This window comes from Papaver somniferum, chromosome 9 (genome assembly GCF_003573695.1).
Source record: "Papaver somniferum cultivar HN1 chromosome 9, ASM357369v1, whole genome shotgun sequence".
NCBI classification, from domain to species: domain Eukaryota; kingdom Viridiplantae; phylum Streptophyta; class Magnoliopsida; order Ranunculales; family Papaveraceae; genus Papaver; species Papaver somniferum.
This window is the reverse complement of record NC_039366.1, coordinates 171,831,233-171,975,411: the sequence shown is the minus strand read 5'-3', so window position 1 is coordinate 171,975,411 and position 144,179 is coordinate 171,831,233. Positions and strand designations below refer to the sequence as shown.

General features: G+C 36.5%; 8 protein-coding genes across 14 annotated transcripts; 4 read left to right on the top strand and 4 right to left on the bottom strand.

The window, feature by feature from the left end:
- The first annotated feature begins 39,774 nt into the window (after positions 1 to 39,774).
- Positions 39,775 to 43,755, top strand: LOC113312871. The gene is made up of 6 exons (XM_026561605.1): positions 39,775 to 39,868; positions 39,956 to 40,239; positions 41,841 to 41,896; positions 42,093 to 42,388; positions 42,508 to 43,045; positions 43,164 to 43,755. Exons 1-6 carry the CDS (start codon positions 39,775 to 39,777, stop codon positions 43,753 to 43,755), a joined length of 1,860 nt encoding a protein of 619 aa, XP_026417390.1.
- Positions 43,756 to 56,980: 13,225 nt separating this feature from the next.
- Positions 56,981 to 63,382, top strand: LOC113310239 (putative disease resistance protein At3g14460). 4 transcript variants are annotated; one of them, XM_026558843.1, is made up of 6 exons: positions 56,981 to 57,311; positions 57,674 to 58,074; positions 58,442 to 58,554; positions 58,696 to 59,065; positions 59,303 to 61,775; positions 62,654 to 63,382. In XM_026558843.1, exons 4-6 carry the CDS (start codon positions 58,924 to 58,926, stop codon positions 62,661 to 62,663), a joined length of 2,625 nt encoding a protein of 874 aa, XP_026414628.1. In that variant the 5' UTR covers positions 56,981 to 57,311; positions 57,674 to 58,074; positions 58,442 to 58,554; positions 58,696 to 58,923; the 3' UTR covers positions 62,664 to 63,382. The 4 variants fall into 4 exon arrangements, with proteins under 4 accessions (XP_026414628.1, XP_026414625.1, XP_026414626.1 ...); XM_026558840.1 differs by having other exon boundaries at positions 58,696 to 61,775; XM_026558841.1 differs by having other exon boundaries at positions 57,666 to 58,074; positions 58,696 to 61,775.
- A 21,369-nt stretch (positions 63,383 to 84,751) lies between these two features.
- LOC113312870 lies at positions 84,752 to 85,378 on the bottom strand. The gene has a single exon (XM_026561604.1). The coding sequence runs from the start codon at positions 85,376 to 85,378 to the stop codon at positions 84,752 to 84,754; it is 627 nt and encodes a 208-aa protein (XP_026417389.1).
- Positions 85,379 to 86,834: 1,456 nt separating this feature from the next.
- LOC113312869 lies at positions 86,835 to 92,374 on the top strand. The gene is made up of 3 exons (XM_026561603.1): positions 86,835 to 88,583; positions 89,270 to 91,279; positions 92,228 to 92,374. The coding sequence occupies exons 1-3, from the start codon at positions 86,835 to 86,837 to the stop codon at positions 92,372 to 92,374; spliced, it is 3,906 nt and encodes a 1,301-aa protein (XP_026417388.1).
- A 1,532-nt stretch (positions 92,375 to 93,906) lies between these two features.
- On the bottom strand, positions 93,907 to 99,445 carry LOC113309479 (putative disease resistance protein RGA3). 2 transcript variants are annotated; one of them, XM_026557899.1, is made up of 5 exons: positions 99,163 to 99,445; positions 97,723 to 97,809; positions 97,422 to 97,596; positions 94,424 to 97,186; positions 93,907 to 94,305 (listed from the first exon to the last, which is right to left on the bottom strand). In XM_026557899.1, the coding sequence occupies exon 4, from the start codon at positions 96,524 to 96,526 to the stop codon at positions 94,475 to 94,477; it is 2,052 nt and encodes a 683-aa protein (XP_026413684.1). In that variant the 5' UTR covers positions 96,527 to 97,186; positions 97,422 to 97,596; positions 97,723 to 97,809; positions 99,163 to 99,445; the 3' UTR covers positions 93,907 to 94,305; positions 94,424 to 94,474. The 2 variants fall into 2 exon arrangements, with proteins under 2 accessions (XP_026413684.1, XP_026413685.1); XM_026557900.1 differs by lacking the exon at positions 97,422 to 97,596.
- An 843-nt stretch (positions 99,446 to 100,288) lies between these two features.
- On the bottom strand, positions 100,289 to 123,903 carry LOC113309095 (non-structural maintenance of chromosomes element 1 homolog). The gene is made up of 6 exons (XM_026557522.1): positions 123,789 to 123,903; positions 103,479 to 103,675; positions 102,611 to 102,691; positions 101,689 to 101,922; positions 100,905 to 100,982; positions 100,289 to 100,798 (listed from the first exon to the last, which is right to left on the bottom strand). The coding sequence occupies exons 1-6, from the start codon at positions 123,901 to 123,903 to the stop codon at positions 100,793 to 100,795; spliced, it is 711 nt and encodes a 236-aa protein (XP_026413307.1). The 3' UTR covers positions 100,289 to 100,792.
- A 9,935-nt stretch (positions 123,904 to 133,838) lies between these two features.
- LOC113307869 (major pollen allergen Ole e 10-like) lies at positions 133,839 to 135,080 on the top strand. The gene is made up of 2 exons (XM_026556332.1): positions 133,839 to 134,681; positions 134,772 to 135,080. The coding sequence occupies exons 1-2, from the start codon at positions 134,312 to 134,314 to the stop codon at positions 134,807 to 134,809; spliced, it is 408 nt and encodes a 135-aa protein (XP_026412117.1). The 5' UTR covers positions 133,839 to 134,311; the 3' UTR covers positions 134,810 to 135,080.
- Positions 135,081 to 135,601: 521 nt separating this feature from the next.
- On the bottom strand, positions 135,602 to 138,434 carry LOC113307569 (KAT8 regulatory NSL complex subunit 3-like). Of its 3 annotated transcripts, none has more exons than XM_026556004.1 (6): positions 138,031 to 138,434; positions 137,415 to 137,476; positions 136,947 to 137,121; positions 136,775 to 136,847; positions 136,265 to 136,330; positions 135,602 to 136,157 (listed from the first exon to the last, which is right to left on the bottom strand). In XM_026556004.1, the coding sequence occupies exons 1-6, from the start codon at positions 138,180 to 138,182 to the stop codon at positions 135,942 to 135,944; spliced, it is 744 nt and encodes a 247-aa protein (XP_026411789.1). In that variant the 5' UTR covers positions 138,183 to 138,434; the 3' UTR covers positions 135,602 to 135,941. The 3 variants fall into 3 exon arrangements, with proteins under 3 accessions (XP_026411789.1, XP_026411791.1, XP_026411792.1); XM_026556006.1 differs by having other exon boundaries at positions 136,947 to 137,082; positions 138,031 to 138,432; XM_026556007.1 differs by having other exon boundaries at positions 137,931 to 138,049.
- Between the last annotated feature and the right edge of the window lie 5,745 nt (positions 138,435 to 144,179).

Below are 144,179 nucleotides of genomic sequence, written 5' to 3'. Positions count from 1 at the left end.
AGAGTTTTTCAATTGCTATGAGATCTTATGTAACTACACAAGACACAATTGAAGCAAAGATGATTCGATTCGATTGAATCGGCTCATGAACATTATAGACACGGTTTACATAAAGCATTCCTTAGTAATTTAATGTTTCATGTTCAGAGCACATCTTTAGATCATAACCTCTTAAGTTCACAAACAAGTTCGCGGACTTAAGTTAATCGGTTGAGTTTTCCAAACTCAGCAGAAATTCTCGGAAAGAGAACTTCCGCCAGTTTGCGGACTGGGTTCGCGGACTGAGTTCGCGGACATAGCACACAAACGAGTATTTGGAAAATCCCAGCAGAAATTCTCGGTCGAGAACTTCCGACAGTTCGCGGACTTGGCAAACCAATTCCACAATCCTCCCGATTTCTCTTGATCAACAAAGTTCGAAAACTTCGGTTCAAGGAATACATGGTTATGTAATCTAAACTCTCATTTCAGTCATTGAGACATTCTCAGAGGACGCTATGTAGCCGTTATTCACAGACCGATTCACGTCAGAGCAATTCTCAAAGTGATTGAAACTTTTCATGACTTTCGTCACTAGGTGAAGATAAACTTGATCAAAGCGAAAAGATTTACCAACACACGACTTCGAGATAAAAGATAAGCAATGAATACTCAACTCGAAATGTCAAATGTGTATGATCTAGTCTATATAGCATACGACTTTTGTCTCATAAGAAGTAGGAGATAGAAGAGATAGACTTTTGAGTGATAGATAAGTTCAAGTCTCCGCATACCTTTTTGTTGATGAAGTTCCACGGTTCCTTGTATAGATCTTCGTCGTTGTATGATGAATCGCCATGAAGTCCTTGAGCTCAACTACACTTTTATATCCTAGTCCGAGACTTAGATATGCAGGCTAGAAATAAAGACTTATAGTTTTGATCACTAACATTGACAAACATGCTTGAGATAGCAACGCATGCGAGGTTGACCGAGCTATGCTCTAACAACCGTAGACACACCATGTTCGTGGTTAGAATGCTAACTTTACGATCAACAACCCGAGCAAGTTGTCTAGCCTTGACACAGTCCATGATGAGCTTCATTGGATTCCGTATCATAATATTTTGATTAGCAAGGATTATGGCCTGACCATCTAAGAGTTGGTTTATTTTCAGTTGAAGATTTGCAAACTCGAACTTTGAGTCGTTCTGAAAACGAGTCAAGTCCTTGACAGAATCATCAACCCAGGAGTTGTGTTCTTTCCTTTCAATCATCTTTTTCAAGACAAATTCTTGAACAGAATCACATCCTTTAGAGTCTTCTTCCATCTCAAGATTCGCCACTTCTTGAGATCTTAAGGAGTTCTTCATAATCCCTTTTTTTTTTAAAATAGGGAAGGCAAAAAAATATATAGGAAGAGATATATATATATATATGTTTTCAAACAAGAGGAGGACTCCCTTGTTGTGAAACCCTACAACTCCCAAGAAAGACACGGATGTACATGGACCGGTTGGATATACCAGACGAGATCCAAGAAGAATGGAGTATACTCTATTTTCAAAACTCCCTTATCATCATGACTCAATAATTAAAAGATTTAATCAGAGCATAATAAGGAGATACAGAGTAATAAGGAATCAAGAAGCGACTCAACTTTCTCATCAAAAAGAAAATAGCATAGTCAAACAAATTACAAATGGAAAACGACAGTAAACTTGAGTATCTCTCAAATGTCATTCTTGTATCTCTCAAGTTAGATACAAGAATGAAATTACCTAAGGTTAGGTAGTTAAATGAGATGTAATCTCACTATGAGTGTTGAGAGATGTGTTGTAGATTCCATCTGAACATTTGACCCTGGTATTTCTCACCTTCTTTCGGTTACATCTTATTCTTGAAGAATTTAACATAACCTTGTCAGGTGATTCCTCAGAGGAGTTTTTTTGAGGTTTAAGTCTAGGACCTTTAGAGATTGGTTCCAAAGGATTATAAGAAACACGTCTCCACCATATATACTTATATTTTCCAGACTTATTCTCATAAACACTGGGAATGTGTATTTTTGTGGTGTAAGAATTTGCACCATTCGAAGAAACACGAATCCTGTGAGGATTTCGAAATAATTAACCATTAAATCCATTTTCTGAGAAGCCTGTCTTTATGCAGGGATGAAATCCATTGTAGTGGTCATTAGAGAGTTTACTCTGTCGACAGTAAAAAGAAGTAGATTTTCAAGATCAGAAATCTGTTTCTTTCTAGAAAAACAATGATGAATATAATGATTCTTTTTCCCACATAAAGAACAGGTTCGTGGAGGAGAAACATTGGAAGGAACCAGTTTTAAATTCAGACCCCTATTAGAAGATTGCAAGTTATGATCACATTTCTTGGCAGGAACTTCTTTCGGATAACATTTCTTCATGTACTGTAATTCTACTTGAGAATTAGTGAATGGTACAGAAGAAATTCTTGTTAAAACAGAGTTTTCCTTTTTCAAAGATTTGCACTGTTCTTGGGCTAGAATAAGGGATACACCCAATTTCTCTTTTTCAACACGAAGTCTGTTTAGATCAGATGAATGCGTCTCGATCAAACGTTTTTCTCTAATTGTGTCTTCCTTAACAATATCCTCAAGAACACTAATCTTTTCACGCTATAGGGTAGTTTTTTGAATTAGTTTTTCGATATTGTTAGAGAAGGAATCAACGATATTATAGAGTTCCCGTTCTCGACCAAGAGACTTTTCAAATTCATCAAGAAGATGAGCATGATTTTGAAAATCAATAGCCTTAGTAGAATTTTTTAAGATTCTGGTGAGCTCCATTTCAGCTTTTGAGATAATGTCAATTGTCTCATTTCCTCGGGATTCGGAAGAATTGGCTAAGGAGTAACCCTTTGATGCAATCCCAAGACATTTGGAATAATTAAAAGCTTTGGAGGACATTTTGGTATGCGTATATGCCAGAGATGATATTTTTTCCACAGACTCAGATTTCTACAAACACAGACTTATGAGGTCTTAAATGTGTTTGCCTGCTCTGATACCAATTGAAAAGGCGGGGATCTAACAACCACACCCAATATTTCGCTTAGAAATTTGTATGGACAAACTCCAATATACTTTTAAGAGAATCAACTAGACAGTCAGACACAATCTTAATAAAAAGTATATCAAAGAGTTATACCTCAATTCTCGATTCAATACTTACTCAAGCAAATAGAAATCTGCGAGTCTAATTAAATACAAGATAAATCACTTGAATGGTACCAAAGACCAATGTTCAAGGATCAATCAACAACCAAAGGTTGTATTTCCCAATTGATCGATTCAACGGACAACCTGTGATATTTCAATTATATAACAAAATATAATGCGGAAAAGAAATAACACAGATACCAGAAGTTTTGTTAACGAGGAAAACGCAAATGCAGAAAAACCCTAGGACCTAGTCCAGATTGAACACACATTGTATTAAGCCGCTACAGACACTAGCATACTACAAACTAACTTCGATCTGGACTGTAGTTGAACCCCAATTAATCTCACACTGATCCAAGGTACAGTTGCGCTCCCTACGTCTCTGATCCCAGCAGGATACTACACACTTGATTCCCTTAGCTGATCTCACCCACAACTAAGAGTTGTTACGACCCAAAGTCGAAGACTTTAATAAACAAATTTGTATCACACAGAAAAGTCTACAGGGATAGATAAATCTGTATCCCGCAGAAATACCTACGAGTTTTGTTCCGTCTTTTGATAAATAAAGGTGAACATGAACCAATTGATATACCGGACTTATATTCGCGAAGAACAACCTAGAAATATCAATCACCTCACAATAATCTTAATCGACTAGTGAAACAAGATATTATGGAATCACAAACGATGAGATGAAGATGTTTATGACTACTTTTATATATTGCCTATCGGAGAAATTAATCTGAAGACAATCCTTACGATTATACTCAAATACGATAGAAACAACAAGATCAGATCACACAACTATGTAGAAGATAGTTGGGTCTGGCTTCACAATCCCAATGAAGTCTTTAAGTCATTAACCACAGGGTCTCGATATAAACCTAAGGCTAAAGGAGAATCGACTCTAGCTTACAACTAGTATCACACAGGAGGTGTGGGGATTAGGTTTACCAGTTGTTAAAGTTCTCCTTTATATAGTCTTCAAATCAGAGTTTGCAATCTAAGTTACCTTGGTAACAAAGCATTCAATATTCACCGTTAGATGAAAACCTGATTAGATTCAAGCTAATATGTTTCAACCGTTAGATCGAACTTAGCTTGTCATACACACATGAAATGTAACTTCATTTAAGTATGAGTAACCGTACTTAAACGTGTACAAGTCGTCGGTTCAACGGTAGTTAACCATAGGTTAGCCATATGAGCACTTTCATATCAACCTTATTCTTCTTTACCACAACTAGTTCTAATGAATCAAATGAACTAGTTAGAGAGTTGTTCAATTGCTTAGATCTCACAGAAGCATACAAGACACAATCGAAACAAAACATTTTTGATTCACTCGAATCGATTCATGAACATTATAGCCACGGTTTGCAAAGATTGCATTTCTTAATATATAAATGTCTTAGTTCATGAATTAAACTGTTTTTAGAAAATAACCTACTTAAGTACACATACTGGTATGCGGACTTAAGTACCCGGATTAAGTTTATTTTCAGTTCACAAACTCCAGCAGAAATTTACGGGATATGAACTTCTGGCAGTGCGCGTACTGGTATGCGGACTTTAGTTCCGGTTATCCTGAGCAGCAAAGTACGCATACTTTGGTTCAAGGATATTGGACTTACACACATATGAGTTGTCTCACAATGTTTATATCCAACCATGGTTATGTATTCTAAACTCTCATTTCAATCATTAAAATATTCTTAGAGAACGTTATATAGTTGTTGTTCACAAACTATTTTTCGTCAAAGCGATTTTCAAGTGATTGAAACTAATATGACTTTCGTCACTAGTAAAGATAAACTTAGCCAAAGCGAAAGCTTACCAACACATATTTCGAGAAATAGATAAGAGAGATAAACTCATCTCGAAATAGTACATGTGTATAATCATAGTCTATATAGCAAAACCACTTTTGTCTCAAGATAGGAGATAAAGTAGACTTTTGAGTGATAGATAAGTTCAAGTCTCCATATACCTTTTTGTCGATGAAGTTCCACCAGTTCCTTGAGTAGTTCTTCGTTTTTGCATGATGAACAACATGGAGTCTAGTTTTCAACTACACTTTTTATCCTAGTCCGAGACTTAGCTATTAGTAGACTAGAAGCCAAGACTTATAGTTTTGGCAACTAAACTTGAAAAAAAAGCTTGAGATAGCAACGCTTGCGAGTTCGACCGAGCAGTGCTCTAACACTAACCTCAAGAGGAAGGATGATGTCGTCGTTGTAGCTCGTTACTTCTTCACATTCTTCGGGTCTTCGAGTAATACTTGTATGTCTCATATTCCAAGACTTTCTAGTCTAACCTATACGAAGTTGTCTCTATTACATAATCAAGTGACTCTTAGATGAGTTTTGGTTCACTCAAATATGACAACCAAACTTGATATACCAACGTTTGGTGGGTTCAACCGAGCTATGCTCTAACAATCTCACCCTTTGTCAATTTTAGTGACAAAACTCTTAATATATATGGATAAAAAAATTACAAGAATTCATTATACATACGCTTGATTCCAAGTTTCAATAGCACAATAACGTGCATATATTCAATTAATAAATGTCGTTGTTGACATCTGAATAACAAAGCTTATACTCCCCCTAAAGGTAAGATAGGTAGATTCTGAATCTGAACATATTTGTTATTCCCCTTTTGTAGTCAAGATAACTACCCAGCAATATGATATGTTTCTCCCCTTAGTCAATGCTTTACTCTTTCGTTAGATATAACGTTTAAGCACAATTGTCCTTTCCTTAGTGATTGCAAATCACTTGTTTACTCCATATATTTCTCCCCCTTTTTGTGACAAAATGACAAAGGTTCAAGCAAATAAAGGTCATACCGAAAGAATCTTACGTTATATTGTGCTTAAACGTACAACCTGTGATATTTCAATTATAAAGATAAACAATATAATGCGGAAAAATAAATAACACAGACACCAGAAGTTTGTTAACGAGGAAACCGCAAATGCAGAAAAACCCCGGGACCTAGTCATGATCGAACATCAAACTGTATTAAGCCGTTACAAACACTAGCCTACTATCAATTAAATTCGAACTGGAATGTAGTTGAGCCCGGAAAGATATCCCACCGATTAAGGTACAGTTACGCTCCTTACGCCTCTTGAATCCCATCAGGACTCCGCGCAATTGATTTCCTTAGTTGACGTCACACCAACTAAGAATTGCTTCAACTCAATGAAGACTTTGAACCAATCTTCCTCCAACAGATTAATCTTATATATGATTTCCCTTTACAATCAAAAAGTTTGATCAAAGGTGATTGCAATTGATAGCAATAGAAAAAGTTTAACTAACCTCAAAATCTAGACTAATGCAACCCGAAGTGCAACCTAGATTATTATTCACCTCACAAGTATAAAACTTGTCGAATCAACAAAGTTTGAGACGAAGAGAATTTTGATGATTTGCATCTATCTTGATCGAGTGAGGAGCTCAACAATCGGTCAAGATCAGGATACTCGAGTTATCAAGGAAAGATAACTGGACCTGGCTTCACGAATCCCTATGAAGTCTTTGTAGTCGCTAAACCCTAAAAGGGTTAGGAAGAGAACGACTCTAGTTACAACTAGAACACACCAAAGTAGTGTCGGGATTCAAATATCCCAATTGCTTGAAGTTCCCCTTTTATATACATTCAAAGATAGGTTGCTTTAAGGTTTAAGCTAAGATAACTTTTGAACCAAGCAATCAATATCCACCGTTAGATGAATCTTTAAATCTGATTTACATAAACAAGATATACACTCTGGTTAGGTGAAACCGTAACCGAACAATGTACAAAGACTACGTTCAAGGTGGTTAGCCGAAACTAGCCAATTTGAACTTAAAAGCTTAATACTCATTTCATGAACACTTAAGACATTAACCTTGAGTCACAATCATGTGTTCAAATAAGTCTAGAGTTTTAGAGAATTAATCAAATGTTAATTAACTCGTAGAAATAATTGAATCGCATTTGAAGATAATCGACATGGTTAGTAAATGCCAAAGTACAAATATCATAGCCGTTTGTGAGTCAGGTCAGTCAGAGTATGTATACCTGTTTGTTAACATTTAACCAAACTATGTTCCGGAGTTAACAGAACAATTTAGGTATATGGACGGGTTTGGAACCTTAAGACGATGACCGGTTCCGGAGTCCACGGTGAAAAGGCGGGGGTCTAACAACCACACCAATATTACGTTTAGACAATCTATATGGACTAACTCCAATATAATTCCAAGAGAATCAACTAGAACGAAAAAGCGGGGGTCTAACAATACCACCCAATATTTCGCTTAGTAATCTGTATGGACTAACTCCGAAATACTTTGCTAGAGAATCAACTAGACAGTCAGACTCAATCTAGATTAAAGTATCTCAAGGAGTTAATATCTCTCTATTGATTTGATTTTTACTCAAGCTAAAAACAATAGCGAGTCTTTATCAAATACAAGGAATAACTTGGACGGTACCAAAGACCAATATCCAAGGATCAATCAATATCAATCAACAACCAAAGGTTGGATTCCCAATTGATGATCTTAACGCACAACCTGTATTATTTCAATTATATAAAATATAATGCGAAAAAGAAATAACACAGACACCAGAAGTTTTGTTAACGAGAAAACCGCAAATGCATAAAAACCCCGGGACCTAGTCCAGATTGAATATACACTGTATTAAGCCGCTACAGACACTAGCCTACTACAAGCTAACTTCGGACTGGACTATAGTTGAACCCCAATCAGTCTCCCACTAATTCAAGGTACAGTTGTACTCCTACGCCTCTGATCCCAACAGGATACTGCGCACTTGATTCCCTTAGCTGATCTCACCCACAACTAAGAGTTGTTGCAACCCAAAATCGCAGACTTGATAATAAACAAATCTGTCTCACACAGAAAAGTCTATCAAAGGATAAATCTGCTTCCCACAGAAAAACCCTAGGTTTTTGTTCCGTCTTAAGATATAAAATCAAGGTGAACAGGAACCAATTGATAATCCGGTCGAAGAACAGCCTAGATTAATCAATCACCTCTCAACAATCCTTCTTGACTACACAAGCGGTTTGTCAAGGAATCACAAACAGTGAGACAAAGATGTTTGTGACTTCTTTATCTTGCCTATCAGAGAACTCTCACGATCTCAAGTCAATCAATAGATTGTACTCATACGATAAAAGATGCAAGATCAGATCACACAACTACGATAAAAGTAGTATCGGTCTGGCTTCACAATCCCAATGAAGTCTTTAAGTCGTTAACCTGGTTTTAGAGAAGAAAACCAAAGGTTAAAGGAGAATCGACTCTAGCGAGCGCACTAGTATCACACAGACGTGTGGGGATTGGTTTTGCACAATGATAGAAGTCTCATTTATATAGCCTTCAAATCAGGGTTTTGCCTTAGTTACAAAGCAATCCATATTCACCGTTAGATGAAAACCTGATTTAGATTCAAGCTAATATTTCTCAACTGTTAGATCGAAAACTTAGCTTGTCACACACACTTGGGTAGACGTTTACTGGGTTTGTGAAAACCATGTCCAAACGTGTACGTGTATGTTGGTTCAACATAGTAACCCAAAAGGTTAACCATATGAGCAATTCATATTAACCTAGTTCTTCTTGACCATAACTAGTTCAATTGACTCAAATGAACTAATTAGAGAGTTGTTCAATTGCTATGAGATCTTATGTATTACACAAGACACAATTCAAACAAAGATGATTCGATTCGATTGAATCGGCTCATGAACTTTATAGCCACGGTTTGCACAAAGCATTCCTTAGTAATTTAAGTTTCATGTTCAGAGCACATCTTTAAATCATAACCACTTAAGCTCACAAATAAGTTCGCGGACTTAAGGCAACCGGCAGAGTTTTCCAAACTCAGCAGAAAATCTCGGCAAAGAGACTTCCGCCAGTTCGCGGACTAAACATGCGGACGAGTTTTTGGAAAATCCCAGCAGAAATTCTCGGCAAGAGAACTTCCGTCAGTTCGCAGAGTGAGTTTGCAAACTGAGTTCGCAGACTTGGCAAAGCCAATTCCTCCGATTTCTCTCAATCAACAAAGTTCGAAAACTTCGGATTAAGGAATACATGGTTATGTAATCTAAACTCTCATTCCAATCATTGAAACATTCTCAGAGGACGTTATATAGCCGTTATTCACAGACCGTTTCACATCAGAGAAATTCTCAAAGTAATTGAAACTTTTCATGACTTTCGTCACTAGGTGAAGATAAACTTGATCAAAGCGAAACGCTTTACCAACACACGATTTCGAGAAAAAGATAAGTAGTGAATACTCAGCTCGAAATGTCAAATGTGTATGATCCAGTCTATATAGAATACGACTTTTTGTCTCATAAGAAGTAGGAGATAGAATAGATAGACTTTTGAGTGATAGATAAGTTCAAGTCTCCACATAACTATTTTTTGATGAAGATCCAGGGTTCCTTGAGTAGATCTTCGTCGTTGTATGATGAATCGCCATGAAGTCCTTGAGCTCAACTACACTTTTCTATCCTAGTCCGAGACTTAGCTATAATAGACTAGAAATCAAGACTCATAGTTTTGATCACTAACATTGACAAACATGCTTGATATAACAATGCATGCGAGGTCGACCGAGCTATGCTCTAACAATCTACCACTTTGTCAATTTTAGTGACAAAACTATTAATACATATGGAATACAAAAAAGATAAACTTTAGTGGTTCCTATTCCATAGTCTAATATTCAACGTTCCTTGAAATATTCGTCCTTCCAAGTACTCCAATGATCCCAAAGGTTGTAAGTTTAGCACCACCGTTGTTGAAGATCCGTTGGTGATATGTGTCACCCCCTAGTCAATACTCCATCTCGATCATGGAAACCACTCCCCCTTATACAATGATCCGAAAATCATATGTATTTGTAGTGTGAACTACATTATTTCTCCCCCTTTTTGTCAATAAAATTGGCAAAGGTAAAAGAACGGGATCATAATGAAATTTCCATAAGAGACATTTCATAGACTAAAATAAAAATACATACCAACTTAATTTAGATGCAATCATAAAGCCGAAACTAAATGCATTCATCAAGGAGTTTTAAGATACAAGATAACCCCTATAAAATTCCACAGCCGCACACCCCGCAAGATATTACCATTTAGCACAAGTTCAAAAGAACTCTCCCCCATTTGATGTCATTCCCGAAAGAACAACAAGAGCGACCTTAATTTCGAAAGAAAAGAAGAATTTTTTAATTGGACACCAAAAACCATGGAAATGATTTTCTATATCCAAAACTCAATCAAATTAATCACAAGTAAACCCATGATTAATTTAATTGGAATACGCAACTAAATCAAACCACAAAAGTGATCAATTTAATTGATCGTGCTCAACATAAGAAAACTCACGGAGCTACGACTAAGATAACCACACGGAGATGACTACCTTAATCGTTCAAATACTCAACATAAGGAAAACCTTATGGAATATACGACTACATCAACCAATAGAACATGATTAGTATAGCCATTCATATACTCAACACAATAACTTGTGGAATACATGAAAAACTCAACTAGATTAATTACTAGAGAACCTATAATTAATCTAATTGGAATACACAACCAAACTAATCACCGAAGCAATCAATTTAATTGTCAAAAGATTTTGCTCGACAAAAGAAGACTTTCGGAGCAAATAACTAAATAACCAATCAAGATGATTAATTTAGTTCAAGAATGCTCAACATATAGCATCTCATGGAACAACCAACAAGGCCAATACTAATCGACATAGTTGTAAGGTGCTCAACATAAGATACACAGTGGAGCCTTCATGGTAAAACATAACAAAATGGATCAATGAAGATCAATACCGTATATAACATACAAGGATATATTCTATTTTCCATCACTATTTGCATAACGACATAATAGACTTTATCCTTGTCAAACAAAAGATTTCATCCTATTTTCCATCAAATAAATGACTGCATAGGCATAACTTTTGTAATTATCAAAAGTCCATTCGTCATTTCATCAATACGAATATCAATTTATGAACGACTTTATTTTTTACACAATATGGGACCTTCAAGTTCACGGACGCAATCAATACAATAAAAATATTGCAATACTTCAAAACAGATTAATACTGCAATAATATCATCCTCCAAATATTTTTAGAATTTAAAAACCAATAAACCTAAAAAATAACATAAGAAGATGAAAACAAAAATAGCTATGTGTAGTCACAATCTTCGCTATTCAAAGCACTAGTTATTCTTCCAACAAATCCAAAAAGAAGACATACTAGGCAACAATTCCTTTGAGAAATTCTTTATCATTCCCGACCCTTGTTATCGATAACCATCGGGACATAAGGTTCACGGAGATAAGTGTCAGTCACGAACTGTCTTGGCTGAAGAGGTCGAATTAGGGTCCTCCGAATTTCCAAAGATTTAGACACGAACGTCTTTATTTCATAAATCTCCCTTCTTATTTCCTTTAACTCATCAAGAACATCGGAAAACTTCTGAGAGTTAGAAGGAACAACCCTGGGTTTTCTTGTATTCCTTTTTTTTTCTTTTCAGGGACTTAGAAACAGGAGATTTCTCTTTTTACTTGATTGAAGACTTAACAATCATGTTGACATCCTTTCCATCTGACGACATAGCGCTTTGAGAACAGTTATGAACAACTGGATTTGTGTGATGGAATCACTTAACTCAACAAGCAGTCTTATAAAGGATATCAAAAGGAAAAAGGAATGTAGGGTTCGAAACCTATTGACAGGTTCGTATACGCCCAACTCTAAAAACCCTATAAAGAGTAGAATTGTCGATAATAACCCTTTCTTTTATTTGATAGACAAAAAAATAACAAATCTAAGAAAAGAAGGAAAAACTTTTCTGAAGCCTGGATCAGCACTCAATCTTGTCTCTTTTCGAACAGGCACATGAGACAATATTTTCCCAACAACACAATCAAGTTGTGTTGCGATGAACAACGATTTGTCCATCTTTTTCCTCATAGGAGGAATCCTCTGATCTCTGTCTATCAAAACGATTTGACCATATTTTCTTTTCAAATGGTATTATTTTATCCTTGGAAACCAACTTCTTAGACGAAGATAAGATCCTACATACCTCGGTGGTCTTCTGAGCAAGTTTCAGCTTCCTTGCTAATCGATCTGCTCTTCGTTGAAGTTTGCTGGAGTGCCTTATTTGGTGATTGTATTTGTAACACCTTGATAGTTCGTGTCCCTTCATCGAACAAAACGAGCACATCAATCTTGGATAGTATTCAGGCATCTGAGATGTGCAAGCATCTAGACAGACAGTTGATCCTGAAACATCAATGATAGGGTTTCCAGTTATCGAATTCAGTGAATCTTCCAGCTTGATTGGGTTTCCCTCTTCTCCGAACCCATTGAGGTTGATATATGTATTGTTACAAGTATCAAAATCGATGTTTTCACAAAGAAGCCCTACACTTGATTTCCTATCTTCATCGGAATCATAGGTTTCAGACATTTCATCAAGTGTTACAGCTAGACCTTTGTTCCCAGTGTATTTTCTACGATTTGGGCATTCGTTAACAAAATGGCCAAAACCCTTACACTTAAAGCACCGAGGCATGTCCTCGTCATCAGCCTCGTCAGCATCCCTGTTTTTAGGAGGTATGTGACCGTGAGGTTTGTCTGATGACTTAGGTTTGTCTCTTGAAAACCGTTTACTTCTCTTCAACAGAAAATCCCTAAACTGTCTTGTAATCAAGGAGACTGATTTGTCAAGATCTTCATCCGAAAAATCATCCTCAGACTGATCATCCTCAGAGACATGAACACTCTTACCTTTGACAAGTAATTTAGTGTTCTTTTGTGCTTTAAAGGAAACATCCTTACTGACTTTGGATGTATGCTCATGGTAAAAGATCTTAAGCTTTCCAACCAAGGTGTTTCTGGAAAGATTATCGAGGTTATTCCCCTCAACGATGGCATGCTTCTTAGACTCGTATCTAGATGGAAACGATCTGAGAATTTTCATCATAATGTCCTTTTAAGGAATAGTCTTACCCAATGCAAAAGATGCATTAACAATCTCAGACACTTTTTGATTAAACTCATCAAATGTTTCTTCATCTTCCATACGAAGGTTCTCCCAATCGGAATTAAGGTTTTGAAGCCTAGCATCCTTTTCACCGGAGTTGCCTTCAAATACGGTTTCTAAGATATCCCAAGCATCTTTAGATCCAGTGCAGTTTGTCACATGATGCTGAAGATTTGGAGTAATGGCATGTATGATAGCATTCAAACCATCGGAATTTTGCTATGCAGCAGTTATCTCAACAGCGGCGTATTCACCAATAGGTTTGGGAACGTTTACATCACCAACTGCCAAAATGGGAGCATCATAGCCATTAACCACATATACCCATGATTGAAAATCACGCGATTGAAGAAAAGCTCGCATAACAATATTCCACCATAAGTAATTGGATCCATCGAAGACTGGTTGTACGTTAATAGAGATAACACCTCTGTCCATAGAGTCAGATCGTTACAAACACGGACTTGTTAGGTCTTAAACGTGTTTGCCTGCTCTGATACCAATTGAAAAGCCGGGGGTCTAATAACACCACCCAATATTTCGTTTAGCAATCTGTATGGACTAACTCCGAAATACTTTGCTAGAGAATCAACTAGACAGTCAGACTCAATCTATATTAAATTATCTCAAGGAGTTAATATCTCTCTCTTGATTTGATTTTTACTCAAGCTAAAAACAATAGCGAGTCTTTATCAAATACAATGAATAACTTGGATGGTACCAAAGACCAATATCCAAGGATCAATCAATATCAATCAACAACCAAAGGTTGGATTTCCAATTGCTGATCTTAACGCACAACCTGTATTATTTCAATTATATAAAATATAACGCGGAAAAGAAATAACACAGACACCAGAAGTTTTGTTAACGAGGAAACTGCAAATGCAGGAAAAACCCCGGAACCTAGTCCATATTGAATACACACTGGATTAAGCCGCTACAGACACTAGCCTACTACAAGCTAACTTCGGACTGGACCATAGTTGAACCCCAATCAGTCTCCCACTAATTCAAGGTACAGTTGTACTCCTACGCCTCTGATCCCAGCAGGATACTGCGCACTTGATTCCCTTAGCTGATCTCACCCACAACTAAGAGTTGCTGCAACCCAAAATCGCAGACTTGATAATAAACAAATCTGTCTCACACAGAAAATTCTATCAAAGGATAAATCTGTCTCCCACAGAAAACCCCTAGGTTTTTGTTTCGTCTTAAGATATAAAATCAAGGTGAACAGGAACCAATTGATAATCCGCTCGAAGAACAGCCTAGATTAATCAATCACCTCTCAACAATCCTTCTTGACTACACAAGCGGTTTGTCGAGGAATCACAAAAAGTGATATGAAGATGTTTGTGACTTCTTTATCTTGCCTATCAGAGAACTCTCACGATCTCAAGTCAATCAATATATTGTACTCGTATGATAGAAGATGCAGGATCAGATCATACAACTACGATAAAAGTAGTATCGGTCTGGCTTCACAATCCCAATGAAGTCTTTAAGTCGTTAACCTGGTTTCAGAGAAGAAAACCAAAGGTTAAAGGAGAATCGACTCTAGCGAGCGCACTAGTATCACACAAACTTGTGGGGATTAGTTTTGCACAATGCTAGAAGTCTCCTTTATATAGCCTTCAAATCAGGGTTTTGCCTTAGTTACAAAGCAATCCATATTCACCGTTAGATGAAAACCTGATTTAGATTCAAGCTAATATTTCTCAACCGTTAGATCGAAAACTTAGCTTCACACACACACTTGGGTAGACGTTTACTGGGTTTGTGAAAACCATGCCCAAACGTGTGCGTGTATGTTGGTTCAACATAGTAACCCAAAAGGTTAACCATATGATAAATTCATATTAACCTAGTTCTCTTCACCATAACTAGTTCAATTGACTCAAATGAACTAGTTAGAGAGTTTTTCAATTTCTATGAGATATTATGTAACTACACAAGACACAATTAAAACAAAGATGATTCGATTCGATTGAATCGGCTCATGAACTTTATAGCCACGGTTTGCATAAAGCATTCCTTAGTAATTTAAGTTTCATGTTCAGAGCACATCTTTAGATCATAACCACTTAAGCTCACAAACAAGTTCGCGGACTTAAGGCAACCGGCAGAGTTTTCCAAACTCGGCAGAAAATCTCGGCAAAGAGACTTCCGCTAGTTCGCGGACTAGGTTCGCGGACTAAACACGCAAATGAGTTTTTGAAAAATCCCAGCAGAAATTCTCGGCAAGAGAACTTCCGTCAGTTCGTGGACTGAGTTTGCAAACTGAGTTCGCGGACTTGGCAAAGCCAATTCCTCCGGTTTCTCTCAATCAACAAAGTTCGAAAACTTCGGATTAAGGAATACATGGTTATGTAGTCTAAACTCTCATTCCAATCATTGAGACATTCCCAGAGGACGTTATATAGCCGTTATTCACAAACTGTTTCACGTCAGAGAAACTCAAAGTAATTGAAATGTTTCATGACTTTCGTCACTAGGTAAAGATAAACTTGATCAAAGCGATATGCTTTACCAACACACGATTTCGAGAAAAAGATAAGTAGTGAATACTCAGCTCAAAATGCCAAATGTGTATGATCCAGTCTATATAGCATACGACTTTTTGTATCATAAGAAGTAGGAGATAGAATAGATAGACTTTTGAGTGATAGATAAGTTCAAGTATCCACATACCTTTTTGTTGATGAATTTCCACGGTTCCTTGAGTAGATCTTCGTCGTTGTATGATTAATCGCCATGAAGTCCTTGAGCTCAACTACACTTTTCTATCCTAGTCCGAGACTTAGCTATAATAGGCTAGAAATCAAGACTCATAGTTTTGATCACTAACATTGACAAACATGCTTGATATAGCAACGCATACGAGGTTGACCGATCTATGCTCTAACATAGATAGTCAAACTCAATCAAGGAAAATATATCCAAGAGTTATATCTCAATTTCTCAAATCAATATGCAATCGAACAGATAGAAATTTATAAGCCGAATCAATATGAGAAATAACTTGGATGGTACAAAAGACCAATATCCAAGCGTTAATCAATTTCAATCAACAACCAAAGGTTGGATTTACCAATTTATTGAACTACGCATAACCTCTGATATTTCTATTATATAGAAATATAATGCGAAAAAGAAATAACACAGACACTATAAGTTTTGTTAACGAGGAAACCGCAAATGCAGAAAAACCCTGGGACCTAGTCCAAATTTGAACACCATACTGTATTAAGCCGCTACTAACTCTAGCCTATTACAAGTTAACTTCGGACTGGAATGTAGATAAGCCATAACTAATCTCACACTGATTAAGGTACAGTCGCGTTCCTTACGTCTCTGAATCCCAGCAGGACTCTACGCACTTAATTCCCTTAGCCGATCTCACCCACAACTAAGAGTTGCTACGACCCAAAGTCGGAGAATTGATAAACAAATCTGTCTCATACAGAAAAGTCTATTTGAATAGATAAATCTGCTCCCACAGAAATACCTACAAAGTTTTTGTTCCGTCTTTTGATAAAACAAGGTGAACATGAACCAATTGATAATCCGTCCTTATGGTAGTAGAACAAGTTAGTGTGGAATTACAAAGAATGAGACGAAGAGCTTTGTGATTACTTTTTATATCTTACCTATCGGAGATAAATCTCGAGAAAATCTTAGAGAAGATAGTACTCAATACTATAGAAAAAAGTAAGATTAGAACACACAACTACAGAGAAAAAGTTGGGTCTGGCTTTGGAATCCCAATGAAGTTTTTAACCTATAATGGTTTTAGGAAAAACCTAGGTTAAAGGAGAATCAACTCTAGTCGCAACTAGTATCACACAAGAAGTGTGGGGATTAGGTTTCCCAGTTGCTAGAGTTATTCCTTATATAGTCTTCAAATCAGGGTTTGATAACTTTGGAACAAGCAATCAATATTCACCATTAGATGAAACCTGATTCAAGATTCATGATAATATCTTTCCACCGTTAGATGGTCTTTAGCTTGTTACACACAAATGAAATATACCTTCATTAGATATGGGTAACCATACCTAAACGTGTATATTGAGTTGTCTCAATAACAGTTAAACGAAGTTAGCCATATGAACACTTTTCTCTTAACCATGTTCATCTTAACACTTCTAGATCAATTGATAATCAAATGAATCTAATTGTGTTACTCATAGAGTTAATTCAATTGTCTATATTCTCATAGAAGTATACAAGACACAATTGAAGCAAAATCGGATTGATTCAAAAGAATCATTTCATCAACATTTTAGTCACGGTTTGCCAAGATTGCATTCCTTAATTTATAAATGTATTTGTTCATAAGTATGAAATCATAATTAACCGATTTAAGAACTTGAACCACTTAAGTTTGCAAACGGGTGTGCAAACTTAAGTTCCGGACATTGGTCGCAAGTCGACAGTTTGCAAATGGGTACGCAAACTTTAGCTCCGGACCAAATTTAGTTGAAACCGTTTGTGAACGGTACGCAAACTTGGTTCTCGGATTTCAACAGTTAAATCAGTTTGCGAATGGGTATGCAAACTTAAGTATCCTGACTTAAACAGTTGAATAAGTTTGCGAACGGGTATGCAAACTTCCGGTCCTGAATTCCGTCAAAACAGTTCGTACACTAAGTACACAATGTATCCAGACATGGGATTTACCTCTTAACTCCCATTTCAATCGTTGAAACATTCTTAGAAGACGGTAATAGCCGTCTCACAAAAACTATTAGCTTATAAGCAATTTTCAAGTGATCGAATGATTAATACGAAACATTCCGAGCCTACATCAAATGACTGTCTCACACAAATCATGTAAGATGTTACCAGGTGATTTTCACATGATCATCTTTTGACTTTCGTCAAGAATAATAATGAATGTGGTTAAAGCAAAAAGCTTTCCAACACATATTTCGATAAAGATATAAGCGAGTTAAACTCAGCTCGAAATATCAAATCAAATGTGTATAATGTAAAGTCTATATAGCTATACGACTTTTGTATCAATATGAGATAGAATAGAATATACTTTTGAGTGATAGATGAGTTCAAGTCTTCACATACCTTTTTTTGATGAAGTTCCACAAGCTCCCCTTAGTAGTTCTTCGTCTTCAATCGATGAACGTCGTGAAGTCTAAAGCTCAACTAAACATTTTATCCTAAACCGAGACATAGCTATAAGACTAGAAATCAAGACTTATAGTTTTGACAACTGAACTTGACAAACAAGCTTGAGGTAGCAACTTGCGAGTTCGACCGAGCAGTGCTCTAACAATCTCCCCCTTTGTAAATTCTAGTGATAAAACTATCAATAAATATGGATTACAAAATAAATAAACTTTTAGCTTCTCATCCAAATGCTTGATTTCCTTGGTTCTTCAACATTCCTTAAATTCTTCATCACTCCAAGTACTCCAGTGATTCTGAACGTGTTTAACTCAGCATCATAGTTGTTGAAGATCTGTAGCCATAACAATAATAAAAAAATTGTTCTCAATCATTGTTATATAATGTCATAGTATTATTACACAACATCAAAGTTCAATTGTGTCACAACTTTGACAATAATAATACGGTGATTGTATCACCCCCCTTAGTCAATACTTCATCTCATGATGAAAACCACTCCCCCTTACATAATGATCCGTAAACCATATGTATATGTGAGAATTTTTTTGATGGGAGCGTTTTTTGAAGGGGGAATGGGGGACAAATGATATGTTGACACATGTATTTGATATTAATTGATTCCCATGAACTCTGTTTCCAAAAATACCAACACCAATTAAGAAAACAAATTTTCTCTCCAAAAATACACTTCTTTTATATTTTTGGAAAAAAAATTCATTAATAACAAAAACATGTGTCAACATATCATTTGTCCCCCACGCCCCCATCAAAAATTTATCCTGTATATGTAGTGTGAACTACAAAATAATTCTCTCCCTTTTTGTCAATATAAATTGGCAAAGGCACGAAAACTAGCGGGATCATAATGAAATTCTCAAAGAGATACTTCATGACTAAAAAGAAACATATCAACTTTGTTTCAATGATTTCACATAGTCGAAACTTAGCGTATTCATCAAGGAGTTTATAAAGATACAAGATAACTCCTACAATATTCCACAGCCGCACTCCCCACAAAGATTTGGCAATTAAGCACAAGTTCAATTAAGAACTCTCCCCCCATAAAATGTCATTCCCGAAAGAACAACAAGAGCGACCTTACTTTTACAAGAAAAGAAGGGTTTCTTTGGACATTAACAAATCACATGAAACATGAATTTATATCCAGTAAACTCAATTAAATTAACCACAAAGGAACCTTAATGATTAATTTAATCGTAAATGCTCAACATAAGAAAACTTATGGTGCCATACAATACTTTCACATAGAAGTGGATCAAGGAAAGATCAATACTGTAGAATATTCAAAGATTCATTTTATTTTTCATCAATATTTTCATAATGATACCATAAACTTAATCTTTGACATATAATTCAAAAGTTATTCTATTTTCCATCAATATTTTCATAATGACACAATAGACTTAACTTTTGACATATATGGGATAATCATAGTTCACGGACGTAAACACTCATATCCCATAATATTATTTGCAATATATGAAACCAATAAAGATTAATACTACAAAATCATCTTCCAAATAACTTAGAATTTAAATAAATAAATTTAAAAACATTGCAAGATGAAAATCATTGGCAATAACTATGTGTCCTCACAATATATGTTATTTCAAACCCTAGTTATCCTTCTTAAAACACAAGAATAAATTCTCATAAGAAGTTTCGTAGACAAAATCAAGTTTCTTCGATAACTTCATACCTTTGGAAAGATCCATCGTAAAAGGTATCACTGATATCCTTAATTCTTTTGACATTGGAGACTCCATGTTCATGGGTTAGAACATTTACTTTTTGATCAACATTACGGGCAAGATGCCTAGCTTTGATGCAGTCCACGATGAGTTCCTTCTGATTTTGTATCAAGACATTTTGATTTTCAAGGATTTTGGTCTGACCATCAATGAGCTGATTTATTTGCAGTTGAAGATTTGCAAATTCGATCTTTGAGTCATTCTGAAAAAGAATCAAATCTTTGATAGATTCACCAATCCAGGAGTTGTACTCTTTCCTTGCAATGATCTTTTTCAAGACAAGTTCTTGAACTGAATCGCATCCTTTAATGTCTTATTCCATCTCAAGATTCACCACTTCTTGAGGTCTTGAGGAGTTCTCCAATTTCCTTCTTTTTATTTTTATAGGGAAGGAAAAACAATATAATATATATATATATATATATATATATTGAGAGATGGGTCATTACAGATATAATCCCATCATGAATATTGAGAGATGAGGTGTAGATACCATCTGAATGTTTGAGCCTCGTATTCCTTACCTTCCTTCGGTTGTTTCTTATCCCAGAGGAATAAGACATAAACTTTTTTGAGTATCCATCAGAAGGATTTTTCTGAGGACGAAATCTAGGACCTCTAGAGATTGATTCCAGAGGGTCAGAATTGAGAGAATTCCACTTCCTAGACTTAGGTCTACCAGATTTATTCTCACTATCACTGGGAATGTGTACATTTGTTGTGTAACAATTAGCATTATTAATAGGGACACAATTCCTGTAGAGATTTCTAGAAGAGTGACTTTGGAAACCTTGTGCACGAGAGTTCTGGTTTTCTGCAGGAATGAAATCCATCATACAATTTACTCTGTCAACAACAAAAAGAATTAGATTTTGAAGATCAGAAATCTGTTTCTTTCTAGCAAAACAATGAATCATAATGATTTCTTTTCCCGCAGAAGGAACAGGTTCATCGAAGAGAGACATCAGAAGGAACATGTTTTAAACTCATAGCCCTATTGGAAGACTGCAAGTTATGTAAACATTTCTTAGCAGAAGCTTCCTTTGGAGTAATTTTCTTCATGTACTGTAATTCCTTATGAGACTTAGAAAGTAGCACATAAGAAGATTTGCTCATTAAGACAGAGTTTTTCTTTTTCAATGAATTACACTGTTCCTGGGCTAGGAGAAGTGACGCGACCAGTTTCTCTTTTTCAACACGAATGTTGTTCAGATCTGATGAATGAGTCTCGATCAAACGTTTTTCTCTAATTGAATCTTCTTTAACAATATCTTCAAGAACACCAATTTTTTCATGTTGTAGGGAAGTTTCTTGAACAAGGTTTTCGATATTATTAGAGATGGACTCAACGATACTGTAGGGTTCCCGTTCTCGACCAAGAGACTTCTCGAGTTCACTAATGAGCTGAGCATGTTTTTCTTCGAGAGACTTTATTTTAGAATCTTGAAAATCAATAATCTCGGCAGATTTTTTTAATATTCTGGTGAGTTCCATTTCAGTTTCTGACATAGGGTCAAATGTCTCATCAGAGCGAATGTTATCAGAATCTAATAGCAAAAAATTTCTACCTCGGGATTTGGAAGAATCATCTACGGCGTTATCCCTTGAGGTAATCACAAGACATTTGGCATAATCAAAAACTTTGAAAGACATTTTTATGTGCGTAAATATGAGACAATCTATCCACATAAATCAAATTGCTACAAACATAAACTTTTGGGGTCTTTAAACGTGTTTGCCTGCTCTGATACCAATTGAAAAATCGGGGGTCTAACAACCACACCCAATATTTCGTTTAGGCAATCTGTATGGACTAACTCCAATTCCAAGAGAATCAACTAGACAGTCAGACGAGGAAAATATATCCAAGAGTTATATCTCAATTTCTCAAATCAATCTACAATCGAACAGATAAAAATCTGTTAGCCGGATCAATATGAGAAATAACTTGGATGTTAGCAAAGACCAATATCCAAGCGTCAATCAATTTCAATCAACAACCAAAGGTTGGATTTACCAATTGATTAACCTACTCACAACCTGTGATATTTCAATTATAAAGAAAATATAATGCGGATAAGAAACAACACAGACACCAGAAGTTTTGTTAACGGGAAAACCGTAAATGCAGAAAAACCCCGGGACCTAGTCCAGGTTTGAACACCACACTGCATTAAGCCGCTACAGACTCTAGCCTACTAGAAGTTAACTTCAGACTGGAATGTAGTTGAGCCCTCACCAATCTCACGTTGATTGAGGTACAGTCGCATTCCTTACGTCTCTGAACCCCAGCAGGACTCTACGCACTTGATTCCCTTATTTGATCTCACCCACAACTAAGAGTTGCTACGACCCAAAGTCGAAGACTTGATAAACAAACCTGTCTCACACAGAAACGTCTATTTGAATAGAAATACCTAAAAAAAATTTGTTCCATCTTTTGATTAATCAAGGTGAACAAGAAACAATTGATAATCCGGTCTTATATTCCCGAAGAACATCCTAGAAAAATTAATCGCCTCACAATAACTTAACTATATGGTAGTAGAACAAGTTATTGTGGAATCACAAAGAATGGGACGAAGAGCTTTGTGATTACTTTTTATATCTTACCTATCGGAGAAATATCTCGAGCAAATCGTAGAGAAGATAGTACTCAATATAATAGAACAAAGTAAGATCAGAACATACAACTACAGAGAAAATAACTGGGTCTGGCTTTATAATCCCAATGAAGTCTTTAAGTCGTTAACCTATAATGGTTTTAGGAAAAAACTAGGTTAAAGGAGAATCGACTCTAGTCGCAATTAGTATCACACAAGAAGTGTGGGGATTAGGTTTTCCAGTTGCTAGAGTTCTCCCTTATATAGTCTTCAAATCAGGGTTTGATAACTTTGGAACAAAGCAATCAATATTCACCGTTAGATAAACATGATTCAAGATTCAAGCTAATATCTTTCCACCGTTAGATGGTCTTTAACTTGTTACACACAAATGAAAAATAACTTCATTTAGATATGGGTAACCGTACCTAAATGTGTATATTGAGTTGGCTGAATAATAATTAACCGAAGTTAGCCATATGAACACTTTTCTCATAACCTTGTTCATCTTAACACTTCTAGATCAATTGAATCTAACTGTGTTACTCATAAAGTTGTTCAATTGTTTATATTCTCATAGAAGTATACAAGACACAATTGAAGCAAAATCGGATTGATTCAAAAGAATCATTTCATGAACATTTTAACCACGGTTTGCTAACGGGTACGCGAACTTAAGTTATGTACATTGGTCACAAGCCGACAATTTTCAAATGGGTACGCAAACTTTAGCTCAAGATCGAATTCATTTGAAACCGATTGGGAACGGGTATGCAAACTTGGTTCCCGGATTTCAACAGTTAAATCAGTTTGCGAACGGGTACGCAAACTTAAGTACCCTAACTTAAACAGTTGAATAAGTTTGCGAACGGGTATGCAAACTTCCGGTCTTGAATTCCGTCAAAACATGTCATACACTAAGTACACAAACCGTAATGTATCCAGACATGGGTTTTAGCTCTTAACTCCTCAATCATTTAAACATTCTTAGAAGACGACAATATCTGTCTCACAAAAACTATTAGCTTATAAGCAATTTTCAAGTGATCGAATGATCAGTAGTAAACATTTCGAGCCTACATCAAATGGTTGTCTCACAAAAATCATGTAAGATGTTACCAGGTGATTTTCACATGATCATCTTTTGAATTGCGTCAAGAATAATGATGAATGTGGTTAAAGCAAAAAGCTTTCCAACATATATTTCGAGAAAGATATAAGCAAGTTAAACTCATCTCGAAATATCAAATGTGTATAATGTAAAGTCTATTTAGCTATACGACTTTTGTCTCAATAGAAGATAAAATAGACTTTTGAGTGATAGATGAGTTCAAGTCTCCATATACCTTTTGTTGATGAAGTTCCACAAGCTCTCCTTAGTATTTCTTCATCTTCAATCGATGAATGTCGTGAATTTTAAAGCTCAACTGCACATTTTATCCTTATCCGAGACATAGGTATAAGTAAACTAGAAATCAAGACTTATAGTTTCGACAAGTAAACTTAACAAACAAGATTGAGATAGAAACGCTTGCGATTTCGACCGAGCCGTGCTCTAACACACATAACTATTTTGGTTTGCGTACCAGTATGGGTACTAAACCGAGTTCGCGAACACATAACTATTTTGATACGTGTACCGGTTTGTAAACTAACCCGATCAGTGACCACAGTTCCTAAATGGTTATACGAGTATGCGTACTGATCCGGTTCACAAGTTGAATACATTTTTACAGGGCGTGCATAAGAATATTTGTACCACAAATCTACAAGTCGATATATAGCTACTCCGCTACGTGTACGAGTACATGTAATACGGGTTCAGACTTATAACAGTTTTCCCAGTTCGTAAGAGTGATAACACTGTCTTGTATCTGAATCTGTAGTACTTCTATATTTCTCTCTAAATCGATTCGAAACATTCCCGAATAACATCAATGACACATATCATTGTTTTAGAACGATAAAACTTGAATCATGATTTTGAACAATAAATTGCCCTTAACTGAAATTTATCAAATATGAACAAATGTTCATTAAGCTTAGTCATTATATTTCGAGAATTAATTATCAAGATAAACTTGAATCGAAATTCTTGTATATGCATCATAGTCTAATTAATTAGTTATGAGACATCGTCTCAATGATATAAAAGTGAATATAACTTGAGAAATAGGTGGTTCAGTCTTCACTTACATTTTGTTGATGAAGTTCTCCAAAAGCTTCGGTTTATCTTCGCCTTCAAACGGTAGAACGCAATGATGATTTCCGCGATCCACTACTTCTCAACTACATTTTTATCCTAGTCCGAGACTTAGCTAATTTTGACAACCAAATTCGACAACAAGCTTGAGATAGAAACACTTGTGAGTTCGAACGATAAATGCTCTAACATTATCTATGTTCTAAACTAGAAAACCAAGCTTGTGGTATATTATTCCACCTGTTTTCATATGTCCATTGTCAGGAAATCTTAACAAGGACATGCATCAGGCTAGCACTCTCAATGATTAGTCGAGTTTCAAATGTACATATATTACCATATAATCTAAAGGAATATGACGAAGATGTGTTGGGATATGAAATCCCCCTATCTTAGTATAATAGACGCATTGTTATACTTAGGTATTGTACACTCAACCAAGAATAACATCCTCAATGAACTTACTAGCTAGATATAGCTCAGCGCCGAGACATCGTCATTGGAATGATATGTAGAATGTAATCATATACCTAAAAGAAACCTTTGACATGTGTTAGTTTATCCCTACAAAGACATGAACATGAATGCTAATGGAAGTGCAATTCAAACAATTATTGATTATGAAGGAACAATAGGTTATACTCTCGTGAAAGTAATCATGGAGAGGTGTGGTAGATTTATTTACTAATCATTACCCTAATTCACTTTCGTAAAACACATGACTAAAATAATTGTCTAGAAACTCCCTTGAATGAAAAAGATGAATCTGACTATAGAGAAGCAGTCAGAGACGCCTAGGTACAAGAAGAAATCCAAAAGAATCAGAGTTAGATGAGGTAAGTCCGTTTACTCAACAAACCTTGAAATGTCACCCTGTGACACAAGATATGAACACTTTGTTCACTCTATTACTATCTAAACCATAGTAATAAATCGTATCCTTATTTTGGACTTGAAAAATAAGGATTACTTCAAGGTTGATTCAAGTCTTATAAATCTTTTGTTGATTTTTCTATTCCATTTTGAGCAAGTAAATATTATATTGTTAAGATTGATAATGGATCATGAACCCTGGAGACTTTTCTTTTAAGGTCCTTTAGGGTTTTGCTATCATGGAGTCTATTTATGTTCACTCGTGAACATCACTGTTCTTTACCTTTTTTCTAAAGATACAGTCTCATGGCCCCTATAACTAGAGGTACCGTGAAAAGAGATGTTGTAGAAGCAGTTAATGTGTATCTGTGTGAAGGAATTTATTCCTCAAGGAAAAGGAAGGCGAAGAACACGAATAATGATCCAGGTTCTTCCTCAAACTGCCTATTGTCTGTTTGTCATTCCGATAATAACTTTAGGGCTATGGCGAAGGATTTCATCGGGAAAAGAAATGATTTAAAATCTCGAACCATTTCTCCTGTAAAAGATATCTCTCATTATGAACAAATGTTGTCTCTAACAAAGAACACTCTGCGTGAACTGAAAAGAGAACTTAGTGAGTTAACTGATATTTCTGAAGATTTGGAGGAACTGAATGATCCCATTATCAATGGTTTTTTTAATAATGAGAAGGAATTCTCTATAGATGCCCTGAGAAATCTCTACAATGTCTAGTAAATCTTCTTTTGAGAATTTATTTCTTGTGTTTTTAGAAGAATAACTAGGGTTTGGAAAAGCCATTATTGTGAGTACACATAGCTATGTCCAACGACTTTCATCTTCAATGTTTTTAGATTTATTTATTTAAACTCTAAGTTATTTGGAAGATTCTTTTTGCAATTTTAATCTTTATGATTTTATATATTGCAAATTGTTATGGGATATGTTGTTTACGTCCGTGAACCTGTGACTGTCCCATACTTGTTCAAAAGTTATTTCTATTATGTCGGTATGAAAGTATTGATAGAAGATAGAATGAACTTTTGAAAATACAAAAGTTAAAGCCTTTTATGTCATTATTTGATAAAAAGAAAGGATAAAACTTTTGTTTACAAGGATTAAGTCTATTATATGTCATTGTGCAAATAGTGATGAAAAATGGAATGAATCCTTGTTTATACCACAGTATTGGTCTTCTACGATCCACATTTTTGTGCATATACTGTGTTGCTCCGTAAGTTTTCTTATGTTTGAGCATAACCAATTCAGTTGATCATTTTCTTATGATTAATTTAGTGGTAGCTCTGTAAGTTCTCTTATGACGAGCATGACCAATTGAATTGATCACTTTCTTGTGGTTAATTTAGTTGTGTATTTCGATGGCATTAATCATGAGTTCTCTTGTGGTTAATTCAATTGAATATTTTGGATACAAATTCATGTTTTCATGTGATTTGATCCAAAAGAAATCCTTTTTTTCTTGTAAAAGCAAGGTCGCCTTTGTTGTTCTTTCGGGAATGACATTTTATGGGGGAGACTTCTTTTTGAACTTGTGCTTAATTACCAAATCTTTGTGGGGAGTGCGGCTATGGAATATTAAAGGGGTTATCTTGTATCTTTATAAACTCCTTGATGAATGCATTTAGCTTCGGCTTTATAATGGTATCTAAATAAGTTGGTATGGTATTCTCTTTTGGTCATGAAGTATATCTGTGCAAATTTCATGAGGATCCCACTAGTTTTCGTACCTTTGCCAATTTATATTGACAAAAAGGGGAAGAATTAATGTGTTACGGATCATTATGTAAGGGGGAGTGGTTTTCATGTTGAGATGAAGTATTGACTAAGGGGGAGTGATACATATCACCATAGTATTGTTGTCAAAGTTGTGATACAATTGAACTTTGATGTTGTGTGATAATACTATGACACTGTATAACAATGATTGAAAGCATTTGTTTTCTCATTGTTATCACTACGGATCTTCAACAACTATGATGCTTGATGTAGTTTTGAAAGTGGTAGTAAAGTTCGTTCAACTCGGATTGTGTGGACTCGATTTTAGACTTAAATTAAAATAGAAAACTTAAAAAGAAATTGTTCTCAAGATTATAAAAAGCACTGAGACTCAGGATTCCACCAATCTCCAATTTTTATGTGATTTAATCTAGTCAATGATTATGCAACTCTTTACGTTTGAAGTGATTCTAATATTCGCCTGGACAAGTAGATACTCAAAATAATAGTTGTAAATCGAAAGCATGGACCATCAAAAGACTTAACCTAAGCATGACCCATGAATTAAGAACACAACCACTTAATCAGAATCTTATATTCGATTTCAATTCAGTGCAAATAATCATAAAAGAATTACGAAAATTAAATAGAATTTACCACATAATAATTGGAAAAATTGCTTCCTCCGTCGCCTCAGCAATGGGGTTTAGCTCCTCATATTAATAACTTGCTCAATATACATGATTATAGCCAAAAAGTTGATTAAAAGATGAAGAAGTACTAAAACAGGAAGTTTAAGACTCACAGAAAGTGTCACAGATAAACGATACAAAGAAACTGCTTCTGTCTCCGTTTTCTAAGACCGTGCAACCACCGTCGTTGATACAGTTGAAGAACGACTGACTTTAGGTGTCTGTTCTTCGTGTTCTTGAAGGTCTTCAATGGCGGCAGCAGCAGCAGAAGAGGTTCCTGGATGTTGATTTTTTACACTTCTCTGAGGCTATAAACTTCTCCCTAGCGTTTATAATCTCTTCCTGTGCTCGAATCAATGATATTTATAGCCAACAGGTGAATCAAATCTCCCCGAATTCTTTTGGTTTATCTCTTTTTTTCTTTGGCAGCAAGTTACGGGAATTTCTCTATGTGCGGCTTCTGTTGAGTCCGTGCTCTTCCAAAACTCCCTAAACGCGTCATACTCCAGTTAGGACTCAAACTAGACCTGATACGTACAAATCCTGGCGTCAAATTCTCACGCAATCTCTGAAACGCGATATACATGTCCATCTCCTCTGTTTTGCTCTCACGGTTTATCCATCCCAGTTAGATCGACCAAATCACTTGCATATGACCTATTATCCTCTATCAAGTCCAGCCCAAGAATTTCCAGTGATTTAATCTCCATAAAACTCCTCAAAAATCCGAATCCTAAACTGCCAGGCGTGAAAGCTAGTTTTCCCGCCAATTTTCTTCTTTTGAATTTGGGAAGGAAAGTGACCTCCCCCTATCCTGTGCTGTTCTCCCTTTAGCAGCTTCCTGGAAATGAGTCACCCCTTAGTAATTAGGTTACCCCTTATCCAAAATCAAGGGTCCGTATAGCAGGTGTCCTCCGGGTGCCTTTATCAACTTTTCGAGCCGAATTTCTCCGCACAAGTGTATTTCTCCATAAACACCTATAAAGACATAAAAAGCCATAATAAATACGAAATCGAGCACTAAGAATATATACAATTGGGATCATATTAGACACATTAATGCGTCTATCAAATACCCCCAAACTTATTATTTGCTAGTCCTCGAGCAAATCAAATAGAAAATAAAATCCTAACTCACTGTCGCAGGCATCGCCGATAGCATTTAGCGTATGCAATAAGCCTTTAAACCCCTAGGTGTCCCTAGTGGCCGAGTTATAGTCTCGGGAGGGCTTACAAGAGATATACCCACAAAACCTTTACTCCAGACCTTAGCTATCTATGCAGAACCTTGGAAGGCACTAAAGAATCTCCTTGGTTGGCATACTTATTGACTACAGGAGGAAGTACCCTGATGCGAAATTCCAATTGCTGTACACGAGTTTGCACTCAAGCATACTAAAATTCATGTAAAGTGACAGAGCTCTACTCAGATAGTTGCACTATGGACATCATATTCGATTCAAAACTAATCACATGGATAGACCAAGAAGATGGATATAGAAAATCATAGATGGTTTTGATGTTTACTAAGTGAACGGCGTTTCCCATATCTGTCTGAAGGCCTCCGCCAAAATGAACCTATCCTAATGGATTGAGATATTAGTCTGACTAATATCAACACACTGGCATGTACAAGGGAACCAATGGTCGATAACCTAACTCTAGGTCAACACAACTGGCATATACAAGGGTACCAGTGGTCGACTTTATTGAATTTATTCCTTTTGGTCAAATGGTCTGGTCTCAATATTTTCTCTCTCTTTTTTTTTTCAAACTTTTTGGTAACTACCATTTTTTTTATCTCTTTTTTTTTCTTTTTTTCTTTTTCTTTTTCAACTTTTTTTTTTCATGGTATCTCAATCACTCTAATTCACCCTAGCATTGGTAACAACTTGAATCATGGGCCCCACCTATCACTTAGAGAAACATAGTTTAAAAACAAAATAAAATAAAAATAGAAGTGAAAAGGACTCAACGAGATATGGTGAAACTATCATGTTATTTCTAACACCTGAGCTCTGTGCTTTTATGAATAGACTCTTCTAGATGTTGCCATCTAATCAGATTGGTTCCTCAACTCCTAAAACCAAAATGCTTCCATCCACTTAGATTGGTTAGTGCAATCCTAAATAGGCATAAATTTCTAAGCTCTAGAGTTTATTTATTCATACTGCAACTAAAAAGTGTCTCCCATACCCCCAAACTTAAATCTAACATTGTCCTCAATGTTCTAAAGATGAAATTAAAAGCATGAACAAGGAGAAACTGTTACCATTTGAAGCAAAAGAGATAAGGAAAGATATTACCATGTTGCATGAGATTGGGTTACCTCCCAAAAAGTGCTAAATTTAAAGTCTTCAGCCAGACGTCAAATACCATAAAATGGCTAATTACCTTTCAAATCATAAATCAATAGTCGAAATAACTGTGGGTCAATAAAAGCAAATAAAATTGCCACAATTATCAGACAACTGCACCAAATCAGAAAAATGAACAGACATAGCACATCCTCATCCAAGGTTTCCTGCAAGACAAATGGGTTTTTCTGTTGTGCCCATTTGGGCTTCATATGAGTGTCTTGACAAATTGACTCATTCGAACAACAAGTCTGTAGAATTTCCTCCTGGACAATATCAGGAGGATCCGGGTGCGGAGTCAGAAGCGACTCAAATAATACCTCAGGTACACTAGGATCGAATCCCAAGTTAGGGACTTCTAATGGAGATAATTGACCATTACTACCCCCAAACTTAGGGTAGTCAGTATTCTCGGACAAACCTCTAACTATTGCTTGAATTTCTGGATCCTCAGAGTCTTTAAAATACTCAAGAGCTTCTTCTAGTTCATTACCCCCAAACTTAGGGTCAACACTACTCTCCGTAAGGCCTAGCACTATGGCTTGAATCTCAGGGTCCGTAGAGTCTTTAAAGTACTCAAGAGCTTCTTCTAGTTCAAAAGTTTGGTAACCTAACTGACTTAAGAGAATTTCCTCATCAAGTTCATCTAAGGAATCACCAAATAAAGTGTCGTCTTAATTATCCTGAGTTAGATCCTGAACTAAAGTGCTAATCATATTCACTTCTTCTAAATCATCGGAAGGTTGTCTATTAACATTAAATACATTTAGTTCAGTGGTCATATTACCAAAGGATATGTTCATAAGTCCGGTCCTACAGTTGATGACAGCGTTAGCTGTGGCTAAAAATGGGCGACCTAAAATCACCGGTATTTGAGCACTAGGATCCTGAACAGGCTGAGTATCTAAAACAACGAAATCCACTGGATAAATAAATTTATCAACCTCAATTAGAACATCCTCTATGACACCACGAGGTATTTTGACAGACCTATCAGCTAATTGCAATGTCATTTTAGTCGGTTTAAACTTACCAAGACCTAGCTGGTTGTATACATGATAAGGGAGTAAGTTCACGCTAGCTCCTAAGTCAAGCAATGCCTTATCTACTGAATAATTACCGATCACACAAGATATGGTGGGGAATCCAGGGTCTTTATACTTAGGGGTTGTTTGGTTCAGAAGGATTGAACTTACCTGACCAGCTAAAAAGGCTTTCTTATGGACATTAAGCTTACGCTTTCGTGTACAAAGGTCCTTAAGGAACTTGGCATAAGCAGGCATTTGCCTAATTGCTTCTAATAAAGGGATGTTAATGTTTACCTGCTTAAATATCTCTAGTATTTCGTTGAAAGTCGACTCTCTCTTTGTTGGAGCTAACAACTGTGGATATGGGGCTTTGGGTACAAAATGAGACCTGTCGGGAACCACATTGGCATCACTAGAAATTTTATCGGTTTCTTCAGTTAGTGTCTCCTTCTGTGGCTCATCTTGGGAACTAGAAGGTGGATCTACAGTACGTCCACTATTAGGCATGGCTACCTTATTGTCTACCGTTTTACCACTCCTAAGGGTTGTGACAGAATTCACTTGATTAAATGGTTTTGCACCTACTTCATTAACTCCTCTAGGGTTGGGTATTGCACCTACTTTTTCTCTTAGAGACTCATTGATCAGACTAACCTGGTCTTTCAATTCAGAAATGGCCTGACTATGTTCTTGTCCTATCCTATTACTAGCTTCTATGCTTTGTAAAAGCAATTGACGCATATTTTCAGTATTTTGAATAAATGAGGTGAGATTTTCCTCTAGACTTAAGATTTTCTTATCAGACTGATTCTGAAACTGAGTTGATCCTGAAGTATTCTTAGTATAGCCAAAACCTGGGGGGAACATTAGAATTACTAAACTGACCTTGGTCCTTAGACCATGAAAGGTTCGGATGGTTTCTCCAACCAGGATTATAGGTTTCTGAATATGGATCAAACTTTTGACGGTGATCAAGTCTAGTGTCATTATTATAAAGAGCATTGGCTCGCTCTTCAATAGTCCGGCCTTCCCAAAAAGGCTCTACTCTACCACTAGTGTGACCCAATTCTAAAGCTTCTAACCTTTTTGCTATAGCAGCAATTTTGGCATCTGATTCATAGCCTCCTTCTACCCTATTAACGTTTCCTCTACCTAGAAGAATTGTTCTCTTGGGTTCCCTACAATATTCCCATTGCTGGGTCTTTTCGGCGATTTCATTCAAAAATTCCATCGCCGCATCAACAGTTTGGTTTTCAAAACCACCAGTGCTTAGAGACTCAACTATGGTTGTTGTCGAATAATCTAAACCCTCATAAAGGATTTGAACTAGCCTAACCTTTTCTAAACCATGATGAGGACATTGGGCTAATAAGTCATTGAACCTTTCCAAATACCTATATAACGATTCTCCCTCCTGTTGAGAAAATGTGCAGATTTGCAACCTAATAGACGATGTTTTGTGCCTAGGGAAAAACTTGTTCAAAAAGGCAGATGTAAGTTGTTCATATGTTTCTATTGAACCGGAAGCCAAACTATATAGCCACGATTTGGCTTTATCTTTCAGGGAAAAAGGAAATAACCTAAGTTTCAAAGCATCATCATCAAGGTCTCTAATCTTTAGGGTACTACAAATTTCCTCAAAATCCCTAACATGGAAGTATGGGTTTTCATTTTCTTTCCCTAAAAATATTGGGAGCATCTGTAGGGTCCCATGCCTAAGTTCATAATTTGCTTCAGTTTCGGCTAACCTGATACAAGAAGGACGAGTAGTCCTAGTTGGGTTCAACAAAGCTTTCAAAGTTGCCATTGCTGGCACGATCGGGATATTTGGGATTCTATGCAATCACAAAACAAGGATGACTCAACCAAATCAAACCTAATTTTCTAGCAAACAAAAAGCATGACGGTTCCACTTAGATTGTTTCTAGACCAGCTTCTATTCTTTCGAAAAGGAATTCGTTACAATATGAGCAAACCCCTCTGGAATCAATCCGAGTCAAAGTAAGTTGAATCGAGGCGAGGGAAGCTCAGTGGAGCTTTGATACCCAAGGCCTCACCGGTTACAAGGCGGCGCAGTCACGCATTCAACTCACAGAAACCATCATGAACTTCGAAGTATGCTCAAAAGAGTAACCAATATTTTTCGAACGACTTTCCTATTAAGCTCGTTACCCTATAGGTCTCGTTCTAGTCAAAATTTTAGGCTTAGCTTCGCGTTGGTTTAGTTTTCCTAAGGCGGGCAAGAAGAGAACGGTGATGAAATCCGAACCCTTATCTTGTATGGCCAGTCCTTGCCCTTTACTAGGAAATTAAAGCAGCCGTTTTCAAGTCCTCAGCATATATGCAAACGAAGGAATACAGTAAACTCGCTGACAGGGGATTCACGGGTGTTTCGAAAAAACTTACCTCCCGTACCAGACGGGCGAAGAACCGCTGAAGTCGACTCGGGCCACGACTCCTATGTCATGTACGAACCCGAGGGTCCAAGGCGATATCGTAATCACCGTCCTTCTCTGCACACAGTTTTTTTATTTAAACCAACCCTTCCGTAGGGTTTAAAAATAATAATGTCCCAAAAAATCCAAAAATAAAGTCCAAAAAGTGTCCAAAAATAAAAAGAAAAATTACAAAAATTAAAACCCTATTTACAGTTTCTAAAAATAAACCAAAATAACTATATACAAAATCTTCTTCTTCACTCCTTTCGGATTCCTCTTTTCTTTCCTTCTTTGGCGATGCTTTCCCTTTATAGCACGTTTTCTTTCCTTGTAGCTTCGCTCGAAATCTGAAAAGAATCAAAAAATACCAAAGGCGTAAAAGAGAACAAAAATTCTAAAAGAAATAAAATAAATCTAAAACCTAAAACCTAATACAAATCCGCGTCGGCGGCGCCAAAAATTGGTGTAGTTTTGAAAGTGGTAGTAAAGTTCGTTCAACTCGGATTGTGTGGACTCGATTTTAGACTTAAATTAAAATAGAAAACTTAAAAAGAAATTGTTCTCAAGATTATAAAAAGCACTGAGACTCAGGATTCCACCAATCTCCAATTTTTATGTGATTTAATCTAGTCAATACTTATGCAACTCTTTACGTTTGAAGTGATTCTAATATTCGCCTAGACAAGTAGATACTCAAAACAATAGTTGTAAATCGAAAGCATGGACCATCAAAAGAATTAACCTAAGCATGACCCATGAATTGAGAACACAACCACTTAATCAGAATCTTATATTCGATTTCAATTCAGTGCAAATAATCATAAAAGAATTACGAAAATTAAATTAAATAGAATTTACCACATAATAATTGGAAAAATGGCTTCCTCCGTCGCCTCAGCAATGGGGTTTAGCTCCTCATATTAATAACTTGCTCAATATACATGATTATAGCCAAAAAGTTGATTAAAAGATGAAGAAGTACTAAAACAGGAAGTTTAAGACTCACAGAAAGTGTCACAGATAAACGATACAAAGAAACTGCTTCTGTCTCCGTTTTCTAAGACCGTGCAACCACTGTCGTTGATACAGTTGAAGAACGACTGACTTTAGGTGTCTGTTCTTCGTGTTCTTGAAGGTCTTCAATGGCGGCAGCAGCAGCAGAAGAGGTTCCTGGATGTTGATTTTTTACACTTCTCTGAGGCTATAAACTTCTCCCTAGCGTTTATAATCTCTTCCTGTGCTCGAATCAATGATATTTATAGCCAACAGGTGAATCAAATCTCCCCGAATTCTTTTGGTTTATCTCTTTTTTTCTTTGGCAGCAAGTTACGGGAATTTCTCTGTGTGCGGCTTCTGTTGAGTCCGTGCTCTTCCAAAACTCCCTAAACGCGTCATACTCCAGCTAGGACTCAAACTAGACCTGATACGTACAAATCCTGGCGTCAAATTCTCACGCAATCTCTGAAACGCGATATACATGTCCATCTCCTCTGTTTTTCTCTCACGGTTTATCCATCCCAGTTAGATCGACCAAATCACTTGCATATGACCTATTATCCTCTAGCAAGTCCAGCCCAAGAATTTCCAGTGATTTAATCTCCATAAAACTCCTCAAAAATCCGAATCCTAAACTGCCAGGCGTGAAAGCTAGTTTTCCCGCCAATTTTCTTCCTTTGAATTTGGGAAGGAAAGTGACCTCCCCCTATCCTGTGTTGTTCTCCCTTTAGCAGCTTCCTGGAAATGAGTCACCCCTTAGTAATTAGGTTACCCCTTATCCAAAATCAAGGGTCCGTATAACAGGTGTCCTCCGGGTGCCTTTATCAACTTTTCGAGCCGAATTTCTCCGCACAAGTGTATTTCTCCATAAACACCTATAAAGACATAAAAAGCCATAATAAATACGAAATCGAGCACTAAGAATATATACAATTGGGATCATATTAGACACATTAATGCGTCTATCAATGCTGAACTTACAACCTTTAGGATCATGGAGTACTTGGAAGTGACGAAGATTTCGAGTCGCGTTGAAGATGCCAAGGAGATCAAACATTTGTATGAGAAGCTACAGTTTTTGTTTATTTTGTAATCCATATGTATTAATAGTTTTGTCACTAAAATTGACAAAGGGGGAGATTGTTAGAGCGCTGCTCGGTCGAACTCGCATGCATTTCTATCTCAAGCATGTTAGTCAATGTTAGTGATCAAAACTATAAATCTTGATTTCTAGCCTATTTATAGATGTCTCGGACTAGGACATAGATTGTGTAGTTGAGCTTAGTTTTCACGGCTTTCATAATTTGAAAACGAAGAACTACTAAGGGGAGCTTGTGGAACTTCTTCGACAAAAGTTATGTGGAGACTTGAACTCATCTATCACTTGGAAAGTCTATTTTTACTCTATCTCCTATATTGAGACATAAGTCGTGTTACGATATAGTTTTATCTATACACATTTGAGATTTCGAGCTGAGTATATCTCGCTTACATATTTCTCGAAATATGTGTTGGTAAGCTTTCGCTTCGACCAATATCATCTTATATCATGAGAAAATTGTCGAGTAACATCTTACATGGTTTTTGTGATACAATCATTTGATGTAGGCTTGGAATGTTTCGACAATGATTATTTCAATATCTTGAAAATTGCTTCGATGTTAATAGTGTGTGAAAACGACTATTGTCATCCTCTAAGAATGTTTCAATAAAGAGTTTAGAATCTTGTAACCATCTTTGGATATAAGCATAGTGTGTTCGCACATTAGTGTATAAGTCCAAAACCGGGAACCAAAAGTATGCATACTTGTGTGTATACAAAATGGTTGAAGGAGACTGGGTAAGTATGCGTACCCGTATGCATACTGGCGGAAGTTCACGTTCGTGAATTTCGGCTGAGTTTGAAAACCTTAAAAACTCATCTGGTTACCTAAAGTACGCATACCCATACGCATACTGGCGGAAAGTTCACGTTTCTGAATTTCTGCTGAGTTTGAAAACCAAACCAAACTCAAATCCGGTTACTTAAGTACGCATACTCATACGCATACTTAAGTGGCTTACTTTGTAAAATCGGTTGTGTACATAAGCTTAAACATTTATTAATAAGGAATGCAATCTTGCAAACCGTGGCTATAATGTTCATGTATTCATTCGAGTGAATCAAACAGATTTTTCTTCAATTGTGTTCTTGTATAATTCTATGAGAATATAGCAATTGAACAACTCTTTAACTAGTTTCATTTGAGTCATTTGAACTAGTTATGGTTAAGATGAATAAGGTTGATATGAGAGTAATCATATGGCTAACCTCGGTTAATTATTTGTGAACCAACATGGTGTACACGTTTGGGTACGATTACATAAACCTAAATGAGGGTACATTTCATTTGTGTGTAACAAGCTAAGTTCGATCTAACGGTTGAAAGATATTAGCTTGGTTGAATCAGGTTTTTCATCTAATGGTGAATATTGAATGCTTTGTTACCAAGGTAACTTGGATTGCAAACCCTAATTTGAAAACTGTATAAAGGAGAACTCTAGCAACTGGGAAAACTAATCCCCACACCTCGTGTGTGTTACTAGTTGCATAACTAGGTTTATTCTCGAGACCATATAGGCTAACAACTTTAAGACTTCATTGGGATTGTGAAGCCAAACCCAAGAGTTGCGTGATCTGATCTTGTTGTTTCTATCGTGATTGAATGCAATCGTAAGATTGGCTTGAGATTAATTTCTCCGATAGGCAAGATAGAAAAGTAATCACAAACACCTTCGTATCATCGTTTGTGATTTCACAATATCTAGTTTCGCTGGTCGATTAATATTATTGTGAGGTGATTGATAATACTAGGTTATTCTTCGGGAATATAAGTCTGGTTTATCAATTGGTTCCTGTTCACCTTGATTTATCAAAAGACTGAAAAAAAAACTCTTGGGTATTTCTGTGGGAGACAGATTTATTCAATCCTATAGACTTTTCTATGTGATACAGATTTGTCTATCAAGTCTTCGAATTTGGGTCGTAGCAACTCTTAGTTGTGGGTGAGATCATCTAGGGGAATCAAGTGCGTAGTATCCTGCTGGGATCAGAGACGTAAGGATCGCAACTGTACCTTGAATCAGTATGAGATTGATTAGGGTTCAACTATAGTCCAGTCTGAAGTTAATTAGTAGTAGGCTAGAGTATGTAGCGGCTTAATACATTGTGATGTTCAATCTGGACTAGGTCCCGAGGTTTTTCTGCATTTGCGGTTTCCTCGTTAACTAAATTCTGGTGTCTGTGTTATTTCTTTTGCGCATTATATTTTGTTATATAATTGAAATATCACAGGTTGTGCGTTAAGATCAATCAATTAGAATATCCAACCTTTGGTTGTCGATTTACATTGATTGACACTTGAACATTGGTCTTTGGTACCGTTCAAGTAGCTCCTATTATATTCAATCGGGCTCGCAGATTTGTATTTGCGATTGCGGATTGGATTAAGAGTTAGAGATATTAAGCTCCTTGATATATTTTACTCTAGATTGTGTCTGACTGTCTAGTTGATTCTCTAGAAAGTATATTGGAGTAAGTCCTCTCAGATTTCCAAACGAATTGTTGGGTGTGGTTGTTAGACCCCCACATTTTCACTTTGAAATGTGAAGATTTGTTGTATTCTTTTCTTCTTTTTTTTCCCCAGAGTAGGAGAATGATTTCTATTGAAAAGAATAATATGGATACATGGATATCATATCCTTTATATACATGTAAAGAGAAACCCTTTTGCTTCTAGTTGCGCCCCGCACCCATGGGCCGTAGGCCCTACAACATATTTTTTATTATAATTATAGTAAATAACAGTGTATCACAAGGAGCTGAGCTGGGTCCAACATCTATCTGAATAACAAGCTCTAATAATTACCAATTTTTACATTTAAGTTATGACCAGCTATGATGTTTCCCAGTTTGTTCAAGAAAGTCACGATATCTTCCCCAAATTCACCAAGGGTGGACAAGGCGAAAACTCCGAAACTATATCCGTGGGAACTGAGTTTATCTCGATATTTATGACGCTTGCAAGAAATTGCAGCTCAGCCTAGTGTGAAGGTATGGACGCATCCTCCTGTGAAAGATGAGACACCGGTGACATCAAAGCAGATATATCATGACCGTTATCCCAGTTATAAACATGGATGCCAGCAGGTCTCAAATAAGCTACTTCTTTTCGTGCAGGAACACCTACTCGATAACCAACATCTGCCAAGGTGTCACGTACGAGGTCATGGCGAAATTTAAGTCCTACATCGCTGGCACAGTGTAAGGAATGATCACCAAAAATATCAATCTCTCATTTGCAATTTTAACAACGACCACCTTCTTCAAAGTTTCGGTTTATTTAGGTTAAACATTTTATAAGATGACAATTTAGGCTTATTTAGACATTATTAGATTAAAAGTTTAGTTTATTATTATATGATGGCATTTAAAAATAAATTTTTGAAGAATAACTATTTTCGTCGTTAATCACACATCGATACTTCGATACTACCTCTATATCAAATATCAACATAAATTCAAAATCAGTGTTGGTTAAATATTAGTGTCTTGAAAAATATGCCAAAAGAGATTGAGATGAATGAAGCAGATGAGGCAAAGAGACCACCTGATCTTCGAGATACTGATTCTAATTCTTCACCAAATCAAGTATGTAACTAGTCGAATCTTGCTACTACGGATGTGGGGCTTATATATTTAGCAAAACAATCTAATTTTCAATTAGGGATTTCTTTTGCAGACAAGATTAAACAAAATTTATCTTCATCAGAGAAATGGAGTGACGAAGTGTTCTTGACGTATTTAAATGATGAGTTTGAATGGGATTGCAAGATTGCTAATACTGGGACCATGGAAGAAAGAATTGGGGATGATGATATTCCTTCCATCGACTTGGATCTAGATACTAGGCGTAGATTGAGTCAACCATGGAAGCAATGTTTAATTAGCAATGTTCTCGGTAAAACAGTGGGTTTTAAGTTCATTCAAGAAAAAATGAATGCTCCGTGGAAACCCATTAACCAGGTGCATATTTTATATTTGGGGAAATACTTTTTCTTATTCAAACTTTCTGATATTAAGGACCTTAGGCTAATTCTTATGGGCTAGATTGAGCTGCTAGACTGGCCAAAAAGTGTGAGAAAAAAATTAACACCACTTCTCTCTCCTAGCAAGTGCTCGCAGTTCAACTAGCAACGAAATTGAAACACTGAATGATTCAGCGCTGAAAAAGTGACCTTAGCGCCGAACGGTTCAGCGCTCACAAAAATCACACTGATCACAAAAGTCACCAAATTCGATCTGACGGCTGAAATTTAAAGCGCTGAACCAAACAACGCTGAAAAAGTGACCTTAGCGCTGAACGGTTCAGCGCTCACAAAAATCACACGGATCACAAAAATCACAAAATCTGATCTGACGGCTGAAATTTAAAGCGCTGAACCAAACAGCGCTGGGCAGTGGTCCTAACTGACATAGACTGCAATCTAGCTGCTAGATTAGAAGAGCGTATGACTTAGCCTTAAGAAAGCCTTATTAGATGGTATGTGGTTCATCAGTGGACATAATTTAGCATTAATGAAATGGATTCCTGGATTCAAACCTTCGGAGGCAGTGTTTACTGAAATGCTTACTTGGATTAGGTTACTAGAACTTCTAGTTGAATATTTTGATTAGAATATGTTGTTTAAAATTGGGAGCAAAATTGGTAAGACTGTGAAGATTGATGTAGAATTTTAGCTAGGGAAAGATTCGCAAGACTTTGTGTAGAAATTGATTTGGTTAAACCATTGGTCCCTATAATCAGAATTTGTAATGTTATTTAATATGTTATGTATGAAGAAATCGATTCAATTTGTTTTTCTTCTGGGAGAGATACTCATAGTACATCCACTTTTCCTTTCCCCACATCAAAGAAAAATGAAAATTTTGAAGCAGAGCCGGGCCTCAGGGGGTGCAGGAGGTACGAAGCACCGGGCCCATCTCAGGCCAAGGCCTTTTTTTTATGCACAAAACTAAGCCCAGTTATAACTTATTTTTAGCCACGTCTTCTTTCTCTTCTTCCTTGACTTCTTCCACGTCTTGTATCGATTTGTGAGGGGAGATTTCTTAAGAATTCACAAATTTCTCTCAAAACAAAACCAAACCACGCCCATCCTTCTTTTGTCTTCTGTTTGACACAGATCGATTGATAAGGCTATTCAATCACTCTTATTTAGTGAAGTAGGCTAACAATTAACACCCTCATCCTTCCTCTTTCAAGGATTCAATTCAAGCTAATCGATTATTATTATTATTTTTTATGAAAATGTAAGACCAGTAATGGAATTTTAATTTTGTATGGTACCGAATGTTATTTTTGATTTAATTAGAAAGATTTAAGGGTTTAGTAATTAGTGATGATTTCATCTTGTTGTCTAATTTAGGTCAATTTCACCTTGATCATGTTTGAATTTTGATCTGGTTGTATAGTTTGGTAGTTGGTAAATCTTTTGTTCATTTGTTGATTATTATTGCTTTGGTGTACATGAACCAAACTATGTGATGTGGGTTTGACTGTTTGAGTTTGGATTGTGGAAGAAATCTATGTTGATGAGGCTGTGAGTTTGAATTTGGATTGCTACTAGCCTACTGCTTGGTTCCGTTTTTGTTCGCGGGTATCCGGAGAATTGGCTTTAATCAGGTAATAAAAATCATTAGTTTGTTTGAAAGATGGTTAAGAGTTTAAGAAAAAAAAAGTCTGGTCATGAGAAACTGTTAAAAACGAGAAAACAGCTAGCCTTAAAGGAATCACAAACAGGAGCTTTAAATAGATTTTTTGTTAAGATTCAACCTATAATAGTTCTACATTCAACTAAAAATGGAAATGTTGTTCCTAGTTTGGACCATAATGAAATAGAAAATGATCCCAACCTCATCGACAATGACCGTGAAGAAGTGCCTAACATAGTTGTCAGTGAAAATGAAGAGATTTTTGATAGGGAAGATGATGGTAGACTTGGTAGTGATGACGTAGAATATAGGGATGTTGAACTTGAAGCTCCACTTCCGCTCCCCCAAGTACTTTTTAATATATATGATCGTAGATATTGGGAAAATCTTGACACGGTCTCTAGAGAAATTTTAGTGAAAAATGGTCCACTTAGAGACAAGAATATAAGAAAAGGCCCCAACGGTAAAAGATCTAGATACTTCTCTTCAACCTATTACACTAGAGTTTTACCTAATGGTGAAGAACATGATAGAAAATGGTTGGTATATTCAAGTTAAACATTAACAACATTCGTGGTCAAGGATATGATAATGGGGCTAATATGAGTGGGTGCAAAAATGGTATACAAAAGAAGTTGTTGGCTGTGAATCCAAGAGCAATGTATACACCTTGTGGGGATCATTGTTTAAATTTAACACTTCTTGATATGGCATATTCTTGTAAGGGAGCTACAGATTTTTTTGAAACATTGAATCAGATTTACAAGATTTTTTCTGCATCTACAAAACGGTGGGATATTTTCAAAGAACATGTGAAAGGTTATACCGTCAAACCATTGTCGGATACGAGATGGGAAAGTCACATTGAAAGTGTGAAGGCATTTAGGTTTCAAGTTCGAAAAGCATTACTTAAAGTAGGAGATAATGGTGATGACAAGGATACTGCAGCTAAGTTTAAAGCAAAAAACTCAGCAAAACATAGTGTTGAAAATTTTGAGTTTTTATTAAGCATGGAGATTTGGGATGATTTGTTAAATGTTGTAAATTTGGTTAGTAAATCATTGCAGTTTAAGGATATGCTTATCGACGATGCTATGCGCCAAGTGAAAGGACTTCTAAAGTATTTTCAAAACTATATATAGAGACAAGGAATTTGGGAAGGCCTTAACCACTGCAAAAGATATTACTAATCAATTGGGAGTTAAAGATGATTTTCATGTGGGTCGTATAATTCATAGAACACAATTTTTTGATGAGATTGGAACTTGTGAGGAAACAATTCAATCAGCTGAAGAATCTTTCCGAACTAAGTTTTTCTTGCAGATTGTTGATCAAGCAATTAGTTCACTTGAAAGACGGTTTGAGCAATATAGAGCATGTGACGACATATTTGGTTTTTTGTTTAGTTTGGATACTTTAAACTCAATGGATGATGATCAGTTGAAAGCTCGTTGTGATAATCTTGAAGATGCTCTAAGACACGAGGAAGCGTCGGATATTGATGCAAACGATTTGTTTGCCGAGTTGAAAGTTTTAGGTGAAGTATTACCAAGGGAAATAACCACAACAGTTGGTATATTTAATTTCTTAAAACATCAAGGTAGCTTTCCGATTACATCTATTACGTACAGAGTACTCTTAACAATTCCAGTTACAGTGGCATCGGCAGAAAGAAGCTTTTCAAAATTAAACATACTGAAATCGTTTTTGCGTACTACCATGGCTCAAGAAAGACTTAATGAGCATAGTCTTCTTGACGACGTTGATATTGATTCCTTAATTGATGATTTTGCAGCAGTGTATTCAAGAAGGCTAAATTTCCGCCGATGATCTTCTGAATGGTATATATGTCGAATTTGATATTAATCTTCTGAAGTCTTCCATTTGTATTTTTGGTTTGCTAACAACTTTAGTCTTTATATGTCTTTCAGGTACATATATTTTGGTTAACTAACTCACAGATGGGAGAACTTGAAGACTTGAAGTCATTTACAAAGATACGGACGATAAATACTAGAAAAACTAGTCGACAATCTTTTTTTGGATCTTTTTTTTTGTGTTGAACTAGACAATATGTATAAAAGCGATGCTTATAACTGTAAAGAACTTGTTATGTTTATGCTAGCAATATATATATATATATATATATATATATATATATATATATATATTAATCGTCTTAGTTTCATTTTGTCATTGCTATTCGAAATTTTCGGGTAGAAAACAAAATTTGAACGTAAAAAGGCCCTGCGATTAGGTTCGCACAAGGCCCTAACATGCACAAGATTGGCTCTGTTTTGAAGGTATTCTCTTCAATCAATCCACCAATCAACGTCACCAGGTTGAAGCTGCTAATGAATTTGGGGGTTGGATGTTGGTTGCAAATAGAAAGAATTGCTAGAAATATGCTGGTGTTATGGACAGTCCTGGAGGAAGAATAAATAATACTAGCAACAAACCTGTAATGGATGGTAATACTAATTCTAGAACAACCGGGGTTAAGGATGACGAAAGTGGGCATAAGCCTAGATTGAACAATTTGCATCCTCCAGTATGCAACAGAATCAGACTGTTAAGGACCTGGCAATTTCAAATGAAACAAACATTTAGAATCCTCAAAGTACACTTGTAGACCCTGCAAATGGACAGTGGAAAACGAATCAGATGTCTGGATTAGGGAGAGTTAACCATTAACTATAATGTGATAGTAGGAGTAACCAAAATACATAAGCTTTTACTCCAAGCTCCGCTCCTGAAGTTTTCACTTTCTCTGCTACTAACAAGTGTGATATTCTGAACCAAACTGGTGAGCTTTACTCATCTTCCAAACATTTTTTGGAGGACCTTCAAAGACATCTTAGTAATAGAACAGACTGTGAAGGACATGAGAAATATGTAGACAAAAATAGTAATAAAACATCGATAGCTGCACTTCCAAATATTAACATGGAGCGATCTGCACCACATAATTTTTCCTCCAGTGAAATCTTCATATAGAAAGATGAGATTCAAGAATATGGCTCGGGGACATCGTGCTAAAGGTGGGGTTCATCAGGTTAATGGAAATACCATCACGACTAAGCGAGTAAAGCGAACTCACGAGTTTCGAGATATTGATAAATGTTGGTTGGGATTTAGAGGAGAGGTTTCAGGTTACTCTAAGGACATGACTGTATACAAAATCAATCGACCACAGTGCAGTGAGATTACGTCGCAACCACCATGTCAAGGTGAGACAAATGTCTCAGGATAAGAAGATGGAAAATCCGACAACTCAGTTGTACAATAAAGGTAGTGGTATGGAATTATAGAGGTGCTAATGAGCCATCTTTTGCTAGAGTTGTTAGGGATCCCATTCATGTGCACGAACCCTCTATATTCGCAATTCTGGATACTTAATTATATGAAGCTGCTTCTAATGATATTATAACTACTTTGGGATACGATCGTGCTAAAATTGTGACTTCTCAAGGTTATTTTGGCGGTTTATGGATGTTGTGGGAATCTGATGATGTGGATGTGCTAACGATTTTCAGTTTCTCGTTAGGCCATATATGTTGTTATTACACCTAAGTTTGGTAGACCTTGGGTGTTATCCTCATTATATGCAAGTCCAAATCCTATTATTTGGAAAAGTGTTCGGTCTGAAATGCAGAGTGTTGCTGATATGAACTGTGCTTATGCTGCGATATGAGACTTTAAAGCCATCTCTCATGTTTCTGATAAAAAAAAGGGGTGATCCTCCTACTTATTCTACTCTGATCGAGCTTAATTTTGTGATGACTAACTGCAGTCTTATAGATCTTCATGCTGCTGGCCCCCACTATACTTGGAATAATAAATAATTTTCTAGTCGGAATATCTAGGGCTGCAGAATAATCGGGTCGGTTCGGGTTCTGGCCCTGCCGACCAGCACACCGTAGTAGTCGGTTATTTTAGAGGCAACCCCAAGTAAGGTAAAAGTTAAGAATAGGGTCGGTTTTGAACCGACATATCTCGGCACGAGTCGGTTAGATTCGGTGATCGGGTCACCGATCTGAAGTAGAACGATGAGGCAAATTAGAGGCAGCCAGAACAGAACATTGATAGATCAATTTTAATAACATTCCTGCAACGATTATACACAACAATGAACGATTGTACACATCGCAATAAGAATTCTGAAAAGTTAGAAACTTCCCAAATTTCACCAATTATTCAATTAGGATTTCTAATTAAACAAACTACAGAAATCAACAATTGAGATACCAAAAGTCAAAATCAAACTAAACCATAATGTTTGATTAAACCCGATTTGAAGAAACCAGAGAGATATAAAACCCCAGATCTCAATTTTGAGAAATTAATAAAATCAATCAATAAAGCCTTCCACTTTCAACTTAAATCAACAAACACTTGAAGAAGATGAAAGTATTTTGATGTTGCTCGACTTGAATACAACTAAAATATTATGTGGTCACCGGTTTAACGGATTGCTTCATTGAATCACTATTTCTTGTTTAAGATATGATATGGATGATTTATTCTTTTTTGGTGATCGTGGTGGTGATGTAAGAACTAAGAAGCAGATGGAAGTAACTTAAAAAAGAATGGATAGAAGGAGTTTGTCCTGGTCCGAAGAGCGGAGAGAAAAAAAGGTCGAAGATGACCTAGTAAACCGTCTGTTTGGTTGTTGTTTGGTCACGGAAATTATTGTTTGGTCATAGACTGGACAACATCCGCGTGGGATGACATCATGGATTTTGTTATTGTCTTTTGGTAGTGGCAGAAATACTCTTTTGGGACCAGATTTGTTTTCTCTCTCATCTCTTTTCAGATTTACTTTTTCTCTTTTTTTTTTTCTTCTTTTCCTTTTGCTTATGAAGATGATGAATACGATGATGATAAAGACGGCAACGACGACAATGATGAAAATAATTATTCTTCTTTCGTTTTTTCTAGGTTTTTGACAATGAAGATGATGATGAACGATAAAGATTTTTTATGTTCTTCTTCTCTACTACTATTGTTGTTGTTGAAGATGAAGATGATAACGATTTAAAGAATGAACTCTATTTTTAGATCTTTTTATTATGTGTTCATTCGAAAAAAATAAACTCTGATTTTTGTTATGTGTTCATGTTAAAGAATGAATTCTGTTTAAAATCTTGAATTATTAGGTGCTCATTCAAAAGAATGAACTCTGTTTTTTATGAATTTTTATTGCGTGTTCATGTTAAAGAATGAACTCTGTTATAGGTTTGAGTTAGTTAGTTTTTGAACTCTGTTTTCTGACTTGATTTACCGGTGTTGATTAGTTGGATGTTCATTTGAAAGAATGAACTCTGTTTTCAAACTTGATTTAGTGCTTTTGATTAGGTGTTCATTCAAAAGAATGAACTCTGTTTTTTGTTCATAATAATGAATTTTTTGTTGTGTGTTAATTTTTAAGAATGAACTGGAATCTATGAAAAGCATTACCAAACACCTGACAGTTCATCAAACAAAATGAACTCCTACAAGAAAATAAGTAGGAAGCTCAGAGTTCGTCAGAGAGCATGAACTCAAATAATTATTGAAATAGAAAAATTACAGAAATTAATGCTAAAATAATACAGAATGATATTTTTGTCCATTTTGTATTTTCAAATAATTATAGACCAAACATGAGAAGCCTTTTCCCACTTGACCAAATAGTCTAGGGACCTGTAGTTGCAGGAAATCCTACACTACACCCCTCATATGATTTCATTATTAATCAACTCATTTTTAGGTTTTCACTCTTAATTTTATTGATCAATCTTTGAATGTTCTTACAAGAAAAGATAAAGAAATCAAGAATCACCTCTGCTCTAGACTTTCTCTCTCCTATTTACTTGTTTCTTACTCAAAAAAGATCTCCCCCTTCTTTACAACTTGAACGACTATTTATAAGGAAATACATAGTGGATGACAGCTAATCTGTCCTTTATTTTCGGGTATGGTTTGCGACATTCTCGCAACCTTACAAATGTTAATTTCGCAAGCTCTCTAATTTTCGCAGGACTATCACATCTTTCTCGTGATCCTAGCTGACGTCGTTTATCGTATCATTTCTGAAATTGTTCTGCTACGCTGTTGTGTTGTGTTGTTGATAATTTCGCTGAGATATTGTCGTTGCGAGATTCTGATCCTACATATTGCCTATTCTCATATCTTCTCTGCAAACTAGAGAATGATGTGAGAAATGCCGCAGCTGTTCATCTTTTCATATTCTGCATTTATCACACGTATTCTTTCTTCCATTTGTTTCTTGACACGTCTTCTGTAACCGCTGCTTTTCAACCGCTCACGTCTTTTCGTCTTAATGGTTTTTATTTCTTCGAGTAAAAAAAAACTGCTTTATATACTCTTCTTACTCTTCTTTCCACTTTTCTTTTTACTTTCTCTTCTATTTTTATTCTCTCATCTCTGCAACTCTGTTATTCTTCTGCAAGTTCTGTTGCTGTAATTTTTTTCCCCCTTCAATCCTCTTACTTTTTATTCATTCCCATACTCTATATTCAAATATGGCTCCAAGTGGTCATAGACATGAGAAGAATTTAAAAGATGTCCAAAAAGATCTTGCTGATAAAGGTTTCACACTCTCCACCAATCCTGGTGAAAATGCCAAATCAATTCTTTCTGTCAAACTTTTCTCTGATCAGTATTGTGATGATCAATCAATCATAATTTCGCTAGCTCAGATTCTCGCAGGTCTCCCTATTCCTCTTTATGACCCAGATCTTCCTTTATTTTATGAAATTCTCGCTCACTCGGGATTTTCGCGAGCTATCTTCCAACTGAGTGGGGACTGCATCCGTCTGATGCTAGAGTTCGCTAACCGTGGTGCTGGTAAAAGATCTCTATACTCCAAAGAACTTAGGTATCCTAAATTCGCAAACCTAGAGATAATTGCTGAGAAATACACAATAGCGAGTTTCTTTGAGAACTATGAACTTATCTCCATGAAGAAAGAGAATACTCGCTGGGGTATTCGCTTAAAAAGGAAAGATAACATTGATGAAGCCAAAATTCTCATGCAAGATATTGACTGGCATTCTGGTAAAAACACAACTCCTCGCCAATCCAAAGATGATAAATGGTGTGTTTTTCCTTTAATGCTAAAAGGACCCTACATTGCTGGGTCAAATGTTCTTCCTGCGAATCTCGCTGCTTATCAACCTTGGGTTTTCTCTTGGCCCGAGAAGGAGAAAGAGGTATGTTTCTTCCCATTTAACTCACTTTATATTTCTTTATTGATTTTTATTATTCTGTTCGCTAACTCTTGCGACATTCCGCAGATCCAAAAACTGAAAGATAGTTATAACAGGACTGGGAAAGCTAGTACTCTGTTAGCTCTTCGCTCATACACAGATGAGGTAAGAAATTTTCTTCAATTTTATCTTATGATTTTAAACAGTATATTGTTGCTTCCATTTCTTATTTCTATCTGTGTGTGAAGATTATTGCTGAAGTAGAAGAACCTGTCAATGTTGCGAAGACTGGTGATAAAGGTAAAGGTGCTCTTCGCAGGGAAAAATCAATTAGTCCTCCTTCAAAGAAAAGGAAAGTTCGTTCTTCTTCTCCTTCAAATATTCCTCCTCACGGAAATTCCGAAAGTGACAAGGGTGATGAGGACAATGATGATCTTGCCGCAAGTGAAGATTCTCCACCTGAATCTTCTATGGCTAAGCTCTCTGGCCTCTTTTCTGATTCTCTACAAGGAATGGGATATAGCCAATTCGCAAATATCTGCAAAGATCTCGCTACCCTTTGCGATGTCCCTTTACTGGATGGTGATAACTCTATTCGTGGAGTTTCTAGATCAGTGACTCCCGACTTCTTGCATTCTCTCAATAGTCTGGTATACTTTTATCCTTTTACTTCTTCATTGTCATAACTCAAAATTTCTTTCTATATTAATATATTTTTTATATTTTCTCGCAGGCTGGAAAAGTTTCTTTTGTTGTTGCCTCAGATCTAGAGAAAAGACGCGAAAATCTTGAAAAGAAGAATATTCAATTTCGCACAAAGAATGAAGAATTTGAAGCTGAAGTTAAAAGTCTTCGCGAAAAAAATAGACAATTAGAAATTGATTCTTCTTTGTATAAGAACAAAATCTCTAGTCTTCAGCAAGCTAATAATCAGCTTTACGGTATGTTACTTTTCTCTTTTCCCTTTATTCATTCATCCTGTCGTTTTATCTTATTTAAATGATCCTTTTTGCAGACATTTATGGTCTTTCTGATGAAGCTACCCTTCTTCGTTCATTTCCTAATGCCTTAGATAATAATACCCTTCTTGAGCGTCTTAACAATTCCTTAAATAGCTTCTCAAATGATAGAATTTCGTCTCTTTCTCTAAATGAGCTTAGATCTAAATTTCTCCTCTTAGAAATTGACCATAGATCTAGTTTAGGCTTAGCCAACCGATTTAAGCGTCTCCTTATTGATTCTAAAGAGAAAACCAATGAGTTAAGAACCAAAATTAGCGGTCTCATAGATGATAAGGATCGTATCTCTGATCAAGGTGCCAAGGCTTTGGCGAAATTCCAAGAGGCTCTTCTTGAAGTTCAACTTGAATGAGATGAAGCTAACCGCAAGAACATCGAACTCTGCGAAAGGGAAAATCAAATTCGTTCTCGTCTTCTTATAAGTAGTGAGGATGAATTCGTTTGGGCTGCGAAAATCTTAGATGATGCTAGAAAAAATTTAGGTGTAAATGTTAATCTCCAAGTTGAGCATACAGCCTTGATTAGAGATATGATTTCTGACAGAGAAGGTTACTAACTGCTCTTCTTTACTAATCTTTTGCTTCTTATGAATTTTCATCAAGTTAATAATTGATTGTCTTTTGCTCGCAGATTCTGAAAATAGATATCGTGAAAAGATTGAAGAACTCGAAGTTTAAAAGGAAGAACTCACAAATAATCTTTCTTCTCGCAACGACAAGTATTCTAGATTAAAGAATCAAATCAAGATCACTGTTGCGAATTTTAAGAATGATGCTATGCATTCTCGCAATCAAACTATCCAAATGGTTTGTGACGATCATAATATTCCTCATTCTGATTATCCTTGTCTCTTGGAAGAGATCCCACAGAATATTCCCAGTCTGATTATTTTTGATAGCGAAGCTGATGATGAAGAATCTGATGGTGATGAAAGTTCTAATGGTGATGAAGATTCTGACGCAGATGAAGAAGATAACAAGTCTGATGAAGATAATGAAGGATCAACTAAGAAGTAGTCTTTGTTTCTTTCTTTGATTCTCTGTAATACTTGTACATTTATTCCTTCTTTCTGTATATTTGTGTTTCTTTCATTTTGACCTGCATTCATTAAAACAATTCTTCCTTGCAACACAGTTAATCAATATAAACATTAATTTTTGAATCTTTGTGTAAATCTATCATATGGAGACAAATAACATTTTCTAATTTCATTCATTCCCATACTTGCCTATGTTATTTGAATACAAATGAGAGATTTAATAATTTTTTCTTATTTTATGCCTCAATTTCGCCGTTAATTATGTATAATTTCGCAATCTTGTGCGAAGTGAATTTTGATTCTTTTCAAAATCTCATTCCTGTGTGGTCTTATTTTGCCTTCCTAATTAAAGGTCTTATTATGCCACCTCTTGTCATTGCGACAAAATCGCAGGACGTCCTTGCACTTTCATGCAAAAACCTATTGATCTTGCCTTAACTTTTTTTTTGTATTATGGCCTCTTCAGGAATGTTGCGACAATATGACAGGCCTAAATATTCTTGCGAAAATGAATCCCCATGACATTGTCGTCTTGCGACGAAATCGCAGGACGTCTTCGCACTTTCATGCGAAACCCATTGATCTCGTCTTATCCTTTTCTTTTGTATTATTGCCTCTTCAGGATTGTTGCACAAATATGACAAGCCTTAATATCCTTGCGAATAAAAAGCCTCATGACATTTGCGTCTTAAGACACTTATCAGCTCCCTAATGGAGGGTGCCGCCCTTATCTCCCCCCTGGTTGCCCCTTCAAGGAGGTACTTCTACCATACAAGGTTAGCTCCTCCCATCCAGTCTTAACAACAACCAGTTGTTTTCGCAGCCTCTTATCCCTTTTACCTATAGGGCTTATGGTTACGAGACTGCACCCTAAGTGGGGTTTTCTTCAGGCCGAGTGCAGTATAAGCCAAGACTTGTCAAGAATGGCAAAGTACGCTTCAAACGTCCCTGGCACTCTTGACTCAACCGTGTACCTCGGCGCCTTGATCAGATATGCACTCCTTGGGAGAGTCCTTATTACCTTAGTCGCCCAACCTAAGTCATATGCTTAAGCTGAGAATCCAAGGTGCCTCTCCCGGATGGGCTTTATTGACCCCAAATCTCCATGACTCAGGTTCCGGTGGCGGTGTAGCCTTTCCCTGAGCCATGCAACAGGTACCCCCTTATATGACGTACTTTAGGTCTTACATTTGCCTCTTGCGAAATTGTATTCGCGAACTAGGGTGTACGCCATAAAGGTTCGCCCTTTCTTTTTGTCATTTTTCTCTGATTATCTTCTGTAAAATTCATTATCTCTGCGAGAGTCTCGCAATCATCATATTGTATTGATTTCGCAATCTCAATTTTGTCATTCAATCAAATGTATTTTTGAGAATTTTACTTATTGCGAGAGTATCGCAACAACTTAATCATTCATACATTTCTTGTTTTTATTACCTTTGTCATCCTCTGCTTCTTTATTATTTTCTGTACTTTCTACTTGCTTCCTTGTAGTGGTATGTTCATCATTTTTATTCTGAGCTAGCATTAGTTTCGCAACATCTCTTCTCCTTTCTTTCGATTGCATCCACCATCAACCTCTCACTTCTTGTGTATCTTTGATTTTGTGTCGCCAGTTTTCCTTCTTGTTTGCTCTTCCTTCGCAAGATTCTATCTCAGTTTCGTAACACCTCTTTCCTTCAACCCAATCTCCCTTTATGATTCCTACACCACTGGGGTGAGGGAATTTGATGCACTGGTGGAAAGTTGAAGCTACACCTAGAATCCCATGTAGCCAAGGTCGACCAATTAACGCATTGTAGGGTGATTCTACATCAACGACACAGAAAAGATTTCAGAAGATATTCCCTTCAATGGAATTCGCATAGTAACCTCCCCTTTAGGCTTGTTAGCAGTACCATTAAAACCATATATCTTATATGTTGATGGTATAAGATCATCATCTCTTCCACCCATGTTTTATAAGTATGATAAAATAAGATGTTCACAGAGCTTCCAGTATCGATTAGAATTCTATTAATTGCCCATGAATCTTCAGCTTCATCATCCTCATCTTCTTTCGGTTTTGGATTAATTTCTAATTTTACTACCAATGGATTGTCATGCACCTCTTCTCCTTCGGAATTTCTTCTGCGGTAAAAGAAATGATCTGTTTCTGCCATTCCTCTAGTGGCGAGATTTTCGCAATATTCATAATTTCTCTTCCATCATTATCTCTTGCGAACACTCTACTCAAAACATTATCATGAAAATCTTCAATTGTCTTATATGAATGTACGATAGAGTGACAGAATAGATTTTTTGCTTTTGCACCAACTTCTATGAAGAATGTTTCCTTCTTTTTCATCGTATTCACTTTGTGATGCTCTGGTGGTGGTGGCAGTGGTTGAGATTGTGGATGCCCTACCAAAAGTCGTTTAGTTTTCCTTGATCTATCATTCTCAAAATAATTCTTTTTACATTTCTGCAATCATTTGTTGTATGTCCATGAAAATGATGATAAGAACAAAACTCATGGTTCTGTGGTTTGGAGGTGGTTCCGTTCCCATGTTCCATGGTGTTGGTATATTTCCATCAAGATTATAGCTTCCCATATTTCCACACTTGCATTTAGAGGGCATCATGATTTCTTCCCATACTACCTTGTGACCTCCTTGTCCTCTATTATAGTTTTGTCTTTGACCTCCATAAGTTTCTTGTGGTTGATCGAGTCTTTGAATCTTGTTATTTCCACCACGATTGTAGAAATTTCTTTCTCTTTCATACTCTTCTTGATCTCGGCTTCCCATAGCCACCAGTTTCTGTTGATTGTTACTCGTCACCTTCTCTTGTTCTACTTGCGAAGTATTCGCTATGGTGTTTATTAGCTTGGGTAATAAGCTTGCATTTGCTGTTTGTGAGCTGGTGTTCGCAACTGGATATGATTCCATTTCATTTTGCCTTTCCTCTAGAGCAATGTATTCTTCTTGAAGTTCTCGCAATTCAGTCATTGTGATCGTATTCTTAACTCTGAAAATTTGGGCATACAATAGGTTTGTTGCAAACATAGCATTGATAAATGATAATATAAGATATCTCTCATCTATACGGCCAGCCATTTCGCTACACATAGTTCTCCACCTTTTAGTCAGGTGCTTCAAACTTTCGCCAATCCTTTGTTTTAATCCAAACACATCTTCTATACCAGGTCGCGAGGAATTATTACTTATATATGCCCCCAAGAATGTAGTCTGCAAATGATTGAAGGATGTTATTGTGTTCTTTGGTAGACCTTCAAACCATTTTAACGCCTCTCCTGTTAAGCTGGATGCGAAATACTTGCACAATACGGCATCATGATTTTCCCATTGTAACATGCACCTCACATAGGATTTAATGTGTTGAATTGCACAAGTTGTTCAATCAAAAATGCTGGTTAATGCGGGCAAATTGCATTTCGGTGGTATTCCTCCTAATTGTACTTCCCTTGTAAATGGAGTTTTCGCAGCTTCTTCTATTGCTTCATACAATTGTCTTCTGCATACTTCTCCTCTATTATTTAGCATTCCTCTCATTTCTTCTAATTCTTTCAAGATTTGTTTATTTACACCTGAATATTGATCCATTGGTCTTTTTAATTTCGCCTCTCTTCTTCTGCGTTCATATCTATCTTCTCTTGCGAAATTTTGCATTTCTTCTTCATTATCCTCATCTCGTCTTCTTCTGCGATTCTCTTCCTCATCTCTATCTTGAATTCGCATATGATGATGCCTTTCATTTTCCCCTCCATGATTTTGTTCATTTCTTATCAATCCATTCGTTGTCTTTCAGCCATTCTCTGTACTCTATCATACTCCTCATTGAGATTACCGTTATTCCGGTTTTGTGTACACCTTCTTTCTCGATTGTCGTGATTGTTCTGGCGAATTGTCTCCTGAAGCTCTTGTTCTTCCATTTCCGCTCTCAATCTTTCACGTTCGCAGACCAAACGTGCTTGTTCAGCATGATGTCTTTCAATTTCTTCTTCAATTGTCTGTTGATTTCTTTGATTTTCTCTTTCATGTAAAATTCTTCTTCCTTCCTCCCGATTTCCTTCGCCATCTTGGTCATTTCGTCCCTGACGTTGTCCGTTCTCTTGATTTCCACCATTTTTCCCATCATCAAAAGTTTCATTTTGTGGAACGTAACAATCATCAGCTCTTTCTCTATTTTCGCGATATTCTTCATTAGGATTTGATATTTCTTATTGAATATTGTTTCTAGCATTGATTGTGGGTGAGTTTCGCCTCATTTCTCTTGTAGTCGATCTTGAATATGATTTTGTAATACTTCTCGATCTTCTATTCTGTAGTCTTATATTCTCCATCCTTAATTCGTGATTTTGCCTTGTTAGATTTCCACGTTCTTCTGCCTCAGCTCTTCTTTCTTCATTTATTCTTCGTCTCAACGTTTCTAACGCTCTAATTTCCTCATCTCCATGAATTATTCCTTCATCTGCTTCTTGATTTCTCTCTTCCTGTCTATAATTTCTGTTTTGTTGCTCTTCTTCTACTTCTTCTGCCGAATTTGATTGCCAAGTGTGTATACTCACCCTATCATAATCTGTATTCCTCCCTTGAACTAGTGTTTGTTGAATTGGTGATTGAATTTGATTTTCTCTATTACTTCTCATTCTAGTAGATTCTCCCATTTCACTTCTTTCTCTCCCATCAATTCTCTTGATTCTTCTAACAGTAGTCGGTTGTTCGGATGTATTTCTTCTTCTTGCCATTTCTTCAATGTTAACAATATTGCAAGAAATTATGGAAAATTCTTAATCAATCACTCTAAATTTTCACAAATCTCAATATTTTCAGCTTTTTCTAGAATAATCTTCAATAAGTTCCCTGTTTCTAGCGCCATTATGTAGTTGCAGGAAATCCTACACTACACCCCTCATTTGATTTCATTATTAATCAACTCATTTTTAGGTTTTCACTCTTAATTGTATTGATCAATCTTTGAATGTTATTACAAGAAAAGATAAAGAAATCAAGAATCACCTCTGCTCTAGACTTTGTCTCTCCTATTTACTTGTTTCTTACTCAAAAAAGATCTCTTCCTTCTTTACAACTTGAACGACTATTTATAAGGAAATACATAGTGGATGACAACTAATCTGTCCTTTATTTTCGGGTATGGTTTGCAACATTCTCGCAACCTTACAAATGTTAATTTCGCAAGCTCTCTAATTTTCGCAGGACTATCACATCTTTCTCGTGATCCTAGCTGACGTCGTTTATCGTATCATTTCTGAAATTGTTCTGCGACGCTGTTATGTTGTTGATAATTTCGCTGAGATATTGTCGTTGTGAGATTCTGATCCTACAGGACCACTTAAAAAGGTACCAAACCATAATTTCCCCATTAAAAATTCTACTAATCCTACAACAATTCAAATTTATAACCATATACGGAACACATGACTATTTATTTTTACATCATAACACAACAAAGCAATTTTTTTGTAATTAGGAATTAAAAGTTTGTTTTTGGGTTCTCAACTTCAAGAAATAAAAGACACGATTCTTCTCCTCCAAAAAAAGAAGGGAAATATAACAAATGATCCTAGTATTAAAACCCGATTTGCAAAATCATCATACTGCTACAAAGTATTTACAAAATGATCATGAATCCGTTTGGGTCAGAGTTAAGTCGGTGGGGTCCTTAAAGTCAGAGTTAAATCAGGTGGTTGGTTTACATATTTGTCACTCACAGATTTAGCTTTGGTTAACTATCATCATAGACAAATTTACATCTCGAAGAAAAATGGCATCTCGAAGAAAAATGGCATCTCGAATGGATGAGAACCCTAGGAAATTATACTCTTTAAAGAAAATTGATCTCTTTCTCCTTCTCACTGCCGCTTCTTTCTCTCTAACTTATCCTCTGCAACTGTTGAAGATGGACATTTAGTGTTCGATGAAGATGGAAATTTAGAGCTGATGTTGTTACAGTGAGTATTAGTGGTATGGTTCTTTTATTGTTTCTGAAAGTTGCACCACAACAATTTGTGTTTTCTGAAATTTAGAGATACGTTTCACGAAGAGCAAAATGTAAAATTGGAGACACAAAAATGGCAGGAGACGTAAACAGGTAATTGTTCTTTCACCCTTTCTAGTTATTTGAATCGTATTTAATTTGTGTATTTTCTTAGAAATCGTAATTCTAATTTTGGGATTTTTTTCTAAGAAAACTAATTTGAATTTGGGGATTTTTCAGGAATCCTAATTTCTTGTTGATAACGAAAATTTAATTTTTGTGAAATGGAGTTTAGTGTATGGTTAGGGTTTTTCGTTTTGGAATGTGTTACATGATTTACAATATTAAAATGGTTGTTTGCTTTTGTTCATTGTTCTTGCTGGTGGTGGTGATTGAAAGCAATATGAGTTGATTATGATTTCGTATTTTTGGGTTTCTTTGCCTTTGTTTACTGATTTAATGTGGTAGTTTTGAAGACTTCAATGGAGGTGGAGATGGACCAAGTTGTTAGCTTCTGTTACTGCTGTTGTGGTGGTTTTGAAGATGTTGTGGTGGTAATGGGCCAAATGCTTGTGGTGGTTTTAGATGTTGTTGCTGCTGGTTTTGAAGATGTTGATGGAAGTGACAATGGACCAAATGGTTATACTTTGGTTTCGAAGATGGTCGTGGTTTTGATGATGTTGATGGAGGTGGAAATGATATTGCTAGTGGTGGTGGTGGTGGTTTTGATGATGCTGATGGAGGTGGAAATGATATTGCTAGTGGTGGTGGTGGTGGTGGTGGTTTTGATGTTGATGGAGGTGGAAATGTTATTGGTGCTAGTGTTGGTGGTTTTGATGTTGGAGGTGGAAATGTTGCTGCTTGTGGTTTTGAAGAGGTAGGAATGACTTAAAAAATGACTGGCTCCTAAAGGTTCACTATTTCAGATCCAGGGTCTACTGGTGCCATAGCTTTCTGGTTAACTATGGTTAAGCTGCTTTAGTTATTATAATGGAAGGGTATTTTGGTGAAAATGCGAGACCGTTTTTTTGGAAAGTGTTAAGTCGGATGGCTAATGACCATTTTATAAACCAAATTGTAAAGTATGATCGTTTTGTAAACCAATTACAAAAAATATGATCATTTTGTAATTGGCCCAAAAAGAAAAAAAAGTTTCTTCTCCTCCAAAAGAAGTTTATGTTATAACAAATTCGGTCTTTAATTAATTAAAGAAAAACCCCTAAACCTTCTTATTTTCTTTGAAGGCAAAAGACCCTGAACCAAACGAACTCTATCCCGCTCTCGTTATCGTCGTCGTCTTCCAAATTAGGTTAGCTTGCTACTGAAGAGTCGAACTGTGCGATCCACTGCAAAATAGGTAATAAAACATAAATAGCTAACTCCCTAAATTAAATAATAAAATAAGATTTTCCAATTAAAGCATTTACTGATTATTGTTTCACTTTACTCTGTCTACTGAAATAACCCCTCTTCTTCATGATTTCAATTCCATTTGTAGGTTAAAGAACGATGGACCTGAAGGTGGGCAATGAAGATAATATTCTTTTTATTAGTATTCTAGTTCACGGGATGTTGAGAAAGTTACATGATGTTAAGTTAAGCAAACATCAAAAACAACATGGGAAGAAATTGGAGAGGATGCTCTATGTTGTCTTAGATGTTGTGGATAATGAGACATCTTTGGAGAAGAGGCTGATGAATTACCTGAGTTTGGAGAGGCGTATTTATGATCACCTCGACGTGCCCGTGTAACAGGGTGGAAAGAGAAGCTGAAACCAGGGCAATTAGGATGTGGTTGAGAACCCTAAGGGTCACATTGGACGATATCAATGATGCATGTTATAATTCAGCACCATCCAAGGAAGAAGGTATAAACAATCATTCTTCAGATTTTATTGTTCATAATATGAATCCGATGATAGACAAATTGGATCATCTTATTGCTTGTAAGCCGGTACATCCAGACACAAAAACAATGAAATTTTTTCAAAAGCTAAAAAATGATAATTTTGTAGTTCAGAGGCTTAATGATGAGAAATGTCTTATAGAGTTATTGTTAAAAGAACAATCAAAATCATGTTTGGAAACACTTTGTGTTATTCCAGTTCTGGGTGATGCTGGTCTTGGTAAGACCACACTGGTCAAATTTGTCAACAATAATGATAGGGTGCAAGACCATTTTGATGTGAAAATTTGGGTTTCATTCTCTGATTGCTACCCTGATGGAGAGAAGTTTACTCAACAATTGATCGACTGTGCAATTATAAGTTTAAACGAGGATGAGCGAAGGCAGTGGAAAGAGAAACTAAGGTCAATGGTTAAAGGTAAAATGAAAAATCTGGAATATCTCCAGTTGAAGCTTAGTGTGTTGCTTCTAATGAAGAAATTTTTGCTCATTCTAGATGGTGTGTCTAATGAGATTTGCTGCGAGTGGCATTTATTAAGTACCCCTCTAACTATGGGTGCAAATGGTAGTATGGTTTTGGTTACCACTCGAAGTACTGCTGTATCTTCTGTGTTGGGGACAGTTCTTCCTTACTCTTTAGGACCTTTAAGTTACAAAAATAGTTTGTCTTTATTTATACATACAGCATTTGGAAACAACCAAAGCGACACTCTTAACACTCCTTCAACAACAACAACAATGTCTAACTGTTGTTTGGAGATGGTGAAGTCATTTCAAGGGCTTTTTAGTGTTGCAAGAGCAATTGGACATCGCTTAAGATCAAACTTTGTTCACAAACTGAAGCATGATTTCATCGAACAGGTAGACGGGTTTACTTCTCCTCTTCCTCCTTCAGAATTGTCACGACTCTGTGAAGAACTTGTAAAGTTGTGTCGAGGGCTTCCTTCTATTATAGTGGCGTTTGGGATTTTACTACGCTCTTCTTCGTCTAATAGAATGAAGTCAAAATTCTTGGGCCGTTTTGAGTTTTACGATAAAAAGATTCAAATTTCATCATCTCTGCTGTGGACATATCATGGGTTTTCATCCACACATTTGAAACAATGCTTTGTTTATTGTGCATTATTCCCCAAAGGCTACAGATTTGAGAAACACAAACTAGTGTTATTGTGGATGGCTGAAGGTTTCCTTCAACCTGAATGTGGAATGGGCATGGAAGACTTGGGTTTTGCTTACTTCGACGAGCTTCTAGAGAAATCCTTCTTGCACATCGCGAATGGGAGATTCGTATATGAAGATTTCCCAGTTTATCAAATGCCAGATCATGTTTATGATTTGGCAAAATTTATATCTTCCCCTGGTGATGGCTATTTTAAGTGGCATGACCTAGAAAAGAGGCTATCATCATCTCACAAGACCTTCGAATATGCACACCATTCATCATTGTGTTGTGCTACTGTTGATGACCGGAGTTTTGAAGACCTTCACAAGTCCAAGGGTTTGCGCACACTTCTAATCTGTATGAGACATGTTGATCAGCACATTAATAGCATTCCATCGGATATATCTCTAAACTTATCACAGATACGTGTTCTGGATTTAGCTCGAGTTGGACTTTCGGAATTTCCCAATTCAATCTGCCACTTGTCGCAGTTGAGGTTCCTCGATCTCTCTTTCAATTTTATACAATATATACCTGAGGGGATAACTATGCTTAAAAACCTCCAGACGTTAAGAATTAAAAGTGAGGTTACAGAGTTGAAATTCCCAAAAGACATGGGGAGTCTAGTTAACCTGCGTAATCTTGATTTGGGGATAGGTTATACACCATTTGTCATGCCCCAAGGGATTGCAAAAATACCTAACCTTCAAGCACTTGGTGCGTTTGCTGTGGATGAAATGTACGGGAGGCTTGAAGTGTTGAGGGGATTGGTTAATCTTCGAGGATCACTTGTTGTTCTGAAGCTTGAGAATATGTGGAAATGCAAAGTAGATAGTATCAAAGACTGTTTGATTGATAAGAAATGGATTCACAAGCTAGAGCTTGTATGGAATTCCTGGCAAAGTGCTACATTTGCAGCAGATACACTTGCTAGGCTCGAACCTCACAAAAATCTTAGATATTTAGTGGTCTACAGGTATTCAGGGATCAAATTTCCAACTTGGGTAAGTGACCCATCCTTCTCCAATCTTGAGACTATTCGGCTGGATGCGTGCACAAACTGTGAGTTCCTTCCCCCTCTTGGACAACTTCCATCACTGAAGTCTCTCCATATAGATGGACCCATGCAACAGTTACACCAAATTGACAGTGAATTTTGCGGCAAGGGCATGGGTAAGATGAAGAGCTTTCTTTCACTTAGGACCCTACATCTTCAGTCATTGTCGTACCTAGAGACATGGTTTGGTCTTGAGAAAGGTGACATGCCTCGTCTCCAGAAACTGAACATTTGTAGCTGTGGTAAGCTGATCTCACTTCCAACTCTCAGATTCCTTGGCTCTCTTCAGGAATTGCATATTCAAAGCTGCCGAAAGCTTCAAAAGTTGCCAGACAAAAGGTTACCCCGTTCAGTTAGTTCTCTAATTATTGTGGATTGTCCCATACTATTAGAATCGTGCAAGAAGAAGTGGGGCTGGTCAAAGATTATTAAAGAGGTGCCTTCTTCAGACAGGTAAGCTCACTATAGATTCTGTTTGCAGTTTCTTGTCTGTTAGGTCTGACGTTTTTAGGTTTTTCGTTTTTCTGAGAACGTCCAAGTTACTGATTGTTTGCTTCTAGAAAGAGATGAATCACTTTGTTTTGCACAGAAAGATTATAGCTAACATCAAAAAAATTAGCTGTCTGTTTGAAATATGAGGCAATTTGTCCTATTATTTTAGATCTACGTTTTGTTTTGTAACTCATTTACTGGAATTTATCCAACTTTATTTGGACACCTTATTGACGGTTTCTTGATCTTCTATCTCATTCTATGTATTATTGTTATCCCACTTGATTGATCTAGTTACTGTCTGCCATCATTTTAATCATTAGGTACCACCTCATAACATTTTCTTTTCTTATATTTGGCATATCGATAATCATGTTCTGCAACTTGGATGACCCAAAAATCCACTGAACAATGCAAAGAAATAATATTAACAACTAATGAGACAATTATTATAAGAGGGGAGGAAGAACGAAAAGAAGCTTGTCACAGCATATGCTAACTACCCACTTTTAATGCATGTCAGATCTTTCTATTGTACATAGAAACCAATCTCTCTGGTTCTTGTGCTTAATGTAAATCTCTTTATCCACGATTTTCTTTTCCCTTAGATTTGTTTACCACCTAGACCTTGTTTGCACTTGTGCTGAGTACAATTTTCTGGTAGAGTGTTAAATCCTGCTACTTTGTTCATTTAATGCTGTTTGAATTTTATGTCAAGCAATGGTGCATTCAAGGTTACGTTCTTCAGTTTAGATGAAAATTTTCTAAACTGGTATGATATCTTACTTTTTGTTTCCTGGTAATGCCTTTAGCTTGATTTCTGCTGTTGTTTGATGCAGACTCAGTTGAACTCTGGAAAAGTCGTTGCAGTAGGTCCGAGAGCTATAAAGATAAAGAGAGGAGTTTTATACTTGGTGTAAAGGAACGTGAAACTGAGTTTTCATGTGAATCTGGAGGAAGAATGCAAGTCAAGATTAGTGAAAAAGAGTGAGTTACAGGATGCTCAATCTTGACATTACAGCATTAAAAAAATTGAAAGTTTTTTTTTTTCCTTCCAGAAACCATTTTTTTTTAATAGCACCTGCTTTTATAAGGTCAGAATGGTTTTTATCTCGTCTTGCTTCTTTCTTAACTATTTATATGCTGAAAGCCTGAAAGGATGTTGTCGCCTTTTAATGGGAGTTGGAGTTGGATGTTGTTCCTTGGTTTTTTGAGACTGTGGTCCAGGACATTCATTTGATAGCTAGGATTTTTCATAGTGTTCTTTTTTGCCATCAGTATAGAGAAGCTAACGATGTGGCGGACTATCTCTCTAAGAAGGCTGCTAACTGCTAAGGAGAAGTGTTGTGAAGTGGTCTGGGTGTCCATCTTTTTGAGTTTTTTGTTGTACAGTGAGTCAGTGTTTCTATGGGGAGGGCTCTCCCCCGTTTTGTGAGGCCCAACTAGTTTTCTGTTAATAACGTCTCGTTACCAAAAAAAAAAAAAATTTGATATTCACAAACTGATTTATGGCCGGTAAAGAGTGGGATATTGAATTTGTGATACATGGGTTTTTTCGAGTTAGTACATATTTTGATGTCAGTAAAAACAAAACTGATTAACTTGTTCTGTGGGGGTGGGGAGGAGGCCCCACCTTTTATGGCTGTTTATAACTGTTGTAGTAAGATTGGGTCTTATGGGCATGCCCAAGCCCTTCCCAAGCCAAAAAAAGCGTGGCCAAAAGGGGTTCTTCCCGCAAGGGTTCTCTAGTGTGCGGGAATCCCAGCGGGAAGACTCCGGGAACGATTAATGGTTAGTCGTTTTCAAAAACCAGAAAACGGTTATTCATTAACCGTTCTTCTCAATAACAACGGAGAACCATTGTCCGTTCTTATGGAACGACTAACCATCGACCGTTTTTCTTTCTTGGAACGGTTAATGGCTAGCCGTTCCTTGACCTTTATTTGTTTACATTCCGTTTACACTCATTTGCAGTTTACGTTTTCTTTTACGATTAAGAGTATTTACGCTAGACGGGTAGACACTGCTGAGGTTAAATATTGTATTTAGTTTGTAGAATATGATTGTTGTAGTGTATACATGGAGTTGCTAAGTGTTAGAGCATTGCTCGGTCGAACTCGCATGCGTTGCTATCTCAAGCATGTTTGTCAATGTTAGCGATCAAAACTATAAGTCTTGATTTCTAGCATACATAGCTAAAGGTCTCGGACTAGGATAGAAAGTGTAGTTGAGCTCAAGAACTCCATGGCAATCATCATACAATACGAAGGACTACTCAAGGAACTGGTGGATCTTCATCGACTAAAAGGTATGTGGAGACCTGAACTTATCTGTCACTCAAAAGTATATCTATTCTATCTCCTACTCTTGAGACAAAAGTCGTTTTGATATATAGACTTTCATTATGCACATTTGCTATTTCGAGCCGAGTTTATCTCGCCTATCTATTTCTCGAAATATATGTTGGTAAGCTTTCGCTTTAGCCAAATTCATCTTTACCTAGTGACAAAAGTCATGTTATGTTTCAATCACTTTGAAAATTGCTCTGACGAAAAATGGTCTGTGAATAACGGCTATATCCGTCCTCTGAGAATGTTTCAATGATTGAAATGAGAGTTTAGATTACATAACCATTGGTAGGATATAAGCATTGTTGTGGAAACACATACATGTATAAGTCCTTATTCCTTGAACCAAAGTTTGCGAACTTTGTTGATCAACAGAAATGGAAGTGGCGTGAGCCAAGTCCGCGAACTGGCGGAAGTTCTCGACCCGAGAATTTCTGCTGGAGTTTTTGAACTCCTTCCATGAGCTTAAGTCCGCGAACCCAGTCCGCGAACTTGAGCAGGTTATATCTAAAACCGGTTGTTCTTGAACTCATGTTTATTTAAACTAAGGAATTCTTTTGCAAACCGTGGCTATAAAGTTCATGAACCGATTCGAGTGAATCAAACCGTTTTTGCTTCGATTGTGTCTTGTGTAGTTACATAAGATCTAAGAAATTGAACAACTCTCTAACTAGTTCATTTGAGTCATTTGAACTAGTTATGGTGAAGAAGAATATGGTTCATATGAAAGTAATCATATGGCTAACCATTTGGTTAACTATTGTTGGACCAACAAATGTTAATGTTTGGGAACGGTTCGTAAACCCAAAATTGGACATTTCATTTGTGTGTAACAAGCTAAGTTTTCGATCCAACGGTTGAGAAATATTAGCTTGAATCTAATCAGGTTTTCATCTAACGGTGAATATTGAATGCTTTGCTACCAAGCTAACAATGATTGCAAACCCTGATTTGAAAACTATATAAGGGAGAACTCTAGCAACTGGGAAACCTAATCCCCACACCTTACGTGTGATACTAGTTGCATAGCTAGAGTCGATTCTCCTTTAACCTTTGGTTTCTTCTTCTAAACCAGGTTAATGACTTAAAGACTTCATTGGGATTGTGAAGCCAGACCGATACTACTTTTCTTGTAGTTGTGTGATATGATCTTGATGTTTCTATCGTACGAGTACAATTGAAATAATTGGCTTGAGATTTTATATCTCCGATAGGCAAGATAGAAAAGTAATCACAAACACTTCGTCTCATCGTTTGTGATTCCACAATATCCTGCGTCGATTAAGATTATTGTGAGGTTATTAATAATACTAGTCTATTCTTCGGGAATATAAGACCGGTTTATTGGTTGGTTCATGTTCACCTTGATTTATCAAAAGACGAAACAAAACTCGTAGGTATATTCGTGGGAGACGGATTTATCTATTACAGTAGACTTTTATGTGTGATACAAATTTGTTTATTAAAGTCTTCGACTTTGGGTCGTAGCTACTCTTAGTTGTTGGTGAGATCAGCTAAGGGAATCAAATACGTAGCATCTTGCTGGGATCAGAGGCGTAGGAGCATAATTGTACCTTGGATCAATGTGAACTTGATTGGGGTTCAACTACAGTCCAGACCGAAGTTAATTTGGAGTAGGCTAGTGTCTGTAGTGGCTTAATACAATGTGTGTTCAATCTGGACTAGGTCCCGGGGTTTTTTCTGTATTTGCGGTTTCCTCGTTAATATAATTCTGGTGTCTTTGTTATTTCTATTCCGCATTATATTTGTTTATATAATTGAAATATCACAGGTTGTGCGTTGTTCAATCAATTAGAATATCCGACCTTTTGGTTGTTGATTTAAATTGATTGACACTTGAATATTGGTCTTTGATAAAGACTCGCAGATTTCTATTTGCTTGAGTAAAGATAAAATCGAGAGATTGAGATATAAACTCTTTGATATACTTTTATCTAGATTGAGTCTGACTGTATAGTTGATTCTCTAGAAAGTATATTGGAGTTTGTCCATAAAGATTGTTAATCGAATTGTTGGGTGTGGTTGTTGTACCCCCGCTTTTTCACTAAGTCGTATTTAGTTTGTAGAATATGTAACTATAAGTGACAAAGATGTGTAAACAATCTTATTTTATTTGGGTACTTAAACTATGTAGTACATGAAATGAAAATTACTGGAAATTAAACCTAACTCACTGTCGCAGGCATCGCGACTGCACTTAGTCGGTGCAGCAACCCTTTAAACCGTTAGGCATCCCTAACGGCCGATTTTAGTCTCGAGAGGGTTTGCTATAGATGTACCCACAAAATTCATAGTGTTGGCGCGGCCGAACTAATATTCGTCATCATCTTCACCCTCTTCATGGCATAATATATCGGGATCGTATTCTTCAGGCAACCTTTGCTTCAGGAGTAAATAACATTCGTATAATTGGAATGCTTTACCGGTTGCATCTTCGTATTTATGTTTAGAATGAAGTTCCTATATTATACAACCAAATATTAAAATTGTGTTATTAAAAATATGTTATGAAAATTTAAGATGTTAGTCCAAGATTAGTACACTTACACATTCGTTCATTGTCCATCCAGAAGGCATGTTTCTTAAAAGTGGAACCAAAAAACTTAGGTACAGCTTAATCTTTCTATTAATATTTGGAACCTGATTTTGTTAAACTTTAGATGTTCTCTGGTGTGGGTTTCCGTTCCTAACCGTCAAATGTAGAACCACAAGCTCCCATAAATTGACCCCTGAAACAATATTTCTTGTTTCTCCTTCAACAACAAAGACATTAATCCAAGACTGGATGATAGCTGCATCTTCAAGAGGGGTGAATCTTACGACCATGACTACTAAAATAATAAAAGGAGGTGCTGAAAATTGAAGAGAAGATATATCTAGAATTAAATAAGATGTTGATAATTTGGTTGTGTTGTTATGGTATAGAGAAACATTATTTATAGTACATTGCCTGTCTTTCTGGTATCTCAATTTTCAAATATTACTACTGTTATTGTGGACTAGTGTGGTCACTTTGTTTACTGATGTATTTATGTCGGGTGGAGTTTTCTTATCACCACTTGTCGGTTTAGTCATATCACTCATAAATTTATAACACTATTTGCGAATCTGTAAGTGAGTTTTCTTATCACCAGTTGTCGGTTTCGTGGGTTCACTCATTAATTTATTAAAAATTTGGAAATTGAGTTGACGTATCAATGTAATTTTCATCTGTCGACATATCAACTCACATCAATTATTTCGACTTATCTGTTCTTGATTTTATTTTCATTCACTTTTATATGTGTCCATCTAGTGTTCTAGTCAAGTGCAACTTGAGCATCGTCATATTGTATTTGGATTTTTTGAATCTTCAGTATGTTTTGTCGTAACCTATTTGGTCGACTACTTTTCCAAAAAAATACACGTACTTGTCTTAAGACTCATCAGGTCACAAATAGTACGGTAACATTTTATACTTTTCTATAAAATCCCCTAAATTGAATCACAAATACCATACCCTCACTCCAAATATAAGTTTTGTAAGAAAATATTCTAGTAAGTTTTGTAACAAAATATTCATGATGAGGTTTAGCACTGAAGAAGATGTCGGTGTTGTGGAAGCATGGATTTTAGAAACTAATCGAGCCACAATCCCAGGAGAAGTAACCGAATCAACCGAATTTTGGAACCGCGTTTTCCAAAATTTTGAAGATATTACCGGAAACGACAACAGAAGAACAAAGAAGTTAGTAACAAACAGATTCAACCTAATTAATACTGAAATCCAACCCTTTGTTACTATTATGTTTGATATCAACTTGAAGCATGCATCATTGTCATACGAAGTTCGAGTAAGGATATAATAAAAACTAGTTAATAAGTTGATTAACTATGTACTCTAATGTCAAATGTTTTATGTTAAGTTATCATGTTAATGTTTTCTTTTTCTTTTTCAGAAAATGAAAGCTCGGATCGAGTACCGTGAAGACAAGAAGAAACCTTTTAAATTTGATACATTGTATGAGCAACTGAAAGATGTTGTACCTTGTTATAATCTTGAATGAATATATCAGTGCGAACATGTTTTTTAATAAGCAGAATAGTCTTAAATTCAAAAATCAAATGAATACAATAGGACTAAAGTTAACAAACACTCTAATTAAATAAAAGCATCTCGAAATTAAAATCACAACTAATTAACAACACTACTAATTAACTAATAACCGAGACAACTAATGAACCATTAAACAATACTACTAATAACCAAGAAAACCAACTAACCATATTAAGCAACTAAATTAAATAACTAATTACGAGGATCGTATCCCAACCGGGTACATATTTCCTCCTGCATCTTTCTTACTGCATACTTCTTCCATTCAGGCAGGAATTCCACATCCGTTAATAATATTTCCATATCTTTATGCCTAATGGACATTTCTTCGTTGTGGGCTTTTTTCTCTCTAGCCAAGGTATCCCTTGTCCCATTTTCAACTACCTGGCGCATTAACTCATTTTCAGCTAATTTTTCTTCATGTTTGACTGCATCCTTCTTCTCAAAATAATTAATCATGTTGTTCCAGCCTCAATCTGCAACTTTAGCCATAGAATTTTCCATCTTAACCTTATCTCTGCTAAGTCCTCTGGCTTTATTTTTTGCAAAAAAAACGTGTTTGTGTTTGGGTTTCCGTTGTTGTATCTGTGGCATCACCATTTTCACTTTCTGAAACAACCATAGGAATTGGGGTGGACTGACTAGGTTCACCATGATGGGACCTTAAATTCTCCGGGTCACAACCTTCAACATGCTGCCTCAAAACTGCAAAAACCGCGTCATGTTTCCAAGATTCCCCCCCCCCCCCTTCCTTCAACAAACTTCATTCTTGATTCTATGTACTGCAGCCATATATTGGGAAAGTGTCAATGAAGTAAATCAGTTAATTAATATTATCATATGAAATGAAATTAAAATTAATAACCTTGTTTGTATGAGGAAACTTACTATTTGTTCATCAGTCCATCCACTAGGCGGGTTCCTGAGAAAAGCTGCCACTATTGCAACAAATCTTCTGCAATCTGATTTGAGGGCACTCATTCTGTTCTGAAGCGCTTTCCGAATCCGGTTTGTACGAGTGCCAAAAGTACGGTGGTATTCCGGTTCGATTTTATCCCGGAAAGTTTATGAACCTTTATACCTCCCGACTATTGAATCCGTTGCAAACATAACATAAGCCTTTACAATTGCCAAATCTTCTGTTCGTGTAAAATTAATCATTATGTTTTGGAACACGTACAATAAATCTAACCAAAATATAAAATAATTGCAAAGAGATATAAGTTTTTGAAGTGATTTTCAGGTGAGTGCAGTAATATGATGGCTAGATTTGGATTGGTGTGAATTTTTTGTTATCAAAAATCACATATATATAAGGCGTTTTTAAAAAATAACCGTTGGACTAAAACGACATATGATTAGCCGTTTTTGATTTTTGTCCGCAGGATGATGCAAGTCGTTGAAGATCTAATGAACAAGAAATATAACGGATAACAGTCAACCGTTTAAACGGTTGATTGTTAGCCGTTTTACTTTGGTTGTCGTTAGATCATCAACGGTCTTTTTAATCTAACGGTTACCTGGAAGAACAACTAACAATTAACGGTTTTTCTCAAACGTTCAAATTTCACCCCATGTATATATATCAGAAGCTCAGTTTTACTTCACTACCATCAAATATAAAACAACAAATTTCACCACTCAAGTTTTAAAGTTCGATTTATCAAATTTCTTGGTTTACATTTTATAAATTTCTATTACTTTGTAGAAAAAATAATGGTTAATTTTTGTGAACAAGAAGATATTAAACTTTTGAGAAGCTTTTGCACTGTAGTAGATCGACCAGATTTTTTGGATATGGCAGCTGAAACTTTTTGGAATGATATATCGGTCGAGTTTCATTCAGGAGGGGGTGTGACCCAAAGATCCATGAATGCTCTTCGGTGTCGCCTAGCTTTCCTTAAGGAATTGTCTACGCGAAGCAGATAATGACGTAATTTTAGCCAGAATTAAGTTTACTGAGCAAGGAAGGGGAACATTTCGTCACTCAAGCGTTAATGATATATTTGGAGTGCATTTGCATATCAATCCAGAACATATCTTATAATCTACCAAGTTATTTAGAGAATATAGTATGCTTATTTTATAGGTTATCTTATTGTTGTGTGTTTTTATGTTGTGTTATTTAACAAATGTAATGTATTTTCTTTTTTCCTGCAAATGTAATGTTTTTCTTAGTACCTCCAAATGTAATGTTTTTAATATTTTTCTGCAAATTTAATGTTTTTCTTAATTTAAATTTGAATTTGTAGTAACCATATCTCATCGCTCACATAAATTAAAAAACATATAATAAAATCATTCTGAATCGGAACCCAAAAACATATAATAAAATCATTCTGAATCGGATCCCAAAAAAACTTGTCCTGGGTCGTAATGGTCCTGATCAACATCAACCTCGTCCGTGTCTTCTCCCGAATCCAGCTCGTTGTCTATCGCATCTCCAGGCATTTCACCATCCCTTAGACCTTGACCTTGTCGTTCCCATATATGAGTTGCAAGATCCGTACGAAGTCTCTCCTGAAGAACTGGGTTTTGTAATGACTCGCTTGTCTGCCTCAAATATCCGACTATAGGTGCATGAGGTGGGTATGGCACATATTTCCACTCCGGGTCACGATGTTCATCCTCTACAACGATATTATGCAATATCAAGCAGGTTCTCATGATCGATTTCATATCTTGCTTTTCCCAGTAGTTACATCTGTGGTAAAGGATCCTAAATTTACTTTGCAGGGTCCTAAATGCCCGTTCCACATAGGGGTGCACATATCCTACCCTTACCCGCCACCCTATCCTACCCGCCAGAATTTTTACCCGTATCCTATCCTACCCACTATTGAAGGGTGGGGTGACGGATAAATATTATTTTATCCGCCGTCAAATAGGTAGGGTGACGGATAAAACCCTAGATTATCCTACCCTACTCGCTTACCCGCCTCATATATGTAAAAGACCAAATAATCCCTGTCCTTTCTTTTGTCTCGTGCCCATTGATCCGTTATTTTAAAACAAACAAGGGGTAAAATGTGAACTCCATTTCTTTTGTCAAATCCATCTAAATCAGTAACACAGAAGTAAACAATTCTCGTTTTCTTCCACATCGTTTTCTCCTTCAACCATTTCTTCAATAATTCTCAGATAAATCTTTGAAGTACCCGAAATCATCCATGGCTTTGAGATTAATAGCTAGGGTTTTAGGATGATTCTTATGAAGCCATAACGCAGAAGCATAAAACCCTTCTTTATCTGATGTAGGATCAGAATCTCGCAACGACAATATTTCAGCGAAATTATCAATAACACAATACAACAGCATCGCAGAACAATTTCAGGAAGAATATAATAAATGACGTCAGCTAAGGTCACGAGAAAGATGTGATAGTCCTGCGAAAATTAGAGAGCTTGCGAAATTAATATTTGTAAGGTTGTGAGAATGTCGCAGATTATACCCGAAAATAAAGGACAAATTAGTTGTCATCCACTATGTATTTCCCTATAAATAGTCGTTCAAGTTGTAAAGAAAAGAGAGAGATCTTTTTTGAGTAAGAAACAAGTAAATAGGAGAGAGAAAGTCTAGAGCAAAGGTGATTCTTGATTTCTTTATCTTTCCTTGTAAGAACATTCATAGATTGATCAATAAAATTAAGAATGTCAACCTAAAAATGAGTTGATTAATAATGAAATCATGTGAGGGGTGTAGTGTAGGATTTCCTGCAACTACATAATGGCGCTAGAAACAGGGAACTTATTGAAGATTATTCTAGAAAAAGCTAAAAATATTGAGATTTGTGAAAATTTAGAGTGATTGATTAAGAATTTTCCATAATTTCTTGCAATATTGTTAACATTGAAGAAATGGCAAGAAGAAGAAATACATCCGAACAACCGACTACTGTTAGAAGAATCAAGAGAATTGCTGGGAGAGAAAGAAGTGAAATGGGAGAATCTACTAGAATGAGAAGTAATAGAGAAAATCAAATTCAACCACCAATTCAACAAACACTAGTTCAAGGGAGGAATACAGATTATGATAGGGTGAGTATACACACTTGGCAATCAAATTCGGCAGAAGAAGTAGAAGAAGAGCAACAAAACAGAAATTATAGACAGGAAGAGAGAAATCAAGAAGAAGATGAAGGAATAATTCATGGAGATGAGGAAATTAGAGCGTTAGAAACGTTGAGACGAAGAATACATGAAGAAATAATAGCTGAGGCAGAAGAACGTGCAAATCTAACAAGGCAAAATCACGAATTAAAGATGGAGAATATAAGACTACATAATAAAAGATCGAGAAGTATTACAAAATCACATTCAAGATCGACTAGAAGAGAAATGAGGCGAAACTCACCCACAATCAATGCTGGAAACAATATTCAAGAAGAAATATCAAATCCTAATGAAGAATATCGTGAAAATAGAGAAAGAGTTGATGATCGTTACGTTCCACAAAATGAAACTTTTGATGATGGGCAAAATGGTGGAAATCAAGAGAACGGACAACATCAGGGACGAAATGACCAAGATGGCAAAGGAAATCGGGAGGAAGGAAGAAGAATTTTATATGAAAGAGAAAATCAAAGAAATCAACAGACAATTGAACAAGAAATTGAAAGACATTATGCTGAACAAGCACGTTTAATCTGCGAACGTGAAAGATTGAGTGCGGAAATGGAAGAACAAGAGCTTCAGGAGACAATTCGCCAGAACAATCACGATAATCGAGGAAGAAGGCGTACACAAAACCGGAATAACGGTAATCTCAATGAGGAGTATGATAGAGTACAGAGGATGGCTGAAAGACAGCGAATGGAATTGATAAGAAATTAAAAATCATGAAGGGGAAAACGAAAGGCATCATCATATGCGAATTCAAGATAGAGATGAGGAAGAGAATCGCAGAAGAAGACGAGATGAGGATAATGAAGAAGAAATGCAAAATTTCGCGAGAGAAGATAGGTATGAACGCAGAAGAAGAGAGGCGAAATTAAAAAGTCCAATGGATCAAGATTCAGGTGTAAATAAACAAATCTTGAAAGAATTAGAAGAAATGAGAGGAATGCTAAATAATAGAGGAGAAGTAGGCAGAAGACAATTGGATGAAGCAATAGAAGAAGCTGCGAAAACTCAATTTACAAGGGAAGTACAATTAGGAGGAATACCACCGAAATGCAATTTGCCCGCATTAACCAGCATTTTTGATGGAACAACTTGTGCGATTCAACACATTAAAGCCTATGTGAGGTGCATGTTACAATGGGAAAATCATGATGCCATATTATGCAAATATTTCGCATCCAGCTTAACAGGAGAGGCGTTAAAATGGTTTGAAGGTATACCAAAGAACACAATAACATCCTTCAATCATTTGCAGACTACATTCTTGGGGGAATATATAAGTAATAATTCCTCGCGACCTGGTATAAAAGATGTGTTTGGATTAAAACAAAGGATTGGCGAAAGTTTGAAGCACCTGACTAAAAGATGGAGAACTATGTGTAGCGAAATGGCTGGTCGTGTAGATGAGAGATATCTTATATTATCATTTATCAATGCTACGTTTGCAACAAACCTATTGTATGTCCAAATTTTCAGAGTCAAGAATACGATCACGATGACTAAATTGCGAGAACTTCAAGAAGAATACATTGCTCTAGAGGAAAGGCAAAATGAAATGGAATCATATCCAGTTGTGAACACCAGCTCACAAACAGCGAATGCAAGCTTATTACCCAAGCTAATAAACATAGTAGCGAATACTTCGCAAGTACAACAAGAGAAGGTGACGAGTAACAATCAACAGAAACTGGTGGCTATGGGAAGCCGAGATCAAGAAGAGTATGAAAGAGAAAGAAATTTCTACAATCGTGGTGGAAATAACAAGATTCAAAGACTCGATCAACCACAAGAAACTTATGGAGGTCAAAGACAAAACTATAATAGAGGACAAGGAGGTCACAAAGTAATATGGGAAGAAATCAAGATGCCACCTCTAAATGCAAGTGTGGAGAAGATATGAGAAGCTATAATCTTGATGGAAAATATACCAACACCATGGAACATGGGAACGGAACCACCTCCAAACCACAGAAGCCATGAGTTTTATTTTTATCATCATTTTCATGGAATACAACAAATGATTGCAGAAATGTAAAAAGAGTTATTTTGAGAATGATAGATCAAAGAAAACTAAACGACTTTCTGGTAGGGCATCCACAATCTCAACCACTGCCACCACCACCAGAGCATCACAAAGTGAATACGATGAAAAAGAAGGAAACATTCTTCATAGAAGTTGGTGCAAAAGCAAAAAATTTATTTTGTCACTCTATCGTACATTCATATAAGACAATTGAAGATTTTCATGATAATGTTTTGAGTAGAGTGTTCTCAAGAGATAATGATGGAAGAGAAATTATGAATATTGCGAAAATCTCGCCACTAGAGGAATGGCAGAAACAAATCATTTCTTTTACCGCAGAAGAAATTCCGGAAGGAGAAGAGGTGCATGACAATCCATTGGTAGTAAAATTAGAAATTAATCCAAACCCGAAAGAAGATGAGGATGATGAAGCTGAAGATTCACGGGCAATTAATAGAATTCTAATCGATACTGGAAGCTCTGTGAATATTTTATTTTATCATACTTATAAAACCATGGGTGGAAGAGATGATGATCTTATACCATCAACATATAAGATATGGGTACTGCTAACAAGCCTAAAGGGGAAGTTACTATGTGAATTCCATTGAAAGGAATATCTTCCGAAATCTTATTCTGTGTCGTTGATGTAGAATCACCCTACAATGCGTTAATTGGTCTACCTTGGCTACATGGGATTCTAGGTGTAGCTTCAACTTTCCACCAGTGCATCAAATTCCCTCACCCCAGTGGTGTAGGAATCATAAAGGGAGATTGGGTTGAAGGAAAGAGGTGTTACGAAACTGAGATAGAATCTTGCGAAGGAAGAGCAAACAAGAAGGAAAAATGGCGAAACAAAATCAAGGATACACAAAGAAGTGATAGGTTGATGGTGGATGCAATCGAAAGTAAAGGAGAAGAGATGTTGCGAAACTAATGCTAGCTCAGAATAAAAATGATGAACATACCACTACCAAGGAAGCAGTAACAGAAAATAATGAAAAAGCATTGGATGACAAAGGTAATAAAAACAAGAAATGTATGAATGATTAAGTTGTTGCGATACTCTCGCAATAAGTAAAATTCTCAAAAAACATTTGATTGAATGGCAAAATTGAGATTGCGAAATTCAGATACAATATGATGATTTGTGAGACCCTCGCAGAGATCATGAATTTTACAGAAGACAATCAGAGAAAAATGACAAAAAAGAAAGGGGCAAACCTTTATGGCGTACACCCTAGTTCGTGAATGCAGTTTCGCAAGAGGCAAATGTAAGACCTAAAGTACGTCATATAAGGTGTACCTGTTGCATGACTCAGGGAAAGGCTACACCGCCACCGGAACCTGAGTCATGGAGATTTGGGGTCAATAAATCCCATCCGGGAGAGGCACCTTGGATTATCAGCTTAAGCATATGACTTAAGTTGGGCGACTAAGGTAATAAGGACTCTCCCAAGGAGTGCAGATCTGATCAAGGCGCCGAGGTACACGGTTGAGTCAAGAGTGCCAGGGACGTTTGAAGTGTACTTTGCCATTCTTGACAAGTCTTGGCTTATACTGCACTCGGCCTGAAGAAAACCCCACTTAGGGTGCAGTCTCGTAACCATAAGCCCTATAGGTAAAAGGGATAAGAGGTTGCGAAAACAACTGGTTGTTGTTAAGACTGGATGAGAGGAGCTAACCTTGTATGGTAGAAGTACGCCTCCTTGAAGGGGAAACCAGGGGGGGATAAGGGCGGCACCCTCCATTAGGGAGCTGATAAGTGTCTTAAGACGCAAATGTCATGAGGCTTTTTATTCGCAAGGATATTAAGGCTTGTCATATTTGTGCAACAATCCTGAAGAGGCAATAATACAAAAGAAAATGATAAGACGAGATCAATGGGTTTTCGCATGAAAGTGCGAAGACGTCCTGCGATTTCTTCGCAAGACGGCAATGTCATGGGGCTTCATTTTCGCAAGAATATTTAGGCCTGTCATATTGTCGCAACATTCCTTAAGAGGCCATAATACAAAAGAAAAAGTTAAGGCAAGATCAATGGGTTTTTGCATGAAAGTGCAAGGACGTCCTGCGATTTTGTCGCAATGACAAGAGGTGGCATAATAAGACCTTTAATTAGGAAGGAAAAATAAGACCACACAGGAATGAGATTTTGAAAAGAATCAAAATTCACTTCGCATAAGATTGCGAAGTTATACATAATTAACCGCGAAATTGAGACATAAAATAAGAAATTTTTATGAAATCTCTCATTTGGATTCAAATAACAGAGGCAAGTATGGGAATGTATGAAATTAGAAAATGTTATTTGTCTCCATATGATAGATTTACTCAAAGATTCAAGAATTAATGATTATATTGATTAATGTATTGCAAAGAAGAATTGTTTTAATGAATGCAGGTCAAAATGAAAGAAACACAAATATACAGAAAGAAGAATAAATGTACAAGTATTACAAAGAATCAAAGAAAGAAATAAAGACTACTTCTTAGTTATCCTTCATTATCTTCATCAGACTTGTTCCCTTCTTCGTCTGCGTCAGAATCTTCATCACCATCAGAACCTTCCATCACTATCAGATTCTTCATCGTCAGCTTCGCTATCAGAGATAATCAAACTGGGAGTATTCTGTGGGATTTCTTCCAAGAGACAAGGATAATCAGAATGTGGGATATTATGATCGTCACAAACCATTTGGATAGTTTGATTGCGAAAATGCATAGCATCATTCTTAAAATTCGCAACAGTGATCTTGATTTGATTCTTTAATCTAGAATACTTGTCGTTGCGAGAAGAAAGATTCTTTGCGAGTTCCTCCTTTTCAGCTTCGAGTTCTTCAATCTTTTCACGATATCTATTTTCAGAATCTGCGAGCAAAAGACAATCAATTATTAACTTGATGAAAATTCATAAGAAGCAAAAGATTAGTAAAGAAGAGCAGTTAGTAACCTTCTCTGTCAGAAATCATATCTCTAATCAAGGCTGTATGCTCAACTTGGAGACTAACATTTACACCTAAATCTTTTCTAGCATCATCTAAGATTTTCGCAGCCCAAACAAATTCATCCTCACTACTTATAAGAAGACGAGAACGAATTTGATTTTCCCTTTCGCAGAGTTCGATGTTCTTGCGGTTAGCTTCATCTCGTTCAAGTTGAACTTCAAGAAGAGCCTCTTGGAATTTCGCCAAAGCCTTGGCACCTTGATCAGAGATGCGATCCTTATCATCTATGAGACCGCTAATTTTGGTTCTTAACATTGGTTTTCTCTTTAAAATCAATAAGAAGACGCTTAAATCGGTTGGCTAAGCCTAAACTAGATCTATGGTCAATTTCTAAGAGGAGAAATTTAGATCTAAGCTCATTTAGAGAAAGAGACGAAATTCTATCATTTGAGAAGCTATTTAAGGAATTGTTAAGACGCTCAAGAAGGGTATCATTATATAAGGCATTAGGAAATGAACGAAGAAGGGTAGCTTCATCAGAAAGACCATAAATGTCTGCAAAAAGGATCATTTAAATAAGATAAAACAACAGGATGAATGAATAAAGGGAAAAGAGAAAAGTAACATACCGTAAAGCTGATTATTAGCTTGCTGAAGACTAGAGATTTTGTTCTTATACAAAGAAGAATCAATTTCTAATTGTCTATTTTTCTCGCGAAGACTTTTAACTTCAGCTTCAAATTCTTCATTCTTTGTGCGAAATTGAATATTCTTCTTTTCAAGATTTTCGCGTCTTTTCTCTAGATCTGAGGCAACAACAAAAGAAACTTTTCCAGCCTGCGAGAAAATATAAAAAATATATTAATATAGAAAGAAATTTTGAGTTATGACAATGAAGAAGTAAAAGGATAAAAGTATACCAGACTATTGAGAGAATGCAAGAAGTCGGGAGTCACTGATCTAGAAACTCCACGAATAGAGTTATCACCATCCAGTAAAGGGACATCGCATAAGGTAGCGAGATATTTGCAGATATTTGCGAATTGGCTATCTCCCATTCCTTGTAGAGAATCAGAAAAGAGGCCAGAGAGCTTAGCCATAGAAGATTCAGGTGGAGAATCTTCACTTGCGGCAAGATCATCATTGTCCTCATCACCCTTGTCACTTTCAGAATTTTCGTGAGGAGGAATATTTGAAGGAGAAGAAGAACGAACTTTCCTTTTCTTTGAAGGAGGACTAATTGATTTTTCCCTGCGAAGAGCACCTTTACCTTTATCACCAGTCTTCGCAACATTGACAGGTTCTTCTACTTCAACAATAATCTTCACACACAGATAGAAATAAGAAATGGAAGCAACAATATACTGTTTAAAATCATAAGATAAAATTGATGAAAATTTCTTACCTCCTCTGTGTATGAGCGAAGAGTTAACAGAGTACTAGCTTTCCCAGTCCTGTTATAACTATCTTTCAATGTTTGGATCTGCGGAATGTCGCAAGAGTTAGCGAACAGAATAATAAAAATCAATAAAGAAATATAAAGTGAGTTAAATGGGAAGAAACATACCTCTTTCTCCTTCTGGGGCCAAGAGAAAACCCAAGGTTGATAAGCAGCGAGATTCGCAGGAAGAACATTTGACCCAGCAATGTAGGGTCCTTTTAGCATTAAAGGAAAAACACACCATTTATCATCTTTGGATTGGAGAGGAGTTGTGTTTTTACCAGAATGCCAGTCAATATCTTGCATGAGAATTTTGGCTTCATCAATGCTATCTTTCCTTTTTAAGCGAATACCCCAACGAGTATTCTCTCTCTTCATGGAGATAAGTTCATAGTTCTCAAAGAAACTCACTACTGTGTATTTCTCAGCAATTATCTCTAGGTTTGCGAATTTAGGATCCCTAAGTTCTTTGGAGTACAGAGATCCTCTACCAGCACCACGGTTAGCGAACTCTAGCATCAGACGGATGCAGTCCCCACTCAGTTGGAAGAAAGCTCGCGAAAATCCCGAGTGAGCGAGAATTTCATAAAATAAAGGAAGATCTGGGCTATAAAGAGGAATAAGGAGACCTGCGAGAATCTGACCTAGCGAAATTATGATTGATTGATCATCACAATACTGATCAGAGAAAAGTTTGACAGAAAGAATTGATTTGGCATTTTCACCAGGATTGGTGGAGAGTGTGAAACCTTTATCAGCAAGATCTTTTTGGACATCTTTTAAATTCTTCTCATGTCTATGACCACTTGGAGCCATATTTGAATATAGAGTATGGGAATGAATAAAAAGTAAGAGGATTGAAGGGGGAAAAAATTACAGCAGCAGAACTTGCAGAAGAATAACAGAGTTGCAGAGATGAGAGAATAAAAATAGAATAGAAAGTAAAAAGAAAGTGGAAAGAAGAGTAAGAAGAGTATATAAAGGACATTTTTTTACTCGAAGAAATAAACACCATTAAGACGAAAAGACGTGAGCGGTTGAAAAACAGCGGTTACAGAAGACGTGTCAAGAAACAAATGGAAGAAAGAATACATGTGATAAATGCAGAATATGAAAAGATGAACAGCTGCGGCATTTCTCACATCATTCTCTACTTTACAGAGAAGTTATGAGAAGAGGCAAGATGTAGGATCAGAATCTCGCAACGACAATATTTCAGCGAAATTATCAACAACACAATACAACAGCGTCGCAGAACAATTTCAGGAAGAATATAATAAATGACGTCAGCTAAGGTCACGAGAAAGATGTGATAGTCCTGCGAAAATTAGAGAGATTGCGAAATTAATATTTGTAAGGTTGCGAGAATGTCGCAGATTATACCCGAAAATAAAGGACAGATTAGCTGTCATCCACTATGTATTTCCCTATAAATAGTCGTTCAAGTTGTAAAGAAAAGAGAGAGATCTTTTTTGAGTAAGAAACAAGTAAATAGGAGAGAGAAAGTCTAGAGCAGAGGTGATTCTTGATTTCTTTATCTTTTCTTGTAAGAACATTCATAGATTGATTAATAAAATTAAGAGTGTAAACCTAAAAATGAGTTGATTAATAATGAAATCATGTGAGGGGTGTAATGTAGGATTTCCTGCAACTACATCTGATTTACCAGTACCTCTCACACCTCTCAAGTTACATATCATATTCAAAGCTGTTAACGGATCTCGTTTAGAACCCTTTAATCGGTTGATTCAAGGTAAGATCTAACTTCAAAGTTGATTTTGTTTCAATTTTTTTTTTTGTGTTAAATTGATTGAAAAATCATAGGGTTTTACGATTTCATGCATGTTGCAGGATACGATATTAGGTAATCTTAATTGATTAGGACAGTTCCAATATATGATTGATTAGACATAGTTCCAATCATAGCTAATCTTGATTGAGATTATTGATGTACATTGTTTGATATGAATTTGTTGTAGAATACGAGGAATCTGAGTGTGCAAAGCTAATGAAGGGTTTAATAAGTGGTTCTTCCTCCTCCTCCTCCTCCTCAATTAATTCCTGATTTGAAATCCAAACTAATTTTCAGGTGAAAATTCACCAAACCCATATTTCCTTTTCCATTTTTTTACCCAAATACTATGAGGGTTTTGTGTATTTGAAGTAATTTGTATGTGGGGTTGCTCATTTTGTTGGATTGAACGAAAATTTACATATTTGTATTTGGAATCAGTCAGTGTGTTTGTAGGCAGCCTAACAAGTACACGTATTTGCTTGGATTGTTCCTCTCTGAATAAATTTTGAGCTTAACTTATATAAGGAGTATGAGTAAAGATTTATCGTTAACATATATCTGATTTTCAGTCGTTTGTAGTTTGTAATTGTTTTGACTATGGGTAATCTAAACAAGGATTATTAGTGGAGAGTTGGTGTATTGATGAGTGCGGCTGTTTTCTTAATTATTCTTCCATTGATTTATGTAGTCTTGGGGTCCAATTCATCACTAGCTAATACAAGTATGTGAGCACACAATCCATGATCCATGTCATCTCTGTTTGTTCTCTATTTTAGCTTTTTAAGTGGAACGTTTTTTCATCAATTACTAATTGGCATTAGTGGTTGATCAGTTTCAAGTAAAATGTGTGTTATTACTGAATAGTTAATTTACATTTGGTTTTTCTAATAGTGTTACTATTTTTGGATGGAAATTTAGGAATCAACAAAATTGATGTATAGTTGAACATAAACTGTTTTGTTATGCCTTAGTTGAGATCTTGTTCCCTTTCTTATATACAACTCATTACTCATTGCTTAAATTGGAGATCCAGTCTATATTTTTGCACTTTATACGCATTCATACGAAATTGATTCGTTTAGATTTAATTGTGAGAAACATGGGGTGAAAATGATGCAACATGGACAGCAGATTATATCAAGTACCTAGTCACTATTTACTCCAATAATGATCTACTGCAGTACAACTCTGAATTCGTGATGTACACAGATCTTTCAAGATGGTTTTGTTTAAAGCACTTAAATAATGTATTTCTGCCTACATATGCTGAATTAGAATTGTAACTTGCAAAGCGGACATGTTGATTTGTGAGTGGTTGAAACCATTGCTTGCAGAGACATAATGCCCAAAATTGGTGTTTGCAGCTCTTGCAAGCCAGTTTAGAATTGTTGGTGCGTATGATGCTGTGACAGTCCACTTAGCTTCAGTTGGCCTCCCACCCGAAGTTTTCTAAATATTAAGCAAACAATGTAAACCATTGGACTCCAGGCTCAATATTAAGAATTTGTTAGCATTTAATATGCGAACTACCTACTAAAATTTATGTATATTTTTCATAAATAACTTGAGGCATACACTAGAAGATCGTCCTAATATTCGGTTTCAAACTACAGAAGTAAGTTATATGTTGAGTACCTGTTCCTTAGCTCGTCCTAATATTGAGTGTGACCTTACTTGTGGAGGATCTGTTTTATAAGCTCATAGCTGTGTATCCTTAAATTTTCATGTCTTAGACTATGACTCTTAGTTGTGAGGACAAAGCAGTCCAACAAATCCGACTTAGTTGAGATCTTGTTCCCTTGCTGTGAAATCAATTTATTCCGTGTTGTAGCTTGAGAATCCTATTAATCCATAATTAAGAAGCCATTGGAGTCGGTGGTAATGGTATCAGTCCTTGAGACATGAAATTCTTTAGTTTAATTAATGATGTGGTTCTGGTGCTTTTGCATCTTGCATTAACATTATTACTAGACTTTTTAATGGATATTACCGGCTTTAATATCTGTATTTATCCTTTGCAGAACATAAAAAGAGGTTAGCCTCCATCCACCTGTGGTAGAAAGTTTGTAAAGCGGCCTTCTTTGTTGTGGATGAGCCCTAAAATGCAGTGGAAGCGCATGATTGTCCAGTGAACTGAAAGGTAAATTTTTTTTCGCCATACTCATAATTCTTTTTCATCTCTTTTTTCTGGCTTGCACATAGCTTCATTCATGTGTAGATTGAAATCATAATAAAGAGGCTTACAGAAGGCAGGAGCCAAGTGTATTCATCTCTTCGTCTATTATCCTCTCTCTGATTTTACTTAAATACAACAAGTATTGGGGTGAGTATAAAAACATGAATCTTTATTGTTTATTTGTGTGCTTCTTGATCCAAGAGAAAAATAACGTGGACTGCAAGTAATACTAGAAGATTTGATTATGCATGATATTCCTTGGATGAAACAAAGATTGGTAAAAAAAATTGGTTAGATAAAGCGAAAGAGGATTTTAATGAATTATGTACAGCTTATAAGGCAGAATATGCAGGTGTAGGAAGTGTGTTAGCCTCGTCAGAATCTGTAGGTGAAACTGGTGGTAGTCCTAGTCAAGAGAGCTCTAGTTCTAGTTCTACGTTACATAGAAAGAGAAGATATAAGGCCCATAGAGAAGAACGTAAAACCCAGTTATCTACAATGGAGGATTTTGACAAATCAGAGGTGGAAAGATACTTATCGGAACAAATTTACTCACCAACAAAAGACAAGAAAGAAGGTTCAAAGTTTGATATATTGACTTGGTGGAAAAGCAATGCTGCAAGGTTTGATATTCTGTCACTTATAGCAAGAGACATACTTGTTATTCCCGTCTCTTCAGTTGCAAGTGAATCTGCTTTCAGTACTGGAAAGCGAATACTTGGTCATTTCCGTAGTTCTTTAAGACCCCGAATTTTGGAAGCACTGATTCTCCTACAGAACTGGTTGAGGACACCGATTGATATGGATCCATCTACACTTGGAGCTGAAGAGAAAGAGGATGACGTCTTAGAGTCAGGTATGGAACTTGCTGCTATTGATCCTTCTAACTCATTATACTACTAGCTACACAACCAACTTTCCCTGCTCATTAATTGTATGTAAATACACTATACTTATGTTACCTACCTCAGTGCATTGAGATTCTCAATAGTTGTTAAGCTACAGAGATAGTGGATACATTAGATGTAGAAAATTATAGATGCATAGTGATATCTTGAAACATACAGTTGATTGCCTGAGTTCAGAGTGATTAGAGGTACTCCACCTTTCTTTTAGTACTTCATGTAATACTTCTTTATATAGATGATGGCCAAAGAGCAGGTTTTAGTGCAAAAACACTTTTTGCATAATTATGTATCCATTTTATAACTGTCCAAGACTATAATCTGGAATTAGTTTAAAATTGATACTTGGTCTTTTGTCTACTTGAAGAGTACATATTGATATTCCATGCTTTGTATTTCTACGTGTTTATACTTGCATATAGAATAAAAGATCATTCTAAAGAAAAGAAATGAATTTTTGATACAACTTATCTGTTATGCAACTGCAAATGATTCCATTAAATTGAACTGATATGTTCTGCAGATTTATTTGGTGATCTTAGTACTTATTCCATCATCGTAGATGATGATTGAAGAAGAAGGTCAATATGAAGAGCTTTTGGTGATATACTGTTATATGAAGAACAAAGTCACGTGAAGAACATGGAATTGGGCTGGGATTCATCGTCGATTTACTCGTTTCTTGAGACTATAAATGGCTTTGTGCCTAGCAGGAGACTTTTGTTTGTTCATTTTTCCCTAGTTAGATTGGCAGTACCATTGGGTACATATTTAGATAGGTTGGATCATATTTGCTATGTTGTTGTAAGATTTATTTCTTTTGTTTTTTGGAAGTATTTTCTGTATTTACTGCTGACCAGAAAGTCCTGCTGATTATATACTTTGTTTTCTGTTTTTTGGAAGTATTTACTGCTGACCAGAAAGTCCTGAAAAAAAAAACGGTTATACCCGAGGCGTCGGGTAGGATATTACCCGTTTAATGGCGGGTAGGGTGGCGGGTAAAAAATTTCTTACCCGCCAGTTAGCGGGTAGGGTGGCGAAATGGGTCATATCCTACCCACCCTACCCGTTGTGCACCCCTAGTTCCACATCTTTCCTCTTAGCCATTTGATATTTGTTAAATAAATCGAGAATTGGAATACCACTGGATGCACCATAAGCTTGGACTAACACATAGTAACTCTTATAAATTTCATCCATTAAATAATACCCCTGGGTGTACTGGTTCCCATTGATAGTAAAATTACAAGGTGGTTCAATACCATTGAGATTATCATCAAACAAATTAGAGGACTTCAAGACATTAAGATCATTGCTTGATCCACCCACTCCAAAGTACCCATGCCAAAACCACCTATCGTATGAAGCAACCGCCTCAAGAACACAGGTGGGATAACTTTTTTGGCCTGTGTGTGTTCCCGCCTCGTCCATCGGACACACCCTCCAACCCCAATGCATACAGTCCAGGCTTCCAAGCATTCCTGGAAAGCCTCTACCTGCGTTTTCCTTCATCAGCCACTTGATATCATTCACAGTGGGACGTCTCATGTATTCCGCATTAAACCCAAACATAATTGCATCACAAAACTTCTTAATATAATAGTAAATAGTAGAAGCAGCCATACGGGTATAATCATCAATGCTATCAGGTGGGATACCTTTACAAAGGCACTTCATAACGGCATACATTTTCATGTGTGGGCTATGACCTGGAATTTTTGCAGTATCTTTTCTTTGTCGAAAGTCGGGATCAACCTCACATATTTTGTGCATAATTTTTAAGAAAATGGGTCGATACATATCTAAACGGCCATGAAACTTTGACGGTCCCCAAGTGCAACCATCATTGAAATAATCCTGCATCAATCTTGCATCCGCTTCGACACAATTTCTATTAATTTATTCTCTTCGTCACTTGGGTTGGTACGAGTTGATGCAAATTATGAGTATGTTGCAGCATACATTGATATAACATGAGAAGATTTTGATTTGTATCTTCGTCATCGGAATCATCGGCAAGACGAACCCCCAATTTGATTGACATATATCTCCTTAAAGACATTCTTCAATTAACAACAACACCGAAGTGACAATAAAATGGTGTCAAAATTGACATCTAACAAACTTAACAGAAGAATTCAAGTAAAAGTTTAATACCACCAACATTTGCAAATGAATTCCAACTAAAGTGCAGCGTTTTATGACCATGATAATATCTATAACGTTTAAATTACATATACAATTAGACATACAATCAAAATTATCTCATTTTCAATTACACTAAATCATATAACTTGTAAATAACCTATAGAATTAGACATACTAAGTAAAGTCCCTAAAATTAACAATCTTAAACAAATTCAAGTCCTCACATGGTCGTAAAACTCCTTGAATTTATGCTATTCATCAAATAATTAATGAAAATTTTTTCAATTGAAAAAAAATTAAAAAAAAATAGGGTTTTAAGTTTATTGGATTACCTTTGATTATTGAGATGATTAACCTCCTCAAAAATAACCCCAACTTTCAATAAGAGCTTCCTCAACAAACTCAAATCCTAAAATTGTGTAGGTGATGTTTATTTGGTTATTTAGTTTTTTTGGTTGAGAAGAGAAGGAAAAAAGGGGAAGAACAAGAAGAGAATGAATGAACTGTGTTCGTTCTTCCTGGAACTTTTGCCTAAAAATGGAACGGCTAATGGTTAGCCGGTTCAACGGGATTTGACTGGTCAAGATAAGGAGAGCGGTTAATGGATAACCGTTTCCAGTGAAACGGGTGATAGCTGACCGTTATTTGAAGAACGGTTGATTGTTACCCGTTTTTTTTTGCTTAGCCGTCCCCGGATTTCTCTGGAAAAACCGCAAGAGCCAGGTCCTTCCCAGACTGATGTGTAAAGGTGTTTGGGAAGTGGCTGGGAAGAGCCACTAGACCCAGTCTAAAGAAAGCTTGAACAAACAGTGCTGATCCAGAGAAGTTGTCAAGATTTAAATAAAGGCTCTCTCTGGGGGTAAAACTCTAGTTCAAACTCTAACAACATTGCTAATAAGGGTACCAAATCTTCTCGGCCACTGATTCAGGTTCTGGTGCTTCCTCTTCATATCACAATCAAGCTCAGCCCTATTCTTCCTTGATCCCATCTTATCCTATGACTAGTGACGGTGCTAGTACTAGTGGTATTAAGAAAATATATCGTCGTACACCTATTTTGGTTATAAATTCTGAGCCGCATACTCCTGATGCTGATTTGAATGACAATGTGGTTACTTCTCAAGTGGATGATACTGTCTCTGTTGAATATGATACCACTGCTTCAGCCATGGATAATGTTTGGGACATTGCTGCAGCCTTTGCTTATAATGCACAGAATCATACTGATGCATGGAAACATGTGATTGTAAAAACTTATCCTTCTTTATTCATTTTTGCTTTGTTTTTTCTTTTGTTGTTTTCTTGCAGTCTTTCTTTGAATTTCTCTGTTATTACCGTCATGAAAATTCTTTCCTGGAACTGTCAAGGTATAGGTAACCCTCATACCCGTGATTATATTCAATTTTGTTTGACCAACAATGACCCTGATATTTTTTTCTTGTGTGAAACCAAAACTCAGTCTAATAATATGAGATTTTATCTTTCTAAAACTAATTATCCTCATTACTGGTTTCATCCCTCTTTGGGTCTCTCTGGAGGTATCTCTCTTGGCTGGAAAAATGGAATTGATATTGAAATCATGTATACAACCTCTAAAACTATCCATGCTATTGTTCATACTCATGATAATAATATGGATTTCTTGATAACCTTCATGTATGGGGCTCATGATGATACAGAAAATGCTAATCAGTGGCAATATCTTATTAATATGCATTTGTTTGTTGATCTTCCTTGGGTTCTTCTTGGTGATTTAAACTTCACCATGCATGACTCTGAAACTCATAGCTCTAGTGTCACTCATCCTCATCATGCTAGACATGTTAGAAATTTTGTTCAACAACTAGATCTCATTGACTCAGGTTACTCAGGAGCTGACACAACTTGGTCAAATCATCGTAGTGGAGATGATCATGTCTCTGCTCGTCTAGATAGAGCTTTAGTGAATAATCACTGGATCAACCACTACACAAATGCACATCTTCAACATCTAGTACCTGTTGCTTCGGATCACTGCCCGATTTTGCTACATACAGTTCCTTCTGCTACAAAACATTCTCCTTTTAAACTCTACAAGTGTTGGTTTAAAATGGATTCTTGTACTGATACTATTGCACGCAGCTGGCAACATCGATTTTTGGGGTCTCCTTCGTTTCAGTTTTCTAGTAAATTAAAACTAACCAGAACTCAACTGCAGATATGGAAACGACTTTCTTTTGGCAACATCGAGAATAACCTTCAAAATATTCAGAAGCAGTTACAATTTTGCTATGACCGCAATTTGCCTTCTTCTAATCCTCAAGTTAAGCATCTTAGCTCTTCCTTGCAGCAATGGCTTTTGATTCAAAAAGAGTTCTTCATGCAAAAAGCAGGTGATAAATTTCTTGAAGCAGATAGAAACACTTCTTATTTTCACTCGATAGTCAATTACAATAAGAGAAGATCAACTATCAATTCTATCCAGGGTCCCTTGGGCATTTGGTTTGATAGCAGAAGTGATATTGAAGCTATATTTACTAACCATTTTAAGAATATTGCTACTTCTTCTAAGCCTCAGATTAATAATGAGATTCTGCAGCTTTTTCAACCTTGTGTTTCAGAAATACAGAACAATTGCCTTATCCAGGTGCCTCATGCTCAAGAAACAAAGGATGTGGTATTTCAAATCAAGCCTTGGGATTCTCTGGGAAATGATGGGTTCCAAGCTGGATTTTATCAACATTGTTGGGATGTTGTTGGCACTGAGGTAATCTCCATGGTTCAATACTTTTTCACTCATAAACATATGCTCAAAGCCATCAATCATACTTATCAGGTTTTAATCCCTAAAATTTCAAACCCAAAAACTCCTGCTGATTATAGACCCATAAGTATGTGCAATGTTAGCTATAAAATTATTTCTAAAATTTTAGCTAACCGTCTTAAACCCCTTCTTCCTGATATTATCTCCCCTACTCAAACTGCCTTTGTTGCAGGAAGACATATCCATGACAATATCATTATTGCTCATGAGATTTTGTTCAGTATGAAACATAAAAAGATTAAAAAGGCTTTGGTTGGTTTGAAATTAGACATGTCGAAAGCTTTCGACAGGGTTGAATGGTCATTTCTGTTTTCCATCTTTCGGCAATTAGGTTTTCATAATGATTGGATTAGTTTAATAGAGTAGTGTATTTCTACTTCAAATATTTCCATTCTTATCAATGGCAGTCCTTCTTCAACTTTTTCTCCGACTCGGGGTATTCGTCAAGGAGACCCGCTGTCTCCTTTTTTATTTCTCTTTGTCATGGAAGCTTTTTCTAGACTTTTGCAGCTTAATGTGGACTCCGGTTGTCTTTCAGGGATTAGAATTAACACTTCCCTTCAATTAATCATCTGTTCTTCGCGGATGATTGTTTGTTATTTTTGGAAGCTGATTCTACTCAAATGCAGCAGCTTCAACACTTTCTTCATATATTTGGACAAGCTTCAGGTCAGGTGATAAATATGCAGAAATCAACCTTATTTTTTGGCAAGCACACTTCTAATGCTCATAAGTCTAATATCACTGGTATTCTTGGTATGAAAGTTATGGGACTTGGCGAAAAATACTTGGGTATACCTCTTCTGCTGCATAGATCTAGACATAAGAACTGTCAGGGGGTTATTGATAACATGAATAATAGATTGCAGGGCTGGCAGAGCAAAATTGTGAATCAAGCAGGAAGAACTACTCAGGTTAATTCTGTTCTAAGATCTATGGGTATGTATCAAATGCAGGTTTTCAAACTACCTGAAGAAACTCTTCAACAAATGGAAAGAATTCAGAGAAGCTATTGGTGGAACAGTTACATCAAGCCACGTTCTCAAAATTACATCTCTTGGAGAAAGGTATGTTTACCTAAAAGGCTAGGTGGTTTAGGACTTAAAAATTTATGTAACTATAACTTAGCTTTTCTTGCGAAACTAGCTTGGCAATTGTTACATAACCAAGATGCTTTATGGGCGAAGTTGTTGAAAGGTAAACATTTTCCTCATCATGACCTGCGTTTCTTCCCTCCTCCGGTTAACTTAAATTCAAGTTGGATTTGGCAAAGTATCTCTATTGGGCTTGAGATTATGTTGAAAAATGCTAAATGCCAAGTTGGTAATGGTGCTCATATCAACATCTGGACTTCTAATTGGATTCCTTCTCTGAATTCTGCTTTACAGGACTGGGGAGATTTGAATATTTCTAACTACCAGTTGGTTTCTGATCTTATAGATACTGATACTGAACAGTGGAATGTGTCGCTTCTTCGCCTTCTTTTTACAGCTGATCAGGTGAACTCCATTTTAACCATTCCCATTCAGTTAAATCAAGAGGATAAATTAATCTGGCCCTTTACAACCACTGGTATTTTTACTACTGCCTCAACTTATAAGATGTTGTGTGATAAAGATATCCTAACAGATAACTCCATGGGTTTATCTCAACATTTTTGGTTATCTTTTTGGAAGTTGAAAGTACCTTACAAGTTTCAGATTTTCCTGTGGAGAGCTATTCACAATGCTGTTCCAGTCAAATCAAGAATTTTCACCCATGTGCATAATGCTGATTTACACTGTGTACTTTGCAACCACAATCAAATGGAAGATCTGGACCATCTATTACTTCATTGCCCCTTCTCTAGGGCCATATGGCAGTATTTTTTACCTCATCAGTTTCACTTTATTTTGCAGCACTCTTCTCTCTTATCTTGGATTCAGACTTGGCAACTCAAAGACTCCATCATCAACATCCAGAAATCTCCTGAGATTGTTCACTTAGCTATGTGCATCATGCATTTCATATGGAAGCTTAGATGTAGGGTTGTTTTTAACAATATCACTCCCAACCATAACTCCGTAGTCCATCAGGTCAATTCATACATTCTCCAGCATCATCTAGGAAACTCTCCTGCTAACTACAATCATCCTAATGTTCATAATAAGCTTTTACATCATAGATGGGATCCTCCTCCTTTGCAGTACCTAAAAATTAATATCGATGCTTCTTATAATTCTAGTTCTTTGTTAGCTGGTATTGGAATTATAATTCGGAACTCTACAGGGGCATATGTCATGGGAAGGGGAGCCTTGAGAAGAGCTAGTAACGCTCAACAGGCCGAAGCATGGGCAATGTTGGAGGCTATGCAACTGGCAGATTCAAATGGTTGGTCTCATGTGATTTTTGAATCTGATAATCTGGGAATTTGTTCTTTTCTTCAACAACAATCTTCTCTTTGTCACTGGCAGAGTATGCCTCTTCTGCGAAAATGTGTAAACATATGTAATATTAATCCTGGTTGGTCTTGTAGTTTTGTGTATAGGTCTGGTAATAAAGCTGCAGATTCAATAGCGAAGGCAGCTTATAAGCATAATCTATGTGGGGATTGGTGGTTTCATCCACCTCCTTTGTTAATTCCCTACATAAGTTGTGATGTATCAAGTATTCATGTTTAATATAAGTTCTTTCTTTGGTTAAAAAAAAAGGTACCAATAGGACAAATTACTTTTTTGTTTCCCCTGAATTCAGTACCCTGGGGCCCCATTAGCAGTTATGGAAAACTCTACATTGTGAGAGGGCCAGGCGTTTTTGAAATTTTCTTAGTTACAGGGAGAGGACTCATCACATGCCCAATAGGTGGAATCTGGTCTTCTTGTGTACTTAATCATAGATTACAAATAAAGAATGACAACATGATGAAAAGAAAAGTGAGAAGTACAAAATCGTCAAGATGATTATGGAAGAATTTAGCAATAAGAAACTTGTTAAGATGATTTAGAGTAATCTTAGATCAAAGACTCAAAACAAGGATCGATGTAAGGCAAAATTATAAAGCAAAAGTAGCAAGTTACACTAAATTATAAATGAATTAGAAGCTTTTCTGTATTATGAGCATAAATAATTCGGTCATATCTACACCGCTTGGCATAGAGCTTCTTAACGCCACACCAATGCACTGCAACATTCATATTCTCATATTGGAGAGAAAGTGATCATCGATACGGTAGTTATCTGCTCCATCCTAGCTATCATCTGGTATCTCATTCTATTGTGAAGTAAACATACTCTTGGAGTTGGAGAGTATAGACTATTTAGATTTTGTTCAGTCACTTTGGACCACAGGAAAGACAACCAAAATACCTTTGTTATTAACAGACAATAGCCCTTATTATTCGGGGATCAAGATATATGCAAGCTAATACATCAGGTTATTAATCATCAGTTGGTTTTAAAACTGGTAACATTTGTGCTTAAATGTTACATATTCTTCTGCACACAACGTCGCTGTACTGATCTTTGGTGCCTTTTACTGGGTTTGCAACACCTTTAACAGCTCCTGGATAAATTATGCGTGTAACTGGGTTTCAATTTCATGGCAACAGGTGATGCGAATGAGGGGGGCTGGCTCTTCCGATGCTGAAAATGAGGTTGGCAGGAGGGTGGAAATTCTGGTGTCTCTTCTTCAGTTTGCAGTTCCTAGACATGGTGAGACTAATTGCAAGTGGACATTGTCAATTCTATCAGCCTAAGTTCCAAAAGGGAAACCAAAGCTCTTACATATAGAGGAGTTCTGCTGGAGATCCAAGATGCAAATGGCGGTCTCTTTTCAGAATGTAATTGCTCTAGATACTGCCACACCATAACCTTTTCGGCTTTGAAGACGATCTTGAAGAATACCATAGCTGACAGCTCAGCTTATATAGGGACGGCACTAGGAGTGAATTTATAAGCTCCTACAGGTAGAAGAAGTACTACTAATAAGGGGGATGTTTCAGAGCCAAGGTTAAGGCTCATTTATCAGAACACAGGGTAACAAAGACGGCTAGAGAGTTGCCTAGGGTTTCTTACCCAGCAACACGTTTGGAGAGGTCTTCCAGGACGAGCAATTGCTGTTCGAAGCGTGATTGTCTATGCATTTCTTCGGTCCCTCATATCCAGTTCACACGGACAAGATAAACGAGGAATCGAACTGTTATATGAACACTCGAGTAAGAGTATGGCAACCCATGGTTGAGGAGCTGAATATACCAGAAACTAAAGCAACAATAGATGTGGACCTAAGTCCTGCCAAGCAAAGCTGTATAAAACCTAGTATGATGGAATTGCAGTAGACAGAGAATTTGGGAATAAGCTCACAAAAATTCCAATATGTTGAAGGGGACAAGAGCATCCTAGTAGGAGAAGATAAAATGCGCAAGTTGGGCAGAGTTGAGAACAACAATGGCATTATGATGAGCACTGGATGTGGATGTAGGTTATATGGGCGTCATTCCTTACAATCAAAGTGCTCTTCATCTCGCAGGACATGTATCCTTTGCACTGATATTAGGGTTCCAGCATAATGCAGAAAGTGTACAACAATAGCAGCAACAACAGCATCACTTGGATCAGCTAGGGGGACATTTTAGATGTCCGAAGGTTCATGCAGAAAGTGTACAACAATGGCAGCAACAACAACAGCACTAGGATCAGCTAAGGGGACATTTTGGAAATCCAAGCATTCATGATTTCGTGGATGTATTTGGTCTTCGGACTTGTACGTCTAAATGTAGAAACTAAAGCATTGTCAGATGTGGACTTAAGTCCTGGCAAGCAAAGCTGTACAGAACCTAGAATGATGGGATTGTAGTAGATGAATTCGGGAATACCAACACATTAATGAGCTCATGATAGTTCCAATAGGTGAAAGGAGACAAGAATATCCTAGTAGCAGAAGATCAATGGACAGAGTTGAGAACAGAGGCATCGGGATAAACGTCGGGCGTGGGTGTAGGTTATATGCGCTTAATTACTTGCAATCATAAGGGCTCTTCAGCTTGAGGACTAGTGTCCTTTTCACTGACATTTGGTTTCTGATGTAATGCAGAAAGTGTACAACGATGGCAGCAACACTAAGATCAGCTAAGGAGACAATTTGGAAGTCTGAAGGTTCATGGATTTATATGGTCTCTAGACTTGTAAGTGTAAATCTAGTTTTTAATTTTAACTTAAATTTCACAGAAGAGAGAGTGACAGACTTTGACTAAAATCGGATCAGGTGTGTTTAAATTGAATTCCCATTTATAAAAGATAAATTATTCCATCAAAACAAAATTAAAAATAAATAAATCAAATATACCATCCAAATCTTCGCATTCATGGACATGCAAACAACATAAGATACGACTTCAGGCAAACTAATCGAAGTAATGTCATGCCCTCAGCCAATTATTCAAGTAAGCTGACTGAGATACTGCTACTACTGTTAGTGTTAGGGAAAGATAATTTCATGCTTCCCTCTAATACTTTCCTACTTCACCAGTAGTAGTGTTTGCTATGCATTTCATCATCTCAGCACTCAAAATTAATGATTGAGCTAAAATAGTACCCTAAAACCACTGAACGACTTGAAAAACAACGTAAATAAATGAAAAGAAGACATACCAATGGTGGACAATCAGAGTATATATCTCTACTCTTCCTGCAATGACCATTGCATTCAAAATCAGTCCAATGTACATAGAACTTAAATAATAACACCTTCCATGTGAATCTAAGCATACAAAGAGGACGGAAAACGAAGATAAGGAAAACCTTACCAATATCTGCTCAGTTCCGTTGAACCACTTGGAGGGGCCATGCATTCTGTCCTAGAGCAGAACAATTTTTTCTACAGTAGGGAAGTGAATATCAGGTGGAGGGCTTCCTAGACAGTTTTGAAGAGAGTTGCATGACTTTAAATCCAAGAAATTTAGAGAATGCCATTCAGAGAGATCTGGCAGGGTGTGAAAAGCAGGACAATTTTGAATACAAAGACGCACAATCTTTAACATGTATTTACCAACTCCATCCCATGTCTCCCACTGATTCCACAAATCTAATGCTAATGTATCCAACAATGAGAATCCCACATCATCATCCTGGCCAAAGAATGAAGAATCAAGATAAATCACATTGAAACCACTTAGTTTGAGCCTCTTTAGGCGAGGGAGTTCTCTTAATCCACGAATAGATGTTAGATTTGAGCAGCCAATTAGATCAACAGTTTCAAGAGCAAGAGATCTCCAGTCCCATTCCCATAAACTGTCCCAAATATAACCTTCTACAATCAACTCAGGTAACTTTGGAGAAGGATGAGACAATTCAAAGCCCAACTTCGCTGTGCCTATTGGAACGGCTTGATCTTTAACATAGAGTTTCAGTTTCTGCACATGATCTTTTCTGTCCAAATAACGTTCCGGTTGGGCCTCATCTTCCTCAACATCGGAAGCATGTTCAACACCTTCAATACAAAGAGAACCTTCCAATTGATTCATTTCAACTAATTCTGCGATCCTACAACCATTCAAGTTGCGGATAACAAATTTCTTCAACTCTCGAAGTTGTGTCAACCTTCTAATATGTACCGGTGTATGGACTAATGATTCTTCATCCATTTCTAAGTGTCGAATATTAACAAGATTGCTGAACTCTTCGGGTAATTCTTTTAGATGCTTGCAATTCTTGATCTTCAGAGTTTCTAACCAGATAAGATTACAAATTCCAGCATCAATAGATGCTATTTCTGACCCGGAGACATCAAGATATTTTAGATACTTGCAGTCTTTGATAGATGATGGCAATGCAGTGATTCCACTTCTACTCAGATCCAAAACTCTAATGAACTCCAACTTTTCAAAAAAATCATCGCAGAAACCAGCAAAAGGAACCTGACGCATTAATATGATTGTTCTTAACTTTTTGAATGCGACAAGATCATTCATATCTACTGCTTCTGCACCATCATGATAATCCAGGGACAAGTACCTCAGATATTTCGACTGTTGTAACAAGCTTCTTCTGCTATCTACTCTCGCTTTGAAAGGATTGTTAGTTCCAACAATTTTGAACATCTCATACACTAACCCTTGAAGCTTGTACTTTTGAGTTGTACCTTGCTGCTGCACACTGATTTGAAAATAAGATCTTTTTACTAATTCTTCAAAACACAAATCCGCCGAGTCTTCTATTCTGATGTTCACTTTAGATTGAATAAGGTCTCCGGCCAACCACAATTTAGTTAAAAAATCTTTTTCAAATTCAAAACTCTTCGAAAAAAGAGCACAGTATGAAAGACACGCCTTCAAATGGGTAGGCAACCTATAATAACATAAGCTTAAAGCTTCTGAGATACTACTTTCATTGCGAGGAAGTTCTGAAATATTTGTATCTTGAACAAGCTGCCACTCCTTTTTAGTTCGTTTATCGAACAAAACTTCTCCAAATGTCTTTACAAACATTGGATTTCCATAACAACTACTAACTATCTCCTTTCCAATTTCCATCAAATCTGGATAATCCGATGATCTTTCTTGCGACAACTTAAAAGCATTTGCTTCAAATATCGCCATCAGATCTTCCTCAAGTAACGTTGACAATTCATATGTGTGCTTAGAACCAACTACTGCTGCCCCAGTTACGCTTTGAGTTGTCACTAGAACTGCACATCCATTTGACTGAACCTCCAGAAGTTCGAAAAATGAACTCCAATCAGACCTATTTTCTTGCCAGACACCATCCAAAACAAGAAAGAACTTTTTACCTCTGATGTAATTTTGAAAGCGAACTTCATTTGCATCTGAACCAAGATTATCAAATGTTTCTTTCCTGGCAGACTCCATAAATGATTTCAGAACTGAATCCAAGTTGAAACTCTTACTCATTGAAATCCAAACTCTGTGCTCAAAGTGGCCTCTAATGTTGTAGCTATTATAAACATGGCGGGCGACAGTAGTTTTTCCAATGCCACACACTCCAACAATGGACTAACCATTGGACTATCTGTTGGCGTCAACTGTACCGCTCGGTTAATTATGCCATCAACTACAGCTCTTCTTTGTATGTCCAAAATACATGACTGTGTACCTATAATAGAACTAGTCTCTTTTGGATGAAAATTACGCTCTCTTTCCAGTTCTTTGATAGCTTCACTGTAATTGCCATTGATGAGATCATGCATCCTACCAATTTGTTCTTTCATATGCTTCAATTTGCCGGTAGAATCCATCTTCAATGCATCTATTAAATCTTCTATGTTGTATGTTTCATCCTCTATCTGATTTAACCAAAATATTAACCATTGCCTACTTATCCCTGTCTCCATTGCCACTGAAAGAACTGGCCTAATCTTCAGCAGGATCAACTTTAACTTCATCCCCATATTCTCTTCATCTAAATCTGTTTCATCTGAATTTGAAGAAGTCCATTTTGAAATCAAATAGGTTATAATTTTATCAACAACTAGAGTAATCCCATTCGCACCCCAGCCTGAGAAGGTAACATCACTTTTAAGTGCATTGGAAAGCATTTTACTCGAGCTGAAGCTGAAACAGTTGTACAAAAAGAGAATAAACAAACTAGTTTGAATATTTGGAGACCCATGGCGTACTGCATAATCTGTTGACAAGGGTTTAGTCCATAGAATTCATAAACAATAATCATGAGAAAATTTTGACAAGCGTAGATGTGCAAAAATGGATGAGAGAGCAAGCAACACACTAAAAGAGAGTATCTCCATGGTATATTATACCAATGCGACACTGCAAAACATAAAACTACCTTTTGAGTTGATGACTGTGAAGTTCCAACCCCTATTAAAAGGGGACAACACCATTTCAGCGTTTAAATAGGTAAGAAGCTAGACGAGATAAAAGCCATCTGAGCTTATAGCTTATAAAATGCTAAATCATCGTATTGTTTCATGCTTCGGGAAAAATAAAAAATCACGTTGTTTCTGAAAATAAGAAAACAAAACTGCCACTATTTATTAATCTTGTAATGTCAAGAGGAAGTATGTTGTAAGTTACTCTATTTCAATAAGCTTAACTTGCACCAAATTCTAATAAAAAGACAGTTTCACCTTCCTTCGAAGAGCAGTTATATGATTTCCTTCTCTATCTTTAGCTCCAGGACCTACTGCAACTACTTTCCCAGAGTTCGACTGAATCTGAATCAAACAAAAGAATAAACAACAACAGCTGAAATCAAGCTACAAGCACTACCAGACCAGTAAACAAAAAAACAGGTGTTATCCTAACAGATGATCATAAACTTTAGATGCACCATTGCACGAAATCGAGAAAATATGCAAACAACATGGTCTAACAAGGTCTGTAGAAAGCTGCACTCAGCACAAATGCAAACAGGGTCGAGGTGGTAAATAACATGTGTACAAAATGGATAAGAGAGCAAGAAACACACTAAAAGAGAGCATTTCCATGGTGTTGCACTAATGCAACACTGTAAAACATAAAACTACTTTTTTATTCTAACAATAAAACAAAAATAAAAAAGCAGAAAACAAACAGGAAGAAGGTGAAGCTAATAAAGATGCATCACTTAAAGGCATTACTTCTGACCATCAACTGAAGAAGTAACAGTCAGGGAGAATGAAACTAACAAGGACGATCAAGGTATTACAAATTCTATATCCCATTTTTTACTAGTCATAATCACGAAATCAGTTGACCACTAGAAGTTCCAACACCCATTTAAGGCTACGACATTATTTCAGCGTTTAAAAGCTGAATTATTATTATTTTTTACTTGTCTAAAACTATTCGACCTTATTAAATGATAAATAATCACATTGTTTCATGCTAAACCATTCTGACCTTATAAAAGCTGCACTCAGCACAAATGCAACCAAGGTGGAGGTGGTAAATAAATTTTAGGAGAAAGAAAAATGTGAAAAGGTTTTCTACACTAAGCACAAGAACCATGGTATACTACACATAAACTGTTAAAAAGAATTTAGTTCATAAACAATAATCATGAGCAAATCTTGACAGTGTGGGTTGTGCACAAAATGGATAAGAGAGCAAGAAACATACTAAAACAGAGCTAGCATCTCCATGGTATTACACCAATGCAACACTGTAAAACATAAAACTACCTTTTGATTCCAACAACAAAACAAAAATAAAAAAGCAGAAAACAATCAGGAACAAGGTGAAGCAAATAAAGATGATCATTCAGTGAGATACGAGATCAAGAAATCATCAATCTAGGGTCCAGATAGAGTAAATTCCCAAAAATTAATGAATCACAAAATATCACGTAAGTCACAAATAATGAAAAATTGCCTCATATTTCAAACGGAAACCCAGATTATTAGTTGTTAGTTAGATTACCTATATGCTGAAGAAAGTTAATCTCATATATTTCTGGACGGATATAGTCAGTAACTTAGACATTCATAGCGGAAACGAAAACAACTAGTAACAACATTAGACCTTACCAACAACAACCATTAAACCCTTTATTATAACTACTGAGAGAGAAAGAATAGAAATCCAACCTTCTTGGAAGCTTAGTAGAGAAGATGATGAGTAGAAGGAAAAGTTGAAGGGAGAAAGTAATAGGAGAACCTCAACATTGTTTTGTTTTTCTGGTTTGAGAGAAGAACCCCATTTGCATAGAGAAAGATGCTTGTATGGTTTGAGGAGAAGAATGAGAAAGATGCTTCTATGCGAAAATCCAGCGTTTCTTTTCTTTACCCGTTGTAGACGTACTATTGTTTGTTGTAAAGTTCATGGCTCTCGTTTTGACTCTTCTGATTCCTTTTTTTCTTCACCAGGTTTGAAAATATAAAAAATAAGGGTTTGAAGATGAGTTCCGGCCATAGACCGTTTTGATTCTTGAATAGATAAACGCCAGTTTTAACTGTCACTGTAAAATGTAATTTAAAGAGTAAGGTGGCTGGTCACAGATTTTAAATGTGTACAAACCTGATGGTGAGGGTCTCCTCTGGTAACCTGCTTATGGAGCAGTACAATTTCTGGGCAGCTATAGACAAAGATGGAAAGGCTTTGGATATGGCAGCAACTAAACGTCATGTTGTACATCTGGAAAGAGAGGTGTAATAAAATTTTAGGAACGATGTAAAAGGACTAAAAAAAGAAAACAAAATTAGACTAAACCTCCACCTAACTCTACAATTCTCACTTTTGGATTGAGAGATCACACAGGAGGCTGCAATGCAGCTAGAGCAGGACCAGCCTAAGCAAACTAACCAGAAGAGGCAGAAGCTCTGGCTCTTCTGCTAGCAGCTCAATGTGAAGGAACATTTTTGCGGGATTGATGTTTTCCTAGGCCTTTTTAAGTACTTTTGCTGTAGTAGATAAGTCTAATGGGATTAAGGTGTTATTATAAAACTCTACCCTTTTGTATTAAAAGGGGCTATTGGCTAGGGAACACACAAGAAGCACATCCCTGTCGAGGGCAACCTCAAGTGAGATATCTCGTTTGAGGAAGGAAAAAAAGATGAGATATCCTCAACCAGTGATATAAATTTTGTGAAAGAATTCTAAAATATATACTACTACCTCCGTTTTTAAAAAAAGTGATACAATCAATTAAGGGATTTAGCCTATTTTTAGCCTAAAATGGAAAAGTGAAAGTATCTCTTTTAAAACGGAGGGAGTACAACTAACCAGCAAGAGATACTCCGCATGACTTTAAAGTCTACTTTCCAGTAAAGCATGGCAATTTAAACTCAGAACTCATAAAAGCAACAAAAACTACACTGGGCATTACAATCCAGAATTAAAATTACCAATGCTTGCTTCTCTCCTAAGAACCAAGTGAACATACATCATTATCATCTTTTTCTTTTTCCTTTCGTATCTTTACCTTCGTTGTGCAGCACTTCTAGTGGTTCTCTTAAGCTCCTGAACAGGTTCAGATGTTTGGCGAGTAGTTCTCCTAAGCTCCTGAACAGGTTCAGATGTTCGATGACGGCCTTCTCCAACAGTATCTACCCTTTCGGATTTGACACTTCGACGCTTCTTTCTCACGCCAGCTGAAGAAGGCTCTGCAGCTTGGTGTTGACTTGGTTCACCCCAATCCTCTTCCTCCCCTTCGTCTTCCTTTGCTTCCTCAAATGTGGACCCACTGAGCCATTCAGTGCCACAACTAGGACAAACTTTTTAAGCCTGTTTTCACTTATTTAATCAGCAACCGGAACCTTCGAAAATCACAGGGCCATCCATAATTTCTATATGTACATGGGAAATGAGAGAATACGAGTCAAGATAATACCATTCTTTGAGAAAACTTCTTCTTCAAACAGTAGTGGTGAATGCTAGTGTTACAATCCTCCTTTTGGCACAACTCAGCCTGTAGCAAAAACATTAAGGGATCAGACTACATTGTGTCTTAAAAAAAAAAAAAAAGAGGCAGGCGCATCCACTAACTGAGCAGCGGGGCATAGACGCCACGTAGAACTATAATACTCAAATAAACTGTTTATAAGAATACCATATCAAAAAAATTCACAGAAGAGTATATGAATAAAATCTACCTGCCTTGTTCCTTTCCTATATGCAAAGATAATTAGGATAGGGATTTATAATATTAACTTAATATACAATCTATTGAAAAATAAATCCTTTTTTTATTCAGAAAAAATCCACTGACGCCTTGGCCTGGGCACCCCTAAAGGTGTCACTACGGCACCCCTCTACAATAAGGGCAGCTGCCACTGCACGGCGCCCAGTGGAAAATAATGGCACTTTGGCATGAAGATGTCAGTGCAAGCATTTGTCAGAAAACCCAAAATGCCTATAATTAAAAGGCCAATAGTAACACCTGCTCCTGAATTGCAATATAAAATGAGAAACCTAGAACATTTAGCTGAGCACTACCATCAGATAGAAAAACAGTAATTTACTTATGGAACCTAAAATGACTCAAACTAGGAAATTAGTTACACCAGATGACGCTACCCATCCTACCAACTGTTTGTTTTGGACATCAGATTACCACGATGATCATTTGGTTGCTACAATTAATGAAGCAAATTTTAGTGGATTATAAGGAATACCTTCACTCCTGCCTCATTGCAAATTTCACACGATGTAACATCATTACTTCGAAACCAGCTCCGAAGATCGAGGAAGGATCTAACACCAAGCCCAATTTTTCCGTCAGGGATGGAGCAAAGCCACCGATCTTGCACAAGTTCATCTATCGTTTTATCTTTTTGAGATATAGTGAAATTCTTGAATGCGTAGGGAACAGTAGATGTGCCACTCGGTGATTGTGATCCTATTCCATTCTGTAGATGAGATGGAGTAGATCAAGAAAGATATTAAAAACCAAAATGCAATACAATACTCTGAATGCAAATACCGGCATTGAAGCACAATATGTTGTACTAAATAACAGCTCCATAACAATACAACAGCTGTTCCTTAAAGATTTATCGTGGCGGACATGTCGTAAACATGATTTACAAGCTATAAGGTTTTCTACGTCTGGCACCAATCAGCATACGATACACAAGGTTTATATTTTCTAACTTCTGTTATTGACCAAAAACCAAAAGCCCTTGCAACACCAGCACAAGGCTATATCAAGAATATCATTCAGATAACACAACCCCTTGTGCGTAAACAGCAGTTAAAATCTTTTCAAAATAGTCAAATGTATCTGAGGGAATCACAGTACCTAGAGTTCCGAAACTCAAGGATATTTGTTGCTTTTTATTGAGAGGCGATATATAAACTACTGGCCACCATGTTCAGGCATCCAAGTGATTTTTGGTTCTCAGTTTGGCTTGAACAGAAAAGAATATACTCAACTACAGAGGATCACAGATTTAAGACCAATGATGCCTTATACAAGGAATAGATCACACACAATACTTACCTGTAATACTCGTGTTGAACACAGATAAACCATGAAAGTATTATATGTCAACTGAGATTCTGAGAGAGATAACTCGAAAAGGAAATTTCTCAAACCTGATTCTCTAAGCGGATATTGAGAGCATCAATGTTCGTTATGCAACCACTAGCTGTTGTGTCCTGCGCAATTGCTTCTATCTGGGAAAAGCAGGTCCAAAAGGAAATAATCAAACACATTTGGCGACTCACTTTTTACAATGAACAAGTATAATTGCAGAAGATACAACGGTCTCATAATCACATGTCTAAATAAATGTATGATAAGAATTTGGTGCTTCGCAAATATAAAAGATAATCCAAATTACACCCTGTCCCACTATACTTAAAGAGGGGAATGAAGTACAGCGTAGCCATGAAGATAAATTTTGAAAGTAAAATACATCAAGCAACCACATCCATCTCCATATAGTTTAAGCTGCTGGACAAGACTTATTTTACATAGACTATCTTAAGGGATTAACCTACTTGTTACCCCCTCAAACGTAAATTTCAGTGAGAAGTATCACTTCAGCCTCAAAATTAAAGTGCGTCGAATATAATGAACTCTCATGTGCAAGTTAAATTTAACTTTATGACATCAAAATTTGACCATCATTAAAAAAAATGTCAAGGAATCATGGATACCCTAAAGCAAGCATAACAATCTTATGCTATACTCATTTTCCTTTTCACAGCTGACAATTACGAATCACTAATAATCCCCTTCTTTTCAATACTCTACAAAATTCGTGTAACTGCAATGCCCTAGTTTACTTACTAAACAACTCATTATTAGAATTAAACGCATATGAGCATGTCAACATCCCCTGGAATATCAAGAATCATCTCAGGGATGGCATATCTGTTTTCATGCTCATATACGTATAATTCTAATAAATCAACCAACAAAACATAAGAAACTAACGATGTAGGTGGTTATACTTACAATACCCTTGTAGAAGGCAATTTGAGGAACTGTATATTTAATCCCAAGCTTGGCCTGTTCATCAGCAACATTATTTACCACACCATAATAAACTTCTCCATCATACTGGTTTGTGAAAGCACGCAACTCAAACCGTACAAATGTAAGCTCCTTGTTTATGTTCAAAAGATAATCGTCAAATTCCCTCTCTCTCGAATCTGAAGCTGTAACAATTACCAAGTAAAATTAGCAAGCCTATTTTCTGTTGGAAAACGATTAACAAAAAAATAATTTTTTAAAGTTTTAATAAAAAATTATAATTTATTGTTTTTTTTTGTGAATGAAACTTTTTAGTCCCACATCGTGGAGTTTCCAATTTTTAGTAGTTTTAAGAAACTATATAAACTTATTAGTCCCACATTGTGGAGTTTCCACTTCTTAAATTGTTTTATTCCATTATATAAAGAAATTCACTATTTTTGTAAAATCGATGGGAAAGGGGTTGTTCTATATTTTAGAGGGACCCCTAAGGGAAAATATTTTATAGCGTTTCTTAAGAGTTCGCGATTTTCCTTAACGGTTTTTTCGGAGTTGTCAAGCTCAAGTTGAGCATCTACTACATATGCTAGTAGTAGGTGTAGTAGGGTGTTTTATCCTGGAGATATCCGTCCTGTGAGGGCTATAGCATCACTCTTGAGTGTAGCCGGGCGCTAATGTCTTAAGGGCAACGTGTTGAACACGTGACTCACTCTGTTTTTCCAAAGTTTTGCCTTGTTGCTGTTGTGGAGATATGAGAAGCTCGTTCGTTTCGTCAATCGATCAATTCCATTATAAAGGAGATAAGTATCAATAACTTTTGCTTATTTGATTTTTTATTTATTTTAATTATTGCACCCAACAATCTTAAGACATTACTATGTGTAATAATAAAAAAAATGGTTGGTTGGTTTGTGAATCATGGATGTTAATTGTGGAGTGAAAAACAAAAACGAATTTTTTGGTCAGCTGTAGAGTTTCGAGATTATCTCTTAACCTAGAAGGAATTTCGATGAACCCTTTTGACACAACGTAGTAGACATCCTGATAGTTACCCACGTAAAATTTCAGAATTTTTGGAGTTGTAAAAGTATTTTTTTTGATATTTTACAAAACAGACAAATTTTCCTGAAAAATTCTGACGAGCAAACTTTTGTTGTTAACTAAAGTATTTTTTATGGGGTAATCATGAGTTTTTTGATATGGTGGTTCAAACGAAGTTTGTAAATCTAGATATTATCTTCAAAACTCATATTTTTTCTTCCGTTTCGGAACTAAGGTTTGTGAGATGTGGTGTATTAGGTGATTGGGAAATTACTGTGTCCGTGGTCAGAGTATAAACGAAGATTGTGACATGAAATTGAAAAGGAACATGGTTACAAGGCGCATGTGGATGAACACAAGTCTTCCAAAGCTGACAAAGGCGGGAATATCAAACACAACTCTAACCGTAGTCTTCATAAGAAAGGTATGTTTTGTAAAACTGAATCCGGCATTACTTTAATTAAGGGTGATTGTTATGTTTGTAAAATTCCTGGCCATACGGCAGTAAAGTGTAGACAACATAAAACCTTAATAAGTAGAAAGTTAATGCTAATTTAGTTGAAACAAAATGAACCATGATGTCGGAAGTTATTTTAATAACCAATGTGAGAGACTGGTGGGTGGACTCTGGAGCCACTAAGTATGTTTGTTGAAACAGAGACATGTTCACCTCTTATCAGAGGATAAGGGATGTCGAGAAACTCTATATGAGTAACTCATCTGCGACAGAGGTTGCATAAAAGGGAAAGGTTGAGCATAAGTTCATATCTGTAATATTCTCACACTGAATGAAATTTTCATGTTCCGAGCATATGAAATAATATTGTATCTTGTTCTCTTGAAGATGGTAAAAGATTGAAGATCTTAATTAAATGTGGATAACTTGTTATAACTAAGGGTATTGATTTTTTAGGCAACAGTTATAGGACTTAGGGTCTATATAAGTTTGAAGGAAAATCTGATGAAGTGAACATAGTTGATTCTTGTGCTTTCTTTTGTGTGTCTTTGAATTTTTTGCATGGTAGACTTGGAACCGTAAAATTATAAGTCAATGTATAAACTGCCTAGCATAGGCTTCGTACCCAAATTTAGTTTGGATCTTGAACACAAAAGTGAAATGAATATGCTATAAAATCTTTTAGCACAAATGTTCATGGTAATTCTAATCCCATAGAATTAATTCAGTTAGGCCTAGTTGGCATGATTTCAACCCAAATCCACTATGGTAAAAGATGGTTTATAACTTCCGTAGATGATTGTACGAGGTACTATCTTGTATAATTGCTTAGGGATAAGGATGATGCCTTAGAAGCCTTAAGATGTATAAACTTGAAGTTGATGACCAATTAAAAGCCTTGAACATATTAATTTTATCCTTAAGGAGATCATAATTACCATGTTGATTAGTTCAGGATTACCTGCGGTCTTGTGGGAGGAGGAAGTCCTCTTAACTAGTATATCCTGAATATAGTACCCTTAAGGATCAGATGAAACTCCATATGATTTATGGAAAGGTAGATGACCTTCTTATGAATATGTCAAAGTGTGGGGGTGTTTGACTAAGATTGTCATTCCTCTTCCTAGAAGAACTAGATAAAACCAAAAATGGTGATTGTGTCTTCATATAAGGTATGCTGAGTATACTTCTACATATAGATTTTTGGTTGTGTGTTCTTATTTTTCATACTTTTGGTGTGATTTTTCTGACTTTGTTGTGAATATTATTACATAATCTAGAGATACTGAGTTCTTTGAACATGTTTATTCTTAAACATGTACCTCATTAGAGATGTGTTGTTGATCCCCTAGATTTATTTTCAAATAGTCAGAACTTATCTTAAAGGAAGATGAAGTTAAGGTTTAGCCTAAGAGAAGTAAAACAATTAGACTTGAGACTTCTTATGAAGCCGACTTCATAACATGCCTAGCGTAGTCTAAGCCCTGGACTTGTAAAGAAGCCTTGATATCTACTGAAACCCCATTCTGGTAAGAAGCTTCATTTAGTGAAATGGACTCAGTCCGTCGGAACCTGACTTGGGAGGTTTATAGTTTACCTCCAGAGAGTAAGACCATGAGATGTAAATAAGTCTTTAAGAGGAAACATTAGGTATATGGAACTGTAGAAAAATATTAGGCTAAGATGGTAGCTAAAGGCTGTAAACTAAAAGAAGGTGTATATTTCCTTGATTCTTATTCACATGTGACGAGATTTACTTACGTTGAGATGCTAATTGTTATTGCTGTCATAAAAAAATTAGAGATACATCAGATGGATGTTAAGACAGCTTTTCTAAAATCGTGAATTAGATAAAGAAATTTACATAGACCAACCTGAGGACTTTATAGTGAAAGGTTATGATGACAAAGTTTGTCAGTTGAACAAAATTTTGTATGGTTCATAAAATAAGCACGTAAACAGTGACATGAAAAATTTGATCATGTGATAATGTGTAGTGGATTTAAGTTAATGAATCTGACAAGTATATTTACAAGTAACTTGTTAAGGATGCCTGTGTGATTGTATGCTTGTATGTTGATGATATGCTTATACTTGATACAAACATAGATGTGATTAATTCCACTAAAAACATGCGCTGAATGAGAACGTTGACTTGAAAGACTTAGGCCCTGTTGATGTAATCTTAGGGATGAGAATTAGAAAATAATCTAACATATGTAGTCTTAGTCATTCTCATTATGTTGAATTTTGTGCTTAAGAGATACAATCAGTGTGATTGTAAGCCTTCTTGTACTCTGTACGATTATTCTTGTAGACTCAAGAAAATTAAGGATAATGGAGTATCTTAACTTGAATACTCAAGAGTTATAGGATGTCTGATGAATTTAATGAACTGTAAGTGTCCAGACATTGCCTATAGTGTGAGTAAGTTAAGTAGATATACTTGTTGTCCAGAGCAAGAGCATTGGGATGCACTTAGTAGAGTATTACGGTACCTAAAATACTCTATTACCTTTTGTTTGGTTTATGAAAGGTATCTTCCTGTCCTTGAGAGACTTTGTGATGCAAACTGGATAGTTGACTCAGAGGAGTCTTAAGTGTACGAGTGGATATGTTTTCACTCTAGCAGGAAGGTTTGTTTTGGAAGATTTCAAACATACATATATTGCTCAATTCATTATGGAATCTGAGAGTATTGCGATAGATAAAGCACGAGAGGGGGCTGAGTGCCTAAGATGATTTTTAGAAGACATTCCTCTCTGGCATAGGCCTGTGCCAGCTATATCTATATACTGTATTAGCCAAGCTATAATAGCTAAAGCTAAAAATAACTAATCTCAATTGGCGTTATTTCCATTAATTGGATAAAGTCCAAGGAGAATATCGCGCAACCTTTGACGAAAGGTTCATCCAAAGAGATTGTTAGAAACACATCGAAGGGGATGGGGCTTAAGCTCATAAATTAAACTTGCCATGAAGGATACTCAACCTTGCTGACTGGAGATCCCAAGATCAAGGTTTCGAATGAGACAACTAAGTTATGGTGGGTAAAGGTAAACACTATCAGAGAATTTTATTCTCTGTCCTTTCCCTATGGTGTAGACGTGATAGTGTGACTGCATGTGAAGGATGAATTTTAAGAAGTCTTAATGAGTTCTATAGTTTCAATTTAAGAAAGTGGGATGTAGCAGTAACACTCTTTATGGAAACTCACCTATCAGAATGAGGAAGTGGGTGGTGGCTCTCTAAAAGAGTCACGGAAATAACCGCAAGTGCACGGTGTCGGAAAGTAGTGTGGTGCAAATACGGGTCGATCCGCAGGGACAAGGTGGGCAAATTTGCTATTTTTTTCTTAATCTTGCTAGCTAACTGGGCTTTGTTGGGTTTGTAAGTAGCAGTGGTCTTAATGGACATAAAAATAATGAGCTGTGGGATCTTGGACAATGGATGAGATGATTTGTGGGTTATGGACTGAGGTTGTGAAAGTGAACAGTGGGCTGTGAGAGTTGTTTGTGGTGTTTTGAGCACTACTAAACAGTGAGTGAAGGAGCAACATAAGTTAAGGAAACAACAAAATGGAGTGAATTGATCATGAAAACAGTAAAGAAGTAAAGAAGCAAAGATAGTAAACAAAAAAAATACAACAAAAGAAACAATGGACAGTTGTGGATGAGTGACAGAAACTAAGGCTTCAATTCCACCACCTAGATGCATCTAATTCCCTAGTTTGATAAACTTATCCTCTTTTTCATCAAATGGCTATAGAGGTTCTAGCCTCAAACCACTTTGAATGTGTGAAACAATCACTAACCACTGTGATGACTCAATTTCAGCTAACATGTCAATTCCCTAGCATTACTTGTCTGTCTAAAGCACAAGTAATCACAGATTGAGCTATAACAGTTTACACAGAGCTTTGAATTTTGACAAAGAGTTAACCAAACTACCTAGGATGCTTGACATACAAGGTGAAAGCAAATTGGCAAAATTCAGAAATTAAGGCATGCTTATCATTAAACTTTCATTGAGGAGAAGTAAACACACAAGGGAATTTCATTCATCAGGGGTTTCATCTCTGCCTCAGAAACTAAATTAGAACATGATACTAACCTATCACTAAACAGGACAAGTACTAACAGTAGACATTAACATTAAAATTAAACAGTGAAATTAACCCACTTAGGGGGAACTAGGATAACCCAAGAACAGTTTTTACATCTCACATCACTTCCCTTTTATAGCTTACAAAATATCCAAATTTTCAGAAACCCTAAATTGGAAACCCTAATTTTTAAATTGGAAATTAAACTCACTCTCTGATGCAAATAGCCTCGACCCATGCTTGTACTTCTCCTCCTCTGCTAATCCTTTACTCGAACGCTGCTCCAATTTCCTTCTTCTCTCCACTGTGAAACCCTAGCTATGTTTGTCTTCTTGGTAGCATCAAAAATTAATGCTAAGAACAAGACAGACACGACTAGGGAAGAGGTAGGTGATGGTGGTGGCGTCCTTGTGGTCGTGGTGGAGATGGAGACGGCGGAGCAGACATGGCAGGGTCTGCCATGGTCGGGGGAAGAGAAGAAATTTGGGGGAAATGAGTTTTGGGGAAGAAGGTGGGTGTTTGTTTTGGGTCGATGGGTTTGATGCTTAGGGTGTTGAGCGGGTTCATCAAACTTTGATGTTTGGCGAGCTGAGATGTTGGATCATTGGATCTGAGTGGAATCGAACGGATAGATGGAAGGATGTGTGAAGCGACCGTCGGATTCTGAGGTGCAACGAAGTTAACGGCACCAGATGGAGTTAGGTACTGTAGTGTAAGGCGGAATCATCGGGATTTGATGCACAGGCATAGGAACGACCGTTGGATTCAACTACCATCTAATCTGAAGGCTTGGAATTTCAGCGCTGTGGTGCTTGGCAGAGACTTCCGATTTTGATGATCTATGAAGGAGCGACCGTCGGATGCTCCTGAGAACTGATCTGATGGCTGAGAACGGAGGCGCTTTTGTGTGTAGAAAATGAGGTTGTGCGCACCATTCTTCGCGGCTTCCTTGCGTAATTTCTCCCGGCTTTTCACTACTTTTCTGCTCTTTTCGCTCCGCGACTCATCCGAACTTTATTTATTACCTAAAAATACAAAATTAATTAATAAAAATATTTATTCTTGAAAACAATGAAAATACAGAATATGGGATAAAATGTAGAATTAATGCGCAAAAGATGAGTTAAATGCCAACAAAAAGGGATAAATATATACAATATTTGGCACTCATCAAATACCCCCAAACCTGAATTTTACTTGTCCTCAAGTAAAAACAAACTAAGGAAATCCTAACTATACCACTGTCGCTGGTCTCTCGAATGCATTTAGCGTATGCACTAAGCCTTTTAAACCACTAAGTGTCCCTAGTGGACGAGTTGAAGTCTCGTGAAGGTTTACCAGAGGTGTGCCTACAAAACCTAAGGACAAAATATGAGCTCAGATTCCATCAAATGTGACATGTGCAAAACAGTTTAAGCTCACAGCAAAATGGAGATGTCAATCTAGCTATCGAAGGCACAATCCTAGCACTGATAACAAATAAGGACATGTGATAAGAGTGTAAAGTGTATCTACACATGTGTAAAGAAAGATCTGAAGTTATGACTACTAATCACCAAGAGATAGTTTCTCAGGCTAAGAACTGAGGTCGAAATCTAGCTAGCTGTCCGGACTTTACGAGAATTGTGAATGAGTTGGAGGTATTTCACAATTACTCGCGTTGTACATCAATGGCATACACCCTCCTTGCTTATTACAAAGAAACAACAAAAGATGACTATTTACATGACTCTTATTTACATTGACAAATCTCTTTTATTTTGGACAAAGAGATGATGGAATTGATAAATACTTGTTTTTTTTGTATTTTTATGATATTTTTTTTTTTTTTTCTGAATATATACCTCGTTTTTTTTTTTTTTTTTTTTTTTTTTTTTTTTTTTTTTTTTTTTTTTTTTTGAACAAGGAAACACTTTTGATACATAACAAGAAGAAACAAAAATTACATGACACTTTGCAAGAGGTAGCCCTTTTTGATGCACCCAGTTAAATTCGATGGTTGTCTTTCTTAATGTAACCTCCACCTTCTATCCCAACCAACCAAAGAACAAGCTAGTCCAGTTTCGTTCAGTATTCTAAAGTGATTGGCAATCGTAACTTCCTATCAAACACCTTGAAGATCGAGGCCATACATGTATTGGTAGATCGTGCGCGTGCAAATTTCTTATCACTATGTGAATTGTGCTAGAATCAGGGTGCCTAAATATCTAGACTAAGACTCCTAATAAAAATACATATTTGCACAAGAGTCAACATTTCAAGGTAAATGAGCTCCATTTTTATGATTTTTTCATCATTTTTTCATCATTTTTTTTTTTTCAATTTTTCAATTTTTTTGGAATTTTTCAATTTTTTCAAAAAGAAGAAGGAGTTCGTTTTCAATTATGGCATATTATCGTGGTATCTACTCTATACCCCCGAACCTAAACTAAACATTGTCCTCAATGTTTCAAAATATGGAAAGAATTAAAATGCAACATATGGAAAGGGACATGCTGAGTAGAGTAAAAGGAGAGAGAATACCCGATTTCGGCGAAAGCAGAATTAAAACTCCGTTATTCAAGGCAAAAATCCAACATATTTCAGCCGAGATCATATTGGATGAGCAAAATATATACAAAAGGAACAAAAGGGTTTTTTAAGAAATTTTAGCTACTGGATTATATACAAAAAAATTCACCATACACTAACAATCTAAAGAGTTGAGGATCAACCCAAAAGACAAAGTGTAGACATTTCAACAGCTTCACACAATAATAACAGGAAAGAAACGCAAGTGAAACTGTGAAACAAAATGAGCTACCCCCAAACCTGGATTTTACAGAAGATATTTTTGAAAACAAAATCGCGCAGTTTCGGGGGTTCATCATGCAAAAGGTCTAGCTCGAAATGAACTGTGCTAGGGACGGGCAAACATGCTAATTCCAACTGTGGTTCCTCAGATGTATTATACTTAGAAGCAAAATAGTCCAAGAGGACTTGGGAAGCACACAGTTCCAAACCTAGGTTAGGAATTTTCAGAAAAATTGGTTTGTCAATATGGGTACAAACCACATCTAGGTTGGGTGGAAGGCCATCAGATTGTGACTTATGTAGGACGATAGGCACATCATTATTAATCAAATCAAAATCTCCTAAATCATCTACACATGTCACATCATGCTCACAATCATCAATCAAATTAGCAAGTTCACACTCAGAATCATCAACATCATCAACAGATTTATTTTCATGCATTGGCAAATCAGGAGAAATATCACAATGTGACCTAGGTAGAGAATCAGACACATCAAATATATTTTCATGCATATTAGTGTCTACAGAAGATTCAACTATTCCTATGTCATGTTCATCTTCACAGAATAATTGTACGAATCCCATGTCAATATCAAAATCATATGAATTACAATGAGTATTAGAGAAAACAACATTCATGAAGGTCGAGGGCGAGAAGCCATATGTTATTGAACCAACAGGTTCCACAATATTTTCATGTTCTTCTAACACATCATCATAATCATCATCATGGTAGCATGCATATTGGTCCTCATTAAAAGTGGTGGTGTCGTTAGTCGATTCATGTTCCTCTAAATTAGGTTCATATTCAACATCATTTACATGAATGAGACTAGACACTTCATTAGGGACAACATACATTTCCTCATGAATTTCCTCCTTTTGTAGGTGAAGCAAAATCTGATCTAAATATGCCTGAATTCGTGATGTAGATCTATCGAAGTTTTGCTCACTAAGTCTTAAAGCTTCTGTGGTGGAGTCTAAATTCATGGGAGTACAAAATTCTTCATGTTCAAATTGTGGTGAATGGTACATGTATGCATGGTCATTAGGGTCTACAAAATATTGATCGCAACCCTCAAAGGATTGATTATGGTCCCAATGACTACCATTCTCACAATTCATGGGCATTTCATACATTGGATTTTCTCTTGATTGCCTAAAATTATGCAAAATATGACAATGCTCAACAGGGTGGTCTAAACTACCACATGCAGGACATGCATAGATTTCAGGTTGCCTAAGAAAATTAGATGTGACAGATTCCTCATGTGATTGCATTTCTAAAGCTGCGATTCGAGCTTCTAATTGATCCACAAGAGATGATTGTGTGAGTGAGGCACTAGCAAAATGTTCATTTTCACGTTGTGGCGAATGATGCATGTGTGAATAGTCATTAGGGTTCATGTATTGAGGCTCGGAACTTTGAAAATGTCCATAATAATTCCTATGACTATTGACATCATGGTCTATGGGAGGTTCATAACGTGAAGTTTGTCCATACGCAAGTTCTCTAAGGGATTCGTTGTATTCCCCAACTGTAGAAAAAGATCTATACATGATTGGGCTCAAAGCTCAAAATTTGGTTTTTAAGGGATTGGACTTTTTGGAAAAATTTGGTTTTGTTGGGAAAAATTTGGTTTTGGGGCGGGAGACATTTGGTTTTAATGGGAAAAAGAAAAATTTTGGTTTTTGTGTTGGGAGCAAGAATTTTGGTTTTTGAAATTAGGAGCAAATTTTTTTTTTTTTTTTTTTTAAACTTAGCCTAGCATAAATTATCACACCCCACAAAAGAAAAAATAAAACAACAATAAATAATTACAAGCCCATAAAAGAAAGAAAAAGAAAAAAAAAGAAAAATTATTACAAGCCCAAAATAAAAAATAAAGAAAAACAAAAATTATTACAAGCCCACAAATTAAAAATGGAAGCCCACAGGTTGGGTTCTCTTAATGGGTTTAGGCTTACTTGCTTAAGCACAGCCCAGCTGCTCAGTTAGGTTGCAAAAGCCCAGTTGGGCTTTGGATCATCCTAAGCTTTGGCTTTTCTGAGGCCCAGTTGGGCTTTGGTTCACCTCTGCAGTTTACAGCCCAGTTGGGCTTTGGTTCAAATTGTTAAGCTTGACAGCAACTTCAGCAGGCTCACCAGCTCAGGGCTTTGCAGCAGGAGCAGATCAGCAGCAACAGGTGCAGAAGCTCACAGGATTCTTGGCCTGGCACCAGCAGGAGCACCACAGCAGCACAAGAGCACCAGCAGCACCAGGTGGTTCAGTTCAGTGCAGGCAGGGCAGCAACTCAACAGGAGTTACAACAAGCAAAATCAGCAAGCAAGCATAGGAGTTACAGCAAGCAGAGTTCAGTAACAACCCAAAAGAAAGAAAGAGCAATTGCGCCGCAACCGAGTCCCCGGCAGCGGCGCCAAAAACTTGGTGGCTCTCTAAAAGAGTCACGGAAATAACCGCAAGTGCACGGTGTCGGAAAGTAGTGTGGTGCAAATACGGGTCGATCCGCAGGGACAAGGTGGGCAAATTTGCTATTTTTTTCTTAATCTTGCTAGCTAACTGGGCTTTGTTGGGTTTGTAAGTAGCAGTGGTCTTAATGGACATAAAAATAATGAGCTGTGGGATCTTGGACAATGGATGAGATGATTTGTGGGTTATGGACTGAGGTTGTGAAAGTGAACAGTGGGCTGTGAGAGTTGTTTGTGGTGTTTTGAGCACTACTAAACAGTGAGTGAAGGAGCAACATAAGTTAAGGAAACAACAAAATGGAGTGAATTGATCATGAAAACAGTAAAGAAGTAAAGAAGCAAAGATAGTAAACAAAAAAAATACAACAAAAGAAACAATGGACAGTTGTGGATGAGTGACAGAAACTAAGGCTTCAATTCCACCACCTAGATGCATCTAATTCCCTAGTTTGATAAACTTATCCTCTTTTTCATCAAATGGCTATAGAGGTTCTAGCCTCAAACCACTTTGAATGTGTGAAACAATCACTAACCACTGTGATGACTCAATTTCAGCTAACATGTCAATTCCCTAGCATTACTTGTCTGTCTAAAGCACAAGTAATCACAGATTGAGCTATAACAGTTTACACAGAGCTTTGAATTTTGACAAAGAGTTAACCAAACTACCTAGGATGCTTGACATACAAGGTGAAAGCAAATTGGCAAAATTCAGAAATTAAGGCATGCTTATCATTAAACTTTCATTGAGGAGAAGTAAACACACAAGGGAATTTCATTCATCAGGGGTTTCATCTCTGCCTCAGAAACTAAATTAGAACATGATACTAACCTATCACTAAACAGGACAAGTACTAACAGTAGACATTAACATTAAAATTAAACAGTGAAATTAACCCACTTAGGGGGAACTAGGATAACCCAAGAACAGTTTTTACATCTCACATCACTTCCCTTTTATAGCTTACAAAATATCCAAATTTTCAGAAACCCTAAATTGGAAACCCTAATTTTTAAATTGGAAATTAAACTCACTCTCTGATGCAAATAGCCTCGACCCATGCTTGTACTTCTCCTCCTCTGCTAATCCTTTACTCGAACGCTGCTCCAATTTCCTTCTTCTCTCCACTGTGAAACCCTAGCTATGTTTGTCTTCTTGGTAGCATCAAAAATTAATGCTAAGAACAAGACAGACACGACTAGGGAAGAGGTAGGTGATGGTGGTGGCGTCCTTGTGGTCGTGGTGGAGATGGAGACGGCGGAGCAGACATGGCAGGGTCTGCCATGGTCGGGGGAAGAGAAGAAATTTGGGGGAAATGAGTTTTGGGGAAGAAGAAGGTGGGTGTTTGTTTTGGGTCGATGGGTTTGATGCTTAGGGTGTTGAGCGGGTTCATCAAACTTTGATGTTTGGCGAGCTGAGATGTTGGATCATTGGATCTGAGTGGAATCGAACGGATAGATGGAAGGATGTGTGAAGCGACCGTCGGATTCTGAGGTGCAACGAAGTTAACGGCACCAGATGGAGTTAGGTACTGTAGTGTAAGGCGGAATCATCGGGATTTGATGCACAGGCATAGGAACGACCGTTGGATTCAACTACCATCTAATCTGAAGGCTTGGAATTTCAGCGCTGTGGTGCTTGGCAGAGACTTCCGATTTTGATGATCTATGAAGGAGCGACCGTCGGATGCTCCTGAGAACTGATCTGATGGCTGAGAACGGAGGCGCTTTTGTGTGTAGAAAATGAGGTTGTGCGCACCATTCTTCGCGGCTTCCTTGCGTAATTTCTCCCGGCTTTTCACTACTTTTCTGCTCTTTTCGCTCCGCGACTCATCCGAACTTTATTTATTACCTAAAAATACAAAATTAATTAATAAAATATTTATTCTTGAAAACAATGAAAATACAGAATATGGGATAAAATGTAGAATTAATGCGCAAAAGATGAGTTAAATGCCAACAAAAAGGGATAAATATATACAATATTTGGCACTCATCAAATACCCCCAAACCTGAATTTTACTTGTCCTCAAGTAAAAACAAACTAAGGAAATCCTAACTATACCACTGTCGCTGGTCTCTCGAATGCATTTAGCGTATGCACTAAGCCTTTTAAACCACTAAGTGTCCCTAGTGGACGAGTTGAAGTCTCGTGAAGGTTTACCAGAGGTGTGCCTACAAAACCTAAGGACAAAATATGAGCTCAGATTCCATCAAATGTGACATGTGCAAAACAGTTTAAGCTCACAGCAAAATGGAGATGTCAATCTAGCTATCGAAGGCACAATCCTAGCACTGATAACAAATAAGGACATGTGATAAGAGTGTAAAGTGTATCTACACATGTGTAAAGAAAGATCTGAAGTTATGACTACTAATCACCAAGAGATAGTTTCTCAGGCTAAGAACTGAGGTCGAAATCTAGCTAGCTGTCCGGACTTTACGAGAATTGTGAATGAGTTGGAGGTATTTCACAATTACTCGCGTTGTACATCAATGGCATACACCCTCCTTGCTTATTACAAAAGAAACAACAAAAGATGACTATTTACATGACTCTTATTTACATTGACAAATCTCTTTTATTTTTGGACAAAGAGATGATGGAATTGATAAATACTTGTTTTTTTTGTATTTTTATGATATTTTTTTTTTTTTTTCTGAATATATACCTCGTTTTTTTTTTTTTTTTTTTTTTTTTTTTTTTTTTTTTTTTTTTTTTTTTTTTGAACAAGGAAACACTTTTGATACATAACAAGAAAAACAAAAATTACATGACACTTTGCAAGAGGTAGCCCTTTTTGATGCACCCAGTTAAATTCGATGGTTGTCTTTCTTAATGTAACCTCCACCTTCTATCCCAACCAACCAAAGAACAAGCTAGTCCAGTTTCGTTCAGTATTCTAAAGTGATTGGCAATCGTAACTTCCTATCAAACACCTTGAAGATCGAGGCCATACATGTATTGGTAGATCGTGCGCGTGCAAATTTCTTATCACTATGTGAATTGTGCTAGAATCAGGGTGCCTAAATATCTAGACTAAGACTCCTAATAAAAATACATATTTGCACAAGAGTCAACATTTCAAGGTAAATGAGCTCCATTTTTATGATTTTTTCATCATTTTTTCATCATTTTTTTTTAATTTTTCAATTTTTCAATTTTTTTGGAATTTTTCAATTTTTTCAAAAAGAAGAAGGAGTTCGTTTTCAATTATGGCATATTATCGTGGTATCTACTCTATACCCCCGAACCTAAACTAAACATTGTCCTCAATGTTTCAAAATATGGAAAGAATTAAAATGCAACATATGGAAAGGGACATGCTGAGTAGAGTAAAAGGAGAGAGAATACCCGATTTCGGCGAAAGCAGAATTAAAACTCCGTTATTCAAGGCAAAAATCCAACATATTTCAGCCGAGATCATATTGGATGAGCAAATATATACAAAAGGAACAAAAGGGTTTTTTAAGAAATTTTAGCTACTGGATTATATACAAAAAAATTCACCATACACTAACAATCTAAAGAGTTGAGGATCAACCCAAAAGACAAAGTGTAGACATTTCAACAGCTTCACACAATAATAACAGGAAAGAAACGCAAGTGAAACTGTGAAACAAAATGAGCTACCCCCAAACCTGGATTTTACAGAAGATATAGTTTTGAAAACAAAATCGCGCAGTTTCGGGGGTTCATCATGCAAAAGGTCTAGCTCGAAATGAACTGTGCTAGGGACGGGCAAACATGCTAATTCCAACTGTGGTTCCTCAGATGTATTATACTTAGAAGCAAAATAGTCCAAGAGGACTTGGGAAGCACACAGTTCCAAACCTAGGTTAGGAATTTTCAGAAAAATTGGTTTGTCAATATGGGTACAAACCACATCTAGGTTGGGTGGAAGGCCATCAGATTGTGACTTATGTAGGACGATAGGCACATCATTATTAATCAAATCAAAATCTCCTAAATCATCTACACATGTCACATCATGCTCACAATCATCAATCAAATTAGCAAGTTCACACTCAGAATCATCAACATCATCAACAGATTTATTTTCATGCATTGGCAAATCAGGAGAAATATCACAATGTGACCTAGGTAGAGAATCAGACACATCAAATATATTTTCATGCATATTAGTGTCTACAGAAGATTCAACTATTCCTATGTCATGTTCATCTTCACAGAATAATTGTACGAATCCCATGTCAATATCAAAATCATATGAATTACAATGAGTATTAGAGAAAACAACATTCATGAAGGTCGAGGGCGAGAAGCCATATGTTATTGAACCAACAGGTTCCACAATATTTTCATGTTCTTCTAACACATCATCATAATCATCATCATGGTAGCATGCATATTGGTCCTCATTAAAAGTGGTGGTGTCGTTAGTCGATTCATGTTCCTCTAAATTAGGTTCATATTCAACATCATTTACATGAATGGGACTAGACACTTCATTAGGGACAACATACATTTCCTCATGAATTTCCTCCTTTTGTAGGTGAAGCAAAATCTGATCTAAATATGCCTGAATTCGTGATGTAGATCTATCGAAGTTTTGCTCACTAAGTCTTAAAGCTTCTGTGGTGGAGTCTAAATTCATGGGAGTACAAAATTCTTCATGTTCAAATTGTGGTGAATGGTACATGTATGCATGGTCATTAGGGTCTACAAAATATTGATCGCAACCCTCAAAGGATTGATTATGGTCCCAATGACTACCATTCTCACAATTCATGGGCATTTCATACATTGGATTTTCTTGATTGCCTAAAATTATGCAAAATATGACAATGCTCAACAGGGTGGTCTAAACTACCACATGCAGGACATGCATAGATTTCAGGTTGCCTAAGAAAATTAGATGTGACAGATTCCTCATGTGATTGCATTTCTAAAGCTGCGATTCGAGCTTCTAATTGATCCACAAGAGATGATTGTGTGAGTGAGGCACTAGCAAAATGTTCATTTTCACGTTGTGGCGAATGATGCATGTGTGAATAGTCATTAGGGTTCATGTATTGAGGCTCGGAACTTTGAAAATGTCCATAATAATTCCTATGACTATTGACATCATGGTCTATGGGAGGTTCATAACGTGAAGTTTGTCCATACGCAAGTTCTCTAAGGGATTCGTTGTATTCCCCAACTGTAGAAAAAGATCTATACATGATTGGGCTCAAAGCTCAAAATTTGGTTTTTAAGGGATTGGACTTTTTGGAAAAATTTGGTTTTGTTGGGAAAAATTTGGTTTTGGCGGGAGACATTTGGTTTTAATGGGAAAAAGAAAAATTTTGGTTTTTGTGTTGGGAGCAAGAATTTTGGTTTTTGAAATTAGGAGCAAATTTTTTTTTTTTTTTTTTTTTAAACTTAGCCTAGCATAAATTATCACACCCCACAAAGAAAAAATAAAAACAACAATAAATAATTACAAGCCCATAAAAGAAAGAAAAAGAAAAAAAAGAAAAATTATTACAAGCCCAAAATAAAAAATAAAGAAAAACAAAAATTATTACAAGCCCACAAATTAAAAATGGAAGCCCACAGGTTGGGTTCTCTTAATGGGTTTAGGCTTACTTGCTTAAGCACAGCCCAGCTGCTCAGTTAGGTTGCAAAAGCCCAGTTGGGCTTTGGATCATCCTAAGCTTTGGCTTTTCTGAGGCCCAGTTGGGCTTTGGTTCACCTCTGCAGTTTACAGCCCAGTTGGGCTTTGGTTCAAATTGTTAAGCTTGACAGCAACTTCAGCAGGCTCACCAGCTCAGGGCTTTGCAGCAGGAGCAGATCAGCAGCAACAGGTGCAGAAGCTCACAGGATTCTTGGCCTGGCACCAGCAGGAGCACCACAGCAGCACAAGAGCACCAGCAGCACCAGGTGGTTCAGTTCAGTGCAGGCAGGGCAGCAACTCAACAGGAGTTACAACAAGCAAAATCAGCAAGCAAGCATAGGAGTTACAGCAAGCAGAGTTCAGTAACAACCCAAAAGAAAGAAAGAGCAATTGCGCCGCAACCGAGTCCCCGGCAGCGGCGCCAAAAACTTGGTGGCTCTCTAAAAGAGTCACGGAAATAACCGCAAGTGCACGGTGTCGGAAAGTAGTGTGGTGCAAATACGGGTCGATCCGCAGGGACAAGGTGGGCAAATTTGCTATTTTTTTCTTAATCTTGCTAGCTAACTGGGCTTTGTTGGGTTTGTAAGTAGCAGTGGTCTTAATGGACATAAAAATAATGAGCTGTGGGATCTTGGACAATGGATGAGATGATTTGTGGGTTATGGACTGAGGTTGTGAAAGTGAACAGTGGGCTGTGAGAGTTGTTTGTGGTGTTTTGAGCACTACTAAACAGTGAGTGAAGGAGCAACATAAGTTAAGGAAACAACAAAATGGAGTGAATTGATCATGAAAACAGTAAAGAAGTAAAGAAGCAAAGATAGTAAACAAAAAAAATACAACAAAGAAACAATGGACAGTTGTGGATGAGTGACAGAAACTAAGGCTTCAATTCCACCACCTAGATGCATCTAATTCCCTAGTTTGATAAACTTATCCTCTTTTTCATCAAATGGCTATAGAGGTTCTAGCCTCAAACCACTTTGAATGTGTGAAACAATCACTAACCACTGTGATGACTCAATTTCAGCTAACATGTCAATTCCCTAGCATTACTTGTCTGTCTAAAGCACAAGTAATCACAGATTGAGCTATAACAGTTTACACAGAGCTTTGAATTTTGACAAAGAGTTAACCAAACTACCTAGGATGCTTGACATACAAGGTGAAAGCAAATTGGCAAAATTCAGAAATTAAGGCATGCTTATCATTAAACTTTCATTGAGGAGAAGTAAACACACAAGGGAATTTCATTCATCAGGGGTTTCATCTCTGCCTCAGAAACTAAATTAGAACATGATACTAACCTATCACTAAACAGGACAAGTACTAACAGTAGACATTAACATTAAAATTAAACAGTGAAATTAACCCACTTAGGGGGAACTAGGATAACCCAAGAACAGTTTTTACATCTCACATCACTTCCCTTTTATAGCTTACAAAATATCCAAATTTTCAGAAACCCTAAATTGGAAACCCTAATTTTTAAATTGGAAATTAAACTCACTCTCTGATGCAAATAGCCTCGACCCATGCTTGTACTTCTCCTCCTCTGCTAATCCTTTACTCGAACGCTGCTCCAATTTCCTTCTTCTCCACTGTGAAACCCTAGCTATGTTTGTCTTCTTGGTAGCATCAAAAATTAATGCTAAGAACAAGACAGACACGACTAGGGAAGAGGTAGGTGATGGTGGTGGCGTCCTTGTGGTCGTGGTGGAGATGGAGACGGCGGAGCAGACATGGCAGGGTCTGCCATGGTCGGGGGAAGAGAAGAAATTTGGGGGAAATGAGTTTTGGGGAAGAAGAAGGTGGGTGTTTGTTTTGGGTCGATGGGTTTGATGCTTAGGGTGTTGAGCGGGTTCATCAAACTTTGATGTTTGGCGAGCTGAGATGTTGGATCATTGGATCTGAGTGGAATCGAACGGATAGATGGAAGGATGTGTGAAGCGACCGTCGGATTCTGAGGTGCAACGAAGTTAACGGCACCAGATGGAGTTAGGTACTGTAGTGTAAGGCGGAATCATCGGGATTTGATGCACAGGCATAGGAACGACCGTTGGATTCAACTACCATCTAATCTGAAGGCTTGGAATTTCAGCGCTGTGGTGCTTGGCAGAGACTTCCGATTTGATGATCTATGAAGGAGCGACCGTCGGATGCTCCTGAGAACTGATCTGATGGCTGAGAACGGAGGCGCTTTTGTGTGTAGAAAATGAGGTTGTGCGCACCATTCTTCGCGGCTTGCGTAATTTCTCCCGGCTTTTCACTACTTTTCTGCTCTTTTCGCTCCGCGACTCATCCGAACTTTATTTATTACCTAAAAATACAAAATTAATTAATAAAAATATTTATTCTTGAAAACAATGAAAATACAGAATATGGGATAAAATGTAGAATTAATGCGCAAAAGATGAGTTAAATGCCAACAAAAAGGGATAAATATATACAATATTTGGCACTCATCAGTGGGCCGCTTCCTATGAGAATATGAGCTTTGATTCTCTAGAGCATTCTGAGAAACATGATATGTCCAGGGCCAAATTGGACAAAACGGCACGAGCTTGGCAGCAATCTTGGAGATATCACCCGTGGTTGTTATCGCGAATTACATCAAATGATAGCAGTTCAAGACATAGTTCACTGTCTCTAGCAAGTAATTCCGGTAATATCTCACTAAGCAAAGGTTCAAGACCTCATAGACACCTCTGCCTAAAATGGTATTTCCTGCGATTTTTATGTGATTTTCGTTTTGATGGTTTTGGTATTACTGGAACTTAGGACCTAAAGGTCACTAAGGGTTCACTAGTTCATGCTTTTTCACTTTGGTGAAAGATACCTATAGTTTCACCATGTGAGAACTAAAGATGAAAGCTCTCAATATTATTATGATTTATGCAATCCATAGTATGACCATGGGGTCAACACACTTTTGTGTGAGGGAGAGGACGTCGAAATGACTAGTATGATTTCAACACTTGCACGATCAGTCTGTTTGGATCGTGAGGTTGGGATGTTGATTTACCAAGATCTATCTGTGTTTTCATGTTTTATTGAGTTTTCATTCATGTGGGGGATTTTTGGAAAACGATTAATAAAAAAATAATTTTTTAAAGTTTTAATAAAAAATTATAATTTATTGTTTTCTTTTGTGAATGAAACTTTTTAGTCCCACATTGTGGAGTTTCCAATTTTTAGTAGTTTTAAGAAACTATATAAACTTATTAGTCCCACATTGTGGAGTTTCCACTTCTTAAATTGTTTTATTCCATTATATAAAGAAATTCAATACTTTTGTAAAATCGATGGGAAAGGGGTTGCTCTATATTTTAGAGGGACCCCTAAGGGAAAATATTTTATAGCGTTTCTTAAGAGTTCGCGATTTTCCTTAACGGTTTTTTCGGAGTTGCCAAGCTCAAGTTGAGCATCTACTACATATGCTAGTAGTAGGTGTAGTAGGGTGTTTTATCCTGGAGATATCCGTCCTGTGAGCGCTATAGCATCACTCTTGAGTGTAGCCGGGCGCTAATATCTTAAGGGCAACGTGTTGAACACGTGACTCACTCTGTTTTTCCAAAGTTTTGCCTTGTTGTTGTTGTGGAGATATGAGAAACTCGTTCGTTTCGTCAATCGATCAATTCCATTATAAAGGAGATAAGTATCAATAACTTTTGCTTATTTGATTTTTTATTTATTTTAATTATTGCACCCAACATTTTCTATTCACAGAGGTAAAAACCTAATTTCAATAAAACCCTAACCTATTTTTTAAACCAAAATGAATCAAGTGATAGATAAATTAAAACCTTGTTTTTTCCCGCTGACGACGGCGAAGATTGAAAGGAATTCATCTTCCTTGAGAGGACCGCGAGATATAAGAGTTTCTATGAGCGCTTGATGTCTCCAGCTCAAATTCGGCATTCTCAAATGACTTTAAGAAACCCTAACTTGTTTTTATCGAACCTTAGAACAGACCTAAAGTAAAATTGGTTTTAAAAAGTAATGAGCCAAACGAGGAGGATATATATTCTTTTTGCGGGAAAAGTGGTGATTTTTCCCGCCAAAAGGTAGTTGAGCACTTTTTACCCAACCTCGTCAATCCATGTAGGTATTTCAGAACCAAGAGGAGGTATGGTTAAAAATTAGGGGAACTTAGGGGGAGACCCAAAACAAAAATATTTTCATTCTCAGGCCCACAATTAATTTTAGGTACCGTGACACCCATAATTATATGAAATTGTTAAAAATGTTTGCATGACGGATTATGCATCCGCATGACGGGTTATGCATCAGGGGTATAATTGGCAACGCAACTTGGATATAACATATCTAAAAATCCGCGCCTTGGAATTTTACAAATTTTACATCGTTGGAAATCTTTTTAAGAGAGCTACGCAACGAGTACAAACAACAATATTAAATTTTTGTTTTTCACGAAAAAATCGGAGGTGATCATCATTTTAGGCAAAATTTCGAAAACTGACTACATAACCATTATGCATCCATCAAAAAAGATGCATAACACATTCTGCAGACGCATAACGAATTATGCAACCATTTTCTCGACTGCATAACAAAGTTATGCATCTATAACAAGTTATGTAGCCATTGTTTTGGTTGATTTTAGTGCGTACATAAAAAATTGATGCATAATGCATTATGCAAACATATTTTCGGATGCATAACAGGTTATGCATCTATTTTCTCGATGCATAAAATATTGTGCAACAAATTTCTTGATGCATAATGCATTATGCAGCCATATTTTCGGATGCATAACAGGTTATGCATCAATTTTCACGACTGCATAACATGTTATGCAGATATTATTGTAGGTGCATGACAAGTTGTGCAGTCTTTGTTTTTGTTGGTTTCAATAGTGACGAAAAAGTTGATGCATAACGTGCTATGCAACCGTTTTCTGGATTGCATAACAAGTTATGCAACAAATTTTGTAGATGCATAACAACTTAAAACAACACCCAACAGACTAAAAACCAAATTTGATCTTGACATATTATGCAATCAAACAACTTATCTCCTTGCAACAAGTTTTTCCATGAAGCTATCAGCTGCATGTATAATTATAATAACCACATAATTAGTAATGAAGAAGAAATGGGAATTTGAGGGGTTTTTCGCCGTCAGAATGAAAGAGTTCTTTAACAAACTGTAAGTTGAGGCTCCAATTTGATGTCAACAAATGGGAATCTCCAGTTTGATTAACTTCCTGTCCCTGGTATCCTTCGTAAAGATGCAGCACGTCGTCGAAGCTATCGAATTCATTAGGTGTTTTGTCAAATATTGCTTTAATTTCTGGACGAACGACATGACCAAGTGCTTTCACCGCATAAGCTAGAAAGTCTGAGAACTTCAACTGACTAAATTTTTCATCTCTTGGAATGTATATGTTCAGGTTCAATATAAACAAGCTTGTTTCGTAATTTGGATCTACAATTAAATCAATAAATTTGTATTAAAAAAAATATGATCAAAGAAAAGAAAAGGTAAAAATTGGTAAATCTTAGAATCGACATAGGAAAAAAAGTTTAAGCAGTATAAATTATGAAACATTTTTTGTCTAGTTTTCGCCCCGTCCTTCCTCGCCGAGGGTAAGGTAACTCAGTTGAATTTCCGAGAATGGGACGGTCGGTTCCCAAATCATGTACAGTGCATAATCATCGTATTTCAGCAGCAAGTCTTCTTCTTTGTTTAATCGACTAGACCCTAACCCCAATTCTTCGTCTCTGCATCAAATCCATGTCCAATTCTCGATCTGAACCCTTCAAGCACATACCACATTTCTCTAGTTTCTGGAACTTAACATTCATCTCTATCTGATTCTCTCAAGAACACTAAACCCTAGCTTCAGCGGCATCAGAATCAGGTGTTTTCTTCTTCATCTCAAAACGAACCAACTCTTATTGATGTTCTCTGATAGAAACAACTTCACATCTTCATCAACAGCTCTCTCTGCCCATTTCTTTCTCGATTTCGTCTGCCTCAATTTCAGATATAATAAGGAGATATTAATCAACTATTTGGCAGAAAAGTGGAAAACCCAATAGGTGCTCTTGCTTTAGTCTCCACAGAGCTGTTAGGGGTTATCAGAGAAGATATGCAAGGAACACTAATCAACTCCTCATTGTTACTTCCACAACAAATCAGTTTAATTTCAAAATCTCGATTTCATTTAGGGTTTTGCAAATATACCCAAAAGAAGAAATCCTTGCAGCCGAAAGAGGAAGGCTTGGAATTGATCCCCCAACATCTGACAAAGTAGCAAAAGAAATCAATTAGTTCCGGCGAAGAGATTTTGCAGTGGCATAACATCGAATGAATGAATTTAATCTCAAATCTCCATTACCATTCGTAGAAGAACAAAGTAGTCCCGGCGTAGGAAGTAGCAAGGAAATAATCACGAAGTAATGTTTACTCGAAAAACCAAAACTACATCGCAGAAAAAATACTCCTCGAGAAGGAAATCACAGAACTTTTCTGGGCGTGGAAGAAGGAATAACCTAATTTTAATAAATATGGGTTTGTGAGAAAAATTTTCTTAGATAATGGGTGCGCGCCTGAACTTTTCTGGGCGTGGGTTTCTTAGTGTAGGAAATCTGAAAAATGGGTGTGGTAGTAGTTTTCACTAAAAATGAAGAACGATTTTTTTGGACCATGGTTTTTTTGGGGACCATGGTTTTATTTTGGGTAAAGACATTAGAAGTAATTCTAGGTCACCCCATATCTAGTTATTTATTTAATACCTAATCTATCCTCTTAATTAATTTTAGGTTATGATTAGTGAATGATTTAGTTAAAAACAATTAGTGAGATTAAATTAAAAGATGGATTTATTATTAGTTGAGTAGAATTATTGAGAGAGTAGAGTTAGAGAAGATGAAGGAGAAAAACATGGAAAATAAATTTTTTTTCCAATTCACTAAGTTTGAGTATTCAAATGATGAAAACTCATCTGATTCTTCATCTTCATCCTCTCCTAGAATATTTGTTAATCTTCAAAATGATCCGGATTTGAACTGGATTTTGAACAGTTCGGTTACTTTATATGAAGAACAAGTAACCGAACTCATCTGAAGTTGTAGTTCGGTTGCCCCGTGAGATGAACAAGTAACCGAAGTCATCTGAAAGTGTAGTTCAATTACTTGTTCCAAACACGCAGGTTACCGAACTCTCTAATAATTTCTATAAGTTACAGCGTTATGTTCGGTTGGTTCTCAACTAACCGAACTTTGGTCTACAAAGTTCGGTTGGTTCGCAAACTGCATGCACTTTAGATCTAACCGAACTTTACGTAATATAAGAGTATATAAGTTTATGAAGTTCGGTTCTTTCGCAAACTTGAACCTAACAGCTAACCAACCGAACTCTGAGTTCGGTTTCTGCAATAAAATTGTGAAGTTACCGAACTTAACAAACAAAAAAAATGTGAAGTTCCAGCGTCTATTGGCTAAGTTCGGTTACTTTGTAGTTTTAAAATTTTTTGCGAACAAACCGAACTCTATTGGCTAAGTTCGGTTATTTGGAACTCAACATAGCGGCCATAACAACACAGTTCGGCTAGACTGGATTTGTTTTTTTTTCGGTTCTAAGGGTGGAGTTCGGTTACTTTGTAATTTTAAATTTTTTTGCGAAACAACCGAACAGAGAGTTCGGTGATTTGGTTTTAAATCCAATAGAACCGAACTGTTCATCGTGTTCTTCATTTTCAAGAAGTTCGGTTAGTAAACTAGGGTTTTTTGGAAAATCGACCTAACCGAACATGGCTTTGTAACTTCTATTAAAACCATATTTTGATGATTTATATTCGATTGAAGCAATCAAAATCAAATTAAAGCGAAGGGTTTTTTGGAAAATACCTCCGGAGTGGTCCCATGGCAGAATCAGGTTGCGGCTGGCGTCTTTTATACTCGATAAAATTATTATGTAACCGAACTTAATTGTGATTGCATTGATGTTGTTACATTTCTTAAATAGGCGGTGGTGGTGGTGGGGGGGGGGGGGGGGGGGGGGGGGTGGTAACCGGTGGTTGGTGGTGGTGATAATCGGAGGTGGTGGTGGTGGTAATCGGCGGTGGTGGTGGGAGGAGGTGGTGGTTATATATATAGGTGGTTATTAGGTTGGTTTTAAATTAAATTAGGTTAAGAGTAGGTTAGTCATTTCAACGTTTTAGGACACCCCTTATCACTATAAGGAAGGTGTCCTAATAAAACCATGGTCCCCTCAAAAACACCATGGTCCCTAAAAAATCATTCAAAATTAAACAGGAATGCTTGGAAATACCGGGACAACATATTTCAGGATGCAGTCCAGGGTATCTAATGACTGGGCTCAAACCGGCCCCTATGCAAACCAATATGTGCCCAACCCAAAGCATAATGGCGGCAACTTAAACACACGAGTGGTGATATAGTGCGTTCTCAATAGTTTTTTTAGCCAAACACGTTCACTCTCTAATGCGTTGATTTTTTTTGCCCAAGTTGTGTGTAGGCAGGAAAGTGCTCGCTCACGCATTTTGAAATGTCTCTGCACATTGTTAAATAGTACCGCATCGCCTAGGGAAACATGTTAAGAATCATGTTGTCATACTAGAGTAATGTGCATATCTTTGCACATTCATTTTCATTACTCTAGGATATACTGAAGATATTCAGTATATATTAGTTTCATTTTCATTACTCTAGGATATACTGAAGATATTCGGTATATATTAGTTTCTTAGTTTTCTTCATATTGTGTAATATATTTATTCCCTTTTTAGTATTGTATAGCCTGTATATAAGAAGCAGTACTTCATTGTAATTGATACACCATCAATACATAGAAATCTCGATTATATGACTACTCTTGTCATGGTATCAGATCCAAACAAGATCCAACCTTCCGCTGTAAACAACCAATAGTCAGATTTCTTATGAAAATTTGAAATCTTCCATATCATTCCTGTGTACCCCTTGTATCCTTGATCTTTTTTCTACACGTGATATCCTTTTCATCCACCATGTCTCGAGAAGACTCTCAACCTATCACCACCAAGTTTGATGGACCAAACTATAATCTCCAGAAAAACTCATCAACATCACAAGCCGTGTCTCCGTATCAATGTAACTACTGCAAGGAGTTTGGACATACTGTGAACAACTGCACATCACCAACATCCAGAAACATGCGTGAAAAGAGGAGGAACTTCAATAAAAATACACCAACAAGATTCACTACATCACGTATCTCATCTAAGATAGAAAAGCAACATGAACCGTCTCTAGATGATATGCAGGCGATGATCAAACAAGTTATATCAATTGGTAATAATCCCACAATAACTTTTGCACTTGCAATTCCTACATGTATTTTCTCAACTGGATGGTTTCTCGACTCAGGTGCTTCCAACCATATGACGTTTAATCCTCAATTCTTTGAGAGTTTGCATCCAATAATAACTCCTAAAATTCATACTGTTGATGGGTCTGAATTAACTGCAAGTCATATTGGACTGGTTAAATCTTCCAACAAATTGTATATCCCTGATGTACTTCTAGTTCCTAAGATTACCATGAATCTTATCTCTATTGGTCAACTATTTGATCAAGGGTTTAAAATTAACTTCTTTCCTTCTGGTTGTGTTATACAGGATCCAATGATGGAGAATCTAGTAGGGATAGGTCGTAGAGTGGGTCGACTATACCTCCTAGAGATGCTCATCATCCCTCCACAATGCAAAAACCAAGTTGCTGATGTTTCAGCCTCTACACCACCATCCACCACTTCCCCATTTATGTCTTGGCATTCTAGGCTAGGTCATATTTCATTCCCTCGTCTTAGATACATGTTTAATAAAGGTCTGTTAGGATCAACCCAACTAGATAAAGAACCTTGTTGCATTACTTGTAAGCTAGCTAAACAACCGGCAATACCTTTTAATAGCAGTACAACTTTTTCCACTGCACCATTTGATCTTGTTCATTCCGATATTTGGGGAAAATCACCTATTGTTTCCAAAGGAGGGGCTTTATATTATGTGATCTTTATCGATGACTACTTGGATATATTTGTTCAGTTCAAGGTCAGATTTCTTAAAAATATATACTGAGTTCTCTATCATGGTCAAAACCCAGTTTACAAAAACTATTAAAACCTTCCGCGCTGATCAAGGGGGGGAATATATATCAAATCCATTTAAAGAATTTCTCAAGTTTGAGGGTACCCTTCTTCAATTTTCTTGCACAGAAACCCCTGAAAAAAACGGTGTTGCAGAACGCAAACATCGTCACATAGTAGAAACTGCTAGCACTCAGTTACTTTCTGCATCAGTTCCCTCTAATTGTTTGGGGGAGTCCGTCATTACTGCCGTATACACAATAAATCGCATCCCAACAGCTTTTATAGGTGGTATATCTCCATATGAACGTCTTTATGGAGAAATACCTAATTATTCAGAGCTTCATGTTTTTGGTTCAACCTGTTTTGTTCTTCTTCCAGAACGAGAACGTAACATACTCAGTAAAAAGAACTCAATATGTGTATTTGTAGGATATGGGATAGAACATAAAGGGTATCGTTGTTATGATCCAGCAAGTCAAAGACTTCGTGTCTCTCGTCATGTAACATTTTGGGAGAAAATACCATACTTTTCCCTTCCAAGAAGTAAGTCATCTGAAAATTTCTCGTATCAAGATCCTTTTGATGTTGAGTCTCTTCCATTAGAACCCATCTCTGTCACCCCATTCCCGAGACCAGTATACAAACAGAAAGTCATCAATCCTCCATTCCTGATACCCTAGATGTGCCTGAATCCTCTTCGAATCACTCTATGCCTTATCCTGACATTGCTTCTCCAGAACAGGATCCTGCACCTGAAGAGATTACTTTAGATCCTCGAGAAAGGCGTCCACCAGCTAAGTATTCTGACTATCATTGTTATCTCTCAACTATTTTACCCTTGTATGAACCAAAGAGTTACAGGGAAGCATCATGAATTCCATAATGGCAACACTCAATGAAGGAAAAATTAATTGCTCTTGACGAAGCTGGAACATTTGACATGGTAGATTTACCACCTGGAAAATTTGTAGTAGGATGCAGATGGGTTTATAAGATTAAGACAGGAGCTGATGGATCAATCGAATGCTATAAATCTCGCCTTGTTGATAAAGGTTATACTCAGGAATATGGTATTGATTATGAGGAAACATTTACACTAGTAGCTCGTATGATAACAGTTCGTACTCTTCTTGCTGTTGCTGCTGCTCGTGGATGGGATCTTCATCAAATGGATGCCACAAATGCCTTCCTTCACGGAGACCTTGAAGAAGAAGTATACATGCAGCCACCTCCAAGATTGCCTCATTCCCGAATCAAGTCTGTAAGCTTTGTCGAGCGTTATATGGTCTCAAACAAGCACCTCGTGCTTGGTTTGAGAAGTTCAGCAGTGCTGTTACTCAATATGGATTCACTCAAAGTGCATATGACTCTGCCATGTTCTTTAAAAGGTCAGATAAAGGGATTTTTCTTCTTCTTCTCTATGTTGATGACATGGTTATTACTGGGAGTGATTTGGAAGGAATCAATGCTCTGAAATCACAGTTAAGTATGTCTTTTCCAATGAAAGATCTTGGCCATCTAAGATATTTTCTCGGTATTGAAGTTGATCGATCATCTAAAGGATATTTTGTATCTCAAGTGAAGTATGCTACTGACATTATTAATCGTGCAGGATTGACTGATAATAAAACAATCAATACTCCTCTTGAGGTAAATGTTAAGTATAATCCTACGTTGTATCAACAACTAGTGGGTAGTCTTAATTATTTGACTATCACACGTCCAGATATTAGCCATGCAGTACATGTTGTGAGTCAATTTATGTCAGCTCCACGTTCGACACATTATGCAGATGTTCTTCGAATCCTGCGTTATCTCAAAAGTATGTTACATCAAGGACTACATTTTTCTTCAACATCTGATTTAAAACTGAAGGCATATTCCGATTCTGATTGGGCTGGTGATGTAACTGATCGTCGATCAACTACTGGATATTGTATGTTCCTTGGTAATTCTCTAATTTCCTGACGTAATAAGAAACAATCTGTTGTTTCTCGTTCAAGTGCTGAGGCAGAATATCGAGCTTTAGCTCATACTACATCGAAGATTGGCTGGCTACGATGGCTTCTTTGTGTCATGGGAGTTCATCTTTCTGGGCCTACTCCATTATTTTGTGATAACAAGGCTGTTATTCATATAGCACACAATGATGTCTTTCATGAACGAACAAAACACATTGAAATTGATTGTCACTTTGTTAGACATCGTTACAAGAAACAGACTATTGGGCTGCATTATGCTACTTCAGAATTACAGATTGCAGATTTGTTCACGAAAACACATCCCTCTAAACGACTTCAGTTTCTAAGTTCCAAACTCAATATGTGTTGTAGACCATCTTAAGTTTGAGGGGGGGGGGGGGGGGGGGGGGGTGTTAAGAATCATGTTGTCATACTAGAGTAATGTGCATATCTTTGCACATTCATTTTCATTACTCTAGGATATACTGAAGATATTCAGTATATATTAGTTTCATTTTCGTTACTCTAGGATATACTGAAGATATTCAGTATATATTAGTTTCTTAGTTTTCTTCATATTTTGTAATATACTTATTTCCCTTTTTAGTATTGTATAGCCTGTATATAAGAAGCTGTACTTCATTGTAATTGATACACCATCAATACATAGAAATCTCGATCCCATGACTACTCTTGTCACACATTAACGGGGTTGAAAATAAGTTAAAAGTTCTTTCTTTTACAACAAATTAAGGTTTACATTTACTGAAGACCTACAGGAAATAGGTAGGCAATTAAGCTCAAAAGCTACAAACATGTACACCATAGCAAGAGGAACAAGTTGCTAGCGGTTGAGAAATAAAACAACTGCTCCAATTAGTGGTGATTGAATCAAGATTAGAATTTACAACCCTTAATACACCTCCTCATTGTTGCCAGCCCAGCGCCAACTTGTATCCTGACCTGCTTGATGACCTCAAGTTACATTCCGGTTCATTTGTTTTCGTGATTCTATCATGCATCAAACAATTGCTTTGTCAATGTTAGACCTGGATATGTTAATGGAATCTAGGTAGCTAGACTTTTGGTTTTGGTAGCTATATCATTTAAGCTTGTAAATCTCGAATCATAGACCTTAATATTGCCGGTGGCATATGCAACTAATTCCCAATGTAACAGAGAATGGTATAAAACAAGAATCGGGACAAAACAAATATAGTAAGAGTCGGTGAAACCTATTTTTCGCCCCCGGACTTACAATCCCACTAGCAAAAAGCAAAACAAACTTAACAAATTTGTAGTGCTATGATGGTACAGTAATAGCTGGGGGCTCATATTCAAGAAAAAGGTTTTTGGTTGGTTTTAATTAAAGAAGAATTATGATGAATCTCAACAAATTATATCACCTGAAATGGCTATATGCCAGGAATGATAGAAACTAAATCTGAGAACAAACAAGGAAAAAAATAAAAAAGAATAGTCGATTTTTTCAACACGCAATTAATCCATCCAACAACTAAAGCAAAAATCTATTTTTTCCCCATGTCTATATAAGCTCTGCTTCATCAACCGCCTTAAGCAAAGAAATCAACATTACATGCTGTTGGGGTATTTAAAAACTTAGTTTTGTAAGTGGTGGTATTATTATAGGCAGGGATTTCATTTTACTGGGATATATACTATTTATACTATATATTTATATTACATTAATCGGAGAGCGGGTTTAACTTGGTTTTTCAAAGGTAATTATTTCCTGTTGTTACAAAGAAACTTAATTGGGCATTTAATCAAAAAGATTTTTTTCATTAATTCCATTGATTTTCTGAAAGTTAATTGGGCATTTAATCAAAAAGATTTTTCATTAATTCCATTGATTTTCTTTGGTTATAAAACTGGCTTCCGGAAGAGATGAAGATATAACCTTTTGCATCAATTTTAGTGAGATTCTGGGCAAGTGTTTTGAAAGAGTAGATGTTGGTTCGATTTCTCATAGTGCAGAGAAATCAAACAAGAGAAATTGTTTTATCCCATAGGATTTCGACAAGAATTGACTGCTAGCAAAATCAAGAGGCTGCGTCGCGAAACATCTTAAAGATAGCGACCTAGTACGCAACTCAGTTGTTTGAGATTTTTCCTTGTGTGATTTAATTCTAGTGCATTGTTTCCAAGACATACTACAGAGCTTGTTATTGAGAGATAGAAAGAGTTCAGTAGCCATAATTCTCAAGAGATTCAGCAATCAGTACGTGATGGAGTCGAGCAAGTTAACAATGAATGGGTTTCTTTCGATCATGCTGGTGGTAACGTTGATAATATGGATTGGTACAAATGATCAAGTTATGGGTGCAACCACCATGGATGATGAAGCAGAACCAACAAGTCCTAGGTGGTGTGTGGCAAAGTATGGAGCAAGTGAGCAAGCACTGAAAGATATTATAGAGTGGATTTGTGCCGGGCGTAAAGTGGATTGTTCCCCTTGTAGGGAAGGTGGAAGCTGTTATGAACCAGATACTTTGTATAGGCACGCTTCTTTTCTCATGAATAGATATTACCAAGTTAATCGTCAAAAAGGGGATTGTGATTTCAGTGGCAATGGTATCGAGATTGAATTTGAACCCAGTAAGTTTCTTATTCCTTTCTGTCTATATTATGTACATTCTAAATTCTGGATATGTGTAGACTAATTAGGACGCTTGTTTTGCCTTGCAGGTTGTGGAAAGTGCTTTTATGATCTTAAAAGTCAGTGATTTTAACGAGAAAGGAATGAATTAAGTTGGTCTAGAAGCTTTATTAAATAAATCAGCGCTTCAATATATGGTGTGGGAAGGAAAAATGGAGTCGATACGTATTACTGTGTTACATGGTTGTAACTTACAGCAATTGAATCATCTACATCTATCTATCCGAGAGTCCGAGACTTGTATTGTTCAAAAACATATGCACGTCTCTCTCTATATATTATATATGAAATTTTGGAGATATTATAAAGATTTCGGGGTCAGTTTCTTGTTGTGTTTTTAGACAAATTTTCTTTCTTTTTGTTGATTGAATCTCAATTATCAGATATATCATCTAACTACAAGGACTGAAAATTTGATTTTATGTCATCAAACTAGTCACCTAAGTACAAATTGGTGGTACATTTTATCAGTTCTCATTTATTCTTGGTAGAACAACATTCACATCTGAACTCGAACTGTGTCGGCTACAATTCTCATCTGTTTGTTTGAGGGTGAAAAATCACGGGAATTACGTTCTACAGATGGAACCAATCTCATCATTTGGGCTCCAAATTATACTGCCGAACCACAAAAAATAAAAATTGAATATAAAAGCCAAACCCAAAAGAACCAGAGTCCCAAAATCAAAATGATTCCGTTTGCCCAAAAGAATGAAGAAACAAGCCAATAGACTTCGCAAGGACAAACAAGGCAGCAGAGAACTGAAGGAGTTTCAAGCAGAACCACCTCCATTTAACCCTTCAATTACTACGTCATCCAGCTGTAGCACAATACTGATGTTTTTGTGTGTGTTTTTTTTTGAAGTAATGAAGATGTATTAACTAACTAGCGAGTTTCCTTAACCAGCTGTATTAACTTAAACCTACATGCATCACTTACACAAACACGAATATGTACATGAGTTTCCTTATCTTACAACTACTAAAATAGTACCGCACTCATATTTACAATCCTAAAGAGGATTAAACAAGCAAAAAAGAGCAAGTAATGGCTATGTGACCATATGATGTTACTGAGCATTTTCAATTAGCAACGAGGATTCTGAACCACCCAAAAAGAGGACTACACTCATATGCAAAGGAAAGGCTGCATACTCTTTGATGGTAGTAAGAACAGTTTGAAGAGCACTTGAAAGATATCAAAGCTCCCCAAGTACCTTCCTGACAAACTTCGTTATGGATTTTACAGCTTCCTCTTCGGCTGCTTCTTGGGTTGATCCGATTAGATTTAGATGCTTCTTACCAATCTTGAATGAATGATCCCCACCTTCAACTACATGTACCTCACTGACAGTTTCCATCTTACTGCAAACTGCTGTCAGCTTATCAAGAGAGCAGAGTGCATCTTTGCTACCCTTTATCAAATTAGTAAGATTCATTTTAGAAATAGAGAAGCTTACTTGGCAATGTAAGGGAACTTGATATAATATTCATATAAAAGCATGTTAAGAGATTTCCAAACCTGTACAAAAATAGCTGGAACTGGAAGCTGCAACAAGGTTTCTTCTCTTTTCGATGCATTTGAACCCTAAATTGAAAGCATGACATGTTATTTCTACTATACATGCAAACCAGACAGCACCAGTAACCATGCATTTATATCTCTATAGATAGTCGAGGCGTGGTCATTGTTTCAGACACCTCAACACCATGGACATTTTTTGGATCAGCCTAGGGTATATCAGTGAGGGTCTTAGAAAAGTTCAATTGCTACAATATTAGTTCAATGATGAGCTCAAATGACAAATATAGAAGCAAAATCATATGGAGCGCTTTAAAGAAGAAACAGTTTCAAATACAATAAGATTCTATAAACAGCTGTAATGCATTTTAAAGTAGATGGTGGACTGAAGAGTATCATTTCTTGCAAAGGGAGTTAGGCACATATAACCAGAACTGAGAAGAGCAGACAGAAAACAGATGCTAGATAAAATCGAATAGACCACTTGTAGAGGTGTCGTATTAACAAAACCTTTAGTGGGTATCCCAAGCAAATTACTGCAGAGATGTTGATGTCTCCTTTGGCTGCAACCATGCAACTAACTCTATTCAAAAGTAAAACACTAAATCTTAGTTTTTACTAATGTGAAAATTTCAATGGAAAAGCATATTAATAGAAAACAAGCAACATTTGCAAGTAGTACCTTGAACCCATGGACTTTCCTGCCAATATCAATGGATGACCAGGATACTTGGCAGCAGCCTCTTTCACAATCCCCAAGTGGTAATCTACTAGTTTCTCTGCCTTAGGAGGAGCACCTTTTTTTCCACCAGATAAATCTGCCAGGTGTTCATTTACGTAAATCTCAGCTATATTACCTAATTAATCCAATCCAAGAAAGTTAAGTACCAGTTAGAGCCCTCGTTGACATATAGAAGAGACCAACTTTATTTTGCATCTCTGTTAGTAACACATGGCTCCATAATAGCTCATTCTTAGCATCTCCATGTCATTGCCACCCACAGTAAGAAATGTTTTCTCAATTTTCTTACTTCACCTCACACAATAAAGAACGAAGAAGAAAAGCCTAGTCTGACTATTCTGACATAAGGTACTATATACTCATAGACAAACCAACAATTGCTTAATGCAGGATAAGAGGTGGACATACAGGGGTAATCGAATGTAACTACATCAACAGCAAGCAAAGCCTTTCCCATCATATCTTTCCATCTGTAGAAAATCCAAGCATCATAAGTTCAAGAGGAGTATAATTTTTGTTTCCAAACTTGCTGAAAAGATCAATCGAACAAAGAAAAGGAACCCCAAAGAAAGACAGCATATTTTTTTGAATTCCTTGGATAGCTAAGATAAAGTGGCCCAAATTGCAATTACAGTCCAAAATAGAATCTAAACCATGATTCATGAACCTGTATTTAATAAAATAACATGTGTTGTGCACTAACCAGTAAATAGTCTATCGAGAATCTAAATCTTACAGGTGGTTCCAAGTGTGAATAACCTAAAAAGTTGAATTAGATAACATTTCTACTGAGTTTCCTTTGCTCTACACACAACAATTTGAATCAGCATCTGCTGGATACAGTAATCATCTATTAGTCATAATCACAAACCACAATAGCCCAATGAAGTAGGTAAAAAACCCTACTCAATGTGTAAATTGTACCAGATTACTTGAATTTACTTCAAGATGTTCGACGAGTGAAAATCCAAATGATACATCGTTCGAAAACATATAAGAGTTTGCAATGAGAGACAGAGATGACCGTTTCATCCATTCCGACGAAGAATTAGCTCCAGCACCATGAGCAAAAACGACGAGAGGGTATTTCTGCGGATGAGAAGATTCATTCGGAATATCTTCGATCTGGTCATCCTTACGACGACGTTTGGATTCGGAAGGAGGAGATGAAGTCATTGCCAAAACCTTGTAAGTGATGATTTCAGTTATCTTCTGAAAGACTGAAACCCTATAAATCCCCGAAGAGACCAGCCGGACAATATCGAACAATCATGAATCAGAAGGCGTGGTATAGTTTGGACGTACTAGGGTATGTAATACGGGCTTTGTGGTGATGTTGGCTTGTTACTGCAGCAGACTGGTATTTGTATTACTAGTTTGTATTACTATTACTTATGTAAAGGTGGTATTCAATTACAGTACATCACCCTGAACCTGAACAGAACATGAGGAGAAGAAAATGAGAGTTTTTACACAGTATATATATTGTTATTATCCATCGTTTACATCGGACTCTATTTATGCCCGAGTGAATGTTAAAAAAATTACATTAACATGCCACATACTCTCCCACATGTCACGGTTGTACATGGATAAGTAATTTGACCGAGTCAAGTTTGCAGTGAAGGTTATCTTCGCGTATTCCGGAGAAATCTAGGCAGTGCAGGGTGGGCCAGCACAATCAGTATACAACATTTGCGGCATTTCGTGACTGGCTCGACATATACTCCCTCCATTCGCGGACCGTTTTTATTTAGATCCTCATTTGTGGTGTAATATACATAACACAAAGAATAATGTTTTTCACATGAACCATCTCCAGTAGTGTGAGGTGTTAGTTATACATGAGTTGTTTTTCTGGATAAATTAAAAGTGATTTCAATTTTCCTTTTGGTTTAGAAAAATTTATTTTAAAAAAATAATTAAAAAATAGTCAAAAAGATGACATGGAGGTCATTCTCAAGGTCTAAGAGCATCTCCAATGGTGTCTCGGTATATATCCTATGTGGAAACCTAAATATTAGGCTTTTAATAAACATTATATATAAATAGAATCTTATTTTAACAAGCATCTCCAATGGTGGATGTATCTATATATATTTTAATACAAGTTTCATTTAATTATAGGTTACTTAATTTAAAATGTGGGCCTAAACAATTTTGAACAGAAAAATATATGACGTGGGTATGGATTGGAGTATCTAAATTTAGAGACTCTCATCCAAACTCAAACTGCCACCTCATGCTAATTTTTTGCTATCCAACCACCATTGGATAGAGTTTTTTATGTTAGAGTATCTAAAATCCTATGTGGCAGTAATTATTTTAGAGACCTAAACTCTATTGGAGATGCTCTAAATAAGACTTTCTCAAAGACCTTCATATTTATTTTGACATCCTTCCTACTTTAAATGACCTACTGTTGGAGATGGATTTAATCTAAATGAGGGTCTAAAATCCTATGTGTCAAAAGAAAATAAAACTTTCACCCTCTGTTGGAGATGCTCTAAGAGGCCAGAGCATCTCCAACCGTGGGTGTTAAAAGTTTACATTGAAATTTTATTAAGACTCTTATTTAATAAGATTTGCACATATAGTAAATATAGGACCCCGTAACTCATAAACTATCTCCAATAGTATAGAGGTTTGACCCTTATAAAATCTTAAATCTTAACCGTTTAATTGTATTTTAATTAATTATTACAAATAAAAAATATGACGTGGAGGTCATTGTGAAGGTCTAAATAAGACTTTCTTCAAAACTTCAAAATTAGTATTTCATCCCTCCTATTTTGTAGGACCTATTTTTGGAGATGGATTTCGTTAAAATGGAGGTCTAATGTCCTACATGTCAATAAAAAATAAATCAGGGATGACAACGAACTTTCGAAATCCGACATCCGTTTCCGAAAATTCGACTTCCTATAGGATTTAATCTGATATATCGGATATCGGAGCCGGATATATTATCAGATATTTCCTCTTAACCCTATCGGAATCGGATGAGGGTCATTCTGTTAGGTTAATATCCGACAACCGATAGCCTATGGGTGTACTTGTAGTTTCCAACTCCCGAGTATTAGATGTCGATATTCAACCTGATTCTATCAGTTCGGTAACTTCTATTCATTAGTCTTAGCAGGAGATGAAGAAATAAAAAGAGATCGAGAAAGTGAGTTCAGTTAGATCGAGAGAGAGAGGGAGTTAGTGATCGATAGAGAAAAGATGAGATCGTTTAGATTTTAATTCTTAGCAGGGGTGTCAACGGATTTTGGTCTCTACTGTAAGCTATTGGTCTCAAGCAATAAGTAACTGGAAGGGCAAAAGCTAGGTCCGGGAGTTGGCTGAAATTGAAGTGGTGATTAAATTCAGGTGTTGTTGGTTAGGGCTTGAAGAAGATTGGGTTTTCGTCAGTGGTGGTGGCTGGTTTGAATTAATGGTTATATATAGGGAAATGAAGCAACGACAATGGTGGTTGTACAGATTGGAAGTGAATGAAGATTAGTTAAATTAAGGATTCTAAACATAAATTCGAATTGGGTTCTAGTCGAATTTGTGGATGAGCTCGTTAATTCATGTGGAGTGCTGGCTTAATTGGTCTTATATGGAGTTGTTTGATTCAAGTTGATGCAATGATAATGGATTTATGGTGTTAGTTCATCTTGATGTTTGAATTGGGCATAACCCATTTGCAGAACTGGTGCGGCGGAGATGATTGAATTAAGGGTTTAATGCTGTTGTTGAGGCTGAGTTATTGTGTGGGGTTTTGGATGTTGAATGCTCGATCGAATTTGGGGTTAATTGGAAGTTAGATTAAGATATGTGCTTCAATTATTCTTGGTGGTTGAAATCTACAACAACTTTTTGTAAGAGTGATTCAAACTCATTTTGATTAGAAGTTCAGAAGAGACGAAGAAGGGTTCCATTTGTTGGTTGATTTCTAACACTTTTTTTTCTCCAGTTATGTTTTACCAGAAACAAACCGGATTTTATCGGAATAATATCCGATATCCGATAGCTTATCCTTAACCTTATCGATATGGAATATTTGGATTCTGTCGGATATTATCGGATACCGGATATCCGACAACTCTTAACCTTATCCTTATTGGTACTGCCAATATCCGGTGGATATTTATCCGTTGCCAGCCCTAAAATAAATCATTCACCTTCTATTGGAGATGCTCTAAGAGGCTGTGGGTAGTCTCCAAATCTAGACTAAATCGTTTATATGAAAAAAGGCTCACTCAAATGAACGAGTAAACCCACTATGGACGAATAATAAAAATGCACTACTCTCCAGTCGTGTAGTTAAAAAAATTCGAAGTAGACGGGGGACTGTCCCCCGTCCAGAAAAAAAAAAACTATCTAGAAGGGATAGTCCCCCGTCAAAAAAAGAAAAACAAAAAAAAAAAGAACTACTTGGACATGTAATTTGTGTGAATAACCTAAAAAGTAGAACCAGATAACATTTCTACTGAGTTTCCTTTGCTCTACATACAACAATTTGAACCAACATCTGCTGGATACAGTAAGCATCTATTAATCATAATCACAAACCACAATAGCCCAATGAAGCAGGTAAAAAACCCTACTCAATGTTTAAAATTGTACCAGATTACTTGAATTTACTTCAAGATGTTCAACGAGTGAAAATCCAAATGATAGATCGTGCGAAAACATATAAGAGATTGCAATGAGAGACAGAGATGACCGTTTCATCCATTCCGACGAAGAATTAGCTCCAGCACCATGAGAAAAAAACGACGAGAGAATATTTCTGCGGATGAGAAGATTCATTCGGAATATCTTCGATCTGGTCATCCTTACGACGACGTTTGGATTCAGAAGGAGGAGATGAAGTCATTGCCAAAACCTTGTAAGTGATGATTTCATTTATCTTCTGAAAGACTGAAACCCTATCAATCCCCAAAGATACCAGCCGGACAATGTCGAACAAGCATGAATCAGAAGGCGTGGTATAGTTTGGACGTACTAGGGTATGTAATACAGGCTTTGTGGTGATGTTGGTTTGTTGCTGCAGCAGACTGGTATTTATATTATTATACTCCCTCCGTCTCTAATAAGATGATCTACTTGGTTTTAAACTTTGTCCCATAAATAGATTACCTATTTCACTAATCAAGGGATATTTCTAAAACTACCCTTTTAATTGATTATTTTTTCTATAAGAAATATGTATAATCTGATAGTCATGTTTATATTCGTTGCGTAGGTGTTTTAAAATGCTTTTCAACGGTATAAAGTTTATAAAAAACCGTGGTATAGTTTAAGAGATAAATCGTTTCTAAATTTTACTAATTATTGTCCATAAGGGTATAATTGTAAAAAATAGTTAAATATACTCCACTTTCCTCCTTGCCTTAAAATTTGTGCAAACTACAACTAGGTCATTTTATTAGGGACGGAGGGAGTATTACTTATGTAAAGGTAGGTATTCAATTACAGTACATCACCCTGAACCTGAACAGAACATGAGAAGAGAAGAAAATGAGAGTTTTTACACAGTATATTGTTTTTATCCATCGTTTACATCTGACTCTACTATCCCGACATTTTTAGGGGCCACTCAAAAGGAATTAGGGGCCAACAATAAAACAAAATAGGATTACCCAAACGTAAATTGAAGCCAACCCTTATCTCGCGTAATTCGTAATGGCATAATCGATAGATAATATAAGATATTTATCTACCGATTGCATTCGGTAGCTAAAAAAAACAAATTCCGTCTGATTGTAGTCGATGTAGTATTTGGAGGAAATTTGTTTCATTTTTTTCATTTGTTGTCATTTTTGAGTTATAGAGAAGAAGAAGAAGGAAAAAAAGGGAAAAACCCATTTTTTTAAATAATCAACAAAAATGGATGGGTATGAAGAAAAAGGTGAGAATCATCGTGAAAAACATAATGTTGAAGGTTCACGACCGTTTAGAGAAGACGATTTGGGGTATATGTTGAATGATCCAAACTTTTATGGAGAGGAAACCCTAGACGACGCTTTCACGAAAGAATACGGAGAATCAACCGAGATGGAAACTAATGATGCATCACACATACAGATGTTGTGTTAAGAAACTCAAATACCCACTTTGAATGCGTTTGTAAACAAGAAAACTCGATTAATGCATGCATTGAATGCCATGAACTACCCAGAATCGGTAGATTATGTATCTACATATCTACCGAATATAACATACTGAGTACCAAATATCTACATTCGGTAGTTCCAAGAAAGTAGATTACCACCGAATATGCGAAAACCCCCAAATTGATTTCCCAAAATATCTACATTCGGTAGTTATGTAGAGTATATTTTCTACCGAATGGCCCCAAAATAAAATTTTCGCAAACTTGTAAAAATTGTAATTCTTCTTGTTTGAAAATCGGAGGAATATTAATTATTTTATCTCCCGATTGTTTATATTCGGAAGTATTACCATATATATATCTTCCGATTATTTATTTTTTTGTACTCAGTAGACTGTCTAAATTTTTATACTGAAATCGGTTGTTTGGGGCACACTATATTCTTCCGATTATGTAAAAATCGGTTGGAAATCTTACTATGTGGCTTCCGATTATTATAGTAAAACTTGTCGCTTCCTTTTGCAGGCCGTTGTAGCGGTTGTTGATGATTTCTATTTGAGGCCAGATACTTCCCTACACTATGCAAACGATTTGGTATACTATTTAATATTTTTTTTATTTTTTTTTGCAAATATGTATGTTAAATGCTTATACTTATGATATTTGTTTTGTTATATGCGCGTTTAGTCATTTGGAAGTAAGGAGGAGGCAAGGGAATGGCTTATGAACAAGGCAAAAGAGAACATGTGCGTTGTAGTTCAAAACAATCATGTGGGTGAAACTCGATTTGAAATGATTTGTGAGCGAGGTGGGGAGCGAAAGAGTCACGAGAGAAAGAATAGTAAATACGTAAGGAAGACGCAGAGGAAATACCGAGCAATTCAAAGAAAATAGGATGCCCGTTTAAGATTGTCTTCTATAAGCCTGAAGGTAGGGAAGGTAAAGAGTGGTAAATGTTTAAAGTTGATAATGATTGTCACAGCTACGATGATCCGGATACTCTATTTGAACATGTAATGGTTGCCAAGCTAAAACCAAAAGAAATGGAGACGGTGAAGTCTATGCGG

Coding starts and splice junctions, on each gene's coding strand:
- LOC113312871 (XM_026561605.1), top strand. CDS start 39,775: ATGCCAAAAGAGATTGAGATGAATGAAGCAGATGAGGCAAAGAGACCA. Junction 39,869..39,955: donor TTCTTCACCAAATCAAGTAT/GTAACTAGTCGA, acceptor TTTCTTTTGCAG/ACAAGATTAAACAAAATTTA. Junction 40,240..41,840: donor CGTGGAAACCCATTAACCAG/GTGCATATTTTA, acceptor GATTGCTACTAG/CCTACTGCTTGGTTCCGTTT.
- LOC113310239 (XM_026558842.1), top strand. CDS start 58,924: ATGATCACCTCGACGTGCCCGTGTAACAGGGTGGAAAGAGAAGCTGAA.
- LOC113312870 (XM_026561604.1), bottom strand. CDS start 85,378: ATGTATGCCGTTATGAAGTGCCTTTGTAAAGGTATCCCACCTGATAGC.
- LOC113312869 (XM_026561603.1), top strand. CDS start 86,835: ATGACTAGTGACGGTGCTAGTACTAGTGGTATTAAGAAAATATATCGT. Junction 88,584..89,269: donor GGGATGTTGTTGGCACTGAG/GTAATCTCCATG, acceptor ACTCAAATGCAG/CAGCTTCAACACTTTCTTCA. Junction 91,280..92,227: donor TTCCCTACATAAGTTGTGAT/GTATCAAGTATT, acceptor TCATGGCAACAG/GTGATGCGAATGAGGGGGGC.
- LOC113309479 (XM_026557899.1), bottom strand. CDS start 96,526: ATGAGTAAGAGTTTCAACTTGGATTCAGTTCTGAAATCATTTATGGAG.
- LOC113309095 (XM_026557522.1), bottom strand. CDS start 123,903: ATGCCGAATTTGAGCTGGAGACATCAAGCGCTCATAGAAACTCTTATA. Junction 102,692..103,478: donor TTGCCTTCTACAAGGGTATT/GTAAGTATAACC, acceptor TGCTTTTCCCAG/ATAGAAGCAATTGCGCAGGA. Junction 101,923..102,610: donor ATATCCGCTTAGAGAATCAG/GTTTGAGAAATT, acceptor TCTCATCTACAG/AATGGAATAGGATCACAATC.
- LOC113307869 (XM_026556332.1), top strand. CDS start 134,312: ATGGAGTCGAGCAAGTTAACAATGAATGGGTTTCTTTCGATCATGCTG. Junction 134,682..134,771: donor CGAGATTGAATTTGAACCCA/GTAAGTTTCTTA, acceptor TTTGCCTTGCAG/GTTGTGGAAAGTGCTTTTAT.
- LOC113307569 (XM_026556004.1), bottom strand. CDS start 138,182: ATGACTTCATCTCCTCCTTCCGAATCCAAACGTCGTCGTAAGGATGAC. Junction 137,122..137,414: donor AGTTACATTCGATTACCCCT/GTATGTCCACCT, acceptor TGGATTAATTAG/GTAATATAGCTGAGATTTAC. Junction 136,158..136,264: donor TTCCAGCTATTTTTGTACAG/GTTTGGAAATCT, acceptor AATTTGATAAAG/GGTAGCAAAGATGCACTCTG.